The following is a 144,179-nucleotide window of genomic DNA, read 5'->3' as shown; positions in this document are numbered from 1 at the left end:
CACATTTGGAAGAACACATTGTTTGACTCTTTTGGAATAACTCTTTTTGAAAATTTTGGCAGAGTTTCGGGACATTTTCAAATACCGGGGTTTTCTTTAGAACCGGGCTTTATTTCTTCCCTATATCACTCTTGTTTTTTCTCTTTACTTTATTTTCCCTAGCTGGTTAGCATGCAAGCAAAACAAATAAATGTTCACATAGCACATAGAATGCATCAGGATGGTCTGTTATTTCGAGCACATCTGTCCTAGACGGACCCAACCCCCGTGTTGAGTCCCCTAAGTCAAATGCACATGATGCAAACAAATGTTCCTACTAGGGATCCAGCATGAAGTTGTGTTTTTCTAGGTTCAAATCCTGAGGTTTTGGTCTAGACTTGGGGTACCCAAGCGGAAAACTGGGGCCGAGGAGGGGGCGACGTACCGGGAGCACTGAAGTCTACCCGGCCTTGTCACTTGCCCAGCCTCATTATTTTTGGTATAATCTACCAAAAAAAGGGGCCACGCAAACGTGTGCACCATTTTCAGAAGACTCGAAAGGGTTGCGTAGTAAGACAGTTATATACAATTCAAACAATATTAAAGCGGTAGACAGATAGCATCTAGCACAAAAGGTTCACAGAATACAGTAATATCAACAATAAATGAAGCCAAGTAAAAAAAAATCATCTACCAAGCTCGAATTCTTGAACCCTGAACCAGAGATTGTGGGTTTGATTCCCCAGCAGAGTCGCCAGAGCTGTCACACCTCCTTTTGCCTACAATCGAAACAGAATTATTTATATTAAATCAGAGTCTCCACTTGGGATAACTTATGGTGTCCCAAGTCACCGATTTAAAATCCCGAATCGAGGAAGTCGACTCTTATTTATGGTCTGCGAACACAAAAATCCGGGTAAGGAATTCCGTTAATCCGGGAGAAGGTGTTAGGCATTCCCGAGTTCCGTGGTTCTAGCACGGTCGCTTGGATCATACTTGGCTTATTAGGATTGTCTAATTACTCATTTTAGAACCTATGTGCTTTTACCTTTTACCGTTTTTAATTAAGAATATTATCTTGAAATGGGTCACGCGTACGTGTACCCATTTTTTTGGCATGTCAAAAATCGTGTCACGCGAACGTGTTCACAATTAATAACACTTTATTATTATTAAAAAAATTTAGCCGAAGTTGCGCGAACACATACTCCGAATTAGTTTTTAGAATCGTAATTATGTTACGCAAACGTATACACAATCACGGTGGTATATTAAACGGGCCTAAAGCAAACTACGAACAATTGTTGTTTATGTCTAAATCATAAGAATTAATAGAGGGACATGCATTTTTTATATTTATGTTTGGCACGGCACGCCTTAATTCGAATTTTAAGGAAATTCAAAACTAAACTTTGAGGGTCACTACTAATGCTACGTAACCAGATACTCCCAAAAATAACCCAATTAATTAATTAAGGACACTTAAGAGAATTTTCATTATTAGTTCTCTTTTAAGGCTAAATGTTCGAACTAATTTAAAATTATGGAATTAACATCAGAGGCAGATGAGTGTATGGACTTAGCTTAACAGTATTTTAAAGATACAGTTAGGCTTGACGAACTGGGCCCAAATGCCAAATGCCACATCTTGCATTAAATCCCAACTTAACTTGAAGCCCAAATCTTTAGAACTGAACGTTCAAAAGGGTGTGGGACTTGAATTCGAGTCCCCAAGCATGCAACAAAAGAATCAGAAGCATTAAGGATGTGAGCTTTCAACAATACACCAAATGCACCAGAATCAATCTCAAACTATCTCGATAGGCAATTTAAAAGAGATCTTAACTTCAAATAGGCTTGATTTTATACATGCATGAACTGATAAAACCCATACTATTCGACATAACCTATTACTGATTCAACCACACAGCTTAATTACCAAAGTTTCTTTAATCGGTCAAAATCAGATTCAAAAGATGAAAGTTCAATGGTTGAAGCTAAGCATCTAGCCATACTATCCTTGACAACACATTGAATCCCGTATCACATACAGAATAAACTACAGATTTTGAGAGGATACTGCCAGCAATCTAACACATGACATGGAGCAAAATAAATCAGGATAGAAGAGATTCATATACAAGAAAGGCTAAGCTTTGAACAAGTAACTTAATGTTATGCTTCGAAATTCCATTTCCATTTCATTCTTCAACTTGAGCACCACATTATGCAAGTTTTAAGGGCATGTACCTGGAAGGCAAAGAGAATAGGAAAAGTGAAGGATCAGCAGCAGCAAAGCAGTATCAGCAGCAATATAACAGTGTTTACACCACTGAAAACAACCCTAACTTCAAACCAATTCCAAGCAGATTCGCACCCTAGTTTCTAAACCTCAAACTCAAATTAAAATAATACTCCAAACACAAATTTGGCTCGAAATCAGCTTTCAACAACCAAATTAAACCATCTTCAACCCCATTCCATCAGAATTTGTTTCAGAAATTAAAGATCTTAAAATTACAGATGAAGTTCAATGAAACAGTGATCTTATTGAAATTTCACCCGTTTGTGTTTTGTCTGGATTTTGTCCCTTTTTTCTCTGACTTGAAAATGCAAGGAAGAGGTGCCTTTATAGGCAAGGAAATAGGGCAGCAATAGGGAAATCGGATTTTTATTTTAGTCCTTTCATGTTTTCATTTTTGCCTATATATCCCTATTTAGTTTTCAGAGTTTCCAAACAATCCCAAAGTCAGCTTCTAAGAAGCCTCCTAATCAGTTATACAAAGATTCCCCTAAGCAAATACCCCAAATTACCCCCATACCCCGGTTATTTACACTCACCAACTCATAGGTCAAGCTGACCCAAAGGCCTTATTTGATACGGATTAACAACCCAGGTTCAGTTCCTTCTTGGGCTTCTGATTCCTCAGAGTCCAATTAAAATCAAACAATGATTCCAATTTTTGAGAAACTGACCCAAACTTTCCCTAAACAAAGAAGCCTGGAACCATTTGTTTAAAAGCAGCCGAAACCAAAAGCAAACTGAATGAACTAACCAGTATAATAACAATAATGAATTAAATTATGGACCTAATTTCACTAGCTAGATGATTAACTAATGAAAAAATAGTAATTAGCTATTAACACAAAGACTAAAACCAACAAAACAAAGTGGATTAAAAAGAAACTCCGATATCTCAGTCAACAAAAGAAAAGAAGAGGAACCGGTTTGAACTCAGAATACTCCAAACAAGTTTTGACCAACCCTAAAGAAAGGGGATGAGGAGGAAGATAAACTAGTGAAAGAAAATTACAAGAGAGGAAGAAAAACTTACCCAGTCATGCTCGAAGCCAGACGGAGACAGAAACTAACCAAACTTATGTCGAATCCGTTGTTTTTTATCAAGAACGGATTGAATCAAGATCAATTTCATCGAGTCAAGCCCTCAGACTTTGAAAGAAATGCTCTGCACGCTACCAGGCTCGACAGAAGATGATTTCGAACTTTTGAGTTGAATTCGGATTTAAGATTCGACGAGTTCGACGTTGATTCGAGGGGTATGGGTTAGAGATTTGGAGAGAGGATATCATGGTGGGTCTGTGGTGTGATTTTGGTAGGGATTGGGATGGTTTGTGGTTTGTGACAATGGTGGATTTAGGGTTTTCGAATGGAGAAGATGAAGAGATGTTGGGGAGGAACTGAGGATCTCTAATGTCTTCGTACATTATTAAGCAAAATGAGGGAACCACTTTGGGCCGTCAGATGATTTGCAATGAAGGGCCTAGATCCGTTTTGGATTTGGAACTCAAAACGACGTCGGTTGGACTAAGTGGGGGATTGGGTCGGGTAAGGGAAGAACTGGGCCAGGTTTGGGACGATTTAAGCGGGTACTGGGGAAAAACGACTTGGGTCTGTGCAAATTTAATTAGAGGCAGCCCAAATTATCAATCCTCTTTCTTCTTTTCTATCTCTTTTCATTTCTTTTTTCTAATTTCTTTTTTTAAATTAAAATCAAAAATAAAACCTAAATTAATTCCTAATCAAATAATCCTGTCAAATTAAATTAATTAACTCTAAATAATAATTACCACAACTAATTAAATACCAAATTAAAGAATAACTACCAAAATTCGAAACTAAAAAATAAAAAAAATAAAAACATAAGTTATTTTTTGTGATTTTTCCACTTTATAAAACACTAAATTACTAATTAATTCAAGAATGCAAAATTAGATCCTAAATGCAAATGCAGTATATTTTTGTATTTTCATGAATTAAATAAAATAAACATGCACAGACAAATGCAAACAATAACAAAAACTTGCTACGAAAATCTACGAAATTGCAAATAATGGCAAAATTTATTTTTCTTGAATCTATGGGAATAATTCATATAGGGCAAAAATCACGTGCTCACAACTAGCATAGTCACGAAACATATGTATAGCCTTATCACACCAAAAGGAACCTATTATTTACCTTACTATGTTGATCCAAGCCACAACTAAACTGACCCGACTTCTTCAAATTTCCTCTTGACTTGATTTCAAAATAACACTTCTCTTTCCTAGAACACAACATATTTCAATCCATACTCATCACGTTGATCCCAAATCACAAGACCACATCATCTTGATACCCATAATCCATTTTATACCCTCTCATGCACGCAATAGCACATCTATCTAACACATCCTTTTTGAAGAGACCTTCTGTGAGTCTGAAGTTGTTTCTTCTATCTCTCTAACACCACGTCGCAAATCTAACAATGATGTAGAATTACCCCATGACCTCTCACACTCTGCTGCCAAACTAAAATCGTAGCCATGCAACGAACCCAAAAACCCGCAGGCACCACACCTTGAATGTTGAACCCATGAGAACCATTATTGAAAGTCGCACACTCTAAGCTAGTCCTGAATATATAACCAAACAACTAGTGCTCCGTTAGCACACGAATACTCCAAATAAGCAATGGAAAGAATCCTTCCCCTTGCACGTCATATTCACAAAGAAGTATCAAATATGAGTTATTCCACATCCTTCACATAAATTGATAAAGCGAGATGTAGCACACGTCCATCAAATTCCTCCCTTAAACTACCCATGATATCCTTTTTCCTCGGTCATAACTAATCCACCAATATACCGAAATCCAGAGATGCAAAGACACATGACCACGTGACCCAACCATCAATGGTACGCTCCCCTACTTGGCTTTAAGCCACTATCGCATAACCCAAGAACCCATAATGAATTTTCCTCCCCATCTACTGTGATCTTGTGCAGTTACTCCACTGAATTTCTTGTAAGTTGATGTTGCGCTAAGTATAACACATCCCAAATTATTGGCCCCAAATGCACACTCGACCTCCTGACAGTTGCACCATCTTACTCAAGCAATTTAGACCCACATCGTAGCACACACCTCTCATTGAATAGAAGGTAAACTCTACGTAGGAACCTCATAAAAAATTATGCAACCCCTAACCTTCTCTCAAGAGATAGCCTACCTATGTAACCCCTTATCGACATCCTCCAACGACATTGCAATGGATAACCACTATGAAATCACTTAATCCTCATGACTCCACACTCGTCCACCAACTGTAGAGTCCGTTCATAAACATCAACTGAAGGTCCAACAATACGTCTAAAACACGAAGTTATATTGCATCCCAAAACGATAATCAAGCATTCACATTGCTCTACATTCGAAGCAAACTCTTTTCGTCACATTCGAACATCCTAAGTATTGAAGCGATCATCTAAAACGAAATACACAGACATAGTCATTTGTCCACCATGAACCAAATCACACTAAGATTTCTCAAAGCATGTGTCTATCCTACCACAAAATCCATACGACAAACCCCCACTCTCATTCCGATTTAATCATCTTCCAAAGTAAACTACTCGATCTCTATTGCTCATACTTGGCCTCCTAACAATTCAAGCACCACGAGACATATCCCACCATGCTCTTTCTCTTCCTCCACCACCAATAATGCACCCTAAATCATGTTCCATCTTCGTAGCGCAAGCATAAATAATGTACCACAACCTCTAAACCTTTTTAGTACCATCCGCCTCGAACCATCAACAATGGAAAACGTTGATTCGATCTTGGAGTCGCAACACACCATCATCTCCGGTCACTGCTTCTCATGCTCCACTTTGCAATACCGTGTCCCCAAGGAAAAGCAAATGAAGACCACCACACTAACAAGCCTTAGTGCACTCAAACAAGAATGACAACACAATAAGACAGACAAGAATCCTATCAAGTTTGAAGATACCTAATCTTGCCACTTCGTCGGTTAAAGCCCGAACATTCGTAGCCCAATACGCCCCTCCACTGGAATTAAATACCGAATCTTCCAATCACGAACCAAATAATCCTCTTCCTGAAGCATTAACTATCGGAACACATAAGTAAATACCCTACCGTACACACCAACAATATGCTATAACAACGTGAGAAACATCATAATACAATGTGTATAGCCCTAAACTTGTGAACAACACTAACACTAGACTAAAATGACTGAATATCCCTCCACAAGGTGATGATAGTAGTACGCCCACATAATTAGGAAAAATCATCCACCACCATATCTGTAAAATCTCCATAAATCATTGGCGCCACTGATATCAAATGCTCAACATCGCGTACAAATGAGTAGGAAAGATTTGAATACATAAGATTCATCAAAAATTAAATTGCATAACAAGGAATCAAGAAATGGATGTTCTCCTAACAGCCCTGTAGCCTCTCGAAGATAAGTAGAGATATCTTCAACCCAATCTTTCAGACTCTAATAGACTTCCTCATGACTCGGGAGACCTAAGCGAACCTAGTGCCTTGATATCAGCTGTCATGACTCAAATGTCACCATAGGCAGTGATGGATCCCAATGTTGCCATTAGGCAAGCCAACAAATTTAATCAAAAAGATGATAGGCAATTCACAACACATTTTAAAAAAATGGTAATACTGAATGTCGTAACAAAAATATGTCCAAAAATAATAGTCTAAACCCTAAAATGCGGTGTCACAAGTTTATTAGCATCTACTAGAGTGTATGATACAACTACAACAGCTGTGCGGAATTGAAAATAGACAGAATATAGTAAATAAGTAAGATGAGGACTACGTGTGCTGCAGACCATAACACAATTAGTAGCTCACAACAAAGTCTCCTCAGCAATTGCACCTACGTGCCAAGATGACCACCAAATATACCTGACTCAGTACCTGCATAGTTAATGCATAAGTATAATATGAGTACGTAAACCAACAAATACTCAGTAACTATTTAGTCTAACCTCGAAGAAGAAGTGACGAGGAATCGACATCGATACTTACTAGTGGTCCAATAATTAAAGTACAATTAACTATCTTTGATTCTGCTGAAAGACTTTTGGGAATTATTCTATCCATCTTGTGGCGGCATCCTTTTTCATTATCTTGAAAATTCATTCGCAAATCACTATTGACTAGGCTATAAATCATCTGATGTAATTCAATCTCCCGAGAAAGCTCATTACGTCCTTCTTGATTTTGGGAGGAGGCAGATCTGAATAACCTTGATCTTATGAGGGATCTACCTTTATCCCTTTCATGCTGACAATGAATCACAATAATTTTCTCGTGAGAACTCTGAACGTACATTTTGCAGGATTCAGCTTCAAATTGTACCTTTGTAGCCATTCGAAGGACTTCTTCAGGTTAGTTAAATTATTTGTATCTCTTTTGCGACTTAATAATGACGTCATACACATATAATTTAATCTCTTTATGGATTATTTCATGAAAAATGGTCATCCTGGCTCTCATGTAGGTGGCACTGACATTCTTGAGGCTAAATGGCATGACCCTGGAATAGTAAACTCCCCATGGCATGGTGAATGCTATCTTATTTGCATATTCTTCATGTATCAAAATCTGGTTATATCCATCGAAACAATAAATGAATGATTGTAAATCATGGTTTACTAGTTGTCAATGAGGATATAGATATTGGGCAGAGGAAAGTCATCTTTGGGACTTGCTTTGTTAGGATCTCGGTAATCCACGCATATCCTAATCTTTTCGCCCTTCTTAGGCACTGACACTATGTTAGCCAGCAAAGTAGGTTAATTCATGACCCTTACCACATTTGCCTCTATCTTCTTGGTAATTTATCTTTGATTCTCAGACTCAAATTAGGCTTGAATTTCCTAGGTTTCTGTTTGACTGGCAATTTGGTAGGATCGATGGGCTGTCAATGTGAGACGATGTCAATACTCGGTCTAGAAATATCATCATATGAACAGGAGAATATGTCAATGTACCATTAAAGTAGCTCTAACAATTCTTTCCTCTGGGTGGATGTTGATTCGAGTCTTCTTTATGTCTTCTTCATTTCCCATATTGATCATCTCTGTTTCTTTGGGGTTCAGCTTCTTCTGGATATCTAACTGTTTAATCTCCTGTAGTATATTCTCGAGCATCATACTCTCATCATCCTCTTTGTAGTCCGGATCACTTTACTCGAGGGCTTCGTTACATGTCATAATTGTGGAACGCATACTTTTTATTAATTTGATCACTAAAAAAAGTTGAGTATAAAAAAAGACAAAGAAAGATTACAATTATTTTTAGGAAAATAATACTTTATTTCATTGAAAGGAACATCTCAGCATTCAAAGAGGTGATTTAACAAAAAACTATGGGCATGATTCAAGACCTTGCAGTTTTCAAAAGTTACTACAATTACACACTAGCAAGACGCTCGGCGAACCAGAGATAGACTGGCTATCCAGTTCCACAAAGTCTCTTCTGGTTTGACATTTACCCTTATGTGACTTTGGTTTGATTGGCTCAGTTATCTCATCTGATCAGGCTCCCAACCTGAATCCTGGCATGTACTCGTATTTCATCATTTCTTGAATCGCCATCCTAACCCATACGCTGACTGTGTATTGTGGTACCATTCATCCTTATCCATTTCCATTTCTTGCATTATCTCAAACGCATGAAAGCGAACCAATCTAGTCCCTTTATAAAATGAACCACATGTTCTAAATAAGCTGATTGACTCCACTCTCATGTATCATTATTTCTTGACAATTCCATTCAAACTTCATATATTGATGGAGAGTGGAAGGAATTTCCTCTACCATGTGTATCCATTTCCTTCACAGTAGCAAGTTGTAAGATGATGAGATATCCATCACTTGGAAAAACATTGGGAACTCAACCGGTCCAACTTGCAAAGCTAGATAGATTCTCCGATAACTTCTTTTTGTGACCTGTCAAAACCCCTTACCCTCACGTGGCTCTCTTTTACCTATATTATATGGATTCCTAATTCTCGTAGAGTGGAGAACATGCAAATATTTACTCCGGATCCCCCATCGACCAGTACCCGAGATATGATCATGTCTCTTAACTTGACAGTGATTTGTAAAGCTTTATTGTAATCTACTCCTTCCACAGGAAGTTTGTCCCTCCGAAAAGAGATTTTTTTGCCTCCACAATCTTCCCAATAGTTGTTACCAATGCCTCACTTGTGGTATTGCCTGGCACACTCAGTCCATTTAACACCTTTACTAGAGCGTCTATGTAACTGTCGGAACTCATAAATAATCTATGATTGACATGTATGTAGGGGTCTTTCTCAACTATTCTCCTATGGAGTATTCATAAACTGACATCTTTATCCAAAACTTCATTGCCTCTATGTCAGTTATATTCCTCCTCTATTTTTTGTTCTCCGTCCGAATTTCCTCAATTCAATTCTTTGGGAGTATATCATCTCTCAGATCGGGTTATCCCATTAGTGGTCGCGATTTCTATTATTTTTCCATTTCCCCTCAATTGATAGGTCTACAAAACTGTCTTGTAATCATAAATCTAATCCCCTTTGACGGTTGTGGCAGGTCGTGGCTGATATGTTTGGACCGTTACTGGCGGCTTTAGTTGTACAGTGATAATGGGGCTGCCCGAAGGGTTGTCCTTATTACTTCAGCATTCCTGATAGTAATGATAGTCCCCTTTAAATTATAGTCCTCCTCCAATGTGAACATGTTTTCTCCTTGATTTATGTGGTTTGGTAGTGGATTATGGTGTACATTTGGTAGGGCTGGGGGGCATTGGATAGCTTCATTTTCAATCAGCATTTTGATTTCATGCTTTGAAACTTAGCAATCCTTGGTGTCATGTCCTAAAACATTTGAATGACAAGCACAATGCTTGCTTGCATCCAAATACTTGGTGGGTTGGTCCGGAATTCTTCCTTCAACCGGGAATAATAATCCGGCTCTTCTCAGCCTCTCAAATAATTGGGCTAAAGGTTCATCAATTAGGTTGAAGTTTCTAGAATTTTGTGCTTCGAAGTTGGGACATGGTGTAAGAGTATAGGCGGGTCTATTTTGATGGGTAGTGGTTTGAATAGGGGCATATTGCCATGGTAGGTTTGGATGTATATTGGCTCAGGGTGGATTGTAGTGTGATTGGGTATGGTAATGTGGCTGCACGTTATAGACTGGGGTATAGTGGGCTAGTTTGGAGGATGAGTGTTTGCGGGGTGGGGATTGGCTCGACGATGAGGACTTGGTTGATAATGAGGAATAATTGTAGTCACTTCTTCTTTCTTCTTCTTTGTGATATCGATGGAACCAGATTGTATAGCCCTGTTAGCAGCCTATAGTGCATCCATAGACTGTATTTTCCCGAACATAATACATTCTTTGAAGAAATCTCCCATTTTGACTAGTTCGAGGAACTTCTAGCCTATCATCCCCATAACTTTCTCAAAGCTATTTCCCTTTTGGGTGCGAATGAAATATTTGGTCAGGTTGTTTATATCTAACGAGGGTTGTGCTCTAGCGGCTTCTTATCTCTAACGATGAGCATACTCTTGAAATGACTCTGAGGGATTCGTTAGTACGTTCAGCAAAGCGAATATATCCAATGTAATCTTAGTGTTGAACCTGAAACAGTTCATAAAATCTTCAGCCATGTCTTGCCACTCCCTCCAACTTTTTGGATCCTGTCTTGTGTACCAAGTGATTTATTCATAAGTCATACTTCTTATAAATATCTTCATCCTTAACTTCCCGTTCTTACCCACTAATACTAACTTGTCACAATATGCTCTTAAGTGGGTGTGAGGATCGCCCATCCCATCAAAGATATCAAATTTCAAGGGCTTATATTTGGTTGGCATATCAACATCTAAATGTATGCATTAGTCCTCATAATTCAAGCTCTCGCTCCCGAGAAACTTGCATATTCATCATTTATTTCTTGAGTACCTGTAGTTGTTCAGATAGCAACTCATCTTCCTTGTATTTTGCTTCCCTATCCATTTATCGTATTGATCGATCTCATAAGGTATCCTGATCGGGATAGGAACGGTGAAAGTGGGTTCTACTATGGTATATATGGGTGGAATATATGGATCATGGGTAGCGGTGTGTGATGTAGGTATATACTACATTTGGGTATTTGTGAAAGTGAAATTGTCACGAGGAGGATTTTGGACCAGATTGATTGGTTGGTGGATTTTGTGGGGCTTGAACGTAGTTGGGAACATAAGGCATATGTATGGGAGGGTTTGGGGTATTTGCGGGGAGTAACTGGCGTTATGACTATTTGTAGTACAAGTGGCGGCAATTAGTGTATTAGTAGGTTGTTAGGTTGATAAAGGAATTAGTCGAGGATTAAATCTAGTGATGAAAAATGGTGTGGTTGTGGAATTGTCGTCACGGCCAGATGTGCCAATTCTCTGATCTGTTGTACCTCCTCTATTAACAACTTCATTTCTTGCTTTATTCGAGCGATATGTTCATCATTCCGAATTTCATCCCTTCCCCTGAAACACCCTGGGTTATTAGTTATTACCAGAGCATTTTTGGTCGGGTTGTCTATGGTAGTCACCTTCCATTTGGACCTCAGGTAATATGGTGGCTCAGCCAATTTAGATATAAACACAAATCAAAACAAAACAAAATAAATAAACAACAACATCAAATCACCAATTTAACATAGGATTCAAGCCTAAGAAATCCAAGAACACTTAAATTATGCTTTCGATAAAAAAGTCTATCAAATCTTGTCCAAATGACCTGAAAATTTGTACACACATCCCAAATGACACAACGAAGCTACTGCAACTCTTGTAATTCCATTCTGACCCATATATCAAAATCTCGCCTATCAACCGGAAATAACCAAAATATCAACTTCGCCAATTTAAGCCTAAAGCAAGAAAACAAAATAAAAGTAGAAGTTAGCTCAGGGAATGTACATATATAATCACTCAGTGCAGTTAATTCACATATTTGAGCAAGCGCGTTCCTAAAAATATTCAGGGACCTCTCTTTGCCGAAGGTAGGCTTACATCGAAAGCGCTCAAGAAATTATCCATATTTGATATGTTCGGATCTGGAGCAAATTTGATTTTCATTGATAGGAAACAATATGGATTAAAATGACTTCAATGTTTTTTGCGTTACTGATACAAAAGATAAGGGATAATAGCCAAACACCACAATGTGATCCTTCTGGGGCTTACAAAAGTTACATGGGCTTATAGGATTGCCCTCAGGGAATTTTAAAGGTCCAGAATGGAAATAAACCAACAACTCTATAGTCATCCCAAGAATCTCCTCCCAAGCTTTCCTTTTTTGGATCTTCTTCAGGATCTTCCTTGAATTCCTCCTCAACGTAATCATGATTATACTCTGGCTCATCTTCCGGATCATCCTTTGGTTTTCTTCGGACTCAATATATTCTAAGCTCGAATTCTTGAACCCTGAACCAGTGGTTCTGGGTTTGTTCCCCAGTGGAGTCGCCAGAGCTGTCACACCTCCGTTTTGCGCGCCCGGCCCCGAAGGGTTAAATGCGCGGGTGGAGTTTTTCCAATTTAAGTGACAATATTCGAAATGGGATTATTTAGTCAATTCAGAGTCGCCACTTGGGAAAGGTTTGGCTTTTGGTGTCCCAAGTCACCGGTTTATCTTGAATCCCAAATCGAGGAAATTTTCGACTTTTCCAAATGAAGTCTGCGAACCAGAAATTCTAAGTAAGGAATTTTGTTGACCCGAGGGAAGGTGTTAGGCACCCTCGAATCCCGTGGTTCTAGCACGGTCGCTTAAATTGTTATAATGGCTAAATATCTGATTTAAATACATGTTGTGACTTATGTGCTTTTATTAAGTTTAAACCGATTTTATTTTTATCATTTATTTTTATGGAATTGCAACGTCGTGAAAATGCATCTCGAACCACGTCACAATCAATGCACCCGTAGTTGTTAACACATTTCGACTCCGTTGAGATTTGGATTCGGGTCACATCAATGCGCACCCAAGTTTAAGAACATAATTTATTAAAGGCGCGCCTAAAGCAACTAGCGTATTGTTATTTTGGGAAGGCCGCAAAATTCGCTAAACGGCCTGTCCCGAATTCTAAGTATTTTAATATATACATTTAGAGGGCCCCGCAGCTTGTGTATTTTGTTTGTCGAGGCTCGTCTCATTTTATTTAAAGAGGATAAATCTTCGATGACTACATCTTTGTTATGTTTAGTCTAAAATAGAAAAAGGAAGATACATGTTGATTCAAGTATATGCTTTGGGCCTAATTCTTATTGATTTCTGATTAATTATTTATAAAGCAAAGAAAGTCATACTTTATGAGAAATGTTCTAATTTGACAAAGAAATTACATGACAAAATGCTATGCTTATATCCAAAACATCTCTTGAATCGAATTTAAACTTATTTAGGCTGGATTAAGGGAATTAACTTACTAGGCATTATTACCAACGGGGGTTCGAACGTGCTCCTATATACTACCTAGCGGGTTCTGATGAAAGAAACTAAAATAAAACAGAGCATTATTGTGAAGGCGGAAGCATTTTATCCCATGCATATCATTATAGCTAAACAGGAATCCGGTCAGTTACTATGTCGAATATTTGTACAATTCTACGTATTGTACTATTACTTAATTCATGCCAACAAACAACTATAAACTAAGATACAAGAGGCTAAACTCAGTTAAGTATTAACTAACTAGATTTTTTCTTTTGCTATTGAATTACACATCAATCAATTTATACAGAGAAATCCATAGACCCTGAGCATTACAAACAGACATTTGAACTTCTTCAAAACTCCTTTCATTTCATGCTTTCAAACTGTTACAGTTAACACCAAGATGGGACTCGAAATGTGTACCTGGAAATACTGAAAATGCAAAGGAGAAGAAGAAGAAGATGGGGAAATCGACAGCAGCAAGAAACAAGACTAGCAGTAGCAGCAGGACAGAATAGCAGCAGCAACAGGAAACAGAATAGCAGCAGCCACAACTCACAAAACAATTGGAGTGAGATCAACACCCCAACTAGACCAAGTTCTCGAGTAGAACAAACAACAACCAAGCAGACTCAGTTGGGAGAAATCAGTGTTGCACAAAACAGGTCCAGATTTAGTGAAATCAAAACAACAGGAGAGAATGCAATTTCTAGTTTTGTCTGTCTGAGTTATCAAACAAAATTCTTTTCCAGTTTCTGTTTCCAGAACTTCACTTTCCTAAAGTGTCTCCTCTCAAATTACTCTGTTCTTGTCAATGTCTATCTCTATGTGTGTGTGTGTGTATCTCTCAATGTGTATCACCTTCTCTCTCTTTCCCTTTCTCATATATGCTCTGTGTGCATCTATTTGTATGTATTTCAGCTCTCTCTTTCAAAAAATTTCTCACAGTGTGCCTCCCCCTGTCTGTGTGTGTTCTCCTCCTCCTTCTATCAGATGTCCTCCCCCTTTTATAAGCCTTAACATTACCCCTTTTAACAGCCTGTTTAGAATATATCAACACCCCTCCCATGTGCCTTCACATTTTCAGATTCCAATTAGTTATTTAAGTATTAACCCCCATCAACATTCCCTGGCAGACTTATCCTTTAAAAGGTTTAATACTTCTTAAACTAAAGCAAAGTATGGGCAGTAGAATATATCTGACAGCATATGCTGTCAAACCATTTTTAAATCAAAAGCCCTTTATGCAGGAAACAGGCTGTGCACAATGCACATGCTGTGCACAAGTGCACATGCCATCAACTCAGATTTCAATTACAGACCAAGCCTTAGGTTTCTGAAATCATATTAACAACTATAAGTAACTGAACTTGGTTCTTAATTGATTCGGGCAATGTTCAACAGAAGCAAATCGATTTATTTTTGTTCAGACAGTTGGAACTAATTGACGACATATGTCGACTCGACTATATTAGCATTAACACATACAATCGTAGCCAAAAATCAGACATTTAACAGTATCACATAAGGGGTTCATATTGCAATGTCAACACAGAAGGCCCTAAGAACCAAATGAATGACCAATTACGGATTCAATTGAACATACATTTACACACACGCATCATGAAGAAAAAACTGACTGAATATAGAGGTCCGGCCAAGGTGGACAATAGCAGTTCAAAAACACAAAGCAAAAATTTTGGCCATACGGACAGGCCTTTAACAACACACAAACATACGAACTGAAATAAAGAAAAGAAAAATTAACTCACCTTAAAGCTTTTTTAAGGAACAAATCAGAAAAGTCCAACTGGTGTTTGAACTGACCTTCTTTAAGGTTGAATGAACTTTTAAACGAAGTGTTTCTCGGATGAGAAACACCTCGATTAAGGTCCATTAGACCTTAATCTCTTCGGATATGGACCAGTGACGAAGAACCAACAAAGTTCTAAAACTCAGATCTGGGATTCATGCTTCCCTGATCAGATTCGGACCAAACCAAGTATGGTTTGGTCACGAGGGGGGTCTGGGGAGTGTCTGGTGTGAAGCTGGGGTCGGTTGGTGTAAATCGGGTTCCGACTCAAATCTTCAAATGAAGATTCGAGAAGGTGGGATGGGATTCGAGGTGTGTGGTTGGTGGATTTGGGTTCAGGATGGTGAGGAGCATCTATGGTGTTTAGGGTAGGGTCACCGGCGTCCATGCCGCCGGTTTTCATGGTGGAGGATATAGGGGCGGCTCTAGGGTTTGATGGGGAAGATGGTGAAGACGGGAGCTGGGGTGCTGGATAGGGGGGCAGGGTATGGTAAAGGGTTTATATAGTTAGTGGGTAGGTGGATCTTGGCCGTTGGATGAGATGTGATGAAGGGCCAGGATCCTTTAGCTTGAAGGAAACGGTGTCGTTTCATCTTTTAGAGGGTTTGGGTCGATCCGGGTAGAAACGGGTCGGGTTCCTTAGTGGGTTATGGGGAATCGATCTTGACCGTTGATCAATTTGAGATCAACGGCCCAGATCAACCTGTATTAATACGACGTCATTTGGACTCTCTAGGTATCAGCTGGACTGGACCGGGCAGGCCTAGTTTGGGTATTGTTTGTTTGGGCCAATTTTAATAAATTGGCCCAATCCGGAAGAAGAAGATTATTTCTTTTTCTTTTTTTTTCTTTTTTTAAAAACAAAACTAAGCAAAAAATCAAATTAAAAATTAAATACACACTCAATACAATTATTTGCACACACGCTAAAATATTTCAAAACAGGTAAAATCAAACAAATCAAAATCACGGACGAAGATGCCTATTTATGATTTTCTATTTAACGACCGGATTACGGTTCGAATTATGCATGACACACATATTTTTGTATTTTGTTTTAAATAAATAAATAAATAAGAAAAAATAAAAATGGGCAAAATTCACGAATAAATCAACAAAGTGCCGCACAGAAATCCAAAAATTATACAGCATGACCAATTTTTATTCTTTTGGAGCGATTGTCGCGCAAAACAAAAATCACGTGCTCACAGCTGCCCCTCTTTGTTCGGAAACACGAAGTGTTTTCGTGCAAAGATAAAGTGAGCGGATATGAGCGATATTTGCTTATGGACTACTTCGTGTGAAACATGTTTTGAAAGACTTGACCGAATCTTGCTTCAAAGATTTCCTACATATCCTGGGCTAAACAGGAATCAGGTCAATGTAGTTCGGAAAATTTTGGTAGCTGGGACTACCATGGGATTGCAATGCTTGCTGTTACTGCTGCTGCTGTCGTCACTGCTGCGTCACTAACCGCCTTATTACAACTAAAGGAAAATTGGAAACTGAACTAAACACTTATATGCATGTCAACTGCTAGTTACAAGATTCCTATCTATGATTCTTTTGCGACTTGATCCTGGGTCTTAGCTGATTCCGCTTGTAGACTCCGATCTGAATCTTGATGCTTGCGAGTTGCGGCGACTTGTTTAATCTCTGGGATACTGAGTGAGACGCGATTGGTAGGGTTCAGAACCTTAATCAAATGTTGGAGTCAATCTGCCTTCCTTTTACTCCGACATCTCGGGACATCTTCTCTCTTTTTTTTTTGATTCCGAACTGGGACTCCTCTCGTGGGTCGTTTCGATCCATGTGGCTCGAGGTTAGACCTGCGGGAGAAAACAAACGAACGAAATTTTCTGCCTCAGTTTCACTAGTAAAATTTCGTTAATTATTCGCCAGGAAGTTCATAAAATTGATGAAAGAGAATATGCATGCTCAATTCAGGGTTGGAGCCCTAACACCGACTAGCTGGGGAAAGGTTCAGTTCAGGGTTTAAAACCCTAATGTCGAACAAAGGAAAAATCCAGTCTAGGGTCTAAAACCCTAATGCTGACTGAATGGAAAAAAGTTCAGTTTAGGGTTTAAAACCCTAATGCTGACTGAATGGAAAAAAATTCAGTTTAGGGTTTAAAACCCTAATGCTGACTAAAAGAAAAATTCAGTTTAGGGTTTAAAACCCTAATGCTGATTGCATGGAAAAGCTCAGTTTAGGGTTTAAAACCCTAATGCTGACTAAAGGAAAAATTCAGTTTAAGGTTTAAAACCCTAATGCTGACTGCATGGAAAAGCTCAGTTTAGGGTTTAAAACCCTAATGCTGAGCTAAATGAAAAAAGTTCAGTTTAGGGTTTAAAACCCTAATGCTGACTAAAGGAAAAATTCAGTTTAGGGTTTAAAACCCTAATGCTGACTGCATGGAAAAGCTCAGTTTAGGGTTTAAAACCCTAATGCAGTGGCTAAATGGAAAAAGTTCAGTTTAGGGTTTAAAACCCTAATGCTGACTAAAGGAAAAATTCAGTTTAGGGTTTAAAACCCTAATGCTGATTGCATGGAAAAGCTCAGTTTAGGGTTTAAAACCCTAATGCTGGCTAAATGGAAAAAGTTCAGTTTAGGGTTTAAAACCCTAATGCTGACTAAATGGAAAAAAGTTCAGTTTAGGGTTTAAAACCCTAATGCTGACTAAAGGAAAAAATCAGTTTAGGGTTTAAAACCCTAATGCTGATTGCATGGAAAAGCTCAGTTTAGGGTTTAAAACCCTAATGCTGGCTGAATGGAAAAAAGTTCAGTTTAGGGTTTAAAACCCTAATGCTGACTAAAGGAAAAATTCAGTTTAGGGTTTAAAACCCTAATGCTGATTGAAAGGAAAAATCAGTTTAGGGTTTAAAACCCTAATGCTGATTGCATGGAAAAGCTCAGTTTAGGGTTTAAAACCCTAATGTTGGCTGAATGGAAAAAGTTCAGTTTAGGGTTTAAAACCCTAATGCTGACTAAAGGAAAAATTCAGTTTAGGGTTTAAAACCCTAATGCTGATTGAACGGAAAAATCAGTTTAGGGTTTAAAACCCTAATGCTGATTGCATGGAAAAGATCAGTTTAGGGTTTAAAACCCTAATGCTGGCTGAAAGGAAAAAGTTCAGTTTAGGGTTTAAAACCCTAATGCTGGCTAAAAGGAAAATTCAGTTTAGGGTTTAAAACCCTAATGCTGATTGCATGGAAAAGCTCAGGTTAGGGTTTAAAATCCTAATGCTGGCTGAAAGGAAAAAGTTCAGTTTAGGGTTTAAAACCCTAATGCTGACTAAAAGGAAAATTCAGTTTAGGGTTTAAAACCCTAATGTTGATTGCATGGAAAAGCTCAGTTTAAGGTTTAAAACCCTAATGCTGGCTGAAAGGAAAAAATTCAGTTTAGGGTTTAAAACCCAAATGCTGACTAAATGGAAAAAGTTCAGTTTAGGGTTTAAAACCCTAATGCTGACTGGATGGGGACAAAATTCGAGAACAACCACTGACTTCTTTTTTTTTGAATTTTCTTACTTTAGTACAAGAAATAAAAGGGAGTTTCGTGGAAACTTACCTTTCGATTGAATTCCTTATTGCCAAAATGTTTCTTGCACCCATGTACCTTCTTCTTTGGGCGACACCTGCTTCTTGTACGGTTGTCTTGGATTAAACCTGTTTGAACTTTTCAGACAAAGAACAATTGTTAGTTCGGAAATGACGGTCGGTTTTGTGACCTTGATCGTTCCCAGTTGCTTTCGTGCGTCTTTATTTCTGTTGCGAAATTCCGCCATTGATTTTATTCGAATGGCGAAACCCTTTAGACTGGTCAGGCTTGTATTTCCAGATTCTGCGATGATTTGCCTCGTAAGGCCTCCTTTTCTTTTCTCTCTTTTTGTCCCGTTTTGATTGAAGGTTCTCAATGGGGATTTTATTGGAGGTATTCTTGTGGGAATTTGTACAAAAGGAAGCTTTGTGGGGGGATATTTACAAAGTGGATTCTTTGTGTGGAGTTTTACAATGGGGCATGCTGGGTATTTATTTCAAAACGAGTTTCCCAGGGTTTGTTGGGGTAAGTTTGTTGGGGAATATTTACAAAGGGACTCGCTGGGGATATGCTGAGGAAATTCCAACGGGGATTTTTTTTTTTTATATTGGGGAGACTCTGTGGGAGATTGTACAAAGAGAGACTCTGTGGGGATTTGTACAGAGGGAGACTCTATGGGGATTTGTCCGAAGGCGGACTTGCTGGGGAAGATTTCTCTCTTTCCTCTTTACTTTAAACAACATCAGACGTGATGATTCATCAGGCTTGGGCAATCGTACCAACGAAATGAGGCGCTTTCCTTCATGAGACGGGATTCCGTGCAAACAAACCTGCCACCTGCCCTTCCCGGTGTATCCTAAACTTGGGGTTAAGACATAAAAGAGATTCGAAAAGAAACAAAGAAAGGAGAAAACAAACTTCAGGAAAGGAGTGTCCTTTTCGGGACGAGAAAGACTTATCTGAGGAAGATAACGCTGGCTTTAAACGACATGACATGCTCTTTGGACTGGGCGCCTGACCGTTCCATGAACTTGCGTTTCTCTGAACCAGAACGGATCTGTGATTCCAAACCGGTGGAACGTTGTCGAGACCTTCTTGGGGTGGAGTCATTCTTTTCCGGCCAACAGCGCCCTTTGCGGGTTTTCGCTGGCTGACCTCTCTCATTTCTCTTCCTGTCATCGTTTGATAGCACTCTTTGTGAGTTTTTACTAAACAAGCTCTCTCATTTTGGTTTTCCTGCTCCCGTCGCCTCGTGGTGCCCGAAGGTTTTCACCGCCGAGACTCTCTCATTTTATCTCTCTCAATTCAGAGTGTGCTGGTCTCCATTTGTGACGCTTATTGGTTCCCCACCATATTTGGTAATTGATTTGAAGGCTTGTGCTTGGTAAAGAGAGGTAGATGATACTAACTTCTTAACTGCTCGACGTGCCCCGGTTTCAATTTCAGGATGAATGGGCTTTTATTGTTGGCGTGACTGAACCTCATGGAGAGGCTGCCTACGTATCCTTTTGGAATCAAGTCAAACGTAGTTCAGGCCTCAATCAATGTTTTGTTTTCTTTTCTTTTTTTTTTTTTGTAGAGAGGATTAGGTAGTGTTTGGGAGTAGTGGGGGATAAGACCTTCGCCATTTTCAAATGTGTCAGGACCACTTGGAGTATGATCTAAACGTAGTATCTCTTGACTGCATCTGCATTTACTGCTGTGTCGGGGTCATTTCCTTCGATATCACCTAGATACAATGCTCCTCTTGGCAATATCTTCCTTATGATGTATGGGCCTTTCCAATTTGGAGCAAACTTCCCTTTTGCTTCCTCATGATGTGGCAGAATACGCCTCAGTACCAATTGTCCTACTTCGAAATTCCGGGGTCGGACTTTCTTGTTGTAAGCACGGGCCATCCTTCGTTGGTATAACTGTCCGTGACAAACTGTGGCCATTCGCTTTTCATCAATCAACGTGAATTGCTCTAAACGAGTCTTGACCCACTCGCTGTCCTCGATTTCTTCTTCGACAATGATTCGAAGCGAAGGAATTTCTACCTCTGCCGGTATTACAGCCTCGGTCCCATAAACCAAAAGATAAGGAGTCGCTCCCACCGATGTGCGTACCGTAGTGCGGTACCCCAATAATGCAAAAGGTAACTGCTCATGCCACTGTCGGGAACTTTGGATCGTTTTCCTCAAAATCTTCTTGATGTTTTTATTTGCAGCTTCCACAGCACCATTGGCTTTCGGCCGATAAGGAGTAGAATTCCTATGCGTTATCTTGAACTGCTCGCATACATCTCCCATCAAGTGACTATTCAAGTTTGCTGCATTATCTGTAATGATAGTCGCAGGAATACCGAAATGACAGATAAGATTTAAGTACACAAAATCTACTACAGCTTTCTTAGTGACCGACTTGAGAGTGACAGCTTCTACCCATTTTGTGAAGTAATCGATGGCAACCAGTATAAACCTGTGTCCATTCGAAGCCTTCGGTTCGATTGGTCCAATGACGTCCATGCCCCATGCGACAAATGGCCAAGGTGCGGACATGGGATGCAACTCCGTGGGAGGTGCATGAATCAAATCACCATGCACCTGACACTGACGACACTTCCGGACAAAGCTAAAGCAATCTTTTTCCATGGTCATCCAGTAATAACCTGCTCGAAGGATTTTCTTCGCTAAGACATACCCGTTCATGTGAGGTCCGCACACACCTACGTGTACTTCGTGCATGATCTTTCTCGCTTCCTCGATATCGACACATCTTAGGAGATTGAGGTCCGGGGTCCTCTTATATAACAATTCACCGCTCAAAAAGAAACCACTTGCATGTCGCCTAATGGTCCTCTTTTGATCTCCAGTAGCGTGCTCGGGGTATTCTTGCATCTTCAGGAACCTCTTGATGTCATGGTACCAAGGCTGCGTATTTGATCCCGCCTCGATTACACTGCAGTAACCGTGTCTTTCCTTGATTTGGATTTCCAAAGGATCGACGTGGGTGTTGCCCGAGTAGGGTAGCATTGAAGCCAAAGTAGCAAGTGCATCTGCCAGTTCATTGTGACACCTCGGAATATACCTGAACTCTATTGATGTAAAGCGCTTGCTGAGGTCCTCCACATGTTGTCGGTATGGGATAAGTTTGACATCCCGAGTTTCCCATTCGCCTTGAGCTTGCCGGATGATCAGGTCAGAATCTCCCATAATCAGTAAGTCTTCGACATCCTGATCGATTGCCATATGCATGCCCATAATGCAGGCTTCATACTCAGCTGTATTATTTGTGCAAAAGAAACGCAGTCTAGCTGTGGCGGGATAATGCTGACCGGAAGGCGAGATCAAAATTGCCCCAATCCCTATACCCTTGGCGTTCACGGCTCCGTCAAAGAACATCTTCCAAACATGAGCTTCCTCCGAGATCACTTCTACGGTGTTTACCTCTTCATCTGGAAAGTAGGTATCCAATGGCTGGTATTCCTCATCGACCGGATTTTCGGCCAAATGATCTGCTAATGCCTGGGCTTTCATTGCCGTGCGAGTGACATAAACTATGTCGAATTCCGTAAGCAAGATTTTCCATTTAGCCAGTCTCCCAGTAGGCATTGGTTTCTGAAATATGTACTTCAAAGGATCCAACCTGCTTATGAGGAACGTAGTGTGGGCTTGGAGATAATGTCTCAGCTTTTGAGCAACCCATGTGAGAGCGCAGCATGTCCTTTCCAGCAGAGTGTATTTGGCCTCGTAGCCGGTGAATTTCTTGCTCAAGTAGTAGATTGCTTGCTCCTTCTTTCCGCTCACGTCGTGTTGCCCGAGGACGCAGCCGAAAGAGTTCTCCAAGACTGTTAGATACAAGAAAAGTGGCCTTCCCGGTTCTGGAGGGACCAAGACCGGGGGATTCGAAAGGTATTCTTTGACTTTATCAAAGGCTTCTTGACACTCAGTTGTCCACTTAATCGCCGCATTTTTCCTTAACAGCTTGAATATGGGCTCACACGTGCTTGTCAGCTGGGCAATAAACCGACTGATGTAGTTCAACCTGCCCAACAAACTCATCACGTCTTTCTTTGTTTTCGGGGGAGGTAGATCTCTGATAGATTTTATCTTAGTTGGATCTAGCTCGATTCCTCTCCTGCTTACGATGAAGCCCAAAAGTTTGCCCGACGGAACTCCGAAAGCGCATTTGGCTGGGTTTAGCTTCAAGTCATACTTCCTTAATCTCTCGAAGAATTTCCTCAAGTCTCGGATGTGATTATCCTGCGTCCTGGATTTGACTATCACATCGTCCACGTACACCTCTATTTCCTGATGCATCATGTCATGGAAAATGGCAGTCATGGCCCTCATGTAAGTAGCCCCCGCATTCTTCAAACCAAACGGCATGACCCGATAGCAGTAGGTGCCCCAAGGCGTGGTGAAGGCAGTTTTCTCGGCGTCCTCTTCATCCATCAGTAACTGATGATACCCGGCATAACAATCTACAAAAGACTGTATCTCGTGCTTGGCGCAATTATCAACGAGGATGTGGATGTTGGGCAGCGGGAAATTATCTTTAGGACTTGCTCTGTTCAAATCTCGGTAATCTACACATACTCGAGTTTTCCCGTCCTTTTTTGGTACCGGGACCACATTCGCCAACCATGTTGTATATTGGACTACCCGGATCACTCCTGTTTTCAGTTGCTTGGTGATCTCCTCTTTAATCTTGTCACTGACCTCAGTTTTGAACTTTCGTTGCTTTTGTTGAACTGGAGGACAATCAGGATGAATCGGCAATTTGTGAACCACTAGATCAACACCTAGTCCCGGCATGTCATCATATGACCAAGCAAACACGTCTTTGAATTCAAAAAGAAGTTGAATTATCGCCTCTCGCGTCTTCTTGTTCGTGTGAATGCTTATCTTGGTCTCCCGGATTTCTTCCGGGGTTCCTAAATTTACCGGTTCAGTGTCATTCAGATTTGGCTTAGGTTTATTCTCGAAATATTCCAACTCTCGGTTTATCTCCCTAAAAGCCTCTTCTGCATCATATTCTGGTTCTGGGTTCATTAATTCGCAGTTAAATAACTCATTGTGATCTGGGCGTGAAGTCCGCAAGCATGTAATATTTAAAGCCGCATTATTAGGACTGAAAAGAAAGATAAAGGAAAAATAACAAAAAATTAGAACAAAAGAAAGAATGGGAAAGCAATGACGATTTTTTTTTATTTTCTTTGGAAAGTTGGAAGACAACAATGTTTACAACTAGGGATTCAAAACAACAACAAAAAAAGAAGAAAACGTTCAAGTTATGTCCTGGAGATAACTTGTGACACAGGAAAGGTGGCAGGACAGGTCTACCCGGACTTCCGTCTAGTCGGGAATGGCGTGGCCTCCCAGTTTTGAAGTTGGGCGCTCGGCCCCACGTACAGCATCTCAGCAGTGCTTGCGCCTTCACCTGGTTAAACCATGTGGACCTCGTAGAGCATCTCTCTCATCGCCCCTCATATCTCCTCGATTTCCTCAGCTGTGAAGATCTCATCTTCTTCTTCTTCAGCGTACCTTGGCCTGATGAAAGTTGCATATAAATCTGGCAGTGGTCGAGGTAACTTCCAACCCTCATTTTTCCTTTTCTTTGCCCACTCTTCGTCTGCTGGAGTAGGTTTGAAACCTAGTCCAAAAGGTTTCTTGGTGACTGGCAAGGTAATGGGTTCTGTTATTCCCTGAAGGGTTCGTCCAAGCCCCTTCCCTGGCCTAAATCCATGCCGGATCATCTCTTTGGCCACCATAAACGAGGCGTTAGACAAGAAAGGCTGGGGGCAGGGTATTCCCTCTTCGTGCTGCTCTGCCAGTACAATCTCGAAAGCTTGAAAGACCGTATGTTCACTTCCTTCTCTCGGTTCAAGGTACGGGATGGATGGGTCCCGATAAATGGCATGCTCATCTTCCCCGTGGACCACGATCTCTCGGTCTTCATACTCGAACTTTACCATCTGGTGAAGAGGGGAAGGCACGGCTCCTGCCGCATGGATCCAAGGTCTGCCAAGGAGAAAATTGTAGGATGTGTCCATGTCGATCACCTGGAAGGTTACTCGAAATTCGACTGGTCCTATGACCAACAACAGGTCTATTTCTCCCATGGTATCTCTCTTGATGCCGTCGAAAGCTCTTACGCAGACATTGTTGGGTCGGATTCTTCCGGTCCCAATTTTCATTCTTTGTAGCGTGGAGAGCGGGCAAATGTCAACGCCTGAGCCTCCATCCAACATTACCCGCTTGACATAATAGTCTTCGCATTTAACTGTTAGATGCAAAGCCTTGTTGTGTGCTACTCCTTTCGGGGGTAAATCATTCTTGCTGAAAGAGATTTGGTTGACGGCGAAGAATCTTTCTGTCATCCGCTCTAGTTGCTCCACCGAGGTTTCAACTGGTACATATGCTTCATTCAGGGTTTTCAGCAGGATCTTTTGATGCTCGGTTGACCTCATCAATAATGACAGCATGGATACTTGCTCAGGGTACTTGCGCAGCTGATCTATCACTTCGTAATCCGGCATTTTCATTTGTTGGAAGAACACTTCCGCTTCCTCAACACTCACGGGCTTCTTTGGCGGGAAGCGCCTTTGTGTGGCGTTGTTCAGTTCTTGGGTATTTGAATACCTTCCAATGAAAGTATTTTGTGGAAGTTCTCCCATGACCTCTTTACCTTTGTACATCACCAAAGTCTTTTGATAATTCCACGGCACTGTGGACGGGTTGGTCATTGGCTTTTGTGGCACGCGTCCGATAACCACTGGCTCATTCAGCCGAGGTGGTTGAATCGTCCCCCGGACCACATAGGCCCCTTTCGGCACGTACATAGGTTTTGTCCTTTTGATTCTGAAGCTCTGTGTCTTCTCAGCTTGACCTCGTGGTATGTAAAGAACTCCACCCTTTGCTGGTACCACATTCTTCTCCACCTTCTTCTCCACCTTCTTCTCAAGCACTTTATTTATAGCTTTGGCCTCTTCCCCCTTTTCTGGTTTTTGGTTCGTTTCAGGCCTCTTTCCCGTGTCGACAATGGGAATTATGGCTTTCAGAGCAGGGTCGAACTCTTTGTCTTCACAAATCATTCCGATCAGCGGCCCATTATTGTGAGCGGGCAATGGATTGTTAGTCACATTTGGGACCTCTTCGTCCCTTAGCACTATTTTCCCCTACTCTATCAAATTTTCGACCACTCTTTTCAATGACCAGTAGTCATTTGTATCATGTCCCTCGGCCCCTGAATGATAGGCGCATCTGACTCCGGCTTTGTAAGAAGGCGATGTTGGGTTTTGCCTCGTTTGGGGGATTGGTTGCAAGAAACCCAACTGGACTAGCTTAGGGAACAAAGTAGAGTATTGTTCACCGATGGGCGTGAAAGTCCGCCGTCGAGGTGGCTCCTGGGGGCGGAAGTTATTATGCGGGGGTTGTGGGTTATAGTGGTTGCGGTAAGGAGGCTGATTTCTGGGAGGTGGAGCTGGGCCTCGGTTGGCTTGTTGTGGTGGATGGTTATAAGGTTGGGCATTCATGACCATATAAGGTTGATGAGCATATGCCAAATTTGAGTGGGGGTAGTAGTGTTGTGGGGCTCTTTCCGGAAAATGGGGCCTGGGATGACGATACTCCCTTGCTTCAGAGGCTGCCATAGTCGTTTCTTCCTTCTTCTTCCCCCTTGTCGTTCCTCCAGACCCGCTTTGGACGGCCTGGGAGGTTGCCCTTATGGCTGCTTGACTCAGAATCCTACCCGTTTTCAACCCATTTTCCACCATCTCTCCAATCTTGATCGCTTCCGCGAATGGCTTACCCATGGCCGACATCATGTTTTGGAAATAGTCAGACTCTTGAGCCTGGAGAAAGGTAGCGACCATTTCCACTTCATCCATGGGAGGCTTCACTCTCGACGCCTGTTCACGCCACTTAATAGCATACTCTCTAAAGCTTTCCGAAGGTTTCTTCTTCAAATTCGACAGAGAGTTTCGGTCTGGCGCAATGTCGATGTTATACTGGAATTGTTTTACAAAATCTCTGGCGAGATCATCCCATATATGCCATCGGGACATTTCCTGATCCATATACCATTCCGAAGCTATCCCTACTAGACTTTCCCCAAAATATGCCATTAGCAGTTCTTCTTTTCCACCGGCTCCCCGCAATTGGTTGCAGTATTTCTTAAGATATGCAATGGGGTCACCGTGCCCATCGTATTTCTCGAACTTTGGGGTCTTGAAACCTGTTGGCAGGTGCACGTGAGGGAACATGCACAGGTCGGCGTAAGAGACGCTCTTTTGTCCGCTCAATCCTTGCATATTCTTCAGACTTTGTTCAAGGCTTCTCATTCTTTTGGCAATCTCATTTTGTTCTGCAATTCTGGGGTTCTGATCCTGCCCTGGTGCAAGCTCGCACTAAGGCGGTAGAGGATTAGTACTGGTAGCGAACCTAGTTGGTTCCATTGAGAACGATGGTGCTTGGAATGTAAAAGAGGATGAGTCAAAGCTCGGCTTGTACGTGGTAGGCTGTGCCGTAACCGGGCAAGGCGATGCAGTAAAGATGTTCATGCTTGCATCAGTGGATGACATTCGGGGATGAGGCTCAGAAGGCGATCCAGCAGAGAAGGCTGAGGTGGCTGGGTACCCGAATGGGGTAGCAGGATAATTTATGGGGACATTAGACGTCCCACTTGACCTGGAGAATAATTCAGGGAATCCGGGGACGACACTTGGCGGCTCTTTCCCATTATTCCAGTCGTCCAGCATTTCCAACATGCGGAGCCGTAGGATTCTATTTTCCTCCACAGTTGCGGATTCAGGTGTGAGGACGGCTGAGATTGAGCTCTCCTCAGAAACCGGGATCGTTTGCAATGGGATTTCTGAAGACATTTCCACACTTCCTTTTGACCTGGTGAAGTAAGTGTGAGTACTGCTTCTGGCCCTAACAACAGGTAGTTGAACACTTCTCTTTGACCTCGTGAAATATGAGTGCGAGGCCAGACTTTCACCAAACCAACCGTCTTTTCAAAAACCCTGGAATACTCATCGACAAACGCACGGTTAATTTGCAGCAGATAGTTAACCTCACGTTGGGCATGATGCACCTATACAGTTAAGTGGATTACTATATGTCTGCTACGAGAGCATGCGTCATCCCGGCATTTTATTAGTTAGTTTCTTTTTCTTTTCTTTTTTTCTTTTTTTTTTATTTTTATTTTGCAGTAAAGGAAATGCGACCGGATCCGATGAGGATTGCCTACGTATCACGATGCCTACGTGAATCAGATCATTACGTAGTTCGAAGAACACAAATGATCGTAAAAGAAACAACCTCTTTATTGTTGAAAAATGTTCTATTACAAACCACATTTTGCAAAAGAAAAAGCGAACTTTGAAAATAAACCTAGATAGACTAAAATCACCCTGATGGGAAAAACAAGCAGAAGATGCTAAGATACAGATTTGACCTATGAATACATTATGATTTTGAAAATTAGTGTCCGCGGGGCATCGTTCGGCCTCACCGCGGTCCTAGGCGTGAGTTCCCTCTCAAGTTGCTCCAGCTCATGCATAGTCTGCTTGACATAACCCATTACTGCCGAGAGGACGGTAACGCTGGACATGTTCTCACATCGTAGACATCGTCTGGTGATGGCATGGGCAATGGCCTTGATCCTATCTCTGGTTTGCTTTTTCTCTATGAGTAGGCATTTTATCTGATCGCTACATATCTTGAATACTTGAGCATCCTGTATATGCTGATGCTTCAGTTGCCGTACTTCCAACTTTATCTGGGCTATTGAGTCGTACCAGTATCTGCTCTCAATTTGGAAATCCTTGGCCTGATTAGCTGCTTTGATCTCAAGTGTAGCCAGCTCTCTCTTCATTTCAACAACAGTTTTCTCGTGGTCGCCTTCCAATTGATTCAGGTACCGGCGATGTTTATCTACTCTTGTATCCCACTGTGCCCTGACCTCTGCTATGATGTTTTCAGATTTCTCCAAACCATCTTGCCATTCCCTGATTTCACCTTTTAGCCTTTTTATCAGCTGCTCGTCTGATCGACGCCTTGGATGTTTATCCGCATCCACCCTTATCTGTTTGATCTGGGCCCTGAGTATTTCGTTCTCCTGAACTAACCTGTTCCGTTCTCCCAAATTGGTAGCAGTTTGCACATTGTGCTCATATTTCAAGCCTTCTACTTGTTGCTTTAACCTGCTGATTTCGGCGCAATAGCCTCTTTCCTTCGCTAATCAATCCCACTGTCTTTGCGATGATTCGGTGAAATTCCGGATGTGGGGTCTCTTAGCTGGCCTTTCATGCTCAAGTTCCCTTCTATACCATGCAAGGTAACCTGGTGCCGTCTCTCCTTTGGCTTGATCCCGCACGCAAGTATCTGATTTCAAATATTGACACTCACTCCAGATTTGGCGAATCTTTGCTTCTGAGAATTGTCCGTTAGGACTTATCTCAACCGCTTGAGCGCTAAGATCTTCCTCATGAGGTACTGTCTGGCATCTTCCGAACTGTCTCAAAACTCGGCAGGGTGCGTAAGGTTGAATGCTCTTAAGCCCCATCAGCAAGAAATGAGTTTTAGCTGCCTACGTATATAAGATCTCATCAACAGGCAACCATCCCAACGTCCATTGTATTTGGCTGGCAATAAGAGCTTGAAAGAACGAGGTCCATGCCAGGACTCCTTTGGGAAAAATGATCTCTTTGGTTCTCGTGTAAGATTCTTCTATGCAGGTCTTTTCCGGAGAACCATGGCTCAAAATCTCGGAATGATGGCAAAGGTGCTCGGTCATCCATATCTGTAGGAGCAAGTTACAACCTTCGAAGAAATTTCCCCCAGCTTTACAAGCTGTGAGAGCCCGAAAGATGTCAGATACCACCATTGGCGCGAGAGTACTGTCGCTTTGTGTGAGTAAAGTGCTGACGACCCCAGATATCTTCAAATCAATGTTTCCATCTTTCCTTGGAAATACCAAAAGGCCCAGGAACATTATCATGAATGCTACCCGTCTGTGCTTGTCCCACTTCTGACGAACTCCTTTGCTGCACAGTTTGTTGATTGGATTATTGAATCCCCCCTCATGACCGTATATATCATATATGAAGCATGGAGTACAAAATCCGGCTGCCAAATCCGGGTTGTGGACTGTCCTAGGTATCTTCAATGAATCTAGGAACCGATGTACCGTGACGACTCTTGGGGCAACCAAGTATTTCTGTCTTATCGGAAGTTCAGCATTCCCGATGTACCCAGCCATTTCTTCCAAAGTCGGGGTGAGTTCAAAATCAGAGAAATGGAAAACATTGTGCGCCGGGTCCCAGTAGGTGATCAAAGCCCTTATGATATCTCCCCGAGGTTGGATTTCCAACAGACCCACAAGACCTTTCAGATATTTCTTAACCTCATTTTGTCCTTCAACACCTAGATCATTCCACCATAGCCGTAACTTGACAGGGATTTTGGTCATTATTGAAAAATGTTCATTTTGCATCGTGCTCATCCTGCACATTTATTAAGGTGATTTTAACAAAAACGACTGACTCAAAATATTTTTACGGAGGGGATCAAGTTTTGAACACGGCCTTTAAACACTTCGGGGACGAAGATTTTAAGGCTGTGTGGGTCTATGAGATAAAATGCTAAACAAGACCCAAAGGTGGCTGTTTATGCAAAGTCAGCCTTCCGGCGTCCCTTTCGGGAACATTCGGCTATTTATGACAAAACAACGTCACCTGACTTATTTATGACTCTTTAAAAATTTGACACATCTTTTTTTTTATATTTATTTATTTATTGATTTTTGGCTATTTTAGCAAAATGGGGTTGAACCCGACGAGAGTTGCCTACGTATCTCACATCCGGTGAGAATCAAACCGGCGTAGTTCGGGCATATCATGAATAGAGAAAATCAAATAAACCTAGAAATCAAGAATAAGTATTTTTTTATTATTTTTGAAAAAAAGATAAAGACTAAAGAAAATATTTATTTATTTTTTAGGCAATATTTAGACTATTAGTCTGAATTTATAAAAGGGGTACTACAAAAGAAACAACACATTTTTTGAATTATGAATTTTCCATTTTTTTTTACTTTTAAATAAATACCTTCTTTTTTTTTATTTTGGACATGAAAGAAAAAAAAAATTGTATATTTTTTTTAATAATTCAAACTAAGAAGACAAATTTTGTTTTTATTCTTTTTTTTAGAAAAATTCCGGCGAGGTTTTGACAATACTTGAACATTGGTTTTATTTTTCCAAAATAAGTAATTATCTCCCTACGCTGCTATTTTCCCTTTTTTGGAAACCGGTCAGCATGCGGAACCGAAGCAAATAAATGCACAAAACAAATAGGATGCAGCAGGGTGGTCTTTTTCATTTCAGGTTGCCTGTCCTAGACGGGCCCAACCCCTGTGTTGAGCCCCCTAAGTCAGATGCAACATGATGCAGATAAACGTTCCTACTAGGGATCCGGCATGAAGTTTCGTTATACTAGGTTTATAACCTGGGCATTTGTTCTAGACTATGTACCCGAGCGGACAACTCGAGTCGAGGAGGGGGCTACGTACCGGGGACCCGCGAGATCGTCCGGCTTTGTAACTTGTCCGACCTCTTTCTTATTCCAGGTATAGACACTAACAGAATAGGGAGTCTCGACCAGCGAGCTTCTCCCCGGAGGTAAGGAAAGAAAGGTTTCGGCACAGTTTATATACAGTTCAGATAATATCAAAGCGGTAAAAGACAACATTTAGCACATTATGCAAAAAACATGTAATAAATATCAGATAATAAAGCCAAATATAACAATTATTCTAAGCTCGAATTCTTGAACCCTGAACCAGTGGTTCTGGGTTTGTTCCCCAGTGGAGTCGCCAGAGCTGTCACACCTCCGTTTTGCGCGCCCGGCCCCGAAGGGTTAAATGCGCGGGTGGAGTTTTTCCAATTTAAGTGACAATATTCGAAATGGGATTATTTAGTCAATTCAGAGTCGCCACTTGGGAAAGGTTTGCCTTTTGGTGTCCCAAGTCACCGGTTTATCTTGAATCCCAAATCGAGGAAATTTTCGACTTTTCCAAATGAAGTCTGCGAACCAGAAATTCTAAGTAAGGAATTTTGTTGACCCGAGGGAAGGTGTTAGGCACCCTCGAATCCCGTGGTTCTAGCACGGTCGCTTAAATTGTTATAATGGCTAAATATCTGATTTAAATACATGTTGTGACTTATGTGCTTTTATTAATTTTAAACCGCTTTTATTATTATCATTTATTTTTATGGAATTGCAACGTCGTGAAAATGCATCTCGAACCACGTCACAATCAATGCACCCGTAGTTGTTAACACATTTCGACTCCGTTGAGATTTGGATTCGGGTCACATCAATGCGCACCCAAGTTTAAGAACGTAATTTATTAAAGGCGCGCCTAAAGCAACTAGCGTATTGTTATTTTGGGAAGGCCGCAAAATTCGCTAAACGGCCTGTCCCGAATTCTAAGTATTTTAATATATACATTTAGAGGGCCCCGCAGCTTGTGTATTTTGTTTGTCGAGGCTCGTCTCATTTTATTTAAAGAGGATAAATCTTCGATGACTACATCTTTGTTATGTTTAGTCTAAAATAGAAAAAGGAAGATACATGTTGATTCAAGTATATGCTTTGGGCCTAATTCTTATTGATTTCTGATTAATTATTTATAAAGCAAAGAAAGTCATACTTTATGAGAAATGTTCTAATTTGACAAAGAAATTACATGACAAAATGCTATGCTTATATCCAAAACATCTCTTGAATCGAATTTAAACTTATTTAGGCTGGATTAAGGGAATTAACTTACTAGGCATTATTACCAACGGGGGTTCGAACGTGCTCCTATATACTGCCTAGCGGGTTCTGATGAAAGAAACTAAAATAAAACAGAGCATTATTGTGAAGGCGGAAGCATTTTATCCTATGCATATCATTATAGCTAAACAGGAATTCGGTCAGTTACTATGTCGAATATTTGTACAATTCTACGTATTGTACTATTACTTAATTCATGCCAACAAACAACTATAAACTAAGATACAAGAGGCTAAACTCAGTTAAGTATTAACTAACTAGATTTTTTCTTTTGCTATTGAATTACACATCAATCAATTTATACAGAGAAATCCATAGACCCTGAGCATTACAAACAGACATTTGAACTTCTTCAAAACTCCTTTCATTTCATGCTTTCGAACTGTTACAGTTAACACCAAGATGGGACTCGAAATGTGTACCTGGAAATACTGAAAATGCAAAGGAGAAGAAGAAGAAGATGGGGAAATCGGCAGCAGCAAGAAACAGGACTAGCAGTAGCAGCAGGACAGAATAGCAGCAGCAACAGGAAACAGAATAGTAGCAGCCACAACTCACAAAACAATTGGAGTGAGATCAACACCCCAACTAGACCAAGTTCTCGAGTAGAACAAACAACAACCAAGCAGACTCAGTTGGGAGAAATCAGTGTTGCACAAAACAGGTCCAGATTTAGTGAAATCAAAACAACAGGAGAGAATGCAATTTCTAGTTTTGTCTGTCTGAGTTATCAAACAAAATTCTTTTCCAGTTTCTGTTTCCAGAACTTCACTCTCCTAAAGTGTCTCCTCTCAAATTACTCTGTTCTTGTCAATGTCTATCTCTATGTGTGTGTGTGTATATCTCTCAATGTGTATCACCTTCTCTCTCTTTCCCTTTCTCCTATATGCTCTGTGTGCATCTATTTGTATGTATTTCAGCTCTCTCTTTCAAAAAATTTCTCACAGTGTGCCTCCCCCTGTCTGTGTGTGTTCTCCTCCTCCTTCTATCAGATGTCCTCCCCCTTTTATAAGCCTTAACATTACCCCTTTTAACAGCCTGTTTAGAATATATCAACACCCCTCCCATGTGCCTTCACATTTTCAGATTCCAATTAGTTATTTAAGTATTAACCCCCATCAACATTCCCTGGCAGACTTATCCTTTAAAAGGTTTAATACTTCTTAAACTAAAGCAAAGTATGGGCAGTAGAATATATCTGACAGCATATGCTGTCAAACCATTTTTAAATCAAAAGCCCTTTTATGCAGGAAACAGGCTGTGCACAATGCACATGCTGTGCACAAGTGCACATGCCATCAACTCAGATTTCAATTACAGACCAAGCCTTAGGTTTCTGAAATCATATTAACAACTATAAGTAACTGAACTTGGTTCTTAATTGATTCGGGCAATGTTCAACATAAGCAAATCGATTTATTTTTGTTCAGACAGTTGGAACTAATTGACGACATATGTCGACTCGACTATATTAGCATTAACACATACAATCGTAGCCAAAAATTAGACATTTAACAGTATCACATAAGGGGTTCATATTGCAATGTCAACACAGAAGGCCCTAAGAACTAAATGAATGACCAATTACGGATTCAATTGAACATACATTTACACACACGCATCATGAAGAAAAAACTGACTGAATATAGAGGTCCGGCCAAGGTGGACAATAGCAATTCAAAAACACAAAAAAAAAAGTTTGTCCATACGGACAGGCCTTTAACAACACACAAACATACGAACTGAAATAAAGAAAAGAAAAATTAACTCACCTTAAAGCTTTTTTAAGGAACAAATCAGAAAAGTCCAACTGGTGTTTGAACTGACCTTCTTTAAGGTTGAATGGACTTTTAAACGAAGTGTTTCTCGGATGAGAAACACCTCGATTAAGGTCCATTAGACCTTAATCTCTTCGGATATGGACCAGTGACGAAGAACCAACAAAGTTCCAAAACTCAGATCTGGGATTCATGCTTCCCTGATTAGATTCGGACCAAACCAAGTATGGTTTGGTCACGAGGAGGGTCTGGGGAGTGTCTGGTGTGTAGCTGGGGTCGGTTGGTGTAAATCGGGTTCCGACTCGAATCTTCAAATGAAGATTCGAGAAGGTGGGATGGGATTCGAGGTGTGTGGTTGGTGGATTTGGGTTCAGGATGGTGAGGAGCATCTATGGTGTTGAGGGTAGGGTCACCGGCGTCCATGCCGCCGGTTTTCATGGTGGAGGATATAGGGGCGGCTCTAGGGTTTGATGGGGAAGATGGTGAAGACGGGAGCTGGGTGCTGGATAAGGGGGGCAGGGTATGGTAAAGGGTTTATATAGTTAGTGGGTAGGTGGATCCTGGCCGTTGGATGAGATGTGATGAAGGGCCAGGATCCTCTAGCTTGAAGGAAACGGTGTCGTTTCATCTTTTAGAGGGTTTGGGTCGATCCGGGTAGAAACGGGTCGGGTTCCTTAGTGGGTTATGGGGAATCGATCTTCACCGTTGATCAATTTGAGATCAACGGCCCAGATCAACCTGTATTAATACGACGTCGTTTGGACTCTCTGGGTATCAGCTGGACTGGACCGGGCAGGCCTGGTTTGGGTATTGTTTGTTTGGGCCAATTTTAATAAATTGGCCCAATCCGGAAGAAGAAGATTATTTCATTTTCTTTTTTTTTATTTTAAAAACAAAACTAAGCAAAAAATCAAATTAAAAATTAAATACACACTCAATACAATTATTTGCACACACGCTAAAATATTTCAAAACAGGTAAAATCAAACAAATCAAAATCACGGACGAAGATGCCTATTTATGATTTTCTATTTAACGACCGGATTACGGTTCGAATTATGCATGACACACACATTTTTGTATTTTGTTTTAAATAAATAAATAAATAAGAAAAAATAAAAATGGGCAAAAGTCACGAATAAATCAACAAAGTGCCGCATAGAAATCCAAAAATTGTACAGCAGGACTAATTTTTATTCTTTTGGAGCGATTGTCGCGCAAAACAAAAATCACGTGCTCACAATGTTAGAGGTGACAAGATAGTGAGAAAAGATCTTGTAGTATACCTGCAAATCAGCTCTCAAGTCTTCCAACCCGGCTAACCCTTCTCAACTAGGCATGGTCAGCTGATCTTCTTCATTAATTCACCAAAGTACTCTGGCGTACACCATGCGTTATGTCCCATTTCCATCGTGATCGGGTCATTCTACTCATTTTGAAGCCATCTTACTCTCAGAATTGGGACTTTTTCCATTGTAGATGTCCTAATACAAAGCCATTTGGGATCAAAGGTGTACGTCTTAAACTAAGCTGAATTGCCTCAGGACTCTAAGCGGTGCATATGGCTAATCCTTTTTAAACCCGTAAGCTCAATGAAATATTTCTCTGCCCCCTTTATGATTGCTTTATTGCTTAGCCAAGAAAGCTTCCAGTTGACGAACTTTCTAGTTAGGTGGGTAAGAAATTCCTGCCATTCATCTTGACCATGTGGTGTTCCCTAGTGTTGCATTCTCTCTTCGTGACTGCAGATCATATTGCTAGTGCCAACGAAGTAATCAATGGTCTGATCGCTATAAAAGAAATACTCTGTAGCCTATATTTGCAACATCAGGTTGCATCCCTAAAAGAAATCATACCCCCTCGAACATGCCGATAGTGCCCTAAACATCTCTACCAACAACATCAACACAAGAGTGACCCTCAAATTCCCTTGGAATATGGCCAAGATGAGTGGTAGTATATTGAAGTTGACATGTACCTTCCGTTGTGGAAAAAAATAGAAGTCCCAATAATGTCAAAGAGAAGGTCAGGGGGCGAAGGTTCTCCCACGTTTCCTTATCACACTGAAACTCCTCAAGATGTTGATAGTAGCTCTCCCGATGCCCAAATCTATTGAGCATATGGTTTGGGCTTATCCACCAGTCTTCGACGTTCCTTAGGTTCATGTTGCTCTTCAATCCCGATGCATAGAGAAACCTATGATCCAGCATGGTTACCGTCAGTATGGGCTTTTGTCCGATGAATGGCAACTTAGTAAAGTTGGTAACTTCATCGAGTATTGGTGTCAGCTCACAATCAACAAACTTGAAAATTGACTTGGCTGGATCCTAAAATTCTATCCACAGCCTGGTAAGCACTCTCTCAACTTGGAAATTCATCAACGCGGTCAGTGCTCCAAGATATATCCTAATTCCGTCTCCATGTTCTCGTCGGATATTTCTCCACCATTGTTTCGACTTGTGGGTTACTCCCATGACCATGCTAATTTCAGGGATGTAGTGGTTGATTTTCATCTAAAAAGGGGAGAAAAGTCTAGGTAAGTGTTTTTCTCTGAATCCTTGGTATCTTATATGGATTGATTTGTTATTTTACATATGGCATGTCCTAGGGTGCATAACCCGTTTATATTAGGGAGGTTTCACTACTTGTGAGTCAATGCCAAGGATCGATTTACCTAAGGTATATGCAGCATAACCTATAATTACTAAGAGTAGAGTGTTTCTTAAATTTTTGAGTTGGACTGTATAATGGCAAGATGACATGTTAGTTGACCCCACAATGTTGTTCTTTAAAACTAGAGAGTTTTGAAAATAATGTTCGGGGGGTGAAAAGACAACCCTTGCATGATTTGTATGTGATTGTGTATGGCCAAGACTCGATAAAAAAATATGATAATCCTGTAAAACAGTAACAATTGGTGAATAAGTGATAATATCATAATAAAGAAGCTAAACACATATTTTGCAAATTATGAAGACATGTAAACATATAATGAAGTGTCAAGTAAATAGAATATAAACAAACATTTCCCATGTTAAACAATCTAACCTAAGTCTACTAAAGTCAGAAGAAAGTGTGAAGTCCTCGCATAGTCGCCATATTATTACACCCTATTTTTCACAGGTCAAAATAAAATACAACTTATGATTTCACTGAAGTTGATAAAAGAAGAGTTGACACCTAATATTTAACGTAAACTAGGGTAACTATAAGTTTGTAAAGATCATTATCTTAATGGTCCAATAAACCAGTGAGAATTCGGGTAAGGGTTCTAGTTATTCTACAGGAAATGTGTTAGGCCTCCCTTAAAATCTACATTAAGTATTTCTTTAAACTTAGGCTAGATGTGGGGAGAGAATTATTTATATTCTAGTCAATTAATGATTAAAGTTACTAAACGGATGAAAGTCTTGACTAAGTGAGAAAATATTTTTATTCCTATCGAAACTCATTTATTTTGAGAAAAAGATTTATAACTTTTTAGAAATGACAGTATTTGTTTCAAAAATATGTGGTAAGGTTTGAAAAAAGGGTTTATTTAAAACATGGGTCTATGCTAACACTTTATATTCTTTAGACGGATGGATCTGCGTCGGTACAGCCTCAACAACAAAGGTCGTAGTCGATAGGCATCGCAATGTCAACAGACCTCAATGGTGGAAGGGCCGGTACAACCTGATAAGTTGACTAATAGTAAAGTCGGGCCCTGCCTTCTCCGTGAAAAATCTCATCATCAACATTGTTCGCCAAAATGACGGATGGATCTGCGCCAAGCTAACCCGATATTCTAGGTAGAAGTCGAGCGCAACCCTATCAAGGGGGCCCAATATGAAAGGATATGTGTACACATTCAGGAATCTATCGGCACGGTCTGTGATGCCCTCACCCTGGGGAAGTATCTGTGGTACTACATTTTCCCCCCATCCGCAGTCTTTTCTCACTAACACAAGATGTTATTCTCCTATCGAAGAAGCAACATTCAAGGCATACCCTCGTTGGTCCTGAATGTCGGAGGTGGAGCTCTCCCTTCTCTGTCGGATAGACCCCGACATAGCAGTCGTGGCTATGACGAAATTAGAAAACGAAAGCGGGAATATACGCAAGTGCATTAGTGTCGGAGTAGCGAAAGGTTAGCGCAGAAAAAGAAGGGCAACTGCCTAAAGTGGGGGGATCCCCTACATGGAAAAAATGGCAGCAATCCGCTTGCCTCAAAACCGACTAAAATCACCATCGCCAGCCCCAAGGTGGTGCCTGACCTCGAGGACCTTCGTCAGAACAAGGTTAGGCTCCAAGAAGCTAATAAAACCTTCTCCAGTCCTGAGGTGGTGCCCGACCTCGAGGACCTCTATCAGAACAAGGTTAGGCTCCAAGAAGCCAATGACACCTTCTCCAGTCCCGAGGCGTTACCCAACCTCGAAGACCTCCATTAGAACAAGGTTAAGCTCTAGAAAGCCAGTGACATCATTACAAGACCCAAGGTGGTACCCGACCTCGAGGGTTTCAGGCTCCAAGGAAATAAGCATTTAAACCCCACCTGTATGGGCTTGGCCCTGGGGTACCATCAGAGATCGGACAAACCCTCTTTCAAAATCTATCTACAACGCCCTAAGGCTATTTACGCTAAGCCCATAACGAGTTTCCAAGATGTCCAAATTTGAACGAACCTCCACTCGGGGACTGCCCTCGAGAGATCAAAGGCAACCCCTCCTCCAAGAAAATTTCTTCTCAAAGGTTACCACGGAGTTTAACTAATAAACCATGATTCAAAGTCCCAAAACATTACTTTCATTCTACTCGAAGTCAAGGTCCCGGCGACCCGAGCCCATCGGCCCGATTTAGGTTCGATCCAAGAGATCGCAAAGGGTTATGCGCAAGGCCATATTAATCGGCCAAAGGACAGAAGTAATACTCACACCCGGGTTTGGTATTAGCAACAATAGACGGAGCCATTCATTCAGAGTCTCTACAAACATAAAAGAATATAGCTAGCATCGAAGACAAATTGGATAGAATATCTTTGTATTCATGAAACATTCAATTACAAAAGCCCACGAGGGGTCCTTACATATGATTACAAAAGCCTGCGAGGGGTCTTGACATAGAAACAAAGAAGCGACAGAGTGCACACATAGTGAAAGCCTGAGACATAATCTACTCTCGAAGATTCATTTCCGGTATCAGTATCTCTGAGCTCCGTCCCCTCAAGCATGCATCCTCGACGATGATACCTTCGACCGCCACCTCCTATAGGTTCCCAACTCAATCCCATAGAGCAATATCTCCAAGGGTAAAGATGAAGAAGAGGAAAACAAGAAGGCAAAGAAGAGGAAGGTGATGTAGGAGAGGCAGAAAAAAGAGACATAGCCCGCCGAAGACAAAGGTTGAAGATTCGGCGGGCCTCAACCCTACTCGCATTGCCGCTTCGGTTCCACCTTCCGGGACACCTTTCCAAGTGATCTTAACGGCCGGTGTACCATTTTATCCCTCGGGAAAAGACCCGAGTGATGAAGTGCAGCACCAAGATAGGGTAGGAGAGTAAGAAGCAGTGTGTAGTCCGAACACTCTTCCCCAGCAGCGATGTAGAGTCCAAATATTTCCCCAAGTCGGGACAGGCCGACCCCCTTCGTCTTATCACCTTGGTCTAATGACAACAGCGGTGATAGCTGTAGCAATAACAACAACAACAACGAGACAGTGTAATCTCGCTCGACGCAGCAAAGCCCAAGTGAAGGGACATGACACGGTTGGTAAGAACGTCGCCGTAAGATATTAAGGTTAGAAACCCCAGACATGCTGGTAGCAATAAAAGAATGATTATGAGGATGAGAAGAAAGGAATGAAAAGATGTTGAGAAACACTTGAATAAAAAAGTTAGCATGGAAAGGCCCCATTTATAGGGGATGATAGTATGGCCTACAATGCCATCAATGCCTTTAGAAGACGTATCGACAGGCGCAATCAATGTGCCATTGGAAATTGGATCGACGGCGGTACGGTCGCCTTGAAGAATGGGAATCAACAGCACATTGAATGACACTGAAAAGACAAGTCCATGGAATGTATCGGTTATCGTGGATACTTACATCGTAAGTATGATATCATCGCCGTGACATCACTGCGGGAAGACCGAAGAGTTAGGTGTCAAAACCATTTCTTATCACTCCTCTCTAAGAAATGCAGGGACTATCTGTATACAGTAAAATCGGAGGGTCCAATTTCTCATTATCAAAGCACCTCAGAAGACCGTCTCGAAGTTCCAGGGCTACAAGGCTACCATCGAGATTCCTCCCTCGAGGTTCGTCGACACTCGATCTTGTGATAATTCCAACCACATCCATGACATAAATGGGAAGTTCCCAAGGCACATGGCTAGGGCTGACAGAGCCTAGGGAACTACTCTAAGACCCAAGTCCGGGTGTCATCTAGTGGTCACATCTCCATATCTTTGTAATTAATGCTTATTGTACTATTAGGGGATTTCCCTCCTATATAAAATGGATCCTTATCACCTTGTAAGGGTTGGTCAATAACAATTACTCCACACGAAAAACATACAGGAGCTCTCTATTGCACTTTCCAATATACTCTCTTGATATTATTGTTCCCACTTATTATCTTCACATTCGTTCATCATTTATTGCTTATCATTGACTATAAAGAGTCTTTGTTACTCTTATTATAACTGTTAGTCACATAGAAATTACTCTCGATATCTCGTAGCCGATCCCGGGATCAACCTCGAGGCTCCAAATCGGCAAGCTCGAGGTCCCCGACTAGCTATCCTACCGGTTTGATTATAGTTTTCTCCTTAACTCCATTTCATCTTTAGATCTTGTACATTTAGCATCAACTACTTAACAAACTAGCATAAAAATAGATCACGTATTTTTAGAGTCCCATCAATAAATTTAATTGTCATTACCATTTTCACGGTAAACATTCATTCAAGAAAAAAAAAATCAATTAGTAAGTGACAATAAAGAGTGAAGCAGAAAATAAATGAAAATAAATATAAGAATTATTTCAAATATAGCAAAACCAAATTTTATTTGTGATAATCCCCTAAAGATTAATCAAGGTTAATAGTTACAGGCTTAAAGTGAACCATATTCTATTACAATGTTCCCCTTATAGACCTCTAGCACTTCAGATTTCACAAGAGTCTCTTGGACCCCGAGCAGTGCTTGTTCCAGGAAAGGGTCCCTTGGTAGTAAAATCAAGTCCACATTAAATACCCCAACTGTTGAACCTTGTTATTTCATAAGGATTTAGACACAATAACCATGACTAGAACTTAATCAAATAGGATAGCCAGACAGCCCCATACATTCAACATGAGGCAAACTATCAATAACACAGAAGGTCCAATATGTTACCTCAACTCATCTAAGCATGATATATTTTAGGAATTCAGCCAAACAAAGGTACAAATAATTTCAGGACAATACAAGACTTGCTAGAAAATAATCATTCTAGAAACTGAAACAGTCACTTGAGTAAAATGCCATAAATGAATGGGGACTAACACATGATTCAGCTTGAAACTATCTTTAGTAAGTGATCACTATCAGAATGCATGATGTAAGGATATATTACCCCATATAAGCTCTCAAAGTTCTTAGCAGTTTTCAAGACTTGAAAGTCAACTCAGAATCATTCCACATGTTATAACATCAATACAAAATTCTTAGGGATTATTTCTCTAAACATAATCAAGAGAGAGTCAGAAAGCATAATTGGTTAATTATACACTTCTATGAGCATGCTTGCTATGTTACAGATAACTTTAATTTCAAGAATGTCACTCTAGGTGGTTTAAGGCATCAGCTGGAGTTAGCAAAAGACAAACACATGCATTCACTTATTGAGTTTTCATCAGAGGTCTACTGTTTCATAAGGTAACATTCAAAAACATACATTTTCACAATCAGTTATTCTATGTCATTAATGGTAGAAACCTTGATGAAATTAAACAGCTTAGGGCAGTCATTTAAAGATAAATAGATACACCAACCAAGAGAAATAACTCATGATTAAACTCCAATAGATATTAAGTAGCCTAGGCTAAACACTTTAGACATGTAACTAACTCCACCAAAGTCAGGCCAATTAGAGAAGATAACATAGATATTAATCAGGACTGGATGATCAGTTTTTAATGTTAAGGTGAAACCTTAGGCATGGTATCTACAACCATAGCAATCAGTACAAGCAGCAGTCATGATTTCACCTATCAAAAATAGGATTACTAAATATATTAGGACCGGTAAAGCTTTATTACAGACTCAATGTTAATATGATTAATAGAACAAGGCTTCAAATGGCCAAGATTGCTAACATGATAGGGTTTGCACACTACTGATGACAGACTCCAATTAGCCAAACAAGATAAGATAAGAATTCGAATGACTAACAACAAATGAAATAGTGACTACACATAAAATGAACATGACAAACGAGATTCAATGATAACTAATTTGTTTAAACAAACAATATATGAGATTAATATTATTATTAACGGGATGCGTCAACTAGTCAAGTGGAAACCAATACAAGTGACAGAACATAATTGAAAGTGATTCTTGACTAATGAATATCATGAAGGAGCATAGGCAGACAACTAACGTAAAACATCAGCTAATCAAATGAAAACAACATGAGAGAAATATCGGGCAAATTTGATTGATTAAAATAAAAGTGATATACTGATTTTTTTTGGAGCAACAAACCAAGTAGCTATGCTTAGCCGTTTAAGGTCTAGTACTCACCCCCAATTCTTAGCATTTCAACTCGAATAGAAAAGAAAAGAAAAGGGAAGAAGTTTAGAGGGATTTACTAAATACTTAAAAAAATCGGTGTAAAGATATTACTAAGATTTTTATAGTTACGATTGAGACCTTAGAGGTTTTTTTCAAATATAAAAATTAGTGAAAGATGATGATGATGAACACTGATGAAATCAAAAGGTTATAAATGAAAAATCAAAGGGGAAAGCAGGGTAGAGATTTTACCTATTCGAAAATGTTGATCAGACTAGTCGTTGAGACTATCGGACCGCCGGATAAAGCTAATATCCAGAGGTCAATGTGTTTGACCTCTAGGTCGTCATATGTCATGATGAGGTCAAGATACTCCGAATATGGACGATGCATGCAAGCTTTAATGGCAGATTGGAATGAAACAAGGTGTGATGATGAGGCTCTATGACTTTCATGTTTGAAGCTAGGGTTTTGGATTCCGAGATTTGAATGGGGATGATGAGAATGGGAATGTTCTCGGGTAGATTTGTGACTAGGGGGGATGATGAAGTTTTGGTTGTCTCCAGTAACCTTGCACTAATTTGTGAAAGGTCTAGGAATGGCAGAGGGGTGAGATGATGAGATAAAAGATAGAGAAAGGGGAATGGGGCGGCCAACATTAGGAGAAAAGGTTTAAGGTTTGAGGGTGTTGGCTTAGTTTAAAAACGGAGATCACATAGGGGCCATTGGATCATTTAGATCAATAGCTCTAGATTTTTTAACTAAAATATGAGTGTATACGGTGAAGTCGAGGGAACCAATTTCTTGTTAATAAGGCATTTCGGGAGGTCACCTTGGAGGCTCAAGATCACGGACCGAGTACCCTCCCCCTCAAGATCTATCGGCACCCGGCCTGGGTATAATGCTGGCCGAAACCCAACGGGCATGGGGAGTTCCCGAAGAATGTAGCCGGGGCCGGTTAAGTCTATCAGGCTAGTCTAAAGCTGGTCTGGTTAAGTCTATCAGGCTAGCCTAAAGCTGGTATGCGCCCGCTTCATGAAGCTAGTCAGCTGTACCATCCTGCTTTCTTTATCATTAATGTATCTTGTACTGTGTTGAGATTTCTCCTCCTATATAAGGGGGATCCTTGGCACTTTTTAAACTCTGTGGCTCCAACTACTCTATACAAAATATACAAGAACCCTTTCTTTTCTCTCTAACATATTCTCTCTCGGTATCATTGCTCATATTTATTAGTTCATACTTGTTCTTCATTTATTGCTTGTCATTGGCCATACAGAGCCTTATTTAATTATATCCTAACTGTTATCCATTTCTCGATTATCCCCAGTAGCTCGAGCCCGAGCCCAGGCATCAACCTCGAGGCCCCTCATCGGTCAGTCCGAGGCCAGAATAGCTAACCACTTGGTTCGATTATAATTCCATTTTAGCTCGCATTTCATCTTTTATCTTCATATATCTAGCATCAACTGCTTAACAACTAGCATAAAAATAGATCACGTATTTTAGAGTCTCATCAACAAATTTAATTGTTATTACCATTTTTAAGGTAAATAGTTTGGCACTCACCGTTGGGCTAAAAATAATAGTGATTATTTTCTTGCTAGTTTCGTTACACAATGCAAGTTAACTTTCACACTTTTTCTTGTCCAAGATCTTCGATTTCAAGTCAAAATGTCTGGCTTAGTGAACAGAGTTGAGAACAAAAACCTTGAAAACCACAGAGGAAAAGGTGTGGTTGTTCCAATTATTGGCACGCTGCCACAGAACCCCGATAACGCACCTGGATCAATTCCAGCGAACGCGGGTTCGCAAGACGCACAATAGGTCAACAAAACCCCACACACCGATAAGAGCATGCGACACGACGACCAACTGGAAGCCCAAAAAACCCCAGCTCGGGAAGAACGGAAGTTAGCCTTCATGTTTTTTTTAAATGTTGCAGGCATAACAACTGGCTATCGCTCAGCTGCAAAGCCACCCGAAGACCCCCAACACGGTAGCACCGGGGATAGCTCCCCCAGCCGAATAGATACTTGAGAGATCGAGCAATAACGGATCGATAGTTGAACCTGCCATCGTAAAATTTCTCGAAGACCTCACCAAAAGGATCGAATCTGGCGAGAAAATGATAGTAGCCAACGATAAGAAGGTCTAGACCTACGACTCCAGGGTCGACAAGATCCCGGGCGCACCTCCGGTCCTGAAGGGTATGGATTCAAATAAGTTCATACAAAGGTCATTCCTCCAAGAAGCAGCCCCGAAACCCATTCCAAAAAAGTTCAAAATGCTGGAGCTCCCAAAGTGCAATGGGACCTCAGACCCTAATGAACACGTTACTGCCTACACTTGTGCGGTAAAGGGCAACGACATAAAAAATGATGAGATCAAGTCCGTATTGCTGAAAATGTTTAGGGAAACAATCTCAAATGGGGCAATGATGTGGTATCACAACATGGCTCCAAACTCCATATATTCATTTGCCATGCTAGCAGACTCCTTTGTAAAGGCACATGTCGGTGCCATCATAGTAGCGACGAGTAAGTCCAACATTTTCAAAATTAAGCAAAAGGAGAACGAGATGTTGCGGGAATTCGTGTCTTGATTTCAAATGCAACGGATGGAGCTACTGCCAGTCTCTGATGACTGGCAGTGCAGGCTTTAACCCAAGGTCTGAATGATCGAGTATATAGCTGTGACCTAGTCAGACGTCCACAACCGGTACCAGTCAAAAATCAGGGCCGAGGATGACTGGTTGGGAGCACCCTCGGGCTTAGTATACCCAAGCAAGTTCCTAGCAAAGGAACCAAAACCAAACAAAGAAAGATATCAGCCGTACAGCGAATATAGGCGGAACTCCCCGAGACGCAACCTACCCCGCATTGATCGGAGAATAGATCAAGGATAGGATCCTCTAGGACTCATCAATAGAGCTAGATTTGATAGGAACGCAGGGCCAATGGGTGCACCTCACTTGTCTGAACACAACTTCAACGTCAATATATTAGACATCGTGTTCGCCATCAGTAAAATCAGAGATGCTAAGTGGCCCAGGCCTATACAATCGGATCCCTCACAAAGGAATCACAACTTAGTGTGCGAGTTTCACAATACTCACGGCCACAGGACCGAGGATTTCCACCAACTCCGAGAAGAGGTAGCCCGGCTACTTAGCAAAGGGCATATCCAGGAATTCCTTAGCGCTCAAGCCAAAAATCAGTTCCGGGAAAGAGAGGCAACCAAGAAGAACGAGGCAAACGAGCCACAACATGTCATCCACATGATTATGGGAGGCGTCGATGCCCCACAGAAACCCGAAATGAGAAGGATAAAAATATCCATCACTAGAGAAAAATGGACCCGGGGATATATTCTCGAGGACGCCCTCACATTCAGTGATGAGGACACCAAGACCTTGTCTCAACCTCACAATGACGCACTGGTAATCTCTTTCCTCATATATTCTTTTCAATAAAACGTGTACTCGTAGATCTAGGTAGCTCGGCCAACATTATCAGGTCAAGGGTGATAGAGCAGCTCAGATTGCTCGACCAAATTGTGCCCGCCACTTGAGTCCTCAACGCATTCAACATGGCAAGTGAAACAATGAAGGAGAAATCATCCTCCCGGCCACCGTGGCCGGCATGACCCAAAATGCCAAATTCCATGTCATTGAAGGAGGCATGAGGTATAACGCCTTATTCTGACGACCGTGGATACACTGCATGAGAGCGGTACCATCCACTCTTTAATAAATTATGAAATTCCCAACAAAGGACGGAATTAAAACCGTCTACGGGTAACAACATGCTTCAACGGAAATGCTCGCGGTGCACGACGTGGCACCTCCGTTCGCAAAAGAGACGAAAGGTAATCGAGCCACACCCTCGATCAAGCCCAATTAAACAAAATAAAGGATCGTACCGCATCCTCATCTCGAGTGATTGGAACATATAGATCCTCAAAAACATCGTCGGCGCGTCTCACATTAAGGTACGACCATCTCCCTTTTCATTTCGTATTTCAGACTAACCTTCATGCAGGTGCCCGATCGATGTTGTCAGAACGCTAACCCAGCTCAAAGACCTTAAGTTTTTAAAGCATCTGTTGCACTATTTTCCTTCGACTGAGTTTTTATCCCGAAAAAGGGTTTTACCGGCAAGGTTTTTAACGAGGCAACATCTGCATGCTACATAAGGGAAACTCAGCAAATGTTTGAGGCTTCTTTTTGCAATCAACCTCGAACATTGGGGGCATCCCCCCTCCCCGGAAGCCACCCGCTCGGAAAAACCAAGAAACGCCGAACGAGGTCCCTATAGGAAAGTAATGCACCGGGCCAAACGGTTAAATGAATCGTGTCCATATAGCTGGCCCCCAATGGGGAATACATATACACTTGTATCAAATAATTGAAGAACACCTTTTGTCAAGGCATATTGCGCTCCAAAAGAGACTTGGTGCCTTCGTAAAAACAACTCCTCCACCGAAAACGTCCCGAATACTCGGGGACTGGCGTCAACAATTCAACACTTAAATGACCCCTGGGTCGGAAATCCGAAATCGTAAGCCCTCAGCTAAGGCAATGCGGAAATTGCTAAACATCTCCAACGCCAAAAGCACCTCGAGTACTCAGGGACTAGCGTCGAAACCTCAAAGGAAAAGCATGCGGCCTTAGGGTCGGGATCCAAAATCGTAAGCCCTCAATGAGGCAATGCAAAGTTTAATACAATTGGCTCCTGAGTTAGGATACTCTCGACGACTCAGGGACTGCCGTCAAAATGCCGCCTCCATTGACTCATCAAAACACGAGGCCATAAGACCCCGAATGGGTAGACTCGGTCCCGTATGTCCTACATAAGGCAATAATAATATCTGTAAGACCTCAATGGCATGAAAAAACTGTAAGACCTCAACGGCATGAAAAAATTGTAAGACCTCAACGACATGAAAAAACTATAAGACCACAAGCAAGGCATGAATCATACTTGTACCAAGTATCAACAAAACTATACGACCTCAAAAGGCATGAAAATTTTGTAAGACCTTACTACAAGCATAAACTCGATCCCGAAGTTTAGGCTATATATTGCAATTGTAAGACTCCCGAAAGGGCATACCCTTGATATAGATGGCTAAACTACTACACTCGGGGACCAAAAATGGCTCTGGACAAACAGAAATAACTACGATCATACGGCTCTACTAGCCAAATTAATGCGACTCGGGGATGCCCGACCGTCGCTACAAAATCATAGGTCATTACTTCGAATCTACTTCGAAAAGAACCGGTTAAACAGGCTACCCTCGACAGGCAAAAGAGCTTCGACCATGTCAGCTCCAAATCACAAGGCTTCGAGCTACTCAGCCTGCAAGCCAAACCATCCGAGGTGCTCGAACATCGCCACAAATGACTTGAAATTGAGGTTCTTCCTGAACCGACGACGGGTCAGGAAAAATCATTTCAAAAAGTGCTTAACGAGAGGAAAGCAAAGCCTACATATGACTAAGGGCAAAGCATAAGAGCCATTGTCACCAGCCTAATGAGCCTCATGGCTGCACACACTAAACGGTCAAATCGACCAAAAGCGTAACAGCCACTGTCGCCAACATAAAATTTGAAAGGTTGAGGGTCAAAATGAGCTCGAGTCGTAACCTGATTCGGAGACCTGACCCAAAATAGCTAACTATCCATGCCTAAGGGCGAAGCATAAGAGCTCATCCGCCTTTGCTAGCGCTAGCTCCTCCGGGAGGGCAAAACCCCTATTAAGGGCCTCCTCAAGGGTCTTTCTTCAAGGCTTGCAACGAGCATACTCTTCAATCCTCCCTTCGTGATAGAGGATCCTTTTTAGCTCGACTTGAGCTTCGACAACGTCCTTTCAATAGATCGTCATCTCCTAGTCATCCTCAGTTCGGCTCATTGCAGCTTCTACCCGGGCAGCAACGACCTCAGCCCCAACTTTTGAAAGCTCGGACTCGAGCTCCAAAATCATTACTGTCTAAGACAAAGCCCTTTCGCGAGCTAGGCGAAGTTGAGCTTCAAAAGCAGGAACTTTGGCCAGAGCATTCATCCCCCCTAAAGCCTGAGCCTCCGCCCGAGCTTTCAACTCGTCACGCTCACACCTGGCTTAGCCGACTTCACCTCGAAGGTGTTCCAGGGCCTCCGTCTTTTTCTACAACTGAAATAAACTAAGAATTAGCCCCAGGATCCAGAAGGCAGAATGCACACTCATTCGGGATAGAAAACTACCCGCTCCTTCCGGTGGTTTTCGCAGTTTAAGTTTCGGCTCGCGTCACACTGCAAAATGCACCAACTTGACCTCTTTTTCATCATAAAGGAGCCTCAAGGATCTCTCCTTATCCATATCTTTCCACAGCCTGGCTTCACAACGAAGCAGCCCGTACTCGAGCTTGTCGGATGCCTGCAAAAGAAAACTTAGTAAGGAAAGAAAGGTGCAAGGCTCGAAAAACCTGTGCAAAAACTCACCACAAAGTGAAGCCGCTGGGCTTCCACGAAGGCCGAATGCACACCAGCCAATCCAGTCCCTTCAGTCTTGAAAGAGATTGCTCTGGTCAAAGCACGGTTACTCGATGTATGTGACCCTGGGTTTCTAGTATCTCCTGAAATGCCGTCAACGAAAAAGAAAAGTGATAGCAAGGAATGAAGAGCACAACGCTCGCCATGGTATTTTGCTTCCCACCTACCTCGGGACAAAGCTCGCCACTCGCGTCCCTCACAGGTCGAGTGGGTCGCTAATTCTCGGACCTAGTCCGACAGATCATGAACGTCGCCCGACGCCTATGAAGCTGTTGTAGAAGAAGAGAGGAAGGCATGATTATGAAACCAGATTTTGCTATAGAAAGAACTGATAAAGCACGATATGCACCATTTACGAGTATAGCTCCATTCCTCGGTGAATGGCATGAGCTCCTCCGGTATAATGTTAGCGGTCTGCACACGGACGAGCAACTCATCCATACTCGGCCTCCATTTTTCTCGACAACAGCAATGAAAGGCATAATCGATCGACACCACAAATTCAACAAACCTCGATGATCCTGAAGACCGGAGGCGGAGCTCTCCCCTCCCTATCGGACAAACCCCGACACAGCCACTGTGATGGTAACAAAATTAGAGAACTAAAAAGTAGAAATATGTGCAGATGCGTTAGTGCTGGAGTACTGAAAGGCTGGCACAGAAAGAGAAGGACAACTAAATGGGGTAACCCCCGAAAATGCAAAAACAACCCTATTTATGTATGGAAAAAACGGTGACAATTCGCCTACCTTAAAGCCGGTTGAGAACACTAACCGATAACACCCTCTCCAGTCCCGAGGTAGTATCCGACCTTGAGGACCTCCATCAGAACAAGGTTAGGCTCCAAGAAGCCAATAGCACTATCACTAGTCCCGAGGGGGTACCCGACCTCGAGGACCTCCATCAAGACAAGGCTAGGCTCCAAGGAGCCGATGATGCCTTTGCCAACACCGAAGTGGTACCCGACCTCAAGGATCTCTATCTAAGAGAAGTGTAGACTCTAGGAAGCCAATAGCATCATGACAAGACCCGAGGTGATACTCGACCTCGGGGGAATTAAGCTCCAAGGAAATAAGCATTTGAACTCCACCCGTATGGGCTTGGCCCCAGGTACCGTCCAAGATCAGACAGGCCCTCTTTCAAAATCTATTTACAGCACCATAAGGCTATTCACACTAAGCCCAACGCACATTTTTCTAGGTGGTTCGAGTTTGAACGAATCTCCGCTTGGGTACTGTCCTCAAGAAATCAAAGGCAGCCCCCATCCATGGCCCCCCAAGAAAATATCTTCTCAAAGGTTACCACGGAGTTTAACTAGTAATTCATGATTCCAAGGCCTGAAACATTATTCTCATTACTCGAAATCAAGGTCCTGGCGATCCGAGTCTATAGACCCTATTCAGGTTCGATCCGAGGGATCACAAAGGATTCTGTGTGAATCTGTTTTATCAACCAAAGTCCGGAAGGTATACTCGCATCCGAGTTCGGTATTAGCAACAACAGCCAGAGTCATGCATTCAGAGTCTCCACAAACATAAAAGAATGCAGCAAGCATAGAAGACAAATCGGGGAAAATCTTTGTATTCATGAAATATTCCATTACAAAATCCCGCAAGGGGTCCTTACATATGATTATAAAAGCCCACGAGGGGTCCTTACACAGGAACAAAGAAGCAGAAGGGTGTACATACAATAAAAGCCTAAGAACCTAGCCTATTCTCAAAGGTGCGTCCTCAATAGCAACATTTTCGATACCATCTCCTCAAGCACGCGTCCTCAAAGACAATATCTTCCAAGAACAATCCCCTCGAGAGTCTTATCTCGATTCCTTGAAATGGCATCTTCAAAGGGAGAGACGACGAAGGGGAAAGCAATTGAGAAGAGCAAAGTGATGCGGAAAAGGCAAGAAGGAATGAAGAAGTGGCTGGGTGAAAAATCTGGCTAGTATGGATTTTGCCAGGCTATTACTGTAAAGCCACTTCATGAGACGTTGCCCCGGCATGGGAGGCATTACTTAATAGATAGTGCCGCCACACCCCAAGGAATCCAAAAGGGATGTAATGCACCAAGCCGGGGGAAGAAGGTGAGCAGTGGTGTATAATCCGAGCCCCCGCTTGAGCAGCGATATATAATCCAAATATTTCCCCAGGTCTAAGGAAATTAGTCCTCTGCTTTGTCGTCCCGAGCCGACGGAGACAACAACAACAAAACAGCATGTTCTCGCTCGACCAGAAAAGGTCAGAAAGATAGGCCGTTGCATGCTCGATATCGCCATAAAATCTTGAGGCCATGGCCCCAAACATGGTGAACAACAAAGAATAAAGATAGCGAGAAATGAGGAATGGATAGGTATGGAAAGGTACTTGGGTAAAAGGTTGATCCCAAGAGACCCCTATTTGTAGAAAGAGGGGTAACGTAACTGACGACACTATTATCGCCCTCAAAAAACATAATGACAGGCACATTCAATGCGTCCATGGGAGCTGAATCGACGACGACATTATGGCTCTGTAGATGAGAAATCGCAACTTGATGAATGGTCCTAGAAAAGCGAAATGACGAAATGTTTCAGTAATCATGGAGGCTTGCGTCATCAACACGACGTCATTACAGGAAGTCCAAAGAGTGGGATGTCAAAATCGTTTCTTGTCGCTTCTCTCTAAGAAACACGGGGACTATCTGTATACGTTGAAATCGAGGGAACCAATTTCTCGTTAATAAGTCATTTTGGGAGGTCACCTCTGAGGCTCGATATCACGAACCGAATACCCTCCCCCTCGAGATCTATCGACACCCGGCCTGGGGATAATGTTGGTCGAGACCCCAACGGGCATGGGGAGTTCCCGAAGAATGCAGCCGGGGCCGGTTAAGTCTATCAGGCTAGTCTAAAGCTGGTCTGTGCCCACATAATGAAGCTAGTCAGTTGTCTCATCCCGCTTTCTTTATCATTAATATATCTTGTACTGTGTTGGTATTTTCCCTCCTATATAAGGGGGATCCTTGGCACTTTGTAAACTCTGTGGCTCCAACTATTCTACACGAGATATACAAGAACCCTTTCTTTTCTCTCTAACATATTCTCTCTCGGTATCATTGCTCATATTTATTACGTTCATACTTGTTCTTCATTTATTGCTTGTCATTGGCTATACAGAGCCTCCTTTAATTATATCCTAACTGTTAGCCCTTTCCGGATTATCCCCGATAGCTTGAACCCGAGCCCAGGCATCGACCTCAAGGCTCCTCATTGATCAGTCCGAGGCCAGAATAGCTAACCCATTGGTTCGATTATAAATACATTTTAGCTCGCATTTCATCTTTTATCTTCACATATCTAGCATCAACTGCTTAATAACTAGCATAAAAATAAATCACATATTTTTTGAGTTCCATCAACAAATTTAATTGTTATTACTATTTTTACGGTAAACAATGAGAGTAAAATATTCATGAGGATAAATCGGGGGCCATTGGATTATTCTGATCTAACAATTGAGATAAATGAGCTTGAGGGTTTAAAATAAGGAAAGTTATGATATATTTGGACCATTGATTAATTTAATCAACAATCCTAATGGATTTTCTTTTATGTGACTGGCTTTGGAGGGGTAACGAGGCGTGGTGTGATTGGTGGAGGGGGAGTGATGAGGATGGCCAAAGGGGACGGGTAGTGGCCAAATAGGACAGGGACAGGGGCATTGGGCTAATGTTTTTGGCCAATTAGTTGGGTATTTGAGCTGAAATAGGAATTTATCTCATAGCCACTTCAATTAAAAAAAAACCTCCCCCCTTTTAATAATAAAATTAATTAAACTTATTTAATTACAATAAACATAAAAAAAATGTAATTAATGAATGTATTATTAACTAACTAAGATAATTTTGTTATCAAAATAATTTAAAAAATTAAAATATTCACATTTTAAATTATAAAGCTAATTAATTAAAGTGATAAAGCTGGTATAATTGTAATTACTTAAGATCAAATTATTATAATTATATAATTAATATTGTTAATTATTATACTTATTATTACCTAAAATATTATTTATACTTGAGGAAAATAGATACTAAATTTAAAATACCTTATTACATATTGTTGATCAATAAGCGTGAAAAAAATTAATTAAAAAAAGGGTTAAAATTGGTCGTCAACGAGGTTGACTTCTTATCGAATATTACGCATGATTCTGCCGAAGTGAATAGCTCGATTCCATAAGAGTAAGGGCACAATATCCTATCGTGGCATACGGCCTGCTCCAATAATAAAAGTGTACACTATCGAGGTCGTACGACCCGATCCATATATGCATCTCATAATACTGTCAAGGTTGTATGACCCGATCCATAATAGTACCGCTGAGGCATTCAGACCGATCCCATAGGAATAGTGAAACTTGATGGGTCACTAGCCCCAATCACGAATATATGTGTGAGTGATGAAATTCAAGAAACGCTTTTGATAATTTCGTACAACGCAGGTTAAATTTATAAAAGAAAGTATAAGTTCCACGACTAACTGAGTAGCTCGTCTAGGATTTAAGATAACAAGGTTCGATACTCTATACAAGTCCAGTCTCAGGCTAAGTATGATAATTAAGGCATGTAATCATGCAAGAATAACTCAAATAATACAATTAAAGCATGTCATGAGTCTAAATCTACCCGGACCTAATCAAGAATTCTAGCATATGCAAGAACACTCCTATAATATGTAGCACGTAACAAATATAGCAACTACAGGATAAATTTTCTCTTACAAGATTAGACAGGAGACTTACCTCGCTCAGAAATTCGATAACCGGCTCCAACACCTCTCTAATACCTCAAACCAATGCCAAACGATCCGAAACTAGTCAAAGAACGTGCAAACCAATCTAAATATGCTCAAAGACTTGTAATTTAATCTTATAGAAGCAATTCCCAACTCTACACAAAAGTCAACAAAGTCAAACCCAGGGACGTCCCCGGGCCCACGCGCCCAGATTCCAAATACTACCCATAGTTCCAGGAAATCAAATATATAATTTATTTCCAATTCCATGTCCAATTTCATGGTCAAAACTCAAAAATACCATTTCTACGATTTCTTCCAAAATCCTATAATTTCTACAAATTTTCATGTTCAAATTCATATATTGTCCATGTATTTAGCTCACAATAAGTAGGAATCACTTACCTTGTGATATATGACGGAAAATCCCCTTCGAAATCGCCCCAAAATCAACTCCAATGACAGAAATGAGATAAAAATAAGCTAAGTCCTGATTTGTATTCTTATACACTACCAGAAATTACCCATCATAATCACGGTCAAAAGCCCTGCGATCGCGAAGAAAAAAACTTGCTGACCAAAATAGGTTACACGATCATGTCTAACCTTGCACGATCGCGAAATGTGAACGTCCCCCTTCATCGCGAATGTGGAACGTCTTCGCAGTCAAGAAGACCAACTCACCCAGCCCAGCTTCAACCCTTATGCAAATGCGGTCCTCAACATACAAACGCGGAGTCCCATCCCAGGCCACTACACGAACGCGAATCACTATCCGCTATCGCGAAGTACTTCATCCCCCAACTCTAGATCACCCTTCACAATTGCGACGCTGCAACCAGCAGCTGCAAATCAAAGGGAGATTACCCGAAACCATCCTGAAATACATTTGAGACCCCCGGGACCCCCATCCAATCATACCAACAAGTCCCCATACCTTATCCAAAGTTATCTGAAGGCTCAAAATGCCACGAATTGTATCAAAACCACGAATCGATGATCAAAATACTTTTTTTAACTTTCAACTTTCAAATTTCAAATTTCCTCGAGCGCATCCGAATAACTCTTAGGCATTCCGGATCACAACCAAACTTCATACACAAGTTCCAATCAACTAAATAAACATATCCGAGGTCCTGGAACACCACCTAGAGTTTGATAACTCCAAAGTCCCCTCCAAGTCAAACTTAGCTAATACCAAAATCTTCAAAATGCTAACTTCTGATAATAAGCGATGAATCGTTCCCGGACCATCCGATACTCAACCCGTATGTACGTTCAAGTTTTAAATAGCCTTACAAACCTATATGAAGCTTCAAATTCTAATTCTGAAGTCATTTACTTAAAAGTAAAACATTGGTCAACTCATCCAACTTAAAGCTTCTGAATTGAGAATTATTCTCCCAAATCAACACCGAACTTCTCGAAAACTAAAACCAACTATACGTATAAGTCATAATGCATAAAGTGAAACTACTGAAGGTCTCAAACCACCAATCGATATGCTAAGCTCGAAACAACTGTTCGCATCATTACACATCCCACTAATATTATTTTCCACCATACTAATACTTGATTTTCCTGAATATGTTTGCACACTTGCATCTATAAAAAAAATTCATCTTGGCAAATGGTTAGTTTCTCATCAATCAAAGATATATTATTAGTTTCTCATCAATCAAAGATATATTATTTTTAGGAGTAATTATTGGGTAAATTTTTTTATATTCATGATAATCAAATAATGCTTGTGACACAATATTAGGCACATCCCACATTTCACTATTAAAAGATCAACTATTTTTTGCTTTTCAAAAAAAATCACATTAGATATACAGAAAAGTTCAATATGTTCATTGATTCTGAAATTTTTTTAACATTCCGAAAAATATCATACCACCACTTTGAAAAATTATTAATTCTATGTATATCAGGCTACAACACAAGTTTTATTTTCCAACAGCAAAAGAACATATGTTCAACGGTTTCTTCTTCCAACCCACAAACATTACATATAGCATCTTGTAGGCTTAGCCTCTTTGCTAACACACTTTTAACATGTAAATCATTCATCACACACTTTCTCAAGAAATATTTTAGCTTATTTTTAATATTTATTTTCCATAAATTCAACCAATAGGGTATTTGGGAATGATTGACTACTCGAATCAATTCTACTATTTCTTCCCTCTTGTGCCTCTAAAGAAGATTTTTCTAAGTGGTATCGTAATCATACTTTATAAGTTACAGACTTGGTGAAATGCCATATGACCTTATCTTTACTATCTGATCGATACAAGAGAATGAAAAGAATAACTCTTATGTCATCCTCACAAAATAAATCATTAACCACATTTACTTTTCAAATTGATCTCTCACTATCAATCAAATATATAATCTTAGAGCACCATCATTCTCAGGAAGCCATGAGTCATGAGTCAGTCCACACATTCATTAGAGCACCATCAGCTATATTATATCTTACTAATTTTGTATAAGCTCTTTTTCCATATTAAACCTCTCCATATACATGAGGAAGATCCTTTTAGTTCAGCATTCATAAAAGAACAATCTAGAAACTATTTGCTTTTCAGCACGTGGGCCATCAATGACTCCTGATTATTCAACCATGTACATGTTGTTTTTGGATAATAAGGCCATATTGAAGGCTTTCAAGTCTCATAATCCCAAGCCCCCTTTGCTTTTGGAATCACAAAGTCTCTCCCATTTCTTTAGATGCAATTTTTGTATCCCCTCATCTTTCCCCCATCAAAATTTAATAAACAAAGATGTGATCTCTTTAAACAATCCATCTAGAATAATAAAGCATGTCAAGGCATTAGTGCGTCTAATTGAAAGAACCGATTTCAATAATAGTTCTTAAAAATGTCCTTTCCCATCCTTTATTTTAGCCCAAACTTTATCCTTGATAAAGGACAGCAACTCCCTCTTTGATATTCTAACTACTACTAGCAGATCCAATTACATTCCATTGGTATATATTGTCATATTTCTTAGTATATTACAAATCTCTTTCCACTCTTGGCTTTCAACATTTTTGCTAAAGAAGACTGCAGATCTACCATTGTTAGTAAGCTGTCCAGAAAACCTTTCATACACTTTTGAATTTTAACTGCACTTTGTATCGAAGCTTCACGGAATATGAAAGAGTCATCTACAAATAACAGGTGTGAGACTGAAGGCCTATTCCTAACCAACTTTAATCTCGTTAGTATATTTTGCTCCTCATCTTGTTTCAACAACGCAGACAACCCGTCCGCACAAATAATAAAATGTTATGATAAATGGGATTCACCTTGCCTTAGCCCTCTTGATGGGATTACATCACTTATTATCTTTACATTTAGGTTAAATAAAAAGGACGTAGAATAAATCCCATATAGATCATCATTTGCTTCTCATAGCCTCATTCTACCCGATTATATGCTATTGACATATCTAGCTTAATCGCCATGAAGTTATTTTTTTCCTTTCTTTATAGTTCCAAATAATCTCATAAATTCATGTACTAATACCAAATTATCAATGATTTGTCTTTTAGTAACAAAAACTACCTGATTAGGGAAAATTACATGCTTTAAAAAAGGCTTCATCCTATTAGCCAATACCTTTTCCGTAATTGTATAAATTGTAGTGCAAAGACTAATTGGTACTAACTTATATTCAAAGTCCTATTCCGGGATGAAAACAATGATGAAAAGGCTCTTCACAACTTGAAACACCTCATTTGAGATAATTGATCAATACTCTTGAAAGAATAATGGAGTCATTCATTCAACCCTAGGTTCTTCACCTCCCCCGTAGTGGCATCCCCAATCAATCTTTCATTCAGATTCTCAGTAATACTCACAATGATATTATAATGATCTGGTCGCTTGTTGTGTGTATTTAAGGTCCATTCCCTATTTGAGTCTTCCCATACTTGTTTGTTGCTTTGTGACTTTTGGTGATGGTTGTTTGGATTTGGGAAGGACTTGGAGTAAATTAGAACACTAAATTACATTGTTGGAAGCTTAAGCTTTAAAAGTTGACTAAGGTTTGACTTTTATAAAAAAAGATCTCGGAATGGAATTCTCTTGGTCCCAATAGGTTTATATGGTGATTTTGGACTTAGATGTATTTTTAGATTTGGGATTTGGAGGTTTCTAGCATATTTTGGCTTTAATTATCGAAAGTTAAAAATTTGAAGATTCGGAGAATTGATAAGTTTGATTCATAGTTGACTTTGTGGTTATCGAGGTATGTTTGAGATTTCGAACCTTGAGATAGGTTCGTGTGGTAAATTATGATTTGTGTGCAAAATTTGGGGTCATTCTGAGTTGGTTAGATGTGGTTCGACGTGAGCTTGGAAGTTAGAAATTTGATTAGTTCATTAAGCTTGAATCGAGGTGTGATTTGTGGTTTTGATGTAATTTTATGTGATTTGAGACCTCAAGTAGGTCTGTGTCATGTTTTGGAACTTGTTGATAAGGCTCGGGGGTGTTTCAGATGTATTTAAGATCATTCATGTAAAGGTTGGTGAAACTGGTTCTGTTGTGTCGCACCTGCGGAGCTTTGACTGCAGGAGCGAGATACCAGGTGTGTGGAGGAGTCTGCAAAAGAGGAACTAGACTACAAAGTGGATTCGTCGATGCAGAACTATCAACTCAGAAGCGCTTGTACAGAAGTGCAAATTGAACGCACCAACAGCCCCGCATTAGCGGATGTTTGTCCACAAAAGCGACTGGTCGGTGTTTTAAGTGGGTTGCATATCTACGAAGTTTTCCTATAGATGCAATGACGTAGAAGCAACAATTTGGTCCGTAGATGCAATAATCGTTGGGCGGAGATTTATAATCAAGGGTTTAGTCTATTTTTCAGTATTTGGAATCTTGGAGCTCAGCTAGAGGAGATATTTGGGGAGAATTCATCATCACTTTGAGGTTAACTGATTTTTTACTTGATTTTGATGTTATATTTTTTTCCCATGGATTATTATACATAGATTATGGGATTTTAAGGTGGAATTTGGGGGGGTTTTATGCTAATATTTAGAGAGTGAATAAATGAGATTTAAACCCCGATTTGGAGTTTGATATGGATGAGACTTGTATATTTGGACTCTTATTCAAATGGGTCGTCAAGATTTATGACTTTTATCAGGTTCTCGAAAGCAAGCCCTGGTTGACTTTATGGTTGACTTTGTACAATTGGATTAAGACCGAAATTTTATTGACTGAAATTGATTCATATAGCCTTATTTAATGTTATTGAGTTTCTTTTATATAGATTTGACCCGTTCGGATGGCGATTCGAGAGGCAAGGTAATTTTGGAGTATTGATTCTCATGCATTTGAGGTAAGTATCTTTTCTAGTCTTGGATTGAGGGTATCTCCCTATAGGTTGCGATGTTTGCTATACGTGGAGTGTGTGACGCATATGCGAGGTAACGAGCACATATGTACGCACCGTGATTATTCACGATCTGAGTAGATCCTAGAATACTATATGCATTGTTTTTCTATCATGATTTCTTTGATAACGTATTTTTTTATCCTTGTTGACTATGTGAGTTATTATTTATGCTGGAAATCATGCCTAGGCCATTTCTTATCATTTTCAGATATGATAGAGCTATTTTTGTTATGTCGAGCTATTTGCTAGCCATAGTCTTATTTTTCAGTCATGATATTACATCTGTGAGCTATTTCTCTAAATCTGTGCATTTCTTGTAGTTATCTCAGTTGATAGTGTCCTTGTGTGTATGGAATTGGTTTGAGTTGGATTATGGCACTTTGGTATATTTTGTGTGGTATTGTGATTATGATATTGCAGGATGTTGGCATATTAAGGCTGGGGGGATTGATGATTGATTCTAGGCCATAGAGTCGTGTTGATATTGGTTGTGAAGAATGCTTGCATCAGGTCCCTTAGTGGGTGGAGTGATATTAATCATTGACTTTTATTTGATCAGCAATTGGACTAGGATCCGCCCCTTCAGAGTCAGGTATAATCCTTTGAGTGCAGGCACTTGATATGTGCTTTGTGAGAGGCTTTATTTCAGGTACACGTATAGTGTTGAGTCTATGTGTATTTGATGATTCAAAGGCATTGATCCAGGAACCATGGTTTTGCTAAGAGTATGATTGTGGGGTATTTGTACCGGCCACTATGTATGTGCTGAGATTGTGTTTACTTGAAGATTAAATTGTGATATTGTTGATTTGGTATGAATACTTGTCATGCAGGCATAAAGTTACATTTTCCTCATGCTATTTGATATTTGATGTCATTAAAGTCGATGTCTTAACTAATTATTTTGAAAGCATATCTATTTTCCTCTTAATGTGATACAGTTAAACTTGATATTCTTGAGATGCTATTAAGGTTGGGGTTGCTACTCATAGAGTATATAGGGTCGGTGGTAATCACACTATACTCTACACTTTGTGTGTTGATCGATGTACTACTGGTAGGGGTGATTGCTAGAGATCCATATCTGGACCTTTGGAGATTTTGAAGTAGCATTGTTGTCCCGTTCGCAGGCCGTGAAATCCCCTCTTCATATCATGCTATTACTGTTTTATCCTTTGGATATTATTGTGCTTTTGTTTAGGATTTTTTATTTACTCATTCTATAGGGCACATATACTCGGTGACACTAGTTTTTAGGATGGTTTTTAGTTGCATCGCTATTTGTATTCAGTTATTTATGATAATCCAATTTTGAGACTATTTAATATTGTTGTTGAAGTTTATTTTTGCTTGTTGGTTGTTTCCTTGCCTAGGCTCCGGTGAGAACTTGGATCATGACAAGTTGGTATTAGACCACTAGATTTTCTAGGTCTCATCAGTATTGAGCAAATTTAGTAGAGTCTTGCGGATCGGTATGGAGACGTTTGTGCTTATCTTCGAGAGGCTATAGGGTTGTTAGGAAAAGCCTATCTTTCTTTTATTTTCTCACCTGTAGATTTGGCTATCCCTAAGTCTGAATCCTTGCTTTTCTATTCTTCACGGATGATGAGGATGCACTCATTTGGTGCAGCTGAGTAGGCGACATTACACTAGGCGAGAGCCACAAAAGGTCGGGGCCGAGGTAGAGGCAAGGGTGCAGCACGCGCTGTAGCTGCCCCCCCCCCCCGCTCGAATAAAGACAAGCAGCCACCAGTAGCTCCTATTGAGGAGCAAATTCATGATTATGTTGAGCCAGAGGTACCAACGCAAGTTCCCTACATTATTTTTTATGCCAACTGTTCAGGATGCAATGGTTCACATGGTTGATTTAATCGAGAGTTTGTCTCATACTGGAGTGTTTCCTACTGCACCAACAACCTCTTAGGTAGGCAGGAGAGTGTAGAGTCCAGCTACCCATATCCCCGAGAAAATTGGCCCGAGTTTTCTGTCACAACCCAATTTCTCCCTCTATGAATCGTCTTGACGGCACCTAGTCTCTATGACTAGGTAAGCCTAATACTTTGCGAAAATAAAACAAAAGCATGAACACTAACTACTAATAGTAACAAATATCTAATAAGCAACCGAATGACACTTGGCATATACAATTATCACTTCTAAATTGTTTGAAACAATTCCCAAAACCCAGAAACCCGCAAGTCACAAGCTACTAAGAAGCCTTAATTGTTCTATACATCATTTCTACAGAAAGAGGGAACATAAGGGGGATAGAGGGGGACTCCGAGGATTTGCGGGCGCGGGCAGATGTACCTTGAAGTCTTCAATAAGCAGCAGCGACTGCAACTAGTGATGAAGCCGGTACGATAAACCTGGATCTGCACATGAAAAACATGTGCAGGAAAGGGCATGAGTGCACCACAATGGTAACTAGTAAGTGTCAAGCCTAACCTCGGTCGAGTAGTGCCGAGATCAGATCAGGGCCCTACTAGTATAAATATAATGAAATAAGGCAGAATGAAATATCACAATAAAAGTAAATACGAAAATCTAACAGGAATAGAATCAATGTAAGACAACAGCTTATAACACAGTGATAACAATAGAGGATCCCCCGGGATACCGTCCCGTAGTCCCAAACTTAAATGTGTAGGGGGATCTCCCGGAATACTGTTCCGTAGTCCCAAAGTAAATATGAAGTGCTGGGGGATCTCTCCGAATACCGTTCCGTAGTCCCAAAGTAAATATATAGTGCAGGGGGATCTCTCGGAATACCATCCTTAGTGCCAAAGTAAAAATGCAACTCAACCAATAGAAAACAGCAAGAAAACCTACAGTTTAGACTAAGTTCAAGGCAAAGAAAGCAGGTAATTCACTAAAACATGCTGCACAGAGTTCAAATAGGCAGTTAAAATGCGTAGGCATGTTATTCTAACAAAACAAGATGGTTACATATGCTAGTGTAGTTCAAATAAAGAGAAACATGTTATGACTTAGTGAAAAACGGATTTTTACAACAAATAGCCCGTGTACATACTCGTCACCTCACTATACACAGCGCTTACATATCAAACAATATCAAATCCTAAGGGGAGTTCCTCCATACAAGGTTATGCAAGTCACTTACCTCGAACCAAGCTCAAACCAATCTGTCACAATGCTCTTTCCACGAATATCCAACCCTGAATGGCTCAAATCTAGCCATAACAATCCACATAACATATATATAGCTACAAAAAGCTAATCTAGCTAATGAAATCAAAGCTAGGCAAGAAATTAGAAAAACACCCAAAAAAGGCTTCCTGGACCCACGCCTCGGAATCGGGTAAAAGTTATCAAATATCAATACCCATTCACTCACGAGTTCACTCGTACCAAAATTATCCAAGTTCGATGTCAAAATCCCAATCAAAACTCAAAATCTTAGTTGAAGAACTTCTTTCCATGTTTCCCAAAATTTCACCCCAATTCCGAAATTAAATAATTAAATTAATGAAAGATTAGTGGGATATAATCAAAATCAAGTTAAGAATCATTACCCAATTGATATCTCTAAAAATCCCTCAAACTCTTGTCCAAATCCGAGCTCCCAAACTCAAGTTTTGATAGAAATGGCTAACCTCGATTTTTAAAAGTTTATATCTGCCCAGGTACTCCCTTCTTCGCGAACTGGTCAAACGCTCGCGTTCGTGTTGAACAAAAATTCATTGACCAAATATTTCTCAATCGCGAATGCATAGCTTCACTTGCAGACCCCTTCACGAACGCGTGCTGAACTTCGCGATCACATAGGCTTACAATCCCGGAGCCCCTTCTGGCCACTCTCCTTCGCGAACGCGTAACACCTACCGTGAATGCGTAGTCCAAACTCTCCCTAACTTCGCAAATGCGTGGACCACTTCGCGAACACGAAGGCTAAATCCTTAGCCACCCTCAAATCCTCTACGCGAACGCCGGATAATCTTCGCGAACGCGGGAGAATCTTTGCGAATGCGAAGAACAAACTTCTGCAACAAAAACTAGAAAAATCTGCTATCTTTCCAAAGTCCAAAATGATTCGTTGAGCATCCGAAACACACTCGAGGCCCCCGGAACCTCAACCAAATATACCAACAAGTCCTAAAATACCATACAAACTTAGTTGCGCCCTCAAATCACATCAAACAATGCTAAAATCATGAATTACCCTCAAATTCAAACTTAAAGAAACTTAAGACTTCCAAATTCGACAACCGATGCCGAAACCAACCAAACCACGTCCTATTGGCCTCAAATTTTGCACACAAGGCATATTCAACACTACGGACCTACTCCAGTTTCCGGAATCGAATTCTGACCCTGATATCAAAATTTCCACTACCGGTCCAAAACTCCAAAAATTGACTTTCACCATTTCAAGCCTAAATGAGCTACGGACCTCCAAAATAATATTCGGACAGACCCCTAAGCCCAAAATCACCCAAGAAAGCTAACGAAATTGACAGAACTCCATTCCGGAGTTGTCTTCACACGGTTCTGACTATGCTCCAAATCTTAAGACTTAGGTTTCCATTTAGAGACTGAGTGTCCCCAAAATACTCCAAAACCCAAAACGAACCCTCCCGGAAAGTCACAATAGCAGAAATAGATACGGAGGAAGAGGTTAATAGAGGTTTGAGGCTCTAAATCTTAAAATAATCGGCCGGGTCGTTACATCCTCCTCCTCTTAAAATAATCGTTCGTCCTCGAACGAGCATAGAGACGTACCTAAATTGGTGAAAAGATAAGGATAATGACTGTGCATATCCTGATTAGTCTCCCAAGTCGCCTCCTCAATCGGCTGATCCCGACACTAAATATTTACTGATGTAATGTTCTTTGACCTCAGCTTTCGAACCTGCTTTTCCAAAATAGCCATTGGCTCCTCAACATAAGATATATCCTTGTCCAATTAGACTTAGCTGAAATCCAACACGTGAGACGGATCATCGTGATACCTTCGGAGCATCGAAACATGAAATACTAGATGAACTCCTGCTAGGCTGGAGGTAGGGCAAGCTCATAAGCAACCTCCCCAACTCTCCGCAACACCTCAAAGGGACCAATAAACCTTGGGCTCAGCTTTCCCCTCTTTCCAAACCTCATAACGCCTTTCATAGGCAAAACCCAGAGCAAGACCTACCCTCCAACCATGAATGCAACATTGTGAACCTTCCAGCCCGCATAACTCTTTTGCCTAGACTGAGCTGTGCAAAGTCAATCTTGAATCACCTTAATCTTCTCCAAGGCATCTTGAACTAAGTCCGTTCGCAATAATCTGGCCTTGCCCGGCTCGAACCAACCTACTAGGGACCGACACCACCTACCATACATAGTCTCATACGGTGCCATCTGAATATTGGACAAATAACTATTGTTGTAGGCAAACTCTACAAGTGGAAAGAACGGATCACAAGAACCTACAAACTCCATCACACGCGCACAAAGCATATCCTCAAAATTCTGAATAGTACACTTGGACTGCCCGTCCGTCTGAGGGTGAAATGTTGTGCTCAACTCCACCCGAGTACCCAACTCATATTGTACGGCCCTCCAAAATAGTGATCTAAACTGCATGCCCCGGTCAGAGATGATAGATACCAGCACGCCATAAAGTCTGAAAATCTCACGGATATAAACTCGAACCAACTGCTCGAAAGAATAGGTAGTCATCACAGGAAGGAAACAACCTATCCACAATCACATATAATGCATCAAACTTCCGCCGAGTCCATGGGAGTCCAACAACGAAATCTATAGTGATCCACTCCCATTTCCACTCCAGAATCTCTAACTTCTGGAGAAATCCACCCGGTTGTTGATGCTCATACTTCATCTGCTGGAAATTTTAGGCACCAAGCAACATACTCCACTAGGTCTTTCTTCATCCTCCTCCACCAGTAATGCTGCCTTAAGTCCTGGTACATTTTCGCGGCACCAGGATAAATAGAGTACCGCGAACTGTGAGCCTCCTGGAGAATCAACTCATGCAAACCGTCCATATTAGGCACACATAGCCTGCCCTGCATCCTTAATGCACCATCATCCCCAATAGTGACCTCCTTAGCATCACCGTGTTGGATCGTGTCCTTAAGGACAAGCAGATGAGGGTCATCATACTGGTGCTCCCTGATAAGATCATAAAGAGAAGACCGAGAGACCACACAAGCCAATACTCGACTCGGCTCAGAAATATCCAATCTCACAAACTAGCTGGCTAAGTCCTGAACATCCAACGCCATGGTCCTCTCTACTACTGGTAGATAAGCTAAACTCCCCAAATTCTCTTCCTGGCGACTCAAAGCATCGGCCACCATATTGGACTTCCCCGGGTGGTACAAAATGGTGATATCATAGTCCTTACGCAGCTCTAAACACCTCCTCTAATGCAAATTAAGATCCTTCTGCTTGAACAGATGCTGCAAACTCTGGTGATTAGTATAGATCTCACAAGGGACACTGTACAAATAGTGCCTCCAAATCTTCAAAGCATGAACAATAGTAGCTAACTCAAGGTCGTGGACTGGAAAGTTCTTATCATGCACCTTCAGCTGTCTAGACGTGTAGGTAATCACCCTACGGTCCTGCATCAACACCGTGTCGAGGCCAACTCGCGACGCATCACAATAAATTATATAAGACTCCGAACCTGAAGGCAATACCAATACTAGGGCTATACTCAAAACTATATTGAGCTTATGAAATCTCTCCTCACACTCCTCTGTCCATCTGAATGGAGAACCCTTCTAGGTCAGCCTGGTCATAGATGCTGCAATAGATGAAATCCCTCAACAAATCGATGATAATACCCCGCCAAACCAAGAAAGCTCCGGATCTCTATAGCTGAAGATGCTGCAATAGATGAAATCCCTCAACAAATCGATGATAATACCTCGCCAAACCAAGAAAGCTCTGGATCTCTATAGCTGAAGATGGTCTAGGCTAACCCTACACTTGCTTCCACTTTCTTCGAGTCCACCTTGATCCCTTTACTCGATACCATTGACCCAATAATGCCACTGAATCTAATATTTCGGCGTTGCTCATGTTCATCCCGACTCCGGGAGTACACTAGAATGTCGTCAATAAAGACAATAATGAATGAGTCAAGATAAGGCCGAAATACATTGTGCATCAAATGAATAAATGTTGCTGGGGCATTAGGCATCCCAAATGACATGACAAGGAACTTGTAATGACCATACCGAGTCCTGAAAGCAGTCTTTAGGATATCTGGCTTTCGAATCTTCAACTGATGATAACCTGAACGCAAGTCAATCTTGGAAAACACTCTGGCATCCTGTAACTAATCAAATAGGTCATCAATATGAGGCAAAGGATATCGGTTCTTCACTGTGACTTTTTCAACTAGCTATAATCAATGTGATATGCATAGAACCATCCTTTTTCTTCACAAACAAGACTGGAGCACCCCAAGGTGACATACTGGGCCGAATGAAGCCCTTATCAAGCAATTCTTGTAACTGTTCCTTCAACTCCTTCAACTCGGGAGGGGCCATATAATACTGAGGAATAGATATGGGTTAAGTGCCCAACAACAAATTAATAGTGAATTCAATATCTCTGTTAGGCGGCATGCCCGAAAGATCAACTAGAAACACATCGGAAAAATCCCTCACTACTAGTATTGACTCAACTGTAGGGGTATCAATACCGACATCTCTCACATAGGCTAGATATGCGTCACACCCCTTCTCAACCATTTGTTGAGCTTTAAGAAATGAAATAACTCTGTTGGGAGTGTAATCTAAGGTGCCCCTCAACATTAATCACGGTAAACTTGGCATAGCCAGCGTCACGATCTTGGCGTGACAATCAGAATAGCATAATGGGGCGACAACCATCCATGCCCTAAATAACATCAAAATCTACCATACTGAGCAATAATAAATCGACTATGGTCTCAAAACCACTAAAAGTAATAAAACACGACCAATAAACATGGTCTGTAACAAGAGAATCTCTCATAGGAGTAGACACATAAACAAGGGAACTCAAACAATCTTGGGATATGCCCAAATGCGGAGCAAAATAAGAGGACGCATAGGAATAGGTGGAGCATGGATCGAATAGAACCGTTGCATCTTTATGACAGACCAGAACAATACCTGTAATGACAAAATCGGAAGAAACAACCTCTATATGAGCAGTAAGGGCATAGTATCTGGCCTGGCCTCCCCCTCTAGGGCTATACCTCCTCGACCTCCACCCCGAGCTGGCTGAGTAGGTGGAGTGGCAACTGGTGGTGTAATCATAGCCTGAGAACCCTATGGAGCACATTATGGCTGAGAAATCTGTGGAGATGCACCCCTCCTAAGTCTGGGGAAATCCCTTACCATATGGCGAGTGTCGCCATACTCAAAACAAGCTATGGGAGGACATGGAGGTTGTGACTGGCTCGGTCCAGGTTTGCTGGACTGATCGCTGATAGCACCCCGTGCAGGAGGCACACTAGATACTAGAGGTGCATAATAAGGCTCATGAGGTCTAGGAGGAGCTTGAATACCACCGGCAGCAGGAAGAGCTGAATGAATAGGGTAGCTCACATAACCCCTACCATAATGAACTACAGCTGGGGCACGGGCACCAAAACAAAGGCCTGACTCTCGAGACCTCTTGACCTCTCTCTCCTCCCTATCCCGAGCAAGCATGACCTTTACTCTCCTAGCAGTACTCACCACCTGCTGGTACGAGATATCCATCTCTAGCTCCCAGGCCATGCTAGTCTTGACACTAGGAATGAGTCCCTCAATAAACCGGCGAATCCTCTCTCAAACCTTAGAAACCAAGGCCGGTGCATGTCTAGCCAAGTCACTGAAACGGATTGCATACTCTGAAAGAGTCATAGTACCTTGGTGCAACTGCTCAAAATCCGCACGCCATGCGTCCTGAGGCTCTTAGGGACATACTCTCTCAAAAACACGTTCGATAAATGAGTCCATGTAAGGGAAGTTGCCTCAACCGGGCTGTCCAACTTGTAAGTATGCCACAACTACTAGGTTGCTCCTCGAAGCTAGAAAGTAGTGAAAGAAACCCCACTCGACTCTTCTATGCCCATAGTGCAGAGAATACGGTGGAACTCCTCCAGAAATTCCTGAGCATCCTCTGATTCTAGACTACTGAATGTAGGAGGGTCTTACTTCTCGTTCCTCTCAAGCCTACATTGCTCCTCCTCCGAAGTTGTTGCCCCAACCTCGGGTTGAACTGGGGCTACAAGTGGTACCGGTATAATCTCTGGAATTTGGTCAACCTGGGCCCGTGGCTCTAGGGTATGGGCGGCGGGAGTCTGTGCTCCTCCCACGGCCTGAGATGTGGCAGGAGCAAATTGAATCAGCCCTGCCTGAGCTAGAGTGCCAAACATACTCAAAAACTGGGCAACAGTCTCTTGAAGAGCTAGAGTAGTAGTAGTATTAGTAGGTGTATCAGGTGCCTGTGCTCCGACTGAAGCTACTGGTGGCTCCTCTGTAGCGGCTCGCTCGGATGCTCTGGCTGCACCACATGGACGTCCTCGGCCTCTACCTCAGTCCCGATCCCGATCTTGGGCGACTCTAAGAGGGGGCGCGGGTGACCAGTCATCTCTAGTAGCACGTGTCCTCACCATCTGTGAGAGAATAGAAGATAGAAGTTTAGAATTTTAAAGTGAATAATCTCGCACGACAAGGAATCAAATGAAGTGGAAATTTTTTAATAGTTTCATAGCCTCCCGAAGATAAGTACAGACGTCTTTGTACCGATCCTCGAGACTCTGATAAACTGTCCTGTGCCTCACGACTCCTATGAACCTAGAGTTTTGATACCAACTTGTCACGATCCAATTTCTTCCTCTGTGAACCGTCGTGACGGCACCTAGTCTCTACGACTAGGTAAGCCTAATACTTTGCGAAAATGAAACAAAAGCGTGAACATTAACTACTAACAGTAACAAGTATCTAATAAGCAATTGAATTCACCTCAGAATATACAATTATCACTTCTAAAATATACGAAACAATTCCCAAAACCCGGAAACCCGCAAGTCAATAGCTACTAAGAAGTCTTAACTGTTCTATACAGTATTTCTACAAAAAAAAGGGAAAAATGAACATAGGTGGGATAGAGGGGGACTCCGAGGATCTGCGAGTATGGGAAGATGTACCTTGAAGTCTCCAATAAGTAGCAGCGACTTCAACTAGTGATGAAGCTGGTACGATGAACCTAGATCTGCACAAAAATAACATGTGCAGGAACGTGCATGAGTGCACCACAATGGTACCCAGTAAGTGCCAAGCCTAACCTCGGTCGAGTAGTACCGAGATCAGATCACGGCCCTACTGGTATAAATATAATGAAATAAGGCAGAATGAAATATCATAGTAAAAGTAAATTCGGAAATCTAACAGGAATAGAATCAATGAAAGACAACAGCTCAGAACACAGTGATAACAACAAGGGATTTCCCAAGATATCGTCTCGTAGTCCCAAACGTAAATGTGTAGGGGAATCTCCCGAAATACCGTTCTGTAGTCCCAAATTAAATATGCAGTGTTGGGGATCTCCCGAAATACCGTTCTGTAGTCCCATAGTAAATATGCAGTACGGGGAGATTTCCCAGAATATCGTTCCGTAGTTCCAAAGTAAATATGCAGCTCAACTAATACAAATAACAGTTACAGCAAGAAAACCTACAGTTTAGACTAAGTTCAAGGCAAAGAAAACAGGTAATTTCATAAAAAACATGCTACACAAAGTTCAAATATGCAGTTAAAATATGTAGGCATGCTATTCTAACTAAAACATGATAGTTACATATGCTAGTGTAGTTCAAATAAGGAGAAATATGTTATGACTTAGTGAAAAGCAGTTTTTACAACAAATAGCCCTTGTGCGTACTCGTCACCTCACGTAAACAGCGCTCACATATCAAAACAATACCAAATCCTAAGGGGAGTTCCTCCACACAAGGTTAGGCAAGCCACTTATCTCGAACCAAACTCAATTCAATCCGTCACAATGCTCTTTCCACGAATATCCGACCTTGAATGGCTCAAATCTAGCCAAAACCAATTACATAACATAAATATAGCTACAAGAAACTAATCTAGCTAACGAAATCAAAGCTAAGACAAGAAATTAGAAAAAGTCCAGAAAAAAGCATCCCCGGGCCCACGTCTCGGAATCGGGTAAAAATTACCAAATGTAAACACCAATTAACGCGCGAGTTAACTCGTACCAAAATTATCCAAATCCGGTGTCAAAATCCCAATCATAACTCGAAATCTTAGTTGAAGAACTTCTTTCCATTTTTCCCAATTTTTTACCCCAATTCCGAAATTAAATAATAAAATTAATGATAGATTAGTGGGATATAACTAAAATCAAGTTAAGAATGATTACCCAATTGATATATCCGAAAATCCCTAAAAATCTTGTCCAAATCCAAGCTTTCATACTCAAGTTTTGATAAAAATGGCTAACCCTCGATTTTGAAAAGTTTATATCTGCCCAGGTACTCCCTTCTTCGCGAACGCGGTCAAACCCTCGCGTTCGCATTGAACAAAAATTCATTGACCAAATATTTCTCTTTCACGAACACAATTAATCCATCGCGAATGCGTAGCTTCACTTGCCGATCCCTTCACACATGCGTGCTGAACTTCACGATCGCGTAAGCTAAAGAGCCTGGAGCCCCTTCTCGCCAATCTCCTTCGCGAACGCGTAACACCTGCCGCAAACGTGACTAACTCTCCATAACATCGCGAATGCTTGGACCACTTCATGAAGGCTAAACCCTTATCCACCCTCAACTCCTCTACGCGAACGCGGGAGAATTTTCGCGAACGCGAAGAACAAACTTCTGTAACAAAAACTAGAAAAATCTGCTATCTTTCTAAAGTCCAAAATGATCCGTTGAGCTTCCGAAACACACTCGAGGCTCCCGGGACCTTAACCAAACATACAAACAAGTCCTAAAATACCATACGAACTTAGTCGCACCCTCAAATCACATCAAACAATGTTAAAATCACGAATCACCCTCAAATTCAAACTTAAAGAAACTTGAAACTTCCAAATTCGACAACTGATGCCTAAACTAACCAAACCACGTCCGATTGGCCTCAAATTTTACACACAAGTCATACTCAACACTGCGGACCTACTCTAGCTTCCAAAATTGGATTCTGACCCCGATAACAAAATTTCCACCACCGGTCCAAAACTCCAAAAATTCGACTTTCGCCATTTCAAGTCTAAATGAGCTACTGACCTCCAAAACACAATCCGGACACGCTCCTAAGTCCAAAATCACCCAACGGAGCTAACAGAATCAATGGAACTCCATTCCGGAGTCATCTTTACATAGTTTCGTTTACCGTCCAAATCTTAAGACTTAGGCTTCCATTTAGGGACTAAGTGTCCCCAAAACACTCCAAAACCCACAACAAACCCTCCTAGTAAGTCACTTGTCACGACACAAACCAATGGGCCGTGACAGGCACCTGGTACCTTACTCAACCGAGTACCAACGTGATGTATCTTTCTTATTACATCATCATATACATGTGACATACGGGCCTAATAGGCCAACATATTCCTTTATAAACTCAAAACATAAGCCGAAATGGTCGTACAATCTTTCATGTACACGACATATGTCTACAAATCTCTAAGAGTATATAAATGTCATAAAGGTCGATATAGAGTCCCGCCATACCGAACAATACACGTCTAAATCATACTAACCAAATAAGCAACTCTGAAGCAAATGGAGCACACCAACATCTTTCGCTGAGCTGATAGCCTACTTGGAGGGCTCTCGACCTATCTATCAGAACCTGCATCATGAAATGCAGCGTCCCCAGGCAAAAAGGACGTCAGTACGAAATAATATACCGAGCATGTAAGGCAATATATCGAAGCTAAAACTGAACTGATAATATAATAACTGAAAACAACTGGGAGTCAAAGAAAATATGAAGATATGCTCATCTGCTGATACTGACTCAACTCTCTCAATATAGTAAATAAAATAGTTGTCTAGCCCTATAAGGCTCGCTCATAGGCGCTCGGCCATACTAGGCTCTGTATCTCAACCAACTGGGCTCTCTCATAAGCGATCGGCCTCAGTAGGCTCAGTATATAACTTACAATCTGATCAGAGGTTGCCCAATAGGGTCCTGCCCATCGATTATAGCTCGATGGTAATGAAAATACTTTTAATATTGTATATATGTAAACTCTATGCTCTCTTGACTGGAAGAAGGAAATACTCAACTGAATATGAAGTCCCCATAAGGAGAATATGGTAATTTACAAAACTATAAAAAATATACGTAACTTGCGAGACTAGCAAAATATACGCAAATTATGAGATATGAATTTTTCTTTATGCCTCGTTAACAAACTTGTATAATGACGAGATCATGCCAAAATGAAGGAAGGGCTTAACATTAACATACCTTTAAGACCAACTTTCTACTTGTATCCATAAACAATCTCTTTCATGCCTTAATTATAATCACATAGCATGCCGGCTATTTTGGTAAAGCCTTGTAACAGAAATTATGTAGAGGCTTAGAGCATAGTGCTAGAACGTTTTCAAAGGTGGTTAATGTTCATTTGCTTTGTAAAATTACTTGGCTTTGAATTACACTGGATGTAAAATTAAGAAATTCATCAAATTTAAAAAATTGAAATTTTAGTTGGACATGATTGCAGAGAAAAAAGAAATAATTTAAGTAAGTACATAAAAGGAAGAATAAGGAACTTCTTGGATAATAAAGCATTAGGAAATTACCACTTTATTGTCCAAAAGCTGTTTTGACAAGATCATGAATTTCATGAAAATAAGATGTTCTTGGATCAAAACATCCACGAGAAGCAAACATCGCATTATAAAATAGTCTCCCAAAAGATGAATGAATACTAAATGAGAATGGTGTAATCACTCCAGTAACGAAGTCTGCAAATTTAGTGATGATTTATCCACAAATTGCTTTAAATGTGACACCTTACTACATGAGTAAGAGTCACTAATTATTTGGGCTATTGTGCTGCCACGTTAAGGAGGAGGGTTTTTTAATCTTATCCCATACTTATTAGTTAATTAGGTAATATCTTGCTACCCGGTAATTAACCAATTACCTGTATAATTTAAAATTATCTCCAATTACTTAAAATTCTACTTATTTTTAAAATACTTCATATATACTTTTTATATTTTACTACCGTGTTCATATGATACTTTTCATGGTACTAGTTCATAATTACGGGTATTATCGCTTGACCGGTATTTTATTCCAAATTGACCATTTTCAACGAAACTCGTTTTCTTTAATCTGTGTACCCTCTTATTCTTCATAACACCTATTTATTGCTTGCTATAAATAGCGTAAGTAGATTAACGTCAAGATGATCTCATCCCCGAGTTTACATCGATTAACTAAAAAACGAAATTTTAACGTACAATACTTCAAGTTGCAACATCGTCGTAACTTAATACTGCAAAAAGTAATATCACCGTAATGTAATATTGTTGGGGGTAACATCATCATAATATATTACTATAGAGCATAATATTGATATAATACTGCGGGGCGTAACATTATTCCCCCTTTGGAACATCTGTCCTAGACTATTAACTGATGTACTTATCATTTTCATAACTTATATTTTCCGAATACTTTAGAACTTCCCTTGACATCTAGGCGTCTGTTCTGTGAATAATTCTAAAGTCTAGGGCATTTCTCCCTTAGGTTTCCTTCTCACACCACAACTTGTAGTCAGAATCCTTCCAGTCTCGTAACTGTTGCTACCTTTCATCATGCAGCTTGTACGATTTTGACCTTTAAAGGTGCCGAATCTTTAGGCATCATATGTAGAGCATGATAATATCTCCCTTTGGGCATCTATGAGTATACTGAAGTTCTTCGCTCGGTACTTTGTTGAATTTACGAATATTGCTATATCTTATCGCATAGGTCCGTTTAGCCATCCGTATGAATTTACTGCCATAACTCTTACTTTAATTTATCGTTGCTAAGGTCTGCTACCAAATCTCAACTTACTCTCGTTTCTTATTCCATATGTATAAATTTAAGTCATTTAATGCTTTCTCATTACTGCTCATCTTTAGAATGACAGCCTAATCTCATCTCATACTTTGTGACTTTTGTCCATCCATTGTTGATTCACCTCAATATTGATCTACAATATACCACTGATAACTTGAAACTTCTTACGTAATACTTTGTCACTAGGGCTTACGTTACATCAAGGAATATTCGAAGTGATTCCCATAATCATATTTCATAGTGTCTCAATGTGATTCACCATATGAGGGTATCCTAATTTCGTGCTGCTAGCGAAATCTTTTCTCCTTCTCTTTTTTTTTCAACTCATTATTCAAATGAAGGCCCAAACATCATCCTTATCTCTCACAATTATGCCCTCATTTTATTACCAGGTCAGCATTTCATTCCTTCTAAATGCTATTAAACTTAGACTCCTTTGAGTTTATTGATGCTATACTGAACTTTCACTAACTTAGAGAAACCATTACCTCTCTTGTTTCCACGAACTAAATCCCGAGGACTTATCCATGCTCGTCAACTTTTCACTTGACTTTCCCCATCCTTACTCATGTTTCCTTAAATATTTGTTGCTCTACCATACTTTAGCTTGTGACTTATACATATCCATTTATACTACTCGCAACTTTCCTTCAACTTGCTTGCACCATAGATTTCCTTATGTTATTCTGGAACATCAAGCGAGACATCACATCGTCTCCAACTTTTCTCTACTCTCTAAACTAGATCTCTCGGTATTTAGAAACCATAGGCTGGAAGACATGTCACCGACGATGCCGCTATCACTCCTGGTTATTGGATCCCCGTGCTTATAGCCTTCTATCCGAAGTATGGACTATTCATGATCTTCTTCCTTTGAGTATCTCGTACGTTGTTCACCTTTACCTTACTTACCTTAAAATTTTGCATCGTATCTTTTATCTCTTTCCTAACGTCCCTTCCACCTAGGTGTAATTCACGTCCATAACTTGAAGCTCTATTATAATACTCGCACCTTTGCTACATACATAATCCGATGGGAGCTTCGTACTAACTTTTTATGAGGCTGGTACTTCTTCTAACTGGCTTTCTTGTAGAGCCATTATAGAGTATGGTTGTTGTGTTATTTCTCTTGAACATCTGATATTAAGAGTGATTATGTCATGTTCTCAAGCACAACTTCTATAATTTTTCTAGATCCAATAATCAGACTCTTGATTTACTTGGGTGATGTAATTTTTTAGCTTCCTCTTCCTTTCGATCAGCCTTTATGTAGGCTTAAGCTATCTTCCGATCTGTGGCTCATGGTATCAGTTATTACCTTAGCCATTCAGGGGCGTTATGGAATATCCATGATATAATCCTTTGTCTATGCCCTGGGCTCAATTCTTCTTTTTAACTTATACCGGAGTCTTCTATGGCTATATGATTGTCAACAAATATAATGCTCCAAAATTTTGAGTATATCCATAACGTACTAACTCTGGATCATTGATCGAATAATTCCTTTCATTCCATCTCAGCTTTATATAAACGTCTGCAATTACTTTTTCTAGTCTTTCTACCCCTTGTTGCGTGCATACTTAACTCATCCTAGTTCCCACACATGCCAGAATTTTTGTGCAACTCATATAGTCTCGAATATTAGCTTCGATCTTTCTCCCCGTTCATTAGCCACGGTAGGTGCCACTTTCTTTTGGAGGGCATACAATTTTTGTTGTGAGACTGCTTTTACATGACCATTTCTTCATTAGGTCACTATGCTTAGGTTGAAGCCTTCTTTCTCATTTTCTCAGCTAGTCCTTCACTGTAGTACTTTAGGGAGGATCCTCTGACTCTTGTAAAGATGCGAGCTTATTATATCATATACTCGACGGACCTTCTGATGTCCTTCCTTGCATATACTTATCCGTAGTTACTTATCTCCACGCCCTTGTGCTTGTGAGGTTGCTTCTGGACTGATATTTTGACCATCTTCCTAGTGGCACTCTCTTTTATTTTCGTAACACTCATACAGTATCTTTTTAAGTTCTCCAACTTCTCTATGAATATATCTCAAGTATTACAATGTCATAACTGCGGGGCTAAATTTTCCATGTTGGGGTTTACTACATTTATCTTGCATGATCTATTGATTTGTCTGTAACTTCTTGTCTAGTCGTGACTAGGCTCTTCCTGAATCAACTACTAACTACTCGTTGGCCCATTCTCATGTCAATATTCTGCGAAATCTTTCTTGGTTTTTCCTTTATCTTAACTTATGTCTTACACTGACTCCTTTTCTATCAATAACATCTCGGGTAGGGACCCTTACTTCCTCTCATTGACATCGTATTTGCATAATGTTCTGGAATTGTAGCATATACGTAGGAGCTGAATAAGTATAATCTCATTCCTTTTTTGTGTTTACCGCATTCTTTATTTATTACTCCATATTCCCCCCTTTAGGGGAGTACTAAGACTTGGAGCTATGACGACTTGCCTATAGTTGTTTTTCCTCTTCATCTTTGGCGTCCTTTCACATTATCAATGACCTTTACTCACCTTGCGGTAATACTTTTATACCAAGGATAACAAAATCCCTCGCTCGTGATGGTGACACTTAGTGTAACTGGCACATACAGTCTCTTAAGCTTAACTTTTCTCACATTGCTTGCTTTAGGGAAGCGTCTCCCTGAATGTCCATTCTCTGAATTCATCATGGATCTTCTTTTGTTGTCCATTCTATTATTGCCGGAATGCAATCTGCAATTCTCATGATGCTGACTATCATCAAATCACTTTATTCCTTATTCATGTTTAGTTTATCTTATTCACCAGTCCATACTGATTTCGATTACTCTAGGTTCTAACTTTTCCTGTTGTTAATCACGTTAGAGTCGCGAACTTATTTCCCGAAATGAGGATATGACTATATGGTATATACTCTTTTATTGTCTTAAGGCCCATCACCTTTCGTCTCTTTCTTCATTTGACTATGGGTTCTGTAACTCTCTACCATTGTCATCCATGTATCGCATCTTACTCATAATTCTTCCTTATCTCACTTCTCATTACTCTGCTAATATTTCTACCTATCACTTTCTTTTGAAAACTTCAACATGATATTCTTTTGCTTTTAGTTCCCCTTGCTTCATCCACTGGCTCTTCGGGTTGCCAAGAATTCTCATTCTACTAGGTATGGAAGCCATACTAAGGTAATATTTATTTCTTTAAGGCTTCCCGTGACTATCTTTGTAGTACTCATATCTAGCTGTACTATTTTATAGTGCATCATCTGGGTGTCTCATCGAGAGATCTATTAGTAGATTTGCAATATCCTCCGTAAATGTCAACTGACGCAAATAATTCATCCATCATATTTTCTTATACTACTTCTGTTATCCCCCATAGGGCATATATGGAATGGGTGCGACCAATTGTATATACCTCTATCACTATTGAATATAACTCAAAAATCTTATGTTTCTCTGCCTCAATTATAAACGCTGTTAATCTTCATTAACTGGGCGCCTCGTACCCTTCTTCATCTTGCTTCTTTTGCTTGTTGAAACTTGTATTTATCTTCTTAATCTCTCATTGTTTTTTACCATAAAGATGGATAGATATTCTTGCCTTAAGGCTTCTTATCAGGAAGCGTAAACCCTTCAGTACACCCATGATCTGCTAAAGACCTCATATTTACTTATCGTAGGCATCATACAAAAATCCAATTCCTCTTACTCAGCTATTTCTCAACTATCTCTCTTTCCAATCTTCTTTCCGGATGTAGGTATCATATTATTATGAATAAAATAGAATTTTAGAGTTTGAGTTCTTATAAGTGAGCTCTATCATACGATCTAGAGTAAGAAGAAAGAGTGACAATCTTAAATGCTTTGTAGCCTCCTACTTATAAGTGTGGTGCACGACACACCCATAAACAAGACTCTACTAGACACGGCTTGTAGACTCCCTAGGACAAAACTGCTCTGATACCACTTTGTCAGGACCCAAAGCGATGGGCCACGGCGGGCACCCGGTACCTTACTCAACCAAGTACCAACGTAATGTATATTTCTTATTATATCATCATATACATGTGACATACAGGCCTAATAGGCCAACATAATCCTTTATAAACTCAAAACATAGACCGACAAGGCCGTATAATCTTTCATGTACACGACATATGTCTACAAACCTCTAAGAGTACATAAATGTCATAAAGGTTGGGACAGAGTCCCGCCATACCAAACAATACATGTCTAAATCATACTAACCAAACAAGTAACTCTGAAGCAAATGGAGCGCACTAACATCTTCCGCTAAGCTAATAGCCTATTTGGAGGGCTCTCGACCTATCTATCAAAACCTGCGGCATGAAACGCAGTGTCCCTAGGCAAAAGGGACATCAGTACGAAATAATGTACCGAGTATGTAAGGCAATATACTGAAGCTGAAACTGAACTGACAATATAATAACTGAAAACAACTGGGAGTCAAAGAAAATCTGAACATATGCTCATCTGTTGATACTGACTTAACTCTCTCAATATAGTGAATAAAATAGTTGTCTGACCCTATAAGGCTCGGTATATATATGCACACACTAGGCTCGCTCATAGGCGCTCGGCCACACTAGGCTTTGTATCTCGACCAACTGGGCTCGCTCATAAGCGCTCGGCCACAGTAGGCTCAGTATAACACTTACCATCTAATTAGAGGTTGCCTAATAGGGGCCTGCCCATCGATTGTAGCTCGATGGTAATGAAAATACTTTTAATACTATATATATGTAAACTCTCTGCTCTCTTGATTGGAAGAAGGAAATACTCAACTGAATATGAAGTCCCCATAAGGAGAATATGCTAATTTACAAAACTAGAAAAAATATACGTAACTTGCGAGACTAGCAAAATATACGCAAATTCTGGGATATAATTTTTTCTTTATGCCTCGTTATCAAACTTGTATGATGACGAGATCATGCTAAAATGAAGGAAGGGCTTAGCATTAACATACCTTTAAGACCAACTTTCTACTTGTATCCATGAACAATCTCTTCCATGCCTTAATTATAATCATATAGCATGCCAGCTATTTTGGTAAAGCCTTGTAACAGAAATTATGTAGAGGCTTAGAGCATAGTGCTAGAACATTTTCAAAGGTGGTTAATATTTATTTGCTTTGTAAAATTACTTGGCTTTGAATTACACTGGATGTAAAATTAAGAAATTCATCAACTTTAAAAAATTGAAATTTTAGTTTGACATGATTGCAGAGAAAAAAGAAATAATTTAAGTAAGTACACAAAAGGAAAAATAAGGAACTTATTGGATAATAAAGCATTAGGAAATTACCACTTTATTGTCCAAAAGCTGTTTTGACAAGATCATGAATTTCATGAAAATAAGATGTTCTTGGATCAAAACATCCACGAGAAGCAAACATCGCATTATAAAATAGTCGCCCAAAAGATGAATGACTTTATATTGAAATAATACTAAATGAGAATGGTGTAATCACTCCAGTAATGAAGTCTGCAAATTTAGTGATGATTTGTCCACAAATTGCTTTAAATGTGACACCTTACTACATGAGAAAGAGTCACTAATTTTTTGGGCTATTGTGCTGCCACGTTAAGGAGGAGGGGGTTTTAATCTTATCCCATACTTATTAGATAATATCTTACTATCCAGTAATTAACCAATTACCCGCATAATTAAGAATTATCGCCAATTACTTAAAATTCTACTTATTTTTAAAATACTTTATATATTATACTACCATGGTCATATGGTACCTTGCATGGTACTAGTTCATAATTATCGGGTATTATCGCTCGGCCCATATTTTATTTCAAATTGACCACTTTCAACGAAACTCGTTTTCTTTAATCTGTATACCCTCTTATTCTTCATAACACTTATTTATTGCTTGCTATAAATAGCATAAGTACATTAACTTTAATAGGATCTCATCCCCAAGTCTACATCGGTTAACTGAAAACAAAATTTTAATGTACAATACTTCAGGGTGCAACATCGTCGTAACTTAATACCGCAAAGCGTAACATCACTGTAATGTAATACTGTTGGGGTAACATCATCGTAATATATTACTGCAGAGCATAACATCGACGTAATACTGCGGAGCGTAACATCACTATAGTAGAAATAGATACGGGGAAAGTAATTAATAGGGGGTGGGGGCTCTAACTCTTAAATTGACCGGCCGAGTCATTACATCTTCAAACTTCAGAAGTGGTTCCAATTGTAGCACCATAGCCAGTAGTTGTTTTCAGACAAGTTTTCGAGGTCCATGGATGAGCATAAGAGGTTGGAGAAGTTCCACAAGATGGATCCTTCGTATTTTTATAATACTCCTACAGCAGATCCCAAGGATTTCCTTGCACGTTGATATGGGATTCTTCAAAATCTCGAATTCGTAGAGTCCAATGAAGTATATTTCATTATGTTTTAGCTTAGAGGGCCAGGAAAGAGGTAGTAGTAGTCATATGAGCAAGGTAGAGCAGCCGGTTCCCCTTAATTTACTTGGGCTCAGTTCTCCTGGGTCTTTTTGGAGAAGTTTGTGCCCTCACCAGGAGAAAGGAATAGAGGAGGCAGTTTATGATTCTTCGGCAGGGTCAGATGTCAGTCATAGAGTATGAGATGAGTTTTACATAGTTGTCACGTATTTGATACCCTCTAAGAAATAGAGAGTGAGGATATTCATTAATGGTCTTTACCATAATATTCTCCTTGCTATGGCTAGAGAGGTAGAGATCGATCCTTTATTTCACCAGGCTATGGAGATAATGCGTCGTATTGAGCGCATCCACAGAGAGACTAGAGAGATGATGCAGGGTTGGGGCAAGAGGTCTCGATGATCTAGTAGCTTCAGTAGTGCCTCATCTTGATGTCGATGTCAATTTCCAAGAGGCCATTCTAGAGGCCAACTTATCATGCACCACTACATAGTCGAGGAGCTTCTATGAAGTCTTCATTTAAAGAACATCCAGTGCAGAGTTCTCATTGTGCTCCATCTATTTAGAGTTCATCGGCACCCGATTCTTCTGGTGGGTATTTTGGTTCACGGGATCCGACCCGGGCCCCTCAGTTAGTTCTAATCATAGGTTGCTTTGAGTGTGGGGATTTGGTGCATGTTAGGAAATAGTATACCCATTTACATAGAGGTTTAGTGCGCAAGGAGGTCAGACTATGATTCCCATGCTGCTTGCTACACCACCAACTCAGCCAGCTCGAGGTGGAGGTAATTCAAGACATCATCATCCTAAAGGGGGATCTCAATCTAGTGGAGGTCAGTCTAGAACCTATGCATTTCCAGGGAGGACCTGGGTTGTTGCTTCTGATGCTATTATTACAATATTATTTCTATGTTCCACAAGGATGCTTCGGTATTGTTTAATATTGGCTCTACTTATTCATATGTGTAATCATACGTTGCTTCTTATTTGAATACTCCACGTGATTCACTTGATACTCCTATTCATGTATCTACACTAGTAGGGAATTCTATTATGGTGGATCGAGTCTATCGGTCTTGTGTGGTTTCTATATGTGATTTTGAGATGCGGACAGACTTTCTATTGTTAGATATGATGGACATTGATGTGATCTTGGGTATAAATTGGTTATCTTTGTACTATACTATTCTATTATGAAGACTCAACGGATGGTTGAGAAGGGGTGTTTGGTGTATCTAGAATTTGTCGAAGATGTTAGTGATGATACTCCTACTGTTGAGTTAGTTCCAATAATGAGGGAGTTTCCACATGTATTTCTTGCAGACTTCCCGGGCACACCATCAGATAGAGATATTTATTTTGGCATTGATTTGGAAATAGAAACTCAACCTATCTCTATTCCTCTATATTGTATGTCTCCAACAGAGTTGAAGGAATTGAAGGAACAGTTGCAGGAGTTATTGGATAAGGGGTTCATCAGGCATAATGTTTTACCTTAGCATGCGCCAATGTTGTTTGTTAAGAAAAAGGATGGTTCAATCAAAATGTGTATTGACTATCGGCAGTTGAACAAGGTTACCATCAAGAACAAGTATCCACTTCCATGCATTGGTGACTTATTTGTTCAGCTCAGGGTGGTAGAGTGTTCCTGACTTTAGATCGGGGTATCACCAGTTAAAGATTAGGGCTTCAGAGATTGCTAAGATGACTTTCAAAACTTGCTATGGGCATTATTAGTTTTTGGCGATGTTCTTTAGGTTGACTAATTGCCCAGAAACTTTCATGCATTTGATGAACAATGTGTTCCGGTCTTATTTGAATTTTTTTGTCATTATGTCCATTGATGATATACTGATATATCCCCTAGTTAGGAGGAGCACGAGCAACATTTGAGGATTGTGCTTCAAACCTTGAGGGAGAAGAAGTTGTATGTTAAGTTCTCTAAGTGTGAGTTTTGGTTGGACTCAGTGGGATTCTTGAGCCATATGGTGTCTAGCGATATGATCAAGGTAGATACAAAGAAGACTGAGGCAGTTTAGAGTTGGCTCAGGCCTTTTAGCACTACTGAGATTAGGAGCTTCCTAGGTTTAGCTGGTTATATCATCCCTTTGTAGAGGGTTTCTCATCTATTGCATCTCTATTGACCAAGGCTACTCGAAAGGTCGCGTAGTTCAAAGGGTCTGACGAGTGTAAGGAGAGCTTTCAAAAGTTCAAGTCTGCTTTAATTACAGCTTCAATTTGGTGTTGCCTTTAAGCGAGGTTGTATACTATCTATTGTGATGCTTTGCATGATGGCCTTAGTTGTGTGCCGATGCAGGGCGGTAGGTTGATTACCTATGCATTGTACCAGTTGAAGCCCCATGAGAAGAACTGTCCAGTACATTATTTGGAATTGGAAACTATTGTCCATGCACTCAAGATTTGGAGGCGTTATTTATATAGCGTGTCTTGTGAGGTGTATACAAATCATTGGAGTCTTCAGCACCTGTTTAAACAAAATGATTTGAATTTAAGGCAGCGAAGTTGGTTGGAGCTACTGAAGAATTATTATATCACTATTTTTTATCATCAGAGGAAGGCTAATGTGGTGGCTGATGCCATGAGTAGAAAGATGGAGAATATGGGGAGTTTAGCCTTTTTTCCATCTATGGAGAGGCCTTTGGTTGTGGATGTTTAGTCTTTGGCCAACAGATTTGTGAGATTGGATATTTATGATCCTAATACAGTCCTTGCTTGTGTGGTGTCACAGTCATCCTTGTTTGAGCGCATCAAGGCTCGTTAGTATGATAATCTCTATTTCTGTGTCCTTAAGTATACGGTGCAGCGAGGTGGTGCCAAGGAGCTGACTATTGGTGATGATGATATATTGCAGCTTTAGGGCTGAATTTGTGTACCCAATATGGATGGTTTGCAGGAATTTATTCTTGAAGAGGCTCATAGTTTGCAGTACTCTATTCATCAAGGTTCTATGAAGATGTACCGTGGTGTTTGAATTGTCAGCAGGCCAAGTATGAGTATCAAAAACCCGTTGGATTGCTTTAGAGGTTAGATATACCAGTGTGGAAGTTGGAGCGCATTATCATGAATTTTATGGTAGTATTGCCACAGACTTTGAGGAAATTTGATGTTGTTTGGGTTATTGTGGACAAACTGACCAAGTTTGCACATTTCATTCCCCAGTCATGTCTTCATACACTTTGGAGCAGTTTTCTAAGATCTATATCGGAGAGATTAACCGCTTGCATAGGTTTCTATCATCTCAAATCGTGGCACTCAGTTTAATTCGTGATTTTGAATGTTGTTTAGTATAAGATGGGCACATAGGTTAAGTTGAGTACTGCATTTTACCTTCAGGTGGACAGGCAGTCCAAGTGGACCATTCAGATTTTGGAGTATAAGTTGAGGCTTGTGTTATTGATTTCGGAGGCCAGTGGAATCAATTTCAACCATTAGTGGAGTTTTCATAACAACAAAAGCTATCAATCGAGCATCCAGATGGTTTTGTATGAGGCCTTATATGGGATTCAATGTTGTTCTCTAATCAGTTGATTTGAGCCTGGTGAGGCGAGATTATTGGGCATAGATTTGGTTTGTGATGCCTTGGAGAAGGTGAAATTGATTCAGAAGAAGCTTCGTACAATGTATTCTAGGCAAAAGAGTTATGTTGATAGGAAAGTTCTTGATGCGGCTTCATTGAAGGAAGAAGGTTATTCTTCGAGTTTTTCCCATAAAGGGCGTGATGAGATTTAGGAAGAAGGAAAGTTGAGCCCTCGGTTTATTGGTCCATTTGAGGTGTTGGAGAGAGTTGGTAAGGTGGCCTATAGACTCGCTTTTCCACCCCATCTACTCTGGAGTTCATCCGATATTCCATGTTTCCATGCTTCTGAAGTACTGTGAGGATCAGTCACATATTTCGGATTTCAGTTCAATGCAGTTGGATGAGAACCTGGCTTATGAAAAAGAGCTGGGGGCCATTTTGGACCGGCAGGTTCAAAAGTTGAGGTTTAAAGATATTGCTTCAATGAAGGCTCAATAGAGAGGTCAACTGGTCGAGGAGGTGACTTGAGAGACTGAGAATGATATGCACAGCATATATCCCCATCTTTTTGACATCCCACGTCTGATTTTAAACCCATTCGAGGATGAACATTTGTTTAATAGGGGAGAATATAATGACTCGATCAATCGCTCTGTGTATTTGAGCCTCGTTTTAATATTTGATGCTTCCTGTATATGTTTTTTTTATTTTGTGACTTGTTGGGATGGTTGTTAGGTTCGGGAAAGTCTTGGAGTAAATTGGAACACTTAGTTCAGAATTGTGCATCTAATAATTTATAAGCTTAAGCTATAAGAGTTGACTAAGTTTTGAAAAGTCTGTGTGGTGATATATGACTTGATTGCAAAACATGGGGTCATCTCGAGTTTGTTAGACATGGTTCAGCATGAGTTTGAAAAGTTTATTAAGCTTGAATTGAGGTGCTATTTGTAGTTTTGATGTTACTTGATGTGATTTGAGACCTCGAGTAGGCCTATGTTGTGTTTAGGGACTTGTTGATATGGTTGGATGGGGACCCTGCAGGTTCAGGAGTGTTTCGGATGGATTTCAGATCATTTGGGTGAAGGTTGGCATAACTCGTTTTGGAATGTCACACTTGCGGAACTTTTTACTGCAGGTGTGAGGTCGGAGGTGCATGGAGAAGTCCAGAAATATGGAACTTGTCCTGGAAAGGGGAGTCCGTAGATGTGGAACTGTCAGTATAGAAGCAAAAATTGATCGCACCAGCAGCTCTGGAAGAACATTTATTTGGCCGCATGAGTGACTAGTCGGTGTTTTGAGAGGGTTGTGATCGGTGACGTTTTTCAGTATATGTGATGTCGTAGAAGCAACAATTGGGTCCGCAGATGGGATAATCATTGGGCAGAGATTTATAATCGAGGGTTTAGTCTATTATTCACTATTTGGAGTTTTGAAGCTCGGCTACGTGCGATTTTTGGGGAGAATTTCATCATCACTTTGAGGGTAAGTGATTTCTACTTGATTTTGATGTTATATCTTCTTTCCCCATAGATTTTTATACATAGATTATGGGATTTAAGACCTAGGCAAGATATCTTCTACGCAGATGGGAGATTTATAAGAATTATTTTTGTTCAAACCTAGGCAAGATAATTCTTATAGCCTTGTTTGATGTTATTGAGTTATTTTTGTCTAGATTTGACCTGTTTGGAGGTTTGTTCAAGAGTTAAGGATTTTTTGGAGTATTAATTCTCGCACATTTGAGGTAAGTATCTTGCCTAGGTGTCACGACCCCGGTTTGCCCTTCGTGAACCATCGTGACGGCACCTAGTCTCTACGACCAGGTAATCCTAAATTTGCGGAAGATAACCAAACTTGCGGAAGTAAAAACAATTTAAAAACAAAAATAAAGCAATAACAGTGTGTAAATGTGCTGCTCGGCATACACCATGTTTAACTCTGAACATCAAACATAAATCCAAGACCCAGAAACCCATGAATCACAAGCTAAGAAAGAAATACTACATAGCTCTAACTCCAGAATTTCTAATAAAGAACAGAAAAGTACAGAAGGGCTAAATACTAAAGGCAGGAATAGAAAGGGACTCCTTGGCTTGCGGATGCGGCAGATGTACCTCGGAGTCTCTAAGCGGTCGCCTCCCTCAACGATAGTAAGCCTGATCAGCGGTACCTGGATCTGCACATGAAAAACATGCGCATAAGAGGCATGAGTACACCACAACGGTACTCAGTAAGTGTCAAGCCTAACCTCGGTTGGGTAGTGACAAGGAAGGTCAGGGCCCTACCGAGGTTAAATACAATATAAGGGTTATCAATGTGGAATAAAACAGTATAAATAAGTGCAACATTAAGAAATAACATAGAATTGATAGAACAACAACAACTAGAACAGAGACAACACAAGCCACGGAAAAAAATACAGCTCAATACAGAGATAACAATCGGGGCACCTTCCAGGATACCGTCCTGTAGTCCCAATTACAACTATCTAGTGGATCTCCTGGGATACCATCCCGTAGTCCATCATATATATGTCCAAAGGATCTTCCGGGATACCGTCTCGTAGTCCAACTATCAATGCGCGGGGATCTACTAGAATCTCGATCCGTAGTCCCAAATGTAAATACCCAGTACTGGGGGGAATCTACCGGGTGCATTCTCGTAGTTCCATATAACTGTGCAGGGGGATCTATCGGGAATCTAACCTGCAGTCCCAAAGTAAATGTACAGGGGGATCTATCGGGAATCTAACCGCAATCCCAAAGTAAATGTGTAGGGGGATCTATCGGGAAGCTAACCCGCAATCCCAAAGTAAACAGACAAGGGGGAGCTACCGGAATCCCACATCCGTAGTCCCAATGTAAATACACAGCAGCAGCAAGAAAAATATTCAGAGAAGAGAAATTTCATGTTAGGCAACAAATAATTCTAGCCTAGCATGCTGCACAGAGTTCAGGTAGCAGATTGAACAATTAAAGCAATTAAATCACTTAGACATGCTTTCCTAAAGAAAATCGGATTTCCAACCATTAGCACAAGTACGCACTCGTCACCTCACGTACAAGGCATTTTAGTTACCAAATATACCAATCCTAAGGGGAAGGTCCCCCACACAAGGTTAGACAAGCCACTTACCTCGAACCGGCTCAAATAACCCCACATCACGTCTTTGCCACGAGTACTCGACTCCAAATGGCCCAAATCTATTCAATTCAATTGCATAATGTAAATAACACTTCAAGTAACTAATTCTACAATTAAATTCTAAGCTAATACACGAAATTATGTAAAATAACCAAAACACCCCTTAGGCCATCGTCTCGGAATCAGGTGAAATTTATATTTTCAGAAACTCATACTCTCACGAGTCTATACATAATAAGAACACTGAAATCAGAGTCCAAATGGCCCCTCAAATCCTCATTTAAAGGCCTCTTAAACTCAAGCCCTAATTACTCATTTTTTCCAAATTTCTCACCACTAATTAGTTCTTTAATCATATAAAAACAAGTTATGAAGTCAAGGATATTACCTCCAAGTGATTTCCCTTTGATTTCCTCAAAAACCCCTCTTAGAAGCTTTAAACACTGACACAAATGGTGGAAAATAGTCAATTTTCACAAAGGCAACTATTTATATGTTCTGCCCAACTACTTTCGCATTTGTGTCCCTGGGACCGCATCTGTGATCCCGCTTCTGTGACCCCACTTCTGTGGAACAAGTGTTGCATCTACGACTTTCCCTTAAGTGACCAGCTTCCGCATCTGCGGACCTCTTACTGCTCATGTGGTTCCGCTTCTACGACCTCACACCGCATATGCGGTGTCTGAAGGAATGACCCAAAGCTGCTTCTACGGCCCTTTAGCCGCTTCTGCGGTGCCGCATCTGCGATCCCCAAGCCGCAGATGCGAAAATACCAAAAGCAGCAATGCTACAGCTGCTGCAACACTTCTTAAATCTTCCCATCAACCATCCGAAATCACCCCGAGGCCCCCGGGACCTCAACCAAAAGCACCAATATCACCTAATACCTTATTCAAACTTATACAAATCTTCAAACCACTTCAAACAGCATCAAAACACCCAAAATACATCGGATTCAAGCCTAAGTTTCTAAAATCTTCCGAATTCTGCTTTCGATCATAAAGGCAACCAAAACACATCCGAATGACCTGAAATTTTGCGAACACATCCAAAATGATATAACGGAACTACTGCAACTCTCGGAATTCCATTCCGACCCTCGGATCAAAATCTCACTATCAAACCGAAAACTTCCAAAATTCAACTTTCGGCATTTCAAGCCTAATTTAGCTACGGACCTCCAAAACACAATTCGAACACACTCCTAACCCCAAAATCACCCAAGAGAGTTAACGGGACCATCAGATTTCCCTTCTGAGGCCGTCTTCACACTTGTTCTGACTACGGTCGACTTTCCAACACTTAAGCTCTCATTTAGGGACTAAGTGTCCCAAAACTCTCTAAAACTCAAAACCAAACATCCCGAAAAATCACATTAGCAGAAATAAACTTGGGAAAAGCAGTTAATAGGGGATCGGGGTGTTAATCCTTAAGACGACTGGCCGGGTCGTCACACTAGGATTGGCTTGAGAGTATTTTTTGTAAGTTATGATGGTTGTTATACATGGGGTGATGCACATGCAAGGTGAAGAGAACATACATGTGCACATGATTATTCATGATCTGGGAAGATACTAGGCTATTACATGCCTTGTTTTGCTATAATGCTTTCTTTGATAACGTATTTTCTATCCTTTTGTACTATGTGAGCTATTATTCATTCTAGATTTCATGTATAGTCCATTGCTTATCTATTTCAGACATGATATAGCTATTTGTCGTGGCTGTAATATTGTTTTTCACTCATGATATTATATTAGCGTGCTATATCTTCGTCTTTTGTGCATTCCTTATATGTTATCTCACATGTTGATAGTGCCCTTGTATATGCGGCACTTGATTGAGCTAAGTTATAGAATTTTGGTATATTCCATATAGTATTGTGATTATGGTATTGTCAGATGTTAGCATATTGAGACTGAGAAGATTCATGACTGATTCAGGGTTATAGAGTTGTGTTGACATTTATTGTGAGGGACGTTTGCATTAGGTCCCTTATTAGGTTGAGTGATATTTATTGTGAACTTTGACCTGATCAGCTCTTGAGCTACGATCGCCTTTCAGGAGTCGGGTATAATCCTATGAGTGCAGGCACTTGATATGTGCTTAGTGAGGTACTTTATGCCAAGCACTTTTACAGTGTCGAGTGTATGTGATAATTCAGGTGCTTTGAGCCAGGCACCACTAGTGATGATTCAGGGGCTTTGAGCCAGGTACCATGAGCATGCTGAGAGTATGATTGTGGGTTATTTGTGCCAGGGACTATGTATGTACTAACATTGTGTTCACTTGAAGATTAAATTGTGATATTATCGATTTGACATGAATACTTGTTATGCAGGCATAAAGTTGCATTTTTCTCATACTATTTAATATTTGATGTCTTTAAAGTTGATGCCTTAACTGATTATTTTGAAAGCATGCTTATTTTCCTCTTAACATGATAGATTTAAACTTGATATTCTTGAGTTGCTATTCCTTTTGCTATTATTATGTTGTTATTGTTGATTGTTAGTTGTTGGAAGTGAGTATTGGACCTTGCTAACCTTGTCATTGCTTTTAAACTGAGGTTAGGCTTGCTACTTATTGAGTACATGGGGTCGATTTTATTCATACTATACTCTGGACTTTATGTGCAGATCTAGATGTTGCTGGTAGAGGCGATTGCTAGAGAGTCATATCCGAACCTTTACAGATTCCGCGGTAGCACTGTTGTACCGTTTGAAGGGCTTGAAGTCCCCTTTTTATATCATGCTATTATTGTTTAGTCCTTTGGACAGTAATGTACTTTTATTTAGATTGTTGTATTTACTTATTCTATAAGGCTGATGTACTCAGTTACACTAGATTTTGGGATGGTGTTTCAGTTGTATCGCTATTTGGCTTCAGTTATTTATGCTAATCTGATTTTGGGACTATTTAATATTGTTATTGAACTTTATTTTTGCATGTTGGTTGTTGGCTTGCCTAGCAAGTAGTGTTAGATGCCATCAAGATTCCAATGTTAATTTGTATCGTGATAGATATCCCCCCATAATGCATTCTCAGAGTCTGACCTACATGTAGTAAATATATTATGGTTAAAACTCTCAACTTCATTATTTATTTGTTCCCTATCATAAACTCATGATCCATTATCTTTCTGCAACCATTTTATTAAATTCTTCCTTCTTCTTTGTACAGTTGCCATATGAAAGAAAAAAGTGTTCTTAACACCTTCATTCAACCATTGTATTCTTGATTTTTACTTTCAATATAATTATTCATCTCCAGATGTCTGACCTAGTTATTTTTAGTGCTGTTATTCTTTTAACATTAATCTCTAGAGTTTCATTCCTTAAGATCTCAAATTGCTTTTTTAAATCCATTATTCTCTCCCTCAAATTTATTCCACGTTTCTTTAATCAAGCTAACAATTCAAACTTATATTTCTTAATTTCAGCACATTCTAAATTATCTAGACTCCTCAATCACTCTACCTCAAGTTCTTTCTATGAATTGTTTCACCTCTTCCTCCTCTATCCACCTTTGATCAAGATAAATCTTCTTTTCCATTTTTCTCCCAAAGGTTCAGGAGAGCACAATACCATGGCATGATCAGATGCCTTATTCTAGATATGAAGTATATTTGCTCGATCATATATGAATCGCCAATCAGGTGAGACAATTATTCTATCTACCTCTCTTGAATTAGCACATCATCCCTTCTAAAGCACCACTATGTCTATGGTTTACCTTTATAATCTAAGTCTACTGCTCCTATGTTATTCCTAAAGTCATTAAAAATCTGTTGGTCCCTAACTCTACCTCCCAATTTTTCTGATTCATCAAAAATATCATTAAAATCTCACATTACTATCCAATTAAGTCCCTTTGCATTGACTTAACTTGCAATTTTTTCCATAGTTCTTTACGCACAATTTTATTTGTACTAGCATATATATATACCAAAATAGATAAATTTACATTATTAAAAAAAAGTGCTTCATATAAAAGGGATGTATTAAGATATTGTGTACCTCATAAATATTAGTCCAAATAAACAAAGACAACTAGCAAGTCCTTCTGGATTAACAACCGTCATATTTTTTATTTGAATTTTTTTTTGCAATCTCTCCAATCGGGAGCTTTTATTCTTCGTTTCATAAAGGAACAACATATCTAGAAAGTGGAGCCTAATTATCTCCTTAAAACTAGGAACTATCGAGGATCCCCCAAGCCTCGACATTTCTATGCCATTAGCTTCATTGGTGCTAGGAAGACCATTTAGACTGGTCTCCCGTACCACATCAATGTCATGACTCAAATCCTAACCAATCGGAATCATGATGGTGCCTAACATTGCTTACTACACAATCCAAAAAATGACAATAAAAAAATATAAAAGAATTGTAATAAATGACAAACAGCTGGTATCGCGTCCCGTTTTCTCGCGAAAGTGGGTTTCGACATATTACAACTCTATTAAACGAGGTGTTAAAAGAGAAGAGTCGTCAACTAATGATTTTAAGGTGGGTTAGGACGCCTATTTGTAAATAACTCAGTTTGACTAGTCTGTGTCACCAATGATCAGGTAAGGGCTTGAATTACCTCAAAAAGGAGGTGTTAGGCACTCTTCGAGGTCTATAACTGTGGGTCCTGGCCGAACTTTAGACTATGTGGAATATATAGTTAAGCTGGGTGATCAAATAAATAAAGTGAAATTTAGAAGTCGAAGAATCTTATTAAAACATGTGAGGATTGGTACAAAACTTAATGACTACATAGGTACAAACCATGTTGATCTGTGTTAAGTATGAATAACAAGCACATAAATAAGGGGATCCTAAGTTTTTTAGCCTAAAGTATCACCTCGTGCAACATAAATAATACTTCACAACCCCTTAAGGTCGGGATTGCTTATATTATTCAGCGGGCACATACTATCATCTCCTGCCACCCAATTACTATATTAAAAGTTATTTACTTAATGGATTTCTAATCATTTCTATGTCATACCCAATATGTGCACTACTCGTCCCATGTCTATAGTCCAGAAGGCTTTGGACCTACTATTAGGTGGTTCTAGACTTTACTTAGGTTGCTCAAAAATGATAAATTAAGCAACATTCAAAATAGGTAGGATTGCATAGAATAGCTACAAAAGGCTCAAGTTAACATCCAAATATAAGCAGGAAAGCAGGCAAACAGATTTCTAGTTGGGCAGTAGATGGAATTAGGACGTATTAAAATCGTTAAGTCCTATAGGCATGATTTCTATGTGATTCCAATACTATACGAGTAATGTTGCTACTTCTGGATTAATGTATGGGCAGATTAGATCATTACAAATCCTATAGGCAAGATTTCTAGTCGATTGCGTAATAAAATAATGAAAGCAACCTCATAACTCTAAATTACTAAAGATAATTCTACAAATATACATCTTAGGCAGGTGGCAGTATCCTATGGGAAAGATTTCTAATAGTTGGCAATTGAAATTTATTTTATGATACTTTATCCCTATAGGCATACTATCTAAGTGAAGCAATACCAAAAAAATGTGAAGTAGTTGATTAATTAGTTAAGACCCTATGGTCATGGCATCTAGGTAAGTAAAGTATTGCTTTGTTATGTCCTATAGGCATGTTATCTAAGAGTGTTGGATTGTAGACATGGAAACAAATATAGCATATTTTGACAAATGAAGTGAAGTGTGTTCGTGATACCTATAGGCATGCTTTCTATTAGCGTACAACACATGAAATCTAATAGCACATATGGCATGCTGAACAAAATAGCAAACAGACCACATAGATCATATAGGCATATTTTCTACCCTTTTATGCAAGCATTAGAATGTACCTGATTCCCCAATTCACTAATTTCTCAATTGTTTATTTACAAGTTATTACAGGCCCAAAATAAAAGTGCACAAGTTCAAAAATTGCACACTTAAATGACTACAAGCCTAAATAAATAGGACAGGCCTAAAGGAAATTAACCCAGTAAAGCCTGGACCTTCAGCAGGCTCATTCTTCATAGAGATAGCAGACCCAGATCCAAATACACCCCCAAACATTAGAGTGTCTCAATCGGTCAACTCAAATTCACAAGGGACCCACATTAGGTCCAAAGAGAAAACTCACTTGCTTTGCAGATGGACAACTTAACCACACAAGTTAACGAGCTATACATGGTAATCAATTAAAACAGCTCTGAGGCCTACTAAGAACAATTCCCACTAGGACGTAGATACAGAATCATGAAACATTGACAAGACTCGCATAGGACATAGTTGTACTTGCATTCTGGAAGCTAGAGTAACAGGATTGGTCAAACAGGGGACTAAACATAAAACTAGGAGAAGCAGCAGGACTCAGTCTCCATATGACATGAAAACTAACAACATAAGTTCATAACAAGTGAAAGAGTATAACATGCAAAATATGAGCAGAGCTGGAAAGGTACACTACTTAGGTTGACATGGTAAGCCTATATACATACTTAGTTTTCAGAACAACAAGTTTATAGTGAAACATAAATCAAAGTTAGCCTAAAAGAGACTCAAAACATGAAATCTAAGGCATAAAGGTATAATAAATTCATAGTCAGAGAATGACAACTAGACATATTAAACATACATGTAGGCATGGTCTACAATGGTCAACAGACGGCCTAACATGCTGAGTATAACACAAAGATTTAAAAACCTAAAGCATTGATGATGAATATGAAGGTCAAGTGACACTTGAGAGGGCCAGAATTCATAATAGACAAAGACTAGATTGTCACATAAAGGGCTAGATGTTGCATTTCATTTTATAGACTAAAAGTAGTATAATGCAAAACAAGATTGAACCAGACATAGAACACGCATTAAGGTCACAATTGGTTGTTATCACAATTAGGAATTGGTCACATTTAAAGTATTAGAATGCATGATTTGATGGCCATGATAGTGCATAATAAGGCAAGAAGCCCAAAATCAGAATGAGCAACAAGTAATCATGATGATCATTCAGGTTAGACACAATTAAAGCTAGCATATTAGGCTAAGCATGACCTGCAAAGAAACAACAGAATAGGAATGAAGGATTCAACTTCAACAAAGCAATTTAGAGCAAGAATATGGTCTCACAAAGAGGTTTCAATGTAAGAAGTCAAACAAAGTTCAACAACCATCGATTAGGTTTCAATTACATATCAGGCATACATCATGGATTTACTTAGCTATACACATATGAGTTGACATCAAGACCTGCACTGAATTAAGGCTAATGGAACTATAGTATAAAGCTAAAACAAGCAGAATGGTATAATATCGAAATTAACTTAGAGAAATCCAATCAACATTAATGCAAATAACATAAGTACAAACAGAAAGGAGTATAATTACAAGGGTACAGGACACTAACCAATTGAAAACAAACGAATATAGAACGAGAAACTCAGAATCTCAGTAATAGCAACAATTGTAGGAGAGTAATGAAAACCCCAGACCTCCAGTGATTCAGAGTTCACAAGAGCCTCAAAACGGACCCCGTGTAGTGCTTGCATTACATGAAGTTTAACAAAATACCGTGGCCTTGGCTTTTAGCCGGCTAAATGACTGAGCCTCAGAATAATGTAAGAAAAGAAAGAATAAGAAAGATATTAGTAGTTTTCTAGTGATTAGAGACTTTTCTAAAAGGAAAATTGGGGAGGGGTTTATATAATGCTCAAATTAAGACGTACAAACAAGGAAAACAATCAATTAAACCTAAATCAGGAAAGAAAATATCACATGCAATCTATAATAGAACCAGTAAAAGAAAAATCAGAATCCAAACCCTAGTTGGAATCAAATTTAGGGCTAATCGTTCTCAAGCCCCAATCAAGACGGAATCAACGGAGATATACAATATACAAGAGAGATTTTCCCTTCTTTAGTATATAGAACCACAATAGCACCCAGAACCATATAATCAAAGCCGAATATGTGAGAATCAAGCTTGCCATAAGTGTAATGGAAATGAAAGTTACCATAAATGAGTAATAGTAGCAAGAAAGGTAAGTAAAACTCGTGTATGGATGTGTATAAGGAAAGAATAAGAAAGGATCTCCATGTCGGCTAAGGTTTAGTGCGAGAGTGGAGGAGGTTTCAGAGGCATTTGTTTAGGATGGAATGGGTTAGGGTTTTAGGGTAATGGGGTATAAGGAAAGGGTAGGAATTATTATGGGTCGTTGATCATCTAAGATCAATGACCTTGATTAAATGGAAGTAGGGTGGGTCGAGGAAACAGATCCCAATCATATTTAAATAAAAGAGGTCGTTTGGTTTGGGGCGGGGCAGCTTGGGGTTGGGCTCAGTCGTTTGGACCATAATTGGTCCAAAAATAAAGCCTAATTCGAGCTAGATTTTAAAGTAAGAAATTAAGGGTAAATAATTTAAATAAAATAATTAAAAAATATAAAAAATACTATTTATATAGATTAATACTTTAAAACAATAATTGAAGATAATGAAACGTAAAAAATTATTTTGGCCTTAAATAAAATGACAAATGCAATTTATTGTAAATTATAGGCTACTATTGCAAAATTATGTATTTTGCATAAAGGTGCAAATGTAATTATATATAAACTAAAGTAAAATATTATAAAACACATATGTGGAGGAAAATAATAGAGTTGGATGATTAAATCATCACAAAATAATTTAAGGTATAACTAATAAATAATCAAATAATTTAATTGCAAGAAAATCAATTTTAATGCTCTAAAATTATGAAAAATTATAGAAAATACTTGTATAACTTTTGTATATTAAATAATGATGAAAAAATGATATTTTGAAAGTATATATACTATTTGAAAAAATATGAGGGCAAAATTGGGTATCAACAACTGCCCCTCTTTACTCGGGAATGATGAAAGAGTTGTCGGATAAAGAAAATGATGACCAATTTTGTCCGAATTGAATAAGGAGTGATGTATTTTAAAAAATGGGGGCCGAACCTTGGTTCTTGAGTTGCCTACATATCCCTGGTATTATGAGAATCAGGTCGTGTGTAGCTCTGGATCCAACAGCGAACCGAACTGATGGAGTTGTTATAAGGGTGGTTGTATGTTTCAAAGGGTTATTTTGGCTAGGATAGCATCATGGGTAACGGGTGATTTTAGGTGGAGTCATGAATGCGAATTTGAATTTTACGGGTGTATCACAGGGGCAGATATTTGAGCGGTTATAGAGCAAAATATAATCAATTACTGGTCGTCGGTTATATTTGAGATAGTCAAGGATGCGAGCTTTGAGAATGGAAACCAGAGCGAGAATTGCTCCTGTTTGTAGAACGGTTACCTTCCGAGTTACCTGCAAAACTTAAAACAAGATGCATGCGAATATATATAGGCTATTGCGAAAATTTAAACATGATGGAAATTCCCTTTGGACCATGGAGGTTGTCTTTGGACGATGAGGATGATGTCCTTAGACTATGATGTCCTGGGCCATGAAGTGTATCATAAGGGATTCACATGTCATGGAATGGTGTCCTCGGGCTATGAGGATGGTACCTCTGGACTATGACGCCTTTGAATAATGATATGCAGTTTCGAGAGACCCTCCGGCTATGGAATGGTGTCTTCGGACTATGATGCCTTCGCATAATGTGGTGATGTTTCAACCCATGAAATGCAAAGATGTAGCGATATCGATCGTTTGATTGAGGAAACAGGCGATGCTTAGTCATATGTGAGGATGATACAAGACAAGGCTTAGTCTTATATGAGATGAGGGTAATACTTATCCCTATGCGAAGAAAGGAGACGGTGCTTAGTCTTATGTAGTGTAGCGGAGACAGTATTTAGTCTTATGCAAGGAAAGGCAATGCTTAGGCACCTGTAATAATGGAGGTAGTGCTTAGCTCCATGCGAGTAATGAGGGTAGTGCTTAGCCCTATACAGGTGAAGGCAATACTTAGCCTTATACAATGAAGGAGGCAGAGCTTAGACTCATGCAAGTAATTAGGGTAGTGTTTAGCCCTATGCAGGTGAAGGCAATGCTTAGCCTAATGCAATGAAAGAGGCAGAGCTTAGCCTCATGCAATTAGGGCAGTGCTTAGCCCGATGTAAATGATGAGGGCAGTGCTTAGCCCTATGCAAGTAATGAGGGAAGTGCTTAGCCCTATGCAGAGGAGGGCAATGTTTAGCCTTGTGCAATACTGGAGGCAAAGCTTAGCCTCGTGCAAATAGGGGAAGGTAGTGCTTAGCCTTATACAAGAATGGAGGTAGAGCTTAACCTCATTCAAGGATGAAGGCAGTGTTTAGCCTCATGCAAGTGGGGGAAGGAATTGCTTAGCCTTATGCAAGAATGAAGGTAGAGCGTAACCTTATACAAATGATGAGAAGGCAGTGTTTAGCCTTATGCAAGCATAGGAAGGTAGTGCTTAGCTTTATGCAATAATGGAGGCAGTGCTTAGCCTCATGCAAATAATGAGAAGGCGATTCTTAGCCTTATGCAAGTGGGGGTAGGCAGTGGTTAGCCTTATGCAATAATGGACGTTGTGCTTAGCCTCATGCAAGGTGAGGGCAGTGTTTAGCCCTATGTAAGAAGTAGAGAAAAATTTTAATCTCATGCAAAGGAAGGTAGTGTTAGCCTCATGCAATAATGGAGGCGGTACTTAGCCTCACGCAAAGAATGGAAAAGATGCTTAGTCTCATGAAAGAAAAGGTAGTGTTTTGCTCGATGAGATGATGAGAGCGGTGCTTAGCACTATGCAAGAAAAGCAATGAACAAATGCGAGAGGATAAAACATTTCTTAGCTTGATGCATTTGCGTTTGGAGACTTTTGTCGTTCTAAAGATAGTGATCTTGTTGTGTGTATATATTTGCGAACATTCCTGTTATGTTCATTGTGCCTGCATCCAAAGAAAAATCATGAGTTTTGCGGGGGAATGGTTGGTTCGTGCTCTTGATTCCTTGCTTCGCCTTTAATCTTGTCTTGAGGCCTTGCTTGAGTCACCCTGGGTAATGCCTGCTGCCATAGAAACAAAATTTTTGAAAAACATGCATGCATTTGACAAATTATTTGTAGAAATATAGTTGGTTGAAATATGTGACAATGCACGATATTAAATAATTTTGATGAACTGGTGACTATGACGCATTTCTGAGACATTGCAACCTCCTTAACTAGGAATTTTGAGGATCTTCCTCAAAATTCTGCCCCAGTTTAAATGTGTATTTCTGGCGATACATCCCTTGGCGGTTCCAAAAATGATGAGATCAGGAAAACTCGAGATCTTGCCCCAGTTTCTGAACATAGGGGAATGAAGATTTTATTATGATGTGACCAAACCCATAGGGCTGCCTACGTCTCCCCTCAACGGTAATCAGGTCAAGCGTAGTTCAGTTACATCAAATAGAAAGTGCAAACATAATCTTAAATATAGTATCTCTTGACTGCGTCCGAATTGATAGGTTTCGGCCAAATCTCTCCGTCCATTTCTACAGGTATAAGTGCTCCTCCTGTTAACACCTGATCAACCATGTAAGGGCCTTGCCAGTTAGGTGAGAATTTCCGCTTTGCGTCATCCTGATGTGGGAAGATTTGCTTTAGTACCAACTGTCCCGGCGTCGATTGCCTTGACCTGACCTTTTTGTTGAAAGCTCTTGCCATTCTATTATGGTATAGTTGAGTGTGACATACCACGTTCATTCTTTTTCCATCAATGAGAGCTAGTTTTTCCTATTGGCTTTGTACCCATTTTGCATCGCTGAGCTCGGCTTCTTGTATGATTCTTAAAGAATGGATTTCTAGTTCAGCGGGAATAACGGCTTCAGTACTATAAACCAGTAGATAGGGAGTTGCCCCAGTTGATGTACGAACTGTGGTGCGATACCTGAGCAAAGAAAATGGTAGCTTTTCATGCCATTGTTTGTAATTGTCTACCATTTTCCTTAATATCTTTTTAATGTTCTTGTTGGCGGCTTCTACGGCTCCATTCATTTGCGGCCTATATGTTGTAGAGTTTCGATGCTTGATCTTGAATTTTTCACACATGGCTTTCATCAAATCATTGTTGAGATTGGTGGAAATGTTAGTAATGATTGACTCTGGTACTTCAAATCGACAAATGATGCAGTCCCAAAAAAATCTGCTACAACCTTCTTAGTTACAGCATTATAAGATACGGCTTCAACCCATTTTGTGAAGTAGTCTATGGCCACTAGAATGAACCTATGTCCGTTTGAAGCAGAGGTTTCGATTGGTCTGATGATGTCCATACCCTAAGCAGAGAAGGGCCAGGGAGAACTTGTTGCATTAAGTTCGTTGGGTAGTACCCCTACTATGTCCGCATGTATCTGTCATTGGTGACACTTTTGAACATACTTGATGCAGTCCATTCCCATAGTCATCCAGAAATACCCTACTCTTAATATCTTCATGGCCAAAACAAAACCATTCATGTGGGGTCTGCAGGTTCAGGCATGTATTTCCTTGAGCAATCTGGATGCCTCCTTGGCATTGACACACCGCAATAATCCTAGGTCAGGAGTCCTTCTTACAGAATTCTGCCACTCTGAAAGAAATGGTTGGCTAATCTGTGAAGCGTGTGCTTTTGAGTATGGGTAGCACTTTTTGAGTATTCTCCCTTTTCCAAATACTCCTTGATGTCATGGAACCACGGATTTCATCAACCTCTTCTTCAACATGAGCATAATAAGCTGGCTGCTTATGAATTCCTATTGGGATAGGATTGATGAAATTCCTGTCTGGTGTTGTATCATGGAAGACAAAGTAGCTAATGCATCTGCGAACTCATTCTGATTCCTTGGAACATGTTTGAATTCTATCTTTGTGAACCTATTGATCAATTCTTGTAAACAGTGCAAGTATGGCAATATTTTAGTGTTCTTGGCAACCCAGTCTCCTAGCACCTAGTGTACCAATAGATCCGAATCTCCGATTACTAACAACTCTTGAACATTTATGTCGATGGCTAACCTGAGTCCCAAGATGTAGACCTCATATTCCTCCATATTATTGGTGCATGAAAATCTGAGTTTTGCGGATACCGGATAATGTTGACCGGTTTCTGATACTAAAACATGTCCGATGCCCACTTTCTTGAAGTTTGCTTCTCCATTGAAAATCATCCTCCAACCATCGTATTCTTTGGCAATATCTTCACCTACAAATGACACTTCCTCGTCATGAAAATACATCTCCAAATATTTGAATTCTCCGTCTATGGGATTTTGCACCAAGTGACCACCCAACACTTGCCCCTTGACTGCCTTCTGAGTCACATAAATGATGTCGAACTCACTTAGAAATATCTGCCACTTTGCTAACATACCCGGAGGCATGGGTTTCTAAAAGATGTATTTTAGTGGATCCATCCTTGATATGAGATATGTAGTGTATGCATAAAAATAATGTCTCAACTTTTGGGCTATCCATGTCAAAGCATAGGAGGTGCATTCCAACAGAGAGTACTGGGCCTCATAAGTTGTGAACTTCTTACTCAAATAATATATTGTATGCTCTTTCCTACTGGTTCCATCATGTTTCCCTAGAACACAGCCAAAGGCCCCATCTAACATGGATAAATAGAGCAATATAGGTCTTCTTGGTTCTGGTGGGACCAACACAAGCGGTTTAGATAAATACTCCTTGATTTTGTCAAAGGTTTTCTAGCATTCTTCAGTCCAGATTGTTGCAGCATCTTGAATATCGACTCACATATTACCATTGATTGTGCTATAAAGCGGCTGATATAATTGAGGCATCCTAGAAAGCTCATCACATCCTTCTTATTCTTCGGTGGTGGAAAGTCTTGGATACCCTTGGTTTTTGATGAGTTTAGCTCAATACCTCAGTCACTAATGATGAAACCTAGCAACTTTCCGGCAGGGATCCTGAAGGCACATTTTGTTGGGTTCAACTTCAAATTGTATTTTCGAAGTCAGTCAAAAAACTTCTTCAAGTCTGCTATGTGGTTTGAACATCTTTTGGATTTGATAATAACATCATCCATATACATCTCTATTTTCTTGTGTATCATATCGTGGAAGATAGTCATCATGGACCTCATCTAGGTGGCCCCAACATTCTTCAAACCAAACGAAATCATTTTATAACAATATATCCCCTATGATGTGATAGAGGCTGTCTTTTCGGCATCCTCTTTGTCCATCTAAATCTAGTGATATCCGGCGAGGCAATCCACAAAGGATTGGAGTTCATGCTTGGCATAGTTGTCAATCAATATGTGTATGTTAGGCAACGGAAAATCATCCTTAGGACTTGCTCTGTTTAGATCTTGGTAATCGATACATACTCTAACTTTCCTATATTTCTTCGGAATCGGCATAATGTTGGCTAACCAGGTCGGGTATTCGACCACTCGAAGAACATTTTCTTTGATTTGCTTGATAACCTCCTCTTTTATCTTCATACTCATATCTGGCTTGAACTTTCTAAGCTTCTGCTTTACCAGTGGACACATGGGATTGGTAGGTAGCTTGTGAGCTACTATGGATGTGCTTAACCCAGTCATATTGTTGTATGACCATGCAAAAATATCCTCATATTCCTTTAGAAACTTGGTATACTCTTCCTCCTCTGACGGTTATAGATGAATTCTTATGCGAGTTTCTTTGACTGTTTCAGAATCTCCTAGGTTAACGACCTCAGTTTCCTTCAAGTTGGACTTTGGTTTGTTTTCAAAATTCTCTACTTCTTTGACAAATCCCTCAGGTATTATTTCGTTTTCCCATTATTCTAAATCATTCCCATTGTGTTATGTTGTCTCATTACATCTCATAGTTATAGATTCAACAGGATAGGGAATAGTTATGCTGAAAGAATACAGAAAGATAATAATATAAATAAACAAAAAGAAATTGTGCATTAATTAAAACTTAAAAGCGTCAGACAAACATGATTCCATGTCTCGAGTATTGATTTCAAAACAAAATACTGAATGTCTTAAATGTTGGAAAATAGTTTTCAAATGAAAATCATGCTAGTTCTGCCAAAGTTACGCATGTGTTTGACGAGACCGGGATGGTGCAGCGGTGCACTACTTGCAGAACCAGTTCATTCTGCCTTGCTTTACTTCTTCCATATGAAGTCTCCACATTCTCTGCCATAGGAGCATTTTCTTTCCTGTTTCAATTCAAATCGTCCATCTTTCCTTTATCCTTTCTTTTGATGTCGTTAGGAGAGGGGAGGTGGAGGACCTCTAGATCTGGTATGATATGATGACATTGGTAGAATGGAAGAACCAACCTTTAGGAATGGAAATAATCAAAAGAAAGAAAAACAAAAGGTAACCAAGTCAGCAAGACCAAATGAAAGAGTGTTTGCAATATTTAAGTAAATAACACATAAAGTCATGCAATGATTCGTGTCCTATCTTGGGGACCTCATTGTGCCCAAGGTAGGCCTAACCGACGAATAGACTTGGAGAAAATTTATGCCAATGTGTCCTCATTCCATTAATGCAAAAAAAGATCAAATCAATCCTTACTAAATCGAATTAATATGAAGTCACTAATGGTATGAAGCCTTATTACATCGAAATCTAATGAAATCTAACCAAAAAGCAATAAAGAACATTATCTCCTAATATATTTAGTCCTAGAAGGACCTTCTCTTTTGACTACATCAATCACACTTCCCAGGTCACGCATGTCGAGTGACCATACCAAGCCTGGGGATTTCGTGCTTCATTTTCTGCAAACAAATAGAGGTTAGCCCTTTCCCCCTCCAAATTTGACTACTTACGCAATACTAATCAATACGTTGTCACATTTTATTCATGTAATGCACATAATATGATAGTGTCTATTGGGATTGTGGAAATCTCGTTGGACTTTGGACAAGGTTCATCTTAGCAGGTTGTTACATTAATAATGCTTCGACTCGTACTAGGTTTAGTATGATTCGTGTACATTTCAAATTAGAGTAGGATTTCTAAAATGGTCTAGACTGGTACCCCCAAGTGGACAACTTGAGAGGGAAAGTCACGGGATCGTCGATTGCACGGCTGATTGGCTAGTCTACCACAAATAAGTCTTTCTGATTTTAAAAGGGTAATTTTCAGGAAAAGACGGACACTCATCAAGCACCGGTATGTTGATAATTGGCACGAGTGGATTATGATGTGGAGCATATTTTATGCAGAAGTAACACATTACCAAGTATTTGCATGATAAAGGTACGTAAAAGAAGTAAATAAAATAGCAAAGTGAACATGAAAAGAAGAGAAAATAAAGACAAAAGAAAGAAGTGAGTTTAGCTCATGAAAATGTGCGAGAACGTAATGAAGCAGGTAAGGAAGAAATCTTAGACAAGATGAAAAGAGGTAACGAGCAGTCATAGCAAACAAAGGAGAATAAGGGAAGGTATGTGCATGTCATAGAAAATTTAAACAAACAAAGGTGAACAAGGGAAGGGATGTGCATGTCACAGAAAATTTAAACGAATAAAGGTGAACACGGGAAAGGATGTGCATGTCATATCAAATTTAAACAAAAGTAAATAAGGAAAGGGATGTGCTTGTAATAGTAGTTTAAAACAAATGAAGAAAAAATAAAGAGAGTATTCCACGTAAGTCAAGTTCATTATGGTAAAAGCCTAAGAAATCCCCAGTGGAATTGCCATGCTGTCGTGCTCCATTTTCTCATGAAAGTGGGCTTCGACGTGTGATAACTCTTTTCAGGAAATGTTAAAAGAGAAGAATCATCACCTAATGATTTTAAGGTGTATTAGGGAACCTATTTGTAAATAACTCTATTTGACTAGTCCGTGTCACCAAAGATTGGGTAAAGGCTTAAATTACCTCAAAGAGAAGCTGTTAGGCACTATTCGAGGTCCACAATTGTGGCACCTAGACAAACTTTAGACTATGCGAAATATGTATTTAAGTTGGGTGATCAAATAAATAAAGAAAAATTTAGAAGTCGAAGAGTATTATTAAAACATGTGAGGATTGGCAAAAATCCTAATGACTACGTAGGTACAAAACACGTTGATCTATGTTAAGTATGAATAACAAGCACATAAATAAAGAGGCGGGAGGGGGTCCTAAGTTTTTTAACCTAAAGGATCACCCCATGCAACATAAATAATACTTCGCAATCCCTTAAGGTAGGGGTTGCTCATATTATTCAGCGGGCACAGACTATCATCTCATGCTATCTAATTACTATGTTAAAGCTATTTACTTAATGGCGTTCTAATTCATTTCTATGTCGTACCCTATTCGTGCACTACCCGTCCCATGCCTATGGTCCAGGAGGCTTTAGACCTATTATTAGGTGGTTCTAGACTTTACTTAGGTTGCTCAAAAATGATAAAACTAGGAGACATTCAAAACAGGTCAGACTGCATACAATAGCAACAAAAGGCTCAAGTTAACCTCCACACATAAGCAGGAAAGCACGCAAATAGATTCCTGGTTGGGCAGTAGATGGAATTAGGATGTATTAAAATCGTTAAGCCCTATAGACATTATTTCTATGTGATTACAGTACTATACGAGTAGTGCTACAACTTAATGGATTAACGTGTGGGAAAATTAGATCATTACAAATCCTACAGGCATGATTTCTAATCGATTGCGTAATAAAATAATGAAAGCAACCTCATAACTCTGAATTACTAAAGTTGATTTTATAGATATGCGTCTTAGGCAGGTGATAGTATCCTATAGGCAGGATTTCTAATAGTTGGCAGCTGAAATTGGTTTTGTGATACTTTATCCCTATAGGCATGCTATCTAAGTGAAGAATTACAAACAAAAAAAATGTGAAGTAGTTGATTAATTAGTTAAGACCCTATATCATGGCATCTAGGTAAGTAAATGCATTGTTTTGTTATGTCCTATAGGCATGTTATCTAAGAGTGTTGGATAGTAGACATGGAAACAAATATATCATATTTGACAAATGAAGTGAAGTGTGTGCGTGATACCTATAGGCATGCTTTCTATTAGTGTACAACACATAAAATCTAATAGCGCATATGTAAAGATGAACAAAATAGCAAATCGACCATGTAGATCTTATAGGCTTGTTTTCTACCCTTTTATGCAAGCACTAGAATGTACCTGATTCCCCAATTCACTAATTCCCCAATTGTTTGTTTAGAAGTTGTTACAGGCCCAAAATAAAATAGCACAAGTTCATACATTGCACACTAAAATGACTACAAGCCCAATGCATAGAACAGGCCCAAAGAAAATTAACCCAGTAAAGCCTGGGCCTTCAGCAGGCTCATTCTTCATTAAGATAGAAGATCTAGATCCAAATACACCCCCAAACATTAGAGTGTGTCAATCACTCAACTCAAACTCACAAGGGACCCAAATTAGGCCCAAAGAGAAAACCCAGTTGCTTTGCAGATGGACAACTTAACCACACCATTTAACGAGCTACACATGGTAACCAATTAATACAGCTCTGAGGCCTACTAACAACAACTCCCACTAGGACATAGATACAGAATCAAGAAATATTGACAAGACTCACATCAGACATAGTTGCACTTACATTCTGGAAGCTAGAGTAACAGGACTGATCAAACAGGGGACTAAACATAAAACTAGGAGAACAAGCCGGACTTAATCTCCATATGACATAAAAAATAATAACGTAAGTTCATAACAAGTGAAAGAGTATAACATGCACAATATTAGTAGAGATGGAAAGTTACACCACTTAGGTTGACATGGTAAGCCCATATACATACTTAGTTTTTAGAACAACAAATTTATAGTGAAACATAAATCAAAGTTAGCCTAAAAGAGACTCAAAACTTGGAATCTAAGACATGAAGGTCTAATAAAGTCATAGTCAGAGAATGGCAATTAGACATATTAAACAAACAAGTAGGCATGGTCTACAACAGTCATCAGACGGCCTAACATGCTCAGTATAACACAAAGATTTCAAAGCCTAAAGCATTCATGGTGAATATGAAGGTCAAGTGACACTTGAGAGGGCCTGAATTCATAAAAGGCAAAGACTAGATTGTCACATAAAGAGCTAGATGTTGCATTTCATTTTATAGACTAAACGTAGTATCAGGCAACACAGGATTGATACAAACATAGAACACACATTAAGCTCATAATTGGTTGTCATCACAATTAGTAATTGGTCACATTTAAAGTATTAGAACGCATGAGTTGGTTGTCATGATAGTGCATAATAAGGCAAGAAGCCCAAACTCAGAATGAGCAACAGGTAAATATGATGATCATTTAGGTTGGACACAATTAAGGCTAGCATATTAGGCTAAGCATGACTTGCAAAGAAACAGTAGAATAGGCATGAAGGATTCAACATGAATAAAGCAATTTCGAGCAAGAATATGGTCTCACAAAGAGGTTTCAGTGTAAGAAGTCAAACAAAGTTCAATATAGCCATCAATTAGGTTTCAATTACATATCAGGCGGATATCATGAATCGACTTAGCTATACATATATGAGTTGACATCAAGACCTGCACGAAATTGGGTCTAATGGAACTATAGTATAAAGCTAAAATAAGCAGAATGGTATAATATCGAATTTAACTCAAAGAAATCCAAACAACATGAATGTGAATAACATAAGCACAAACAGAAAAGAGTAGAATTATAAAGGTACAGGACACTAACAAATTGCAAACAAACGAATAAAGATTGAGAAACTCAAAATCTAAGGAATAACAGCAATTGCAGGAGAGTGCTAAAAATCCTAGACTTCTAGTGCATCAGAGTTCACTAGAGCCTCAAAATGGACCCCGGGTAGTAGTAGTTTTTTAGTGATTAGAGTCTTTTCTAAAGGGGAAATTGGGGAGGGGTTTATATAGTGCTCAAATTAAGACGAACAAACAAGGAAATTAGTCAATTAAACCTAAATCAGGAAAGAAAATATCACATGCAATCTATAATAGAACCAGTAAAAGAAAAATCAGAATCCAAACCCTAGTTGGAATCAAACTTAGGGCAAATCGTTCTCAAGCCCCAATCACGATGGAATCAACGGAGATATACCATATACAAGAGAGATTTTCCCTTCTTTAGTGTATATAACCACAATAGCACCCAGAACCATAGAATCAAATTCGGATTTATGATTATCGGGCTTGCCATAAATGTAATGGCAACGAAAGTTACCATAAACGAGTAACAGTAGCAAGACAACAAAAACAATAACTACCTAGTAAAATTCCACATAGTGGGGTCTGGGGAGGGTAATGTGTACGCAGACCTTACCCCTGCCCCGGTAGGACAGAGAGGCTGTTTCTGATAGACCCTCGGCTCAGAACGACGGATATACAGAAAAACAAGGAAAACAAGAAAAGAAAAGAGAATTCATTAGTAACTCCAGTAAAAACCATTATAGTAACAGAAGCATAAAAATCAAAAGATGAATGACATACATTAACAGTAACCAGAGTCTAAGGAATCTAAGATAAACAACAAGAATAGTGTGGGTTCAACATAAACTACAAATCATCTAAGATCAACCCTAATCCAACCCCACCTCACCCCCGGCATGCAGTAAGGAAAGCTCCACTACCCCTATCCTACAACTCTAATGCTAGTCCTCCAGGCCTTCCTATCAAGGGCCATGTCCTCGAAAATCTGCAGACGAACCATGTCTTGCCTGATCACCTCTCCCCAATACTTCTTAGATCTCCCTCTACCTCTTCTTGTGCCCACCACGACCAACCGCTCACACCTCCTCACCAGAGCATCGATGTTTCTCCTCTACACGTGCCCGAACCATCTGAGCCTCGCTTCCCGCATCTTGTCATCCACAGGGGCGACGCCTACCTTCCTCCGAATTTCTTCATTCCTGATCTTGTCTATCCTAGTGTGCCCGCACATCCACCTCAGCATCTGCATCTCTGCTACTTTCAACCTCTGGATATGGGAGTTCTTAACCAGCCAACACTCTGTCCCATACAACATTGTTGGTCTAACCACAACTCTATAAAACTTACCTTTGAGTATCGGTGGAACTTTCTTGTCACACAAGACTCCAGATGCAAGCCTCTATTTCATCCAGCCCGCCCTTATGCGGTGAGTGACATCCTCGTCGATCTCTCTATCCCCCTCAATCACCGACCCAAGGTACTTGAAGCTATCTCTCTTGGGGATGACCTATGATCCAAGCCTCACGTCCCCGCCTATATCCCTCGACTCAGTGTTAAACTTGCACTTCAGGTACTCTTTCTTAGACCTGCTCAATTTGAAACCCTTAGACTCAAGAGTCTGTCTCCAAACCTCCAATTTCTTGTTAACACCTGCCCTCGTCTCGTCAATTAAAATAATGTCATCGGTAAATAGCATACACCATGGCACCTTCCCTTGAATAAGATGTGTCAAAGCATCCATCACCAAGGCAAATAAGAATGGGCTAAGCGCAGAGCCTTGGTGTAATCCCATAACAACCGGGAAATGCTCCGAGTCGCCTCCCACAATCCTAACCTTAGTCTTAGCTCCATCATACATATCCTTGATCGCTCTTATGTAGGCTACTGGCACGCCCTTCGCCTCAAGACATCTCCAGAGCACCTCTCTAGGAACCTTGTCATACGCTTTCTCCAAGTCAATAAACACCATATGCAGATCCTTCTTTTTATCCCTGTACTGTTCCACCAACCTTCTAATAAGGTGGATAGCCTCCATAGTGGAGCGGCCCAGCATGAACCCAAACTGATTGTCGGATATAGACGCCGTTTTCCTCACCCTCACCTCCACCACCCTCTCCCAGACTTTCATGGTATGGATAAGTGACTTGATACCCCTATAATTGTTACAACACTGGATATCACCTTTGTTCTTGTACAACGGTACCACTATACTCGACCTCCATTCCTCCGGCATCCTTTTCGTCCTAAAAATTACATTGAACAACCCAATCAGCCATTCCAATCCTGCTCTACCCACATACTTCCAAAACTCAACTGGAATTTCATCTGGCCCGGTCGCTTTACCCCTACTCATCTTACGCAAAGCCCCCACGACATCGCCGACCCTAATGCGCCTGCAATACCTAAAATCTCGGAGACTCTCTGAATGACCCAAGTCCCCTAGCGCTATATTCGGGTCCCCCTCTTCATTTAGAAGACCATAGAAGTACGTCTGCCATCTCTGCTTAATCTGGGGATCTCCCATCAATACTCTACCATCCTCATCTTTGATGCACCTCAACTTGTCCAGATCCCGGGCCTTCCTCTCCCTCGCTTTAGCCAGCCGAAACAACTTTATGTCCCCTCCTTTCTCCCCTAATTCCTCGTATATATGGCTAAACGCTGCATTCTTAGCCTCCATGATCGCTAGATTCGCCTCCTTCCTAGCCACTTTATACCTATCTCTATTCGCTCTCCTCTCCTCCTCGCTTGAGCTCCCTGCCAACTTCGTGTACGCTACCTTCTTCGCCTCCACTTTACCTTGGACTATGTCATTCCACCACCAGTCTCCTTGGTGCCTACCAGAAAAACCCTTTGATACACCTAGCACCTCTCTCGCCGCCTTCCTCACATAGTTCGCTATAGTTGACCACATAGTGCTCGCATCTCCTCTACTCCTCCAAACTGCCATAGCAAATAACTGCCCCTCCAATTCCTGGGCTTTCTCCTTGGTTAAATCTCCCCATATAATCCTTGGTCAACCACGAGCATACCTCTTCTTCCTCTTCATCATAATGTCGATGTCCAAGACTAAGAGCCTATGCTGAGTCGCGAGGGTCTCTCCTGGGATAACCTTGCAATCCTTGCACAACTCTCTATCACACCTTCTGAGGAGAAGGTAATCGATCTGAGTCTTCGCCGCCGAACTTTAGAAAGTAACCAGATGCTCCTCCCTCTTCGGAAAAGTTGAGTTCGCAATCACCAGCTCGAAAGCCTTAGCGAAGTCTAACAGCGAAGTACCTCCTCCGTTCCTATCCCCAATGACAAAGCCACCATGCACCTCGCCATACCTACCAGCAGCCGCCCCGATATGGCCATTAAAATCCCCTCCAATAAGTAACCTTTCAGTAGGAGGAATACTATGCGCAATCTCATTCAGGCCCTCCCAAAAGCGCCTCTTAACCTCCTGATCCAAGCCCGCTTGCAGCGCATAAGCGCTAACTACATTGAGGGTGCACACACCAATGACCAACTTAATAAACATTAGCCTATCATTCACTCGCCTAACCTCAACCATAGACTCTCTAAGATCCCTATCCACCAAGATACTCACTCCATTCTTACCCCTCATTACTCCAGAGTACCACAACTTATACTCGTCTGCTTTCTCGCCTTTGACCCTGCCCACCTAGTCTCCTGGACACAAACTATATTAACCTTTCTCTTCTGGATAATATTTGCCAACTCAATAGATTTACCCGTCAGTGTGCCTATGTTCCACGACCCGATCCTCAATCTACAGCCTCCCTTTTTCCCCTTACCCTCCTTTCCTCTCGTCCCAACCCCTGACCCCCTCCCCACCCCCCTTCTCACCCCCGGCACCCCTCGAGGACATGACCTTACTCTACCATCCCACACCACGGCCACTTTACCTACGACAGACTTTGGAAGGCACTAACCCGGGCCCAAACTAGAAAATAACCAGTTGCAACAACAAGTATACTAAAAATACTAAAAATACACTTAAAATGGTGCTAACTAGATAGCCACAAATTATCTAAAATAGAGAAAGAGACAAGAAAACGGGAGGTACAAACTCCCGATGGAAAGAACCTGGAAATATGACTTGATGCACCCGGAGATGCTCCGCTCTACTCGCCCGTATGCCTCGCGCTTGCCTTGGAAGCTGCAGCAATTCCTGCAAATATAGCCTGGGTGCTTTGGAACCCGACGTCCAGCCCTTTGTGATTGTCTGCTCCGATATGCTTGTATGTGCACCTCCTACTCGTCACCAAACAGCCACCAAAAGTGCTACCTGCAACACACACAGCAAACCCCGAGGCCAAGAAAAGGGGGAGGACTGTCACCGGAACGGTCGCCGAAAAACAGTGCCTGCCCGAGAACTAGAGATATACTGAGGCAAGGTTTGAAGAAAGGGGAAACACAGGGGAGGGTGGTGTGGCTGGGCCGGAAAAGCAGAAGATAGCTTGCGCCGGTGGGTCGCCGGTCGCCGGCCTAGCTGCTGCTAAGGTTAAAAGAAAGGGAAAGGAAGAGAGAGACCCGGGAGAGAGAAAGGAGAAAGAAAGGAGAGAGAAAGGAGAGGAGAGGAGAGAGAAATAGAGGGTCGGACTTACCTGGTTCACCTGGACGAATCGTCGGCGCTGAGATTTGCCGATGGAAATTTGTTGGTGGAAATGGCAGTGTTACCGTTAGAGAGACAGGCGTGCGGGATAACAAATAAAAAGAAGTCAAAAAAAAGGTCCATATTGAGAGTAACAGTAGCAAGAAAGGTAAGTAAAACCCGTGTATGGATGCGTATAAGGAAAGAATAAGAAAGGATCTCTAAGTCGGCTAGGCTTAGTGTGAGATTAGAGATGAGAGAATGGAGAGGTTTCAGAGGAGGTTGTTTAGGAGGGAATGGGTTAGGGTTTTAGGGTAAAGGGGTATAAGAAAGGTAGGGATTATTATGGGTCATTTATCATCTGAGATCAAAGGCTGTGATTAAAGGGAAGTAGGGCGGGTCGAGTAAACGGATCCCGATCGGGTTGAAATAAAAGAGGTCATTTGGTTTGTGCCAGGGCAGCTTGGGGTTGGGCTCACTTGTTTGGACCTTAATTGGTCCGAAAATAAAGCCTAATTTAAGCCAGATTTTAAAGTAAGAAATTAAGGGAAAATAATTTAAATAAAATAATTAAAAATATACAAAAAAATACTACTTATGCAGCTTAATACTTTAAAATAATAATTTATGATTATAAAACGTATAAAATTATTTTAACTTTAAATAAAATGACAAATACAATTTATTGTAAAATATTGGCTACTATTGTAAAATTATGTATTTGGCATAAAGGTGTAAATGTAATTATATAAAGTGAAGTAAAATATTATAAAATACGTAGATGGATGCAATAATAGAGTTGGATGATTAAATCATCATAAAATAATTTATGGGAATAATTAATAAATAATCATGTAATTTAAATGCAAGGAAATCAAATTTAAAGCTCTAAAATTATGAAAAATTATAGAAAATGCTTGTATAAATTTTATAAATTAAATAATGATACAAAAATGATATTTTGAAAGTATATATACTATTTGAAAAAATATGAGGGCAAAATTGGGTATCAACTGCAGGATTATAACAAAGCATAAAAGTAACTCGGAAATATGCATGATAAGTCAAAAACTAACACTAACACTAATCATCCCAAGACATGGAGTCACAAGTACATGAGCTACTAGAGCTTACTAAATATATTGTTTTGAAAGAAGCACCACATTATCCGGAAAGTAAAAATAGTACAATCGAAATAGGATGACTCAAAGGTATGTGAACGGAATGCAACTCTACCTCGAATCACCTGACTGGTATCCACTAAGCACCTCTCAAGACTTCGCTGGTAACAATGTCTGGATCTGCACAAGTAATAAATTGGTATTTTACCAGTGTAAAGGCATCTATTTCGATCATATCACTAGTTTTAGATATGATTGCTCTATGTGCTTCTCCTTTTCCTTGCCAATTCTAACCATTTGCACTAAAGTGGTTCAGCAATGCTTGGATTTCACCGTATGGTTTTTCCATGCTCTTACCTCCATAAGCGGAGTCCATGTACATCTTGGAGGCTTCATATAAAATCATCCACAAAATTGTAACCCAAAACTTCATCTATCTAACCATCGTGTGGGTAGTCTCTAAGTAGTTTTTTAAATCATTCTCCAAGCTTGGCGAAGAGTTTCACCTTTCTTTTGTTGTAATCCACAAATCTGGCTCCTTATCGATTTTGTCTTTCGAGAGGGAAAGAATTTTATCAAGAATTTCCATGCTAGATCATCACAGGTTCTTATTGAATTTGGAGGCTTCTTTTGTAACCACTCATTTGCTTCCCCCAATAGTGAAAAGGGAAATAATGTTAGCCTGACATAATAAGAAGAGAAATTTGGAAAGATTTAGGTATCTATGATCTCCAAAAAAAAAACTAGGTATGCCTCTGTGGATCCTTATGTGGCAACCCCGCATATTGACCTTAGGATGTTATCATCTGCACCATGTATTATATTAGCTCAAAGTGGTCGGTGATGGATAGTTTGATGGTGGCTTGTTTCATATTTGCAAGGCTAGGCCTTGCAACTGCGATCACGGGTAGTTCATGATTGTTCGACATCCTTATAGGTTATGAAAGTTCAACAATTTCTTGTTGATTTTTTATTTTCTTTACCTGTGTTGCCACCTTTGCTGCTTCCTAAGTGTCTTTGGCTTCTTTTGTTGCTTTTTTGTTTTCATGGAAGAGTCTCTCAGGTTCTTTCTCAAAGGGTTCGAGTTTATCTTTACCCTTTTCCTTCTTCCCTGACATTCATTTCACAAGTACTTGAGATAGATCAGGTAAATCTAACAAGTCTAGAACTCGAACACAAAAATTATAAAAATTAACTCAATTAAACAATCAATTGCTAAGACTCGAGAAACGGCGCCAAAAACTTGTTGGTTCCCCAAGTACATGTAAGTATACATAGCCGTCAAGTAATAAAGTGACTCGAAGTCACATGTTGAACCCATAGAGACTTGGAATAATTGTTAATTAAGCTAGCTAAAGTCAATTACTTTTCAAAGTAATCAAAAGTAATGGTTTTTCTATTAATCTACTATTGCAAAAATTAACCAAGTGATCAACAAATGGGTTTTACTCAGAAGAGATAAAGATTCTAGAGTTGTGGTCTATTTATTAATCCTATTGAGTTCGTAACTAAACCTTTGTTAATCCAAGTTATTTATGTTTGCTAGTTGACCAGATCATTTATATAAATAGTATATTTTAACAATACTATATGTCAAATCATAATATATCAATGTTATATTCCTATGGTAGTGAGTCTATCATGAACGAATAAAAATGGCATTCAACCAAGCAAGATTGTTAGGTATATTCCTATCATAACCGCAAAATACTACCCGAGTTACGAGTTCAGAAACAAGCTCTATTAAATTTTACTCTAATCTAAACATGTCTTTTCCAAGCATAGCATAGATAGTAGAGTGAATCGGTAGCTACAACAATTTAAAAGTTAAAACTAGAATTAAAAAAACAACCATGAGATGATAATTATAACTAACAAAGGTGTACTTTATAAACATGAGTATTCATGTCAACCATAATCCTAAAAAAATAGAGTGCTTGGCTACTCATGTTCGTGGTAAGTTTAATCCAAGTATTTTGCATAAACAAATTACAAAGAAAGGATGAAGGAATGACTTTCTCCTCCAAAGTTGTTCCACATGGTGTTTGTGCCTCCAAATATTAGCCAACCCTTCAGTACTCACATTTAGGAAATGTTTACAGGCTAGGGTCGAAGTCTCCAAGTACAACATCGAGTAGGAAACATTTAATTTGTGGACTGGGGTTACAAGGTGCCTGACCTCGCTAGGCCATGTCTGGGGCAAGCCTGGAGCCTCACGAGGTCAGGCCTATGATCACAGCGGACTCAACCTAAGGAAGAGTGGACGCTAATACTTTTACCCAATAGAAGTATCGGGGTCAATTTTCCACAGGGAGCTTCAATTTGGAGTTGAGTGTTTGTATGGTCTAAATCTATGTTTTAGCTCCTAATTGATCTTCTAACATTTTTTTGTTTCTTTTGATTATCAACTACAATTTATCAACTACAAGTTTAAAGCTAAGGTAGGCTAAGATATTGATTCTAAGTTTGTATGCAATATAGAGAAAGGCACTAGGGTCGTGGCATGTACCTAGGTGGTCAACTAACGGGTAGAGATTCCTAATGCAAGAATGATGAATATGGGACTTATGCTATAACCGTTGCACTTTTGCACCCACTCTCACACCTCTCGGTAGAGAGAGTGATTTTGCCCAATTGACTCTCTCGAGACCAATTCGGTAGGCCAATTTGCTCAAGCAACTTATGGTTCAAGTTGGGTAATTACTCTCTCGAGGTTTAACCCGTTAATTGGGACTACCATTCTCATGGATCCATCCCAATTCCTTGTTGGAATTAATCTTGGGGTAATAGACTCTCTTTCTCAAGAAGAGTCAAGACTCACTATGCTATACTTAGTGTTTGCAACCACCAAATCTTAATGAAAACATAAGATTAATCCCAATAACAAATACCCAACGTCATTCATGCACTAAACAATCACATCCATTAATTACCCACACTAGGGTTGAGCCACAACCCTAGCTAATGGGTTTAGCTAGCCATAATAGAAACAGAAATTGAAGAAATAGTAGATGAAATTGACATAATAATTAACTACAATGTTAATCTACTCAAATCCACGTTAATACTAGAAGAAATTGCCCAAAAAAGGCTAAAACTATGAAGCCTCGAGTTCAACTGCTATCTGATAAAAACCAAAAAACAAACCCCTCTAAAAGGTAAAATGTCCTATTTATACTACACAGGAAAAATCAGACAAAAATACCCCTGAGGGTCTGGCGCGGACCGCGCACAAATGACGCGCGGCCGCGTAGGGGTTTGGGTCTTCATATCTTGCTTCTGACACTGGGGACGCGGACCGCACAAATGTGATGCGCAGCCGCGTAGGGTGTTTTGGTCCAAATCCACCCTCTCTAAACTTCATCCATGCGGACCGCACTGATTAGGTGTCCGGCCGCGTGGGCTTTTGCCTTGAATTACTAAGTCTCTAACACTCTTGGCCGCGGACCGCGTGGAAAAGGGGCGCAGACCGCGCATCTTGACTTGGAAATTGCATGGTCTCTGAACTATCCTGCGCGGCCGCATGGCAAAGCAGTGTGGACCGCGCAGGTTGACCTTGAAATAACCCAGCCTCTGAACTCTCCTGTGCGGCCGCGTGACACATCAGTGCGGACCGCACAGGTCATTTTGTTCCCCACTTCAGTTGTCTTTTGACACTTGGCAGATTTTACTCCTTTTTTAGCCGATCTTTGGTATTTGTCATCTTGTCGCTCAAACCTGCAATCAAGCACAACTTGTAAGCATTTTGGGACTAATTTATGGCAGTTAATGCACAAAGCTTTGGTAAGAATGGGTATAAAACATGTAAAAATCACAGTTATCAACTCCCCCAAACTTAAACCTTTGCTTGTCCTCAAGCAAATAAAATGAGACCTACCCCTCAATGGAAAACATCCAAGTAATTCCTGTTTATCCTAAAGTAACCTCAACAAGCATCAATTGGGACTAACAATTGCCCTTAATGCGAATGCATCATTAACACATTTAAACTTTGAAAACTTGTGGATCAAGTGTGACACATTTAGTTCTCAATTGTTGACACGTTTCGTCAAGGAACCTTTCTCAATTTCTTTGGTCATTGTGGAACCCAAACTTACACATCCTCGACTTTCCCTAAGTAAACCTCACCTTTTTAGAGTATTTGCACACAAATCGAGATGAATGGACTTCTCTCTCATCTCTCACAAAGAAAAGGCCCTAAGTCCGGCTCTAAGTACCATATGCTTGCCCCTTATGTAAGTATCCACTAATGTAGGCTTCCCTCAACTCAAGATCATATAGGGCTTTTGAGGAGTCATTGTGAAGGCTTTGGGTAAAGGTAGGACATGTTTTTGTTCAAATGGGTTCAATCTTCCCTTAAACACTTCTTTTGATTTATTTTGGCACACTTTCTTGACTCAATTGAGTAATTCACTTCTTTCAAGGGGTTAGAGAGACACATTATCACTCTTTCTTTTGCAATTCAAACTCTTTCTCCTTTTTACCACTTTTCCACACCTTTTTCACTTTTTTGTTGTCCTTGGATTCCCTTTTTGGTTCTTATTCATTTTTGTCTTTCTTTTTGTCTTTTTCTCTTTTTTATTGCCTTCCTTTTCTTTTGCTTTTGCGCCTTTTTACCACATTGATGCCTTTCTTGTCTCTCCCCCCAAACTTAGACATTTTCCATTTACTCAAGGGAAGATTTGGGTGCCAAGAGAGGGTCTCATTAAGAACGGGTATAGGTTTGTAGCTTGGTTCATGAAAGAAAAAGGTTTAAGGCTCAAAAGGGGTGAACTAGGGATTATTTCATTGGTAGGTCATGGAAATTGTTCAAATTTTGCATTTTGGATCAAGGAGAGCCTATAATCACGTCTCAAGTCAAGTTCCACCTATAATTTCGCCTCAACAAACATTCAGGGCAAGTTCTAGGCCATCGGCTCGGTACTTGGGCTCACGATTCGAATTCTCACTACACACACTCAAGGATTGCCAAAGACGAAGTCGAGGGCCCACAATGACCTTAGATATGATTCAAGCGCACAATGGCCCAAAATGACCACATGATGATTGTTTGGTAAACACAAGAGTTTCAAGGCCACAACTTTCACCATCATAAACACAACATAATGTCTTTGACCATAGGATCACAGGCAAATGAGTTAGGCCCAAGTGAAGCTTTGCCTGAGGTACCCTTAACTACAAAAACTTGAAAATCAAAAAGAAAAATCAAAAACGGACTCAAACCCTTAAGAAGGTTGTCACGCCATCTATAATTGGGAAGAGTCACCCGGTTCGCATAACACTCTACCCTTGGAAAGAATCGTGGCATTAAGAAAACCAAGGGCTTATTGCAAATGCCAAAACAAAACAAAAAGGCTACGAGCCTAACTTTGCAACTAAAACGGAAAATATTTAACGAAAAATAGAAAACCAAAATGAAAACCGAATGAATATGTACAAAAGGGGAGTAGAATATACAACTAGGGGAAATGAATATATACATAGAGTTTAAGAGCATCTAGAATGAACAGTTATATACAAGCCATTCTACAACTACGAATGTGCTGAAAGTAAAAGAATATATACAGTAATCCAACAGTCAATCAAAATAGTAGGGCCACACCCCCACGAATAAAAGCTAGCATTGTCCCCAATGCTAACTATCAAAATAAGCACCAAAATGAAAGAAAGGATATAGAAAGGCCCCTCAAGCCTCATCCGTCACCCTGTGCTGGTCAGTGGCTCCTAAGTCCTCTGTACTGGCGGGGACCTCAGACTGGTCCCTGGCCTGCTGCTACTGTGCTGCTGGGATAGGTGCCTGCTCAAGAACTGGCTCATCAACTGGTGGGGTAGTGGAGGGACTCTCCTGAACCGGTGCTACCTCAATCACAACTCCCTTAGTGCTAGGGAGTTTCCTCTTTTTCCTCGGCCTCTACTCCTCCTCCTATACCTGTGCTACTGCTGGCTCTATAGTCGGATCCCCAAATAGTAGGTTAATTGGCAACTGATCCGCCATGAGCTTGTCCACATCCACTCTCAACTGTGTCACTGACTCCTTGGAAGCCTTCTGCTTCCTCAGCTTCTTGTGCTCCCGAGCCAATTTCTCCAACGCTTTGCCATGTGCCCCAACCGCCTTAGTCAAGGCATCCTGCGTCGCCATCATCTTTTCTTGGTTGGCCAGGATCTTCTTCAGTGCATCCTCAATAGAGGAAGGAATCTCAATAGTAACTGGTGCTCCCTGTGCATGTACAGCAGTGGTCAATGTAGACAACTTGGATGTCGCAGCTGACATCTAGTTGTTCAAACTAGCAAGGGAATGGGTGAGCTAGTTTACGGTGAACCGGTGAGTCTTTGATGAAGGGACTACCGGGTCAGCTACAATAGAAGGACCAGCTGCTGACGACGGACCTTGAGGCAATGCCTCATCAGTAGCAGGAATGGTGGAAGGCTCACTGGGCTGCTCAATGACCGCTGGCTCCTCAGACTGGCCAGGTGTGGTGGAAGTGGATGCCACATTCTTCTTGCCCCTCTTCGGGTTGTCTGGACCCAACTGACTATACCATGAGTACGGGGCCACTGGAGGTACCTTGACATCATATTTCTTTTTCTTCACTTTCAATTCTTTGAAGTACAAAGAGAGTGTGTTTGGGAAAGGGTAGTTTGTTTGGGTCTCCTGACCAACTGTAGAAATCACTCGCATCATAATATTACCCACATTCAGAGGGAAACCCACCATGATAGATGCTACCAAGACAGCACGAGGAAGAGGAATGGAGTGATCATGTGTAGACGAGTCAAGTCGACTACACACGAAAGTCAACCACCATTTGGCTTCAAAGTTCAGGGTGTTCCTAAAGATCTTTTCTTGTGCTTTCAACCAGACTGGGATTGTACCCAGGGCTGCCAAGTGCTCGGCCAACCAAGGACGAACTTCCTCTTTCATTGCTAGCTTTTCTAAATATTGCGATTCATCCTCTTCTTCGAACCCCAGGAATTCATTCAACGATTTGCCATCAAACACAACTGTATTGTCCCTCACTTTAGTTGCTTTTGACTCCCGAACTATATGGTGAACATTGTTGTAGAACTCCTTCACCATATGCTCATTCGCCATCTCAACACGTTCTTTGAAGAAGCCTCAACCCTCTCTAGTGCGGAATTGTGCTTGCACATGAGGGTTGAGAGGGACAAGATCGGCATCTATGAACTGCCTCTCTGGAATCAGTTTCCTTTTGGGCCACCACTCCCGGAATTTGTTGAAAGCAACCTCACTAACAAACCTGTCTGCCCATGCCTCCAGTTTTCTAGTACGCTCTATCCCCCCGACCTGTGGCTCACCTCCCTCAGCATACCCTCCACTCTCCCCTGATAATGAAGTTGTGGGAGATGTGGAGTATTGCTCTTCTTCTCTTGCTACGGACTCATCAGACGAGTCTGAGATGACATTAACCGGCTTCTTAGAGGAGGCTACATTACCATGATCCGGCGAAGGGGAATCACGAAGCTGAAATGAAGTGGACATGTGGGTGGGGGCAGACTCCGAGGTAATGCTCCGTGAAGGTGCATACTCACTCCTCGTGGAATGAGATGCAGCTTTATCAGCTTCTCGGATTATCTTCCGGGTTTTCTTTATCAATTCCCTAGTTTTAGGAGTGAGTTTCACAATCCTCTTACTTTTCCCCCGTCGGGAGGAACCACCTCTCCCGAGTTTTTTTTCTTTGCCCGCTCGTTTTTGAACCATTTTCTGCAAGGAATACATGTCTAACATTGTTAGTAGAAGCACATAAGGTGAAGTAGACAGTTCAGTTGAATGCAAAGAGTGCAGACATAGTGACACAGACAGAGGGGTGCGGACCGCACCAAAAGGCACGCGGTCCGTGCAGTATACTGACACCCACACATACCTTTCTGAATAAACTGATGTGGTCCGCACTGATTTGGATCGCGGCTGCGTTGGTTCAGCGCGGACCGCACAGAAATGGTACGCGGTCCGCGCAGGTGAAATACCCAAATGTTGACCTCTTTAAACTCTTCGCACGCGGTCCGCACTATTTTGGACAGCGGCCGCGCTGGGCTCACGCGGACCGCACACAAATGGCACGCGGACCGCGCAGAGAGGTTCATCATCTCTTAACCAGAGTCACGCGGACCTCGCACAAATGCTGCACGGCCGCGTAGGGCTAATTTAATTGAGCCGGGTGTTTGTTCAATTAAATACAATTTTTGTTCACCTTTTTGGGTCCCACGTGTCTCTACTCAGTTATTTAACAATATTCCATGCCCATGATTAAACTAAAACACACAAAAATCTAAGCTAACAGTTAAACTAAGAAGAAAAAGACGAAAGTAAGAAGTTACACTAGTAGAGAAAGCAATTAAACGAAACAAAAATTAGACTATGATTGAAATGAATGAGAGTTGTTACCAGGGATTAATGAATGTGAACAATTAGTCTTGATGAACAGTGAAAACAATAGCTCAGGTGTAAATTTGGCAAAAAGGTTAAAATGAGGCCCAAGGCCTCTATTTATAGAAAAGCCCTGGGACCCAGTACCTACCTACCAGTGCGGTCACACAAAAAGGGACGTGGACCGCGCTAGATTTTGCATCCTACACATTAGTTGTTCAATCCACGCGGACCGCATTGTTTTGGTGCGCGGCCGCGTGGAAGTCTTCAGAGACTTGGTACTTTCAGCCATCCCAGCGCGGACCACACTGCTTTGATGCGAGGCCGCGTGGGAACTTTATCAGAGAGCATGTAATTCTGGGTCCTCCAGCGCGGACCGCACAGAAATGTCATGCGGTCGCGCTGGGTCTTCTGGGCCTTAACCCTTCAGCTGCTCAAACCTACGCGGACTGCACTGTTTTGCTGCGCGGCCGCGTAGGCAATATTCAGAGATTGACCATTTTGCACTTTTGCCCTGCACTGGTTCAACATTATCCCTGCAACACTTCACAAACTATCAGCTCAAAAATCCTACTCTACAACAGAAAAACAAAGAAAACGAAAAAGACATGGGTTGCCTCCCAAGAAGCGCCTGATTTAATGTCGCGGCACGACGCATGTTACCATCACAGTCATTTCAAATGAATGCGTGCCACCACGTAGCTGTCATCAATCTTTACCAAATAGTGTTTGACACGATGCCCATTGACCCGAAAAACTTCACCATTGTTATTTTTGAGATCAATGGCACCAAAAGGAGTTACACCAACCACTTCAAATGGGCCGCTCCACTTAGACTTCAGCTTGCCCGAAAATAACCTCAACCGGGAGTTGAAAAGAAGAACCATGTCACCAACTTTGAATTCCTTCCCTCGGGCATACTTGTCGTGAAGGTACTTCATCTTGTCCTTATACAAGGACGAGTTGGAGTAAGCATGAAACCTAAACTCATCAAGTTCATTCAATTGCTCAACCCGGAGATTTGCAGTGACATCCCATTCTCAGTTCAACTTTTTTAGGGCCCACATAGACTTATGTTCCAATTCTACCAGAAGATGACAAGCCTTCCCAAACACCAACCGATACGGCGACATACCAATCGGAGTCTTGAAAGCTGTACGATAAGCCCAAAGAGCATCATCCAATTTCTTCGACCAGTCGGTCCTATTTGCATTGACAGTCTTGGACAAAATACTCTTGATCTCACTGTTGGACACCTCAACTTGGCCACTCGCTTGAGGATGATAAGGAGTAGTTACCTTGTGATTTACCCCATACTTGGCTAGGTCAAAAGCCCGGTTGCAAAAATGAGAACCCCTGTCACTGATGATAGCACGTGGAGTGCCAAACCTCGTGAAGATACTCTTTTTCAAGAACGCCACCACACTTCGAGCTTCATTATTCGGCAAAGTTATGGCCTCAACCCATTTCGACACATAATCAACCGCTACCAAGATGTAGGTGTTGCCACAATAACTTACGAATGGTCCCATAAAGTCTATCCCCCAAACATCAAAAATGTCAACCTCTAGAATCATGTTAAGGGGCATCTCATCTTTCTTCGAAATCCCTCCGGCACGTTGGCATTTATCACATCTTTTCACAGAGTCACTGGCATCCTTGAACAAAGAAGTCCAATAGAAACCACAACTCAACACTTTAGACGCCGTCCTCGCCCCGCCATGATGGCCACCATAGGGCGAAGAGTGACAAGCTTCCATAATACTCAATTGCTCTTCTTTGGGCACACACCGGCGAATTACACCATCGGTGCAAATTTTGAAAAGATACGGCTCATCCTAATAGTAGTACAAACAATCCCGCTTGAGCTTCTTCCTTTGGTTTGAAGAGAGATCATACGGAACCACACCGGTAACAAGATAATTGGCAATGTCGGCAAACCATGGCATGTCTAACATTGAAACCGAGAGGAGTTGTTCATCCAGAAAAGCATCATTTATCTCAAGGTCGTCCAAAGGCCTCCCTTCCTCCTCCAATCGAGACAAGTGGTCAGCCACTTGATTTTCACTACCCTTTCTATCAACAATCTCCAAATCAAATTCTTGAAGAAGAAGCACCCATCTCATTAACCTCGCTTTTGAATCTTTCTTCGTCATCAAGTACCTAAGGTCGGCGTGATCGGTATGAATAATAACTTTGGCCCCCATAAGGTATGGGCGAAACTTCTCCATGGCAAAAACAATGGCAAGCAATTCCTTCTCGGTGACCGTGTAGTTCCTTTGAGCTTCATTCATTGTCTTACTTGAGTAGTAAACCGTATGGAACATTTTGTTGATTCTTTGGCCCAAGACCTCCCCCACCGCAACATCATTAGCGTCGCACATGAGCTCAAAGGGAAAGCTCCAATTTGGTGCGGTAATGATGGGGGTAGTCGTCAACTTTTGCTTTAGAAGCTCGAAAGCCTTCATACATCTCTCATCGAACACATATTTGGCATCTTTCTCTAGCAATTTACACAACGGGTTAACTACCTTAGAGAAGTCTTTGATGAATCTTCGGTAGAAACCCGCGTGTCCAAGAAAACTCCTCACCCCTTTGACAGAAGTAGGGGGGAGCCTTGAGATAACCTCAATTTTCGCCTTATCAACCTCAATCCCTCTTTTTGAAATTTTGTGACCCAACACAATTCTTTCTTCTACCATAAAATGGCATTTCTCCCAATTAAGAACCAAGTTTGTGTCTTTGCATCGGGCCAACACACGATCCAAGTTTTGCAAGCATTCAACAAATGAGTCCCCAACCACACTAAAATCATCCATGAAGACCTCCAATATGTCCTCCACCATGTCGGTGAAGATTGCCATCATACATCGTTGGAAGGTCGTCGGTGCATTACATAATCCAAATGGCATTCGAGAGAAGGCGAATGTGCCACAAAGACATGTGAAGGTTGTCTTTTCTTGGTCTTCTGGGGCAATGAGAATTTGGTTATAGCCTGAATACCCATCCATAAAACAATAGAAAGCCCGGCCCGCAAGACGATCAAGCATTTGGTCCAAGAACGGCAATGGGAAATGATCCTTTCTAGTCACCTTGTTCAACTTCCTGTAGTCCATGCATACCCTCCAACCCGTCACAGTACGAGTCGGAATAAGTTCATTATTGTCATTGGTCACCACCGTCATTCCTCTCTTCTTTGGCACACATTGTACCGGAGAAGTCCACGAACTGTCAGAAATTGGATACACCACACCGGCATCAAGCCACTTGATGACTTCCTTTTTGACCACCTCTTGCATGGCCTCATTGAGTATCCTTTGATGTTCAAGAGACGGCCTAGCATCCTCCTCCAATATTATCTTTTGCATGCAAAACGCGGGGCTAATACCCCGAATATCCGCCAAGGTCCATCCAATTGCCCGCTTGCGCTTTTGAAGAACCGCCAAAGTGGCGTCAACCTGCACGTTAGTCAAGCAAGAAGAAAGAATAATCGGCAAAGTGAAATTAGGACCAAGAAATTCATACCTGAGGTGAGGAGGAAGTGGTTTCAACTCCAACACCGGTGGCTCCTCAATAGATGGCTTGGTGGGTGGAGTTTTGCGATTTTCAAGATCAAGAGATAACTTCCTCGGTTCATAAGAATACGAGCCCATGCCATGTAATGCGTTCACACACTCCACCCTTCCAGCATCATCATCAACATCCATTTTCAATAGCACGGCCTCAAGTGGGTCCTCAACATTTGCCATTGCGCTTGTGTCATCCACTATAACCGTTGTGACAATGTCAACAAACGAGCATACCTCGGTGCTATTTGGTTGCCTCATTGATTTGCACACGTGGAACACCACCTTTTCATCTCCAATATGGAAGGTCAATTCTCCCGCTTCCACATCAACCAAGGCCTTCCCCGTATCTAGGAAGGGCCTTCCAAGAATGATAGGCACCTCGAAATCCACTTCGCAACCCAAGATCACAAAATTGGCCGGCAATATGAACTTATCAACACGAACAAGGACATCATCAATAATCCCCAAAGGCCGCTTCATTGACCGGTCCGCCATTTGAAGCCTCATAGAAGTTGGACGAGGTTGTCTGATACCCAAGGTCTTGAAGACCGAATATGGCATGAGATTGATACTTGCCCCCAAGTCATATAGGGCTTTTGCGAAATCGGCACTTCCAATAGTACATGGTATTGTGAATGCTCCGGGATCCTCTAGCTTTGTAGCCATGGAATGTACAATGGAACTCACTTGGTGTGTCATCTTGATTGTCTCACACTCCATCGATCTCTTTTTAGTAACCAAGTCCTTCATGTACTTTGCATATCCCGGCATTTGTTCAAGTGCCTCCACCAAGGGCACATTTATAGTCAAACTCTTCATCATCTTAATGAATTTTTTAAACTGGTTGTCACCTTTTTGCTTGGCCAACCTTTGAGGATATGGCGGAGGAGGTCTAGGCAAGGGTGCCTTGGCTTTTGGCACCACCGGTTTGGGCATATCAATAACGTGTTCCCTAGACGGGTTCATGGCCTCTTGAGTCTCCTCCTCACCCTCATCAATTTCAATTCTCACATCATCACTTGCACTTTGTTCAAAAACATCCTCAACTACCAACGGGATCTCATCGTTTTGCAACTCTTCTTCATCAACCACAACTCGATTACCTCTTGAGGCTTACACATCACCACCTCTTTCGCTTCTTGTGGTCACCGCCATCACATGATTATTATGCCCACCCTTGGGGTTTACTACTGTATCACTTGGTAGAGCACCCTTTAGGCGAGTGTTGAGAGATTGCGAAATTTTCCCGAGTTGTACTTCCAAATTATGGATTAAAGTGTTATGGGAGGCCAATTGAGCATCGGAGTCATGATTATTCTTCATCATTTGCTCAAACATGTTCTTTATTCGACCCATGTCATTGCCCGATGAACTCGACCCTTAAGATTGAAACGGAGGCGGGTTATTGGGTTGTTGATACATTGGGGTCCTTTGAAAGCCTTGCCCCCTATTACCTTGTCCACCATTGTTGTTCCAATCACCTTGACCACCATTGTTGTTGTTCCAATTGTTGTTCCCGTTCCAATTACCTTGATTCCCCGAATTATTGTTCCCTTAATTGCCTTCTTGATTGCTATTGTAATTTCAATTGCCACCTTATTGATTGCCCTAATTACCTTGGGGTCTCCATTGTTGATTCCCTTGACTACCTCTATTCCCTTGGTAGTTGTTGACATATTGGACTTCCTCACTTTGGTCATCAAAACCTTCATTCGAATATCCACCACCATCATCATAGTTGGCAAAATTTTCTTGAGGTTGTTGTTGCCCTCTTTGCCATCTTTTCATCATATTCACTCCCTCCATGGCATTGACTTGGCGTGGATTTTGAACTTGTTTAAGTTGCGCTTTAGCCAATTGGTTCATTGTTGTTGTGAGTTCGGCAATGGCTTGGCCGTGATCATGCAACTCCTTATGCAAGTGTATAACATTAGGATCACCTTGAGGAACATTAGCCCGGCTTTGCCATGCCGAAGAAGTATCGGCCATTTCATCAAGAACATCACAAGCTTCGTTATATGGAAGCTTCATAAAATTACCACCGGCCAACTGATTGACAATGCACTGGTTTGTAGTGTTTATACCCCGATAGAACGTCTGTTGGATCATAACATCATTCATATCGTTGTTGGGGCACTCTTTTACCATCGTCCGAAACCTCTCCCATATCTCATGTAAAGGCTCCGTCGGCTCTTGCTTGAAGGCTAGAATCTCATCTCGAAGAGCCACCATATGACTAGGAGAAAAGAACTTGGCAATAAATTTATCGGCTAACTCATCCCACGTAGTTATGGAATGATTTGGGAGTCTCTCCAACCAATCCAATGCCTTCCCCCGAAGTGAGAAGGGGAAAATCCTTAACCTCAGTGCATCTTCCGAAACATTTGTCTGCTTGCTCCCCCAACAAGTATCCACAAACCCTTTCAAATGCTTGTATGCGTTTTGGTCCGAGGTGCCTGTGAAGTACCCTCGTTGTTCGAGCAAAGTGAGCATGACATTGGTGATTTGGAAGTTCCCCGCCCGGATTCGGGGAGGAACTATTGCACTTGCGTACCCTTGATTGGGTAGAACTCTTGGTGCCACTCTTGGTGGAGGTGGAGGAGGGTCTGGTATGTTGTCATTAGCATTAACATTTGCATTAGCATTTCTACCCCGTCTTTGTGCTTGGGGTAAAACCTCCTCTTGTTCTACGTCTTCCACCTCCTCCACTCTCACATTAATAGCATCTTGTGCATTTAAAGCCATTGGTAGCTGAGTGAATTAACACAAATAGAGTAAGTAGAAAGAAGGAAAGAAGCAAAACAAAAATAAATAAAGAGAGACTCCATTAAGCTGCTGGACGGCACAAGAAGGGAGCAACTTGATCGCAGCGGACTCAACCTAAGGAAGAGTGGGCGCTAATACTTTTACCCAATAGTGGTATCGGGGTCAATTTTCCACAGGGAGCTTCAATTTGGAGTTGAGTGTTTGTATGGTCTAGGACTATGTTTTAGCTCCTAATTGATCTTCTAACATTTTTTGTTTTCTTTTGATTATCAACTACAATTTATCAACTACAAGTTTAAAGCTAAGTTAGGCTAAGATATTGATTCTAAGTTGTATGCAATATAGAGAAAGGCACTAGGGTCGTGGCATGTACCTAGGTGGTCAACTAACGGGTAGAGATTCCTAATGCAATAATGATGAATATGGGACTTATGCTATAACCGTTGCACTTTTGCACCCACTCTCACACCTCTCGGTAGAGAGAGTGATTTTGCCCAATTGACTCTCTCGAGACCAATTCGGTAGGCCAATTTGCTCAAGCAACTTATGGTTCAAGTTGGGTAATTACTCTCTCGAGGTTTAACCCGTTAATTGGGACTACCATTCTCATGGATCCATCCCAATTCCTTGTTGGAATTAATCTTGGGGTTATAGACTCTCTTTCTCAAGAAGAGTCAAGACTCACTACGCTAGACTTAGTGTTTGCAACCACCAAATCTTAATGAAAACATAAGATTAATCCCAATAAGAAATACCCAACATCATACATGCACTAAACAATCACATCCATTAATTACCCACACTAGGGTTGAGCCACAACCCTAGCTAATGGGTTTAGCTAGCCATAATAGAAACAGAAATTGAAGAAATAGTAGATTAAATTGACATAATAATTAACTACAATGTTAATCTACTCAAATCCACATTAATACTAGAAGAAATTTCCCAAAATGGACTAAAACTATGAAGTCTCGAGTTCAGCTGCTATCTGATAAAAAACCAAAAATGAAAAACTGATCCTAAAAAGTAAAATGTTCTATTTATACTACATAGGAAAAACCGGACAAAAATACCCCTGAGGGTCTGGCGCGGACCGCGCACAAATGACGCGCGGCCGCGTAGGGGTTTGGGTCTTCATATCTTGCTTCTGACACTGGGGACGCGGACCGCACAAATGTGACGCGCGGCCGCGTAGGGTGTTTTGGTCCAAATCCACCCTCTTTGAACTTCATCCATGCGGACCGCACTGATTAGGTGTGCGGCCGCGTGGGCTTTTGCCTTGAATAACTAAGTCTCTGACACTCTTGGGCGCGGACCGCGTGAAAGGAGCGCGGACCGCGCATCTTGACTTGGAAATTGCATAGTCTCTGAACTATCCTGCGCGGCCGCGTGGCAAAGCAGTGCGGACCGCGCAGGTTGACCTTGAAATAACCCAGCCTCTGAACTCTCCTGTGCGGTTGCGTGACACATCAGTGCGGATCGCACAAGTCATTTTGTTCCCCACTTCAGTTGTCTTTTGACACTTGGCATATTTCACTCCTTTTTGAGCCGATCTTTGGTATTTGTCATCTTGTCGCTCAAACCTGCAATCAAGCGCAACTTGTAAGCATTTTGGGACTAATTTATGGCAGTTAATGTACAAAGCTTTGGTAAGAATGGGTATAAAACATGTAGAAATAACAGTTATCAGCCTGCCACAAGCTTCTGGTGGCCTTAAGCCAAGCGTCGCCTGGCCTAGCACTAGGTCTTGCTTTTTAACCTTTTCGTGCTCTTTTCTTGTATTTTCAACACCCTTATGTGCACCTTTCACTCGTCTTTATATTCCGATGATCCTACACATAAAACAATTTAACTAAGCTCAAATGTCGCACATATTAATATCAAGACACCAAAATGTAAGGTAAGTTATACACTAAAAAATATACAATTATACCAAAACATCAATCGTACAACCATGGTTCTCCGGCCAACACACGTGTAGTTCAACTTTTGAGGCGAAAACAAACTTAAAATAAATTGGTCTAGCAATTCTGTCACCACCTAAAACCACCACTTGTCGTGATGGCGCCTATTCCCCCTTTTTAGGCAAGCCATTCATAAAATAATAGCAAAAAATAATAACAATACTGAAATGAATGAGTCTAAAAGTCAAATAAGCATAGATAAATACCAAATCAATACAACAAATCCCAAGAAACTATTATCACCGAGTCATAAGCTCTAACATAAGAGTGTAAGTTTGCTAATACAAAATGTTGTTTGATACAATATCAGTAATGAAAGAATAGAAGGAGACGCCAGGGATTGTGATTACGATACAGCTCTACTTCGGGTCTCCACAGCAACAACTACAACTCCAAAAGTTGAGCTGAGTCCAACTCATGGAACTGCACAATTAAGTGCAGAGTGTAGTATGAGCACAACTGACCTCATATACTCAATAATTATCATGACTAATCTCGGCAGGTAGTGGAGAAAGTGATCAATGATACTCATTATCAAACCTATATAGTTCATGAATATATATGTATACAATAGTACGGGAATCTAAACATAAGGTATAGGTAAAACCAACTATGCACATAGAGAAGATATGCTCAAACGTCACAATCTAGCTAATAGGACGGCATATAGAGAAGATATGCAAGAATAACAAGTCAAGATACACAAATTTAACATATAGAGAAGATATGTATTGTGAATTCACTTCATTGATCGAATCAGCATGTAGAGGAAATATGCATTAAAGGCATATATGCATCCAAGGATCTTGTATATAGAAAAAATACACAAATTTCAAACATTGATCAGTTTCTATAATCCATTGTATGTCATCAAGGAGAAACATGAGAGGATGACCTTAGGGGATGAATCCTTATCCACACACTGCACGGACAACTCATGTGCCATAAACATAATATATACATGGACAACTCACATGCTCTCAATCCAATCCACCGCAAGAAAACATACGGAGAACCACATGTATACAATAGTGGATATCAACACACATACTCATGGAATGAGGAAAACAACATGCTAAGGTGCATGCATGTGAAAAGTGTACAACTACAACTCAGATTTGGCGGGTACACCATACAATAACGAGTACCATTTTCAAACAGGATATCAAGGTCTATACATGATCTTTAACATGATTCAAGTAGTTCACGTATTCATAGAAATGATTAAACATGGATTATAGAAAGAATACAGTCCAAACAATGCAAAATAGAAGCCTAAAATCTAATCCGTTCAAAATCATACATAGCCCTGCAAATATGTTGGTCATCTCGTATATATGTTATTTTTCTCATATTCCAATTAGCCAAATAAGGTCACTCCCTAAGGGTTATTCCCTCACAACAAAATTAGGCAAGATACTTACTGCAAATAAAAGCAAAATTAATACTCTGAGAACGCCTTTCATTTAAAAATCTCCTCCAACCGGCTCGAATCTAGCCAAAAGCAACTCAATAACGTCAATCAGGGTCATAGAAACTAATTCCAAACAATAAAGCATCAATCTTTAATAAAATTCTCAAAAGTCATCCTAGTCCACATGGTCAAAACCCGAGTCAAAGGGTAGATCCCGACTACTCACACCGTCACGAGTCCAAATATGTGATTAGATCCTAAAACCAAGTCCAAATCGATCCTCAAATCTCCAATTTCACCCTCTTAAGTTATAAAAATGCCCTCCTCCCCACCCCATAAATTTACCTCAAAATTCCATATTATAGATGTTAATCATCTACGTATATTCTAAAAATAATTTTATAAATGAGTAAATATCACTTATTCCAAAGTTTTGCATGAAAATTTCCAAGAAAAATCGCCCCTCTCCAAGTCTAGTGTTCAAAATATGAGAGAATGATTAAAAGTCTTAGAATACTCACATAATATACTGCCCAGGTAAAGCCTTCACGATCACGGTCCAAAGTTTTGTGATCGCGAAACACAGCATGCCACTGCCCTACGATTACTCTACGCGAACACAACACAAGTCACACAAACCCGATGCAAAAGCAGTCCAACCTCCATGAACGCTAGGAATACTTCATGAACACAAATGTCAACGCATCCCCCAGCCAACTCCACCTCTTTGCGAATGCGATTTAACCCACGCGAATGTGAAGGCTATCCTCACACAACTATTCGATCACGCCTTTCCATCCGTGAATGTGAAGGACAATCTCTTTCAGCACCAAAATACACTCCACAATCGTGATATTACCTCTATTATCACGATATTACCTCCGCGATCATAATGAAAAACCTGACACCAGCAAAATCTATAAGACTAAAAAGGCTCTAGGTGGTCCGAGAAACTTGCCCGAGCTACCCGGGACCCTACCCATTAAACCAACAAGATCATAAAATACTATTCAGACCCATCCAAAGCTTCATATATAATAATATCACATCTACGAATCGAGGATCAAATCACTAGTTGTGCGTCTCTTAAGTTCAAGAACTTCCAATCTTCCAACCAAACATCTGATTCAAACCTAAATAATTTAGATCACAACCAAACTTTGCACACAAGTTCCAAACAACAAATGAACCTATTCCAAGTTCCGAAACAACAATCCGAATTTGATATCATCAAAATCAGTTCCTAATCAAACTTATGAACTCTCTAAACCTTCAAATTACCAACTTTTAGCAAATAAGCTCAAAATCATTTAACAACTTCCAAATCTAAATTTGAACATATGACTAAGTCTGAAATCAACATACGAACCTATTGGAACTATAAAATCACTAATTCGAGGTTAGTTACACAAAAGTCAAACCTTGATAAACTCTTCCAACTTAAGGTTTCCAAAATAAAACTAAGTATTCCAATTCACTCCATGAACCCCTTGAAGGCCAAACCAGTCATCCTTGCAAGTCACACAACATCAAATACATATACGGGAAACATCAAATAGAGGAATAGGGTGCAAATACACTAAATGACTAGTCAGATAATTACATACTCTCCCTCTAAACAATCTTTATCCTCGAATGAGTTTAGAAATATGCATGAACTAATGAAAAGATGTGGATATCTTCTTTGCATATTTGACTCGATCTCCCAAGTATCCTTCTTGACCGGTTGACCTCTCATTGGACCTTTACCGATGCAATATATTTAGACCTCAGGAACTGTCTATCCAAAATGGCTATAGTTTCTTCCTCATAAGACAAATTCTCATCTAACAGCACCGTACTAAAGTCCAATATATGTGACTTATCTTTATGATACTTCTGAAGCATAGAAACATGAAATATCGGTGAACTCTCGAAAGACAAGGAGGCAAAGCAAGTCTATAAGTAAACTCGCTAACTCTCTTGAACACCTAAAATGGACCAATAAACCTTGGTCTCAACTTTTCCCTCTTCCCAAACCTCATCACACCCTTCATAGGAGAAACTCTAAGAAGAACCTTCTCACCTTCCATAAATGTCACATCACGAACCTTATGGTCCGCATAACTCGTTTTTCTAGACTGAGATGTGTTAAACCTCTCCTGGATCAACTTCACCTTCTCTAAAGAGTTACAGACAAAATCTATCCCCCACAACCTAGCCTCCCCATGCCAAAACTAACCAATCATAGAACGACATTGTCTCCCATGTAAGGCCTCATATGGAGCCATTTCGATACGAGATCGATAGTTGTTGTTGTGAGAAAACTCCGTTAAAGGTAGAAACTGATCCCACTGGCCTCCAAAATCAATAACACATGCCCTTAGCATATCCTCAAGGATCTAAATGGGTTGCTCGAACTACCCATCCATGTGAGGGTGAAATGTAGTGCTGAGCTCTACCTGTGTGCCCAACTCACTCTGAATTGGCCTCTAAAATTATGATGTAAGCTGAGTGTCAGGGTCTTAGATGGTAGAGACAAGTACACCATGCAAGCGAGCAATCTCTCTAATGTTGATATAAGCCAACTTCTCCAAAATGTAAGAAGTCATAATAAAATAAAATGCGCAGACTTGTTCAACGATAAACAATGACTCAAATGGCATCAAACTTCCTCAAAGTCTGTGAAAACCTACCACAAAGTCCACAGCAATGTGCTCCCATGTCCACTCTAGTATATCTATCTTCTTGTAATGATCCGACTGGTCATTTTGAGTATTTGCATTTTGTTTGGTGGTTTGAAGTCTTGAGTAGCTTTATATGATGCATTAGGGATTGCGTGTTTGGTCGGTTTTGGTTTTCAAGTGGGTTGGGATTAATTGGAAGAATTATTCTCCAGTTAGAAGCTTTAAGTTGGAAGTGCTAACCAAGTTTGACGTTTGTAAATTTAACCTCGGATCAGATTTTGATGAATCTATGAGTTTTGGATTGTGATTTTAGAGTTGGGCGTATGCCCGAATTCGCATTTGGATGTTTCTAGAATGTTTGGTTTGAATTGGCAAAAGTTGGCAATTCGAAGGTTTAAAAAGTTCATTGGTTTGATCGGGAGTTAAGTTTGAGGATACCGGGTTTGGATGATTTTTTTCGGAAGTTGGAATATATTTGTTTTATCATTTGGGACTTGTGTGTAAAGTTTGATTGGATTTCGTGTTAATTAGGTTTGAATCGAATATTTGGTTCGAAACTTGAAGTTAATGAACTTAAGAGATTGATCTTGATTGATGATTCATGGTTTTTGTGTTATTTTGCATGAGTTGAGTCCTAAAGTAGGTCTATGTTATGCTTTGGGACTTTTTGGTATACTCGGGCGGGGTCCTGAGGGGCTTGGGTGGGTTTCGGACCACCCGGAAGGTGATTGAGTTTGGATGAAGGTTGGCAGGCCTGGTGAAATCGAACCTACGAAGGGAGGTGCGCAAATACGATAGCACATCTGCAGCATTTGGTGCATACAATGCGAAGATTGTTTGCAAATGCGGAGATTGTTCGCAGAAGTGGAAGTGCAGATACGCTTGGGGGTCCACATATGCGATGTTAGCGGAGGATGGGTATGTGCGCATATGCGAAGGTAGGGTTTATCCGCAAATGCAGTTGAACAGGGCTTAAGTGATTCACGCATCTGCAATAGTGTTTCTGCAGATGCAGTACCCTAAAAGTGGTATTGGGTTCGCATATGTGAAAATGTTGGGTAGAACATGTTATATTCGAGGGTTGAGTTATTTTATCACATGTTGAGTTTGGGAACTCGAATTTGGGAGATTTTGGAGGGGATTTTCATAATTTGGATTGGGGTAAGTACTTTTTTCTTGGATTTAATTATTATACATGATTACATCTTTGATTTTGACATTTGATTGATGAATGCAAAAGAGAAATTGGGGGTATTTGTCAAAACTTTTTTAAAGTGAATATTTGGATTTTGAACATCATTCAGAGTCGGATTGAGATGAAACTAATATGGTTGAACTCGTATTTGAATGGGTTGTCGGAATTTGAAGGTTTTGTCGAGTTTCGAGGTACAGGCCCAGGTTGACGTTTTGGTTTTGAGTATTTGATTAAAGATTTGACCTTTATCATTTGGGTTTGATTCCTATGTCATTATTTGATATTTTGGAGTAGCTATTGTCTAGATACAAGCCGCTCGGAGGTCGATTTGCGTAGGAAGGCAATTTTAGAGTATGGATTTGGCTTGTTTAAGGTAAGTAGCATATCATAACTTGGATTTAAGGGTATGTTTTCGTTGCCTATGGTATTTGTTATGTGTTGGGGTGACGTATGTGCGAGGTGACGAGCATATATTTGTGCATCATGATTTCTCATATCCGGATATCTCTTAGGCTATTATATGCCTTATTTTGCTATCATGCTCCCTTGATACCATGTTTTCTCCATTTGTATGACTACATGAGTTATTATTCATGTTAAAAGTCATGTCTATGCTATCTGCTTAATTGTTTGAGACATGATAGGGATATTTTGCTATGTCGAGCTATTTGGATTAATCGTAGTCATATTTTTCAGTCATGATAATTATATCCGCGTGTTATATTTATGTCTTTGTGCATATTTGATATGTATCTCACATGTAATTGGTTTCATTGTAAGTGACATGAGCTTTGAGTTGAATTTGTGGAACATTTTTATTTTGTGTTGTATATTGGATTATGTTTCTGTGAGATGTTGGTATATGGAGACTTGAGAGGATTGATGACTGATGTTGGCCATAGAGCCACGTTTATTGATAGTTAGGCAACTCTTGCATCGAGACCCCACATTGGGCTGACAGTTATTGGTATTGAGGTGACGCATATGCAATCCCCATATTGTACTAAGTGGTATTGTCTAGGGGGCGACGTGTGCACTAGGATCCATGTTGGGCTATATGCAATTTATTGTTGGATTACATCAGATCATCCATTGGAAAAGATCCACCCCTCAGAGTTTGGTATTCATGGTGAGTGCAGGCATAGAGTCATATATGTGTTTTGGTGAGGGGTATTTGTGCCAAGCACCCATACAGTGTTGAGTGTGGTTGTGTGTGTGATGGTGCGGGGAACTTGTGCTAGGCACCGTGACCGTGTTGCGTGTGAGTATATTTGATGGATTCGCTATGACGTTATTGACTTGATATGTATATTTGATATGTAGGCATAGATATATATTTTCATCATGCTAGTAGGTAATATGACGTTATTGATTTGATATGTAAATTTGACATCTAGGCATAGAGATGTATTTTTCTCATGCTAGTAGGTAATATGATGTTATTGATTTGATATGTAAATTTGACATCTAGGCATAGAGATGTATTTTCCTCATGCTAGATGGTAATATGACGTTATTGACTTGACATGTAGGCATAAAGATGTATTTTCCTCATGCTAGATAGTAAAGAAAATGTTTTACCTGTTGTTGAAAGTTGTAAACCACAATTTTCTTGATAATTTTATGTTTTAGTGATTTCGGTGGTAAGGTTGGGGATTTGACTACTATACTCGAAAAGCATGTCTAATTTTCTGTATTTGTGTACGAACATGATATTTCTCGAGTTGTTCTATTTTACCTTCATCATTATATCATATGTCGTTATTGATTATTGGTGTTAAACACTAACCTTCTTCCGAGCTCATCACTGCTTTCAGCCTGAGGTTAAGTTTTTTACTTATTGAACACATGGGGTCGGTTGTACTCATACTTGCGTGCATATCCTGGAGTTGATATTGTTGTGTATGGCGAGAGCTGACATTGAAGATGTACCTGATTTTCGGACATAGCTATCACTTGTCCTTGGTAGTCTTAGATTCGTATTCTATTTATGTATATTTCAAATAGATGTTGTTTTCATACCAACTTTGTAAATCTAAGTCTTAGTGGCTCATGACTTGTACTACCGATCCTTGGGTTATTGTTTAGAAATTTAGTTATTTCACTTAATGATTTCTTATTATTTTCATTAGAGTTGGGTTGAATATTGTTTGGCTTACCTAGCGGGTTGGGGTAGGTGCCTTCACAACTAGGTGAATTTAGGGTCGTGACACTTCTCAAGAAAACCACCTGGTTTCTGATGATCATACTTGACATGTTAACAGTTCAAACATCGTGAAACATGCCCAACAATATCCTTCTCTACCAATAATGTTGCTTCAAATCATGATATATCTTCGTAGCACCTAGATGAATAGAATATTGCAAACTATGAGCATCGTCAAGAACCAACTCCCTCAAACCATCAACATTAGGAACCCAAATCCGACCCTGAAGTCGCAATACACCATCATCACCAATAGCCACCTCCTTCACAACATCGTGTCCTTAAGGACAAGAAAATAGGTATCAACATACAAAAGAACCTTAATGCACTCAAACAAGGACTATTGCACAACAACACAAGCAAGAACTCTATTAGTCATATAAATATCCAATCTCACCAATCTATTGGCAAATGCCTGAACATCCAAAGCTAAAGGTCTCTCCACCACTGGAATAAATGTCAAACTCCTCAAACTCTCTGCTTTTCTATCAAGGCGTCTGCTAACACATTAGCCTTTCCCGGATGATACAAGATAGTAATATCATAATCCTTTAACAACTCCAACCACCTTCGCTACCTCAAATTAAAATTCTTCTTCTTGAACAAATGCTGAAGACTCCTATGAATGGTGTAAATGCCACATGGCACGCCATATATGTAATGCCTCCAAATATTGAGTGTGTGCACAATATCTACTAACTCCAAATCATGGAACCATAGTTCTTATCATGAGGCTTCAAATGGAGCGATGCATAAGCGATCACCCGTCTGTCCTGCATCAACATACACCCAAGACCAACCCGTGAAACATTACAATAAACTATATACAACCCCAATCCTCAAGGCAATACCAAAATTAGAGTTGTAGTCAAAGCAGTATTGAGCTTCTAAAATCTCTTCTTATACTCGTCAGACCATATGAATGGAGCGCCCTTCTAAGTCATGCCTCCAAATATTGAGCATGTGCACAATAGCAGCTAACTCCTAATCATGGACCAAAAGTTCTTCTCATGAAGCTTCAAATGGTGCGAAGCATAGGCGATCATTCTTCCGTCCTGCATCAACATACACCCAAAACCAACCCCTGAAGCATCGCAGTAAACCATATACAACGCTAATTATAATGGTAGTAATAAAATTGGAGTTGTGGTCAAAGCAGTCTTGAGCTTCTGAAAGCTCTTCTTACACTCGTCGGGCCATTTGAATGGAGGGCTATTTTGAGTCAACTTGGTCAATGGAGCTGCAATAGACGAGAACCCCTCTATAAAGTGACGATAGTAGACAGCCAAACCCAAGAAGATCCTAATCTCTGTAGCGGTAAAAGGTCCGGGCTAACTCTGAACTACATGAATCTTCTTCAGATCCACTTTGATCCCATCAGTGGATACCACGTGGCCCAATAATGCCATTGAATCCTACCAAAACTCTCATTTGGAGAACTTAGTGAACAACTTCTTCTCCCTCAAAATCTAAAGCACAATCCTCAAATGTTGTTTGTGCTCCTCACTACTATGGAATATAAAAGGATATCATTAACGAACACAATAACAAAGAATCCAAAAAAGGCTGGAACACATTGTTCATCAAGTGTATAAACGTTATTGGGGCATTAGTCAAGCTAAAAGACATTACCAAGAACTCATAATGTCCATAATGAGTCCTGAAAGCCAACTTAGGAATGTCCGAAACCCTAATTTTCAACTAATGATACCTCGATCTTAAGTCAATCTTTGAGAACACCACAAAGATGATCAAACAAATCATCAGTGCGAGGAAAGGGATAGTTGGTCTTGATGGTAACCTTGTTCAATTGCTTATAATCAATACACATTCTCATAGAATCATCCTTCTTCTTCATAAATAATACTGGCGCACCCCAAGGTGAAATACTCAACCTGATAAAACCCTTATCCAATAACCCCTGCAAGTGTTCCTTCAACTCGATTGGAGCCATGCGATACGGTGGAATAGATATGGGTTGAGTGCCCGGCACCAAATCAATACCAAAGTTAATATCCCTATCATGTGGCATACATTTTGTTTATAAAATATATATATATATATATATATATATATATATATATATATATATATATATATATATATATATATATATATGGAAACTTTCTCACTAAGGAGACAAAGTCAACCATAGTAGTATACGCACCAACATCTCTAACAAAGGCTAGGAACGTCAAATATCCCTTCTCAACCATCTGTTGATCCTTCAAAAGTGAAATCACCCTACTAGAGTGTGAACAACCAAAACCCTCCATTCTAACCTTGGCAACCCTGACATAGCCAATGTCATGGTCTTAGCATGATAATCGGGAATAGCATGGTACGGAGATAGCTAATCATACCAAAAATCATCGCAAATTCAACCATATTAAGCAATATAAGATCAACCCTAGTTTCATAGCCCCCAATTGCAACCACACAAAAACGATACACACGATCTACCATAATAGAATTGCCAACATATATGGACATATAAATAGGGATATCAAGGGAACACGAGCCATATCCAGATAATGAGAAGAAAATGATTACGCAAAAGAATAAGTGGAACCAAGGTCAAATAATACTGAAGCATCCCTATGGTACATTGAAACAATACATGTGATCACCGCATCTAAAGCAACTACCTTTGGCCTCCCTATAAAAGCATAATAATGGGCTTGTCCTCCACCTAACTAACTTAGCCCTCTAGGATGGCCTCGGAGGTTTGGGATCCATCCCTTATAATTGTGTGGGTGGTGTGGCTATTGGCGTCAGAATCATGCATTAGGTGCCCTAACGTGGTACACTGATCAACAGCCTGGGTTAATCCCTCTTGATATGACTCAAGACTCCACACTCAAAGTAACCCCTCATCTGGCAAGGCTGCTAGCTCTATGACTATCCCTAAGAACCTGAATAACATCTCGAAGAACCCTGAATGAATGGAGTATGATCTGAACTCTATGCTAGCAGTGCGTTGAACGATGACTGGCCTAGGAAAGTACTATATGAAACATGGCTGATTGTAGAGCCGCAATGAACTTGATGGGCTAACTAAATAGGTCTAAAAAGACGACCTCCATTGTGATGTCCCTGACCTCCAGATGAGGCACCACCAAAACCACTTGAACCACGGGCCCCCTTGGCTTCCCGCTCCTCTCTCTCCTTCCTGCGAATATGCTCTAAGTGCCTGAAAATCTCCACAACCTGATGAAAAGTAGTATCAGTCTCGCAGTCCATCCCATACCATATACAAAAATTGAGGCCCTCAATGAACCTCCTAACTCTCTCCCTCTTAGTAGGGATCAAGAACACAACATTACATGCAAGCTCCGTCAACCTTATCTCATACTAAATCACGATCAATACCCTTATGGCCTAGATGCTCAAACTTACTATGCAACTTATCTCTGCGAGTATATGGAATAAACTTCTCCAAGAAGATAACTGAGAATTAAGACCATGTGAGTGGTGCTACACTAGCTGGCCTACTCAACTCATAGGTCCGCCACCATGAAAAAGTGACGAAATCAACTTCATTTGAGTCCACCAGACCCAAACTGCGTAGAACCCGGTGACACTGATCAAGAAAATCATGTGCATTTGGAACTGGGCATCTCTACCAAGGTATACGGTTGTTCTACGATCCGTATATCAATTCTGCGGCCGCATAATGGGCCATAGAATCTCTTCCCAAAATTCCTCATGTTGATCCTGTGATTGACTTTGCAGTCCGCAAAACAAATTTGCGGCCGTGAAATGGACCGCATAATTGTGCCAAATCTTGCCCAAGTTTTCTGCTTTACTCTACGACAATTCTATGGCTCGCAGAGTGATTCTGCGACCGCATAGTGGGCCACAGGAAATGCCCTATTCTGCCCAAAAGTTTTCTTCATCTTTTCAACGCACTGCTCAACCCATATTCAATATGTAATTCAAATTCTCTTGTTATGTTGCACCACTATTTGAGAATGTGTTCAAAGTACGAGTTGCATATCTAAATGCTTTCACTTCAGGTTGTGTTTCAAATGAAAGCTAATGACAACTGTGTAAGAATCTTAATGCGCCTAAGACTCTTATTTGCTCATATGTGTGCTTAAATGTCTTGAATAGAAATACCTTATTGTTAGAAATCCAAGATGATTGTTGAAAGTGAAAAGGCATGTATGAAATACGAAACATGAAATGCAAAATGAGAAATATGAAATGTGAAATATGAAACACGGCCAACGTGCCAAGAGAAATAATATAATTGTAACCACTAGTGCCAATAAAATAAAGAGGTGTGCAAGAAGTATGAAATGGGATGATTGATTGAAAAGGATGATGTCTCGGATGAGACGGCCTAGCCGATCGGGTCGTGCGGACGTCATGCCGCACATATGGTGGTGATTGTGCTGGAAATTATAATTTAAATCGGAATTGTGATTATGATTGTGGTTGATGTCTCGGATGAGACGACCTAGCCGATCGGGTCGTGATCGGACGCCATGCCGCACACATGGTGGTGACTATATTGGAAATTGTAATTGAAATTGTGATTGTGGTTGATATCTCACATGAGACGGCCTAGCCGATTGGGTCATGATCGGACTCCATGCCGCACACATGGTGGTGATTATATTGGAAATTATAACTGAAATTGTGATTGTGGTTGATATCTTACATGAGACGGCCTAGCCGATCGGGTCGTGATCGGGGCCACGCCACACACATGGTGGTATATCGGTACTAAAGATTTCCCAACTTAAAATATGGAAATTTAATTGAAAACTTATCTTATTCTTAATTTGATATGTGGTAATTGTTTGAGGCATTAACTGATATTATGATTGCCCTTACTTGTATTACTGCTCGTTCTTTTGAGAGGGTATTTAGTCATATATATTAGTCTATTTGACAGTACTAATGTCCTTTTAGTCGGGAGCGTTGTAGATATAGGTGGTTCTATGGCAGGCGGCATTGATCAGCGATAGTGGTACACCCTATTCCCAGTAGACTTGGTGAGCCCCACTTCATTCCAGGGTCATGTATCTTTTGTTCATTATATTATCATGTTTGAGGTATAGCTGGAGCCTTGTTTTCGGCACTATCATACTATTCTTTTGTATCTTTTAGAGGCTCTGTAGACATAGTGTGGGTTCTATATAGGTGCTGGAAAAGTCAAACAAGTTATGTTGTGTTTTGATCACTTGTTCCACTTCAAACGACGAAAATGCGTGTATTTTGAGACTTATTAAATGAAGTAACTAATGGTAATAAAATTGGTGTTGTTTACATGATCTCCTTATTGGTTAATTAACAAATTTATGTATTCTCTTTAAATCATAGGTGAATTTGGGTAGAAAGTATTCAACAGGCTTGCTTGATCGGGTTCACTCGATTGAGCGCCGGTCACGCTCCCCGAGTTTGGGGTGTGACACCGAGAAACTGGTAACACTGAATCATGAGATCTAATATAAGAACATAAGTTTGCTAATATAGAATATTGTCTGATACAATAAAAGTAATGAAAGGATAGAAGGAGACGCCAGGGACTACAATCAGGATGCAACTCTACCTTGGTCTCTACAGCAACAACTAATGTTCAATTGGGTCCAACTCTTAGATATGCACAATTAAGTGCAGAGTGTAATATGAGTATAACCGACCTCATTTACTCAGTAATTATTATGACTAACCTCGGCGATGTAGTGATGAGGGCCATATGATACACACTACCAAACATGTATAGTTCACAAATATATATATATATATATATATATATATATATATATATATATATATATATATATATATATGTACACAACAATAGTACTGAAGTAAACATAAGGTATAGGTAAAACCAACTGTGCACATAGAGAAGATATGCTCAAACATCGCAATCTAGCTAATAGGTCCACATATAGAGAATATATGCAAGAATAGTAAGTCAAACTACACATATTTAAAATATAGAGAAAATATGTATCATGAATCACTTCATCGATTGAATCAGCATATAGAGGACTTATGCATAAAAGGTATATATACGTCCAGAAGCTTTCATATAAAGAAAATCCACAAAGTCCAAACACTTATCAGTTTCCATAATACGTGTGCACGTCATCAAGAAGAAATATGAGAGGACAACCCTAGGGGAATGGATCCTTATCCACACGTTGCACGAATACCTCATGTGTCAAAAA

At 40.4% G+C, this 144,179-nt stretch overlaps 1 protein-coding gene across 1 annotated transcript; it reads right to left on the bottom strand.

The window, feature by feature from the left end:
• Nucleotides 1-49,805: 49,805 nt before the first annotated feature.
• LOC142170271 (uncharacterized) lies at nucleotides 49,806-111,051 on the bottom strand. Its single transcript, XM_075232141.1, has 3 exons — nucleotides 110,283-111,051; nucleotides 50,000-50,133; nucleotides 49,806-49,934 (listed from the first exon to the last, which is right to left on the bottom strand). The coding sequence occupies exons 1-3, from the start codon at nucleotides 111,049-111,051 to the stop codon at nucleotides 49,806-49,808; spliced, it is 1,032 nt and encodes a 343-aa protein (XP_075088242.1).
• Between the last annotated feature and the right edge of the window lie 33,128 nt (nucleotides 111,052-144,179).

Source organism: Nicotiana tabacum, chromosome 16 (genome assembly GCF_000715075.1).
Source record: "Nicotiana tabacum cultivar K326 chromosome 16, ASM71507v2, whole genome shotgun sequence".
NCBI classification, from domain to species: Eukaryota; Viridiplantae; Streptophyta; class Magnoliopsida; order Solanales; family Solanaceae; genus Nicotiana; species Nicotiana tabacum.
This window is presented reverse-complemented; position numbering and strand designations above follow the sequence as displayed.

Coding starts and splice junctions, on each gene's coding strand:
- LOC142170271 (XM_075232141.1), bottom strand. CDS start 111,051: ATGGCAGTTTGGAGGAGTAGAGGAGATGCGAGCACTATGTGGTCAACT. Junction 50,134..110,282: donor ACCGTTGTACAAGAACAAAG/GTGATATCCAGT, acceptor ACGGCATTTCAG/GAGATACTAGAAACCCAGGG. Junction 49,935..49,999: donor CCCAGCGGCTTCACTTTGTG/GTGAGTTTTTGC, acceptor TTTCTTTTGCAG/GCATCCGACAAGCTCGAGTA.